The 144,179-nt window shown below is 42.7% G+C and overlaps 1 protein-coding gene across 1 annotated transcript; it reads right to left on the bottom strand.

Moving 5' to 3' along the window:
* Nucleotides 1-5,786: 5,786 nt before the first annotated feature.
* Nucleotides 5,787-105,504, bottom strand: DEUP1 (deuterosome assembly protein 1). Its single transcript, XM_089656493.1, has 13 exons — nt 105,404-105,504; nt 98,028-98,090; nt 91,396-91,567; nt 88,676-88,771; nt 81,618-81,752; nt 79,132-79,245; nt 70,417-70,671; nt 65,365-65,501; nt 57,811-57,880; nt 51,603-51,785; nt 38,109-38,296; nt 13,259-13,499; nt 5,787-6,845 (listed from the first exon to the last, which is right to left on the bottom strand). The coding sequence occupies exons 2-13, from the start codon at nt 98,033-98,035 to the stop codon at nt 6,666-6,668; spliced, it is 1,779 nt and encodes a 592-aa protein (XP_089512619.1). The 5' UTR covers nt 98,036-98,090; nt 105,404-105,504; the 3' UTR covers nt 5,787-6,665.
* Between the last annotated feature and the right edge of the window lie 38,675 nt (nt 105,505-144,179).

A 144,179-nucleotide genomic window follows, 5' to 3' on the forward strand; every position in this document is an offset into this window, starting at 1 on the left:
ACAGGTTTGAATCTATAGTGACACCTAGGACTTTGGCTTGCGGGGTGGGACTGATGGTGGCGTTGTTGGTTGTGATGGAGAGGGTGAGGGCTCGGGCTGGGGGGAAAATTAGGAGCTCGGTTTTGGAAAGGTTCAGTTTAAGGAAGTGGAGCGACATCCAGTCTGATATGTCGTTCAGCAGGTGAGTGATACGGGCAGAGACTGAAGGGGTGAGTTCAGGGGTGGAGAGGTAAATTTGCGTGTCATCGGCGTAGAGGTGGTAGTTGAAGCCGTGGGAGTGTATCAGTTTGCCAAGGGAGGAGGTGTAGATGGAGAAGAGAAGGGGCCCGAGGACAGAGCCTTGGCGGACCCCAACAGAGAGGGGGAGGTGGTAGCGTTATAGGTAACGCTGAAAGAGCGTTGGGAGCGATAGGAGAGCTAGGAGAGAGCGGAGTCTCTGATGCCGAGGGAGTGTAGTTTATCAAGGAGGAGGGGGTGGTCCACTGTGTCGAAGGCCGCGGAGAGGTCAAGGAGTAAGAGGACTGAGTAGTGGCCATTAGCTTTTTGAGTAGGGCGGTTTCGGTGGAGTGTAGGGGACGGAAGCCAGATTGTAGTGGATCGAGGAGGTTGTTGTCAGTGAGGTGGGCGCTTAGTCGATTGTAGACTAAGCGCTCAAGGAGACCAAGAAAGGGGGTTGGGGCTGATTCCTCCTTTAACTATGCATTTTGCACTACCTATTCAATGCAGCATTATGCAGTGAAAAATATATTTCACAAGCATTGGAGTGTGTTTAAAAACAATAAAGTGTTGGGCTCTCTTTTGCCAGAAACTCCCCCTATGGTTTTTAGGTGTTCCACCATTGAGACTGAGCATAGCTCCCAATACGCTTGATCCTCTGAATAAACCTATGTTCTTTCAAAGCTTGAAGGGTTATTTCTTATGTAAGAAATGCAAAGCCTGTAGTATTAATACCAGCGGATCGAAGATTACCACCTTCCAATCTAGTTGTACACATAAGATTTATAATACTGGAGATTTAATCACGTGCACCACTAAGAACGTGATGTACCTAATTCAGTGCCCATGCGGGTTGCAATATGTGGGACGCACAGTACGCATGTTGCGCACCAGGTTGGATGAACAGATTAGGAATATCCGTAGGGGATTTCCTAATCATAGTCTATCCAGGCATTACACGGAATGTCATAATAAAAATCCCGATGGTACCGTGTTTATTGCCATTGATAGGTGTACACCGAATTGGAGAGGTAATCATGTCAGAAGGGAAATTTCAAAATTGGAAACCTTATGGATATATTACCTTTGGCCTCAACATTGAGTGGGATGTAAATGCCTTTATTAATAACAGTTGATTTTACATACTTTTTTATTATATTCTTGTGTAAGATAAAAGTTTTTTGAATTCATAAGTATTATGGTTTTATTTTTATTTGTTGTATTTTTTGATGTGACACAAGATGGCACTGTCCCAATTTTTTATTATATTTGTTGTTATAGTATTCTTTAAAGAATAAGATATTGTTTTGATCCAAATGAATGTTAGCCATTTGCTGCTGTTATAGTATCTTTTGGCACCATTCATATTAATAAATTCATCTGATCCGTGTCAAAATGGATCCGCTTCACCCCCCCCTCGGGGTTTGTGTTACCTGTAGGTGGAACGCACTGCAGTGTGGAGGTGTTTTTTTTTTCTGCTTTCATCTCCCGGTTTGAGGTGGTGCTTCCGGTCTGTGGAACACTCTTCAATGAGAGGGAGTGTCCCTCCTGGTCCTGTTTATATTGCACAAGCCACGCCTGACATCTTTTGATGATGAAACGCATAGGGTAGAGCCACGCTGTGTGACATCATCGCGCTCTGGAGGGACAGCAGCCATCTTGTTGGTTTGAAACTGATAACAGTATTACTGTTATGCTGATATCCATGCTTTCTATGTAAGTGCAATTCAAATAAATCAGTTTAGGCTATTAATATACTACACTATGAGTTGGCAATTTTTCTTTTCATGTGGTGCTTTGGTTGCCTGATGGGGAGTTTTCCATTTGAAGTTCTTTTTGGTGGAATATCTTGGAGGATCCTGTGGTTGCAGTACCTGCTGGATTTATTACACTGCTCATGTTGGCAGACCCGTTGGTCGGTCAACTCTTCTGGTAAGAGGCCAATTTATTTGGGTGTATGGTGCTGGTCTCTTCTTTGGATAGGAACCCCTTTCCTATGCACGGCTGTTCATTTCTGCATATGGGAAATCCACATGGACTTTTCTGTCATCTGTTATATTGTAATTTTTTGTGAACGGGACTTTATGTTCTAATTAACGCTGCAGCTTTTCACCATATCTTAATTGTCAGTTAAAGTAATGCAGTATCACAAAAAATGGCCTGGTTAGGAGGGGGGGGGGGGGGTAAAACCTTTGGAGGGCAAGTGGTTAAACCGATGTACACGTTTACTACAGATTACCTCTTCTGTTCAGAGTTGGGACTAAGTGCTTATTCAATCCTCAACATCCATAATAAAAGCATGTATGTGTTTCAATGTGTTTATTCCTGTACAGGCCACATCAAGGGTCAAAATTCCTACTTTTTTTCTACTATGATAGGTGTGTTGCATTGACAAGTGTGACCATGCTTTTTTTTTTCCCGAATTCATACAAATTCATCCTCATTTTCTGTGTTTTTGCATTGAGCCTTCATTTATTTACACAGATCTAAGTCGTCAACAGACAGGGAATGAAAGAGGCATGCATGCACCCACACTGCTGTCAAATTGGGAGCAGCAGCTGTGTGTGTGTAGCCACTGAGTCCCAATTGACATGTATGTGACTGCGCACATGAGGATGCATAGAACATCTTTACACCCTCTTGCTGGCAAACACAGCTCTTGCACAGGGTACACCCACATAAACAAGGCCTAGATATGAAATACTGCATAATAATATTCAGGAGGCGGAGCTCAAGTCTTCATTTCACATTTTCCAAACTTTGCTTATTTGATTTAAAAAAGGAAAGAAGCTTTTCTTTTCAGAACGCAACCAGCCCTGAGAGCAATGACTTCTCCCTTTATCAGAGTACCAGGTTTCAAACAAAAGGAAGCTGCGGCTGCTGTGATTTCTCTTTAGCTAACCCACAGTTCTTTGGGAATCCTTTGTTATAGGATGTTAAAGTGTTTCTTCAGCGCCCCCCCCCCCCCAAAAAAATACAAAAATTGCCAAAATCTGAAGAGGATGGTAGGTAAAGTTTCTGCTTTAAGAAATGATTAATACTACAGCTTAAAAAATTAAATTATATTAACTGAGAACTATTAAAGCTCTTTAAAGTAAGTACATGGCAGCGGCCATAGATAATATTCAGTGCCTCTAATAAGGATGACTTGATTTGTATTTGCGCTGTTCGATTTGCTATAAATATTTGGGTATGCCACCTTCCCTCAGCTAGACAAAGCTCTATTCAGATGTCAAGCTTTATAATATGATCATATGATTCTGCAACACCAACAAATGGGTTTTACATCTCTAATTGCCTCAAGCGAAAATCTGATCAGTCGTTGACTTTCCAGCGTTAAAGTCTGCTTGATATTCTCTTTTCCACATACAGTATTACCTGTGACTATAATATTAGCGTCTTAAAGTGGAACTACACTGCATCTGAAAACCGCGAAACAAAAAACATTATTTCATTAATTTTTAATGTTCAAAGCAAATTCATCTATGCATGTCTCTATGAAATGACATTGAAAAACACCCCCTAGGAATTCTGGCCATGGCCAGCTTGAGTAAGGGTGGATGATTCTTGTAGCAGTTACTTCCTGGAATCCTTCTGCCCTTAGCTCAGGCATGCAAGCAGGAGTAAGTGCTTAGCTGAGAAAACCCCTCCTACCCTCTTGAAGCCTCCTGGGATGTATGACATAATTTGTCTAACTTTTACCTGCTACTGATGAAGAAATAATGAAGGAGTAGCCCACACCTGGCCATGAAACAGCTTTTGATTCAATTGTCTAATTACTTTTGGTCCCTTGAAAAAGGGGGTTTGGCTACTCTTAAGAGCTGTAATTCCTAAACCCTTACTCCAATTAGGATCTACATACCCTCAAATTAAACCTGAGAGTGTGCACGTTCAGCCCATATCCATTATACAACTATAGCTTGAATATGTTTTGGAAAATACCTGAAAAATCTAAAATTGTGCCTTTGTACACATATATATGGACCTAACTGTGTGTATACATACATATATATACTGTGGAGTTAAAGGGTTATACCACCTTTACTGCGTATGCAGGTATGGGGCATCAGTAGATAAGATCAAACGGTGTAGCTTTGACTAAAGTTGGATAATGCCCTTACTATAGGTGTAGGCCATTTACTTACCTCCCAAAGCCTGGGCAAAAAACTCTCAGATGGCATCATCCTGGCCTGCCTTGCTGCTGGGACCTTGCCAAGGCACTCCAAACTGTTACTGCTCACCCCGACCTTTACAGGAGTGAGCTCTCAAATTCCTACAGCTGTGGTCCACTACCCCCTCATTCGACACATAGCTGAGCTCAGAACTGCTGTGACGAAAGAGAAAAGTCTATATGAGAGTTTGGCTCAGCTGGGAGTGTCTTAGCAACGTCATAGCAACAAAGCAGGATGGGACAATGCCATCTCTGGGAGTTTTTCGGTCAGGCTTTAGATGACACAATCCATCAGACACCACCTATGGCTGCAATATCACTTGTATGAAATATTTTCTAGGAAACCTATACTGAGAAAGTATGGCTGTCACTGCTGACGTCTGCTTCTGAAAATGCTAGTTCCTGGTCATACTGATTCAATGACTTCAATGCTTTGAATCATAGGGGTAACGATGCAAAAAAACAAAACAAAAAAAACTTCACTCTGACCATACATGCTTGCTATGGGCTAGTGACTTAGAGTATAGCTGTCAGCAGGAAGCCAGACTAGCATTTTTTTGGGGATCAGCAAAGCAGACCTTACATCCAATTTATATTATACACTCAGTGGCCACTTTATTAGGTACACCTGTTCAACTGCTTGCTAACACAAATTGTTAATCAGCCAATCACATGGCAGCATCTCAATGCATTTAGGCATGTAGATGTGGTGAAGACAACTTGTTGAAGTTCAAAGTGAGCATCAAAATGGGGAAGAAAGGGGATTTAAGTGACTTTGAACGTGGCATGGTTGTTAGTGCCAGACGGGCTGATCTGAGTATTTAAAAACTGCTGATCTACTGGGATTTTCACACATAACATCTCTAGAGATGAATGGTCCAAAAAAGAGAAAATATCCAGTGAGTGGCAGTTGTGTGGATGAAAATGCCTTGTTGATGTCAGAAGTCAGAGGAGAATGGGCAGACTGGTTGCTGCGACATTCAGATGGTAGGGTCAGAATTTGGTGTAAACAACATGAAAGCATGGATCCATCCTGCCTTGTATCAATGGTTCAGGCTGGTGCTGGTGGGGTAATGGTGTGGGGGAGATTTTCTTGGCACTAGCAAGGTGTACCTAATAAAGTGTCCGGTGAGTGTATGTACACAGTTATATCAGCTTTGAAAATTAACCACTTGCCCTCCAGAGGATTCCCCCCCCCCCCCTTCCTGACCAATCCATTTTTTGCATTACGGCGCTGCGTTACTTTAGCTGACAATTGCGCGGTCATGCAACGCTGCACCCAAATGAAATTACGTCCTTTTTTCCCCGTGAATTGAGCTTTCTTTCGGTTGTATTTCATCGCCTGTGCGGTTTTTATTTTTTGCACTATTAAAAAAAAACAGACAATTTTGAGAAAAAAAAAATCTTTTTTTACTTTTGTTATTAAACATGTCCAGTAAAAAATCAAAAAAAAATCTAAGTTAGTCATAAATTTAGGCCAAAATGTATTCTGTAAAATCCCAATACGTGTAAATTAATCGGGTTACGTGAAAGTTATAGCGTTTACAAATGTCGGTATAGATACTGGAATTTTTTATTTTATTTTTACTAATAATGGCGGCAATCAGTAACTTATAGCAGAACTGCAGCGGACATTCTGACACTGGGGGGGAACGGACTTGGTGTCACTGACATCCCCAGTGACACCAATACAGTGATCAGTGCTAAAAAAAAAGCCACTAATGGCACTAGGCAGGAAGGGGTTAACATGAGGGGCGATCAAAGGGTTAACTGTGTGCTGGGAGTGTATTAATGGGGGACGGTGTGTTGGTGCTTCACTGTAAGCACACTGCTCTGGATGGCTGTGCACAGCCATCCAGAGCAGTTTGCCCAAGCCAACAGGGAGGAGGACTGTTAGTAAACAAAGTAGCCCTCTTCCCTGTTGGAGATCCTCGGTAATCACCAGGCGCCAGCGGGTAATCACCAGCCGGGACACGGTGATTGACAGTAGCGGCCACGAATGCTGGTATATATACACGTGATTTTTGCGCACCCCTGCCACCCTGTAGCAGTATATCTACTATAGGGCGGTGGGGAAGCAGTTAATATTATCTGGAAACATTACGTCATAAATTAATTTGTCAAATTCCTTCATTAAAAGTTGACCTCAGACCACAGCCTCTGTAAACTGTTCAGATATGTGCAGAAAACACAGCTTCGGTCTGTAGGCACATTTTCATGGATCCACAATAGTTTTCTATTATAAAATCACAAACATGTATTCTTTTGTATGCCTGGCTCAGGAAGCGGTAATGCATGTGCCGTATCCGTGTGATGTGTATTTGGTCACAGTGTCCTCAGACTGTCTCTGCAGTTCCTCAATGTGAGAATTCAAAATCCTCTCAAAGTCCTGAGCTCTTCTGTTCTCTTCCTGCAGGAATCTTTCTGCCGCCGCTAAGAAGGATTCTTCTCTGTCACACTGCAAAAAAACAAAGTATTTCAGTAAGTGACACGTCATCATTTTCCATGCAAATCAGGAATAAGAAACACATCTGTTGGATAAAACAGCACACATTACACACTGTTAGGTACGCATTTAACCCCTTGATCATCCTAGATGGTAACTCCTTCCCAGACAGTGTCAGTAGTACAGTGACAGTGTATAGCATCAGCACTGACCACTGTAAAAGTGTCACTGGGGATTTCAGTGACAGTCAGTCCCCCCCTGGTTAGTGTTAGATTGCCCGCTGCACTATCACCGTCCTGTTATAAGTTGCTGATCACCACCATTCGTAGTATAACAAAAAAATCCAGTATATATACCATAGTTTGTAGACGCTATAAATTTCACACAAACCAATCAATATACACTTATTGGGATTGTTTTTGTACCAAAGACATATTGCAGAATACATTCTGTCTAATATTTATGAAGACATTTTTTTTTTATTTTATTGGACATGTTTTATAGCAGAAAGTAAAAAGTACTTTTCTTTTTCAAAATTTTCAGTCTATTTTCATTTATATCGCAAAAATGAAAAAAAAACCCAGTGGGGATCAAATATCACCAAAAGAAAGCTCTATTTCTGTGAAAAAATTCTATAAATTGATGCATGAATGTGCAATTACCAGTTAAAGTAGCGCAGTGCTAAATATAAAAAAAATAGCCTGGTCATGAAGTGGGGTAAAACCTTCCAAAGCTGAAGTGGGTAAACACTTAAATCTCAAATTCTCATGTACGCTTTAACATGTTTATTAACCATTTTGGCCCCATCAGGGAAAGTTAGTAATTTTCTACACACAAATACACTAAAATGAGCATTTTTTAAAAGAAATTTACTTTGAATCCCCAAACACTATATATTTTCTGAAAGTAATGGCCTTGGAGAATAAAATGGTGGCAGCTGCAATTTATTATGTTGCACAATATTTACACAGTTAATGAACAAATGCATATTCTCAAGGAAAAATATACAATAATATGAAATGCACACAAACACAAAATAAAACTTCCTTTAAAAAAACACCATCTTTTATATTTTATTTAAAAATAAATAAAATTATTAATAATTATTTATATATATTTATATATATATATATATATTAAATAAAATATAAAAGATGGTGTTTTGTCAAGTAAATAGATATTAAACATGTCAAGACACAAAATTGTGTAAGCAAAAGTAAAAATATTATGCCTAAAAGTTTTTTTTCATAGGTGATGCTTTAACAGCCTTTAGAGGCCCTAGAATTATTGCTTTCAGCCTGATGTTTGCGACAATACCTCATGTGTTGGGCACTCACTGTTTACATACACCTGTTTGGTGGTTTTGCTTTTACATTTTCTAAATTATTTTTATTTTATGAAAATTAAATTTTTTTACATTGTTTTTTATTTTTTTTTTCTCATCCAACTTTATTGCTGTCACAAGAAAGCCAAGTCTCTTACATGATAGCTTGGGAGGGCAACAGGTTCTCTTTATGGATATATCAGGGATCAATGTCTCCCCTGCAGCTAATGAAGACCAAATCATGGGGGCATCCCTTTTGACTACTGCAAAGGTTGTCAGGTGGCTGTTGAGTCTCCTGGATCACTTTTACCGAACAGCCCATCCCGTGCTTAAAAAAATTGATCCAAAGCTCATGGCGTCTGCAGCCATGAACTCTTTTTAACCACTTGGAGTCCAGGACGTTTTACAGGGGCCTAAGGATGGCAAGCGGTTAAAATGGCTAATATAAGCCTTTTATTTAAAGAATACCTGGTGATCCTGCCATTATTCCCTTTGTTCAGGCACATCCGTTTACAATATTCATACCCCTTGAGATTTTCCACATTTTGTCATGTTACAACCGAAAACGTAAATGTATTTGACTGGGATTTTGTGATAGACCAAAACAAAGTGGTACATAATTGTGAAGTGGAAGGAAAATGATAAATGGTTTTCAAATTTTTTTTCAAATAAATATCTGAAAAGTGTGGTGTGATGCTGCTGTATCTGCGCTGCCATTGGTGGCTAAAGATGTCAATCACTGGGTCCCAGCAAGAGATTCCCCACCAGCACCCAGCGATCATCAAGAAACAGTGACAAGGGAGAGCCCTGTGTGTAAACAACACAGGTCACTCCCCTGCCAGCAATAACATGCAGCATATTTCCCTAGTACAACACACACAGTACATTCAATAAAACAGCACACAGTTAACCCTTTGATCGCCCCAGATGTTAACCCCTTCCTGCCCAGTGTCATTAGTACAATGTCAGTGCTATTTATTAGCACTGATCACTGTATTAATGTCATTAAGATGTCAGTGGCAGATAGTTAGTCCCCCCCCAGTATCAGAATGCCCGACGCAGTCCTGCTATAAATCGCTGATCACCGCCATTACTAGTATATAAAGAAAAAAAAATTCCAGTATATATACCGCCATTTGTAAACGCTATAACATTCACGTAAACCAATTCATTTACACGTATTGGGATTTTGTTTTTAGCAAAGATATGTAGCAGAATACATTTTGGCCTAAATTTATGATGAAATTAGATTTTTTTAATTTTTTTTACTGTATCTGTTTCATAGCAAAAAGTCAAAAACATTGTTTTCTTTTCAAAATTAATTGGTCTTTTTTTGTATATAGCGCAAAAAATAAAAAATGCAGAGGCGATCATATAGCCACGAAAGAAAGCTGTATTTGTGGGGAAAAAAGGACATACATGTCATTTGGGTGCAGCGTTGCATGACCACGCAATTGTCAGTTACAATAATGCAGAGATGTATCACAAAAAAATGGCCTGGTCAGGAAGGGGGGTAAATCCTCCGGAGGGCAAAGGGTTAAAAGAAATAAAAGGTTCTGTAACTGCTTATAATGTGTTCAGCTTCAATGAGTCAGTCAAGTCCTTCTAAGTCTGTTAGTGCATCTAACACTACCCTCTCCTCATACGGCTGCTGTCCAAAAGGGGTCTCTGTTGCTCCTCCATCCAGAATGCAGACATCCTAAGATAGGAAGTGTGGTCTGGCCAGATCACCAGGTGAAAAAAAAAACCAAAAACAAATGCAGCCACGCATCTAATTAGTAAGATTCAATATATACAATTTTTGTTTTGAGGTTTATTCATATAGAAAATTTTCTCAAAGAACATCAGCATGCATAATACATAATAAAAATAAAAGGTCTGCAGTTTGGTGTTTGGGATTCCTGTTGTGCATTTTGACCCGTCCGTAACTGAGGGTCTATTTGGTCTGGTAAGAGACTGAATTTATTGGGTGTTGGTGATGGCAAACTCTTTTTATCGTCAAATTTGAAGCATCATGACAGTATTGGTGTCCTAATGAAGAGGGATTTATGATTTCTTCACCACATGCAGATTGGACTTTTATTTATTTTATTCCATTTTATTTATTATTATAATACAGGATTAATATAGCGCCAACAGTTTGCTCAGCGCTTTACAATATAAAGGGAGACAATACAGCAACAATACAGTTCAATACAAGAGGGATAGGAGTGCCCTGATCCTGGGAGCTTACAATCTAAGAGGGAGGGGCTAGTGGTACAAAAGGTATTTATTGATATTTGAAGTGCCGCACCCCTATGTTTTTTACTATTATCTGTATTGTTGCCTGCAATATCATGGTGGCTTCTCATATTTAATTTATTCATGTTAACCACTTCAAGTCCGGACACTTTTACCCCCTTCCTGTCCAGGCCAATTTTCAGCTTTCAGTACCATCACTATTTGAATGACAATTGTGTGGTCATGCAACATGGTACCCATATGAATTGTTTAGCATTTTTTTGAGACAGATAAAACTTTATTTTGGTGGTATTTATTCACTACTGGGATTCTTATCTTTTTTTGCTATATAAATGAAATAGTCCAAACATTTTGAAGAAAAAAAAAAAGTTTTTCTTATACAATTTTGCAAATAAATATTCTTCCTTCATAAATCTTGGCCAAAATTTATTCAGCTATCTTTTTAGTAAAACAAAAATAACCTAAATTAGTTTATAACCAAAAATTATAATTTTTCAAACATATTTTTTAATTTTTATTTTATATATATATATATATATATATATATATATATATATATATATATATATATATATATATTTTACATACTGTCACCCTAGCAGTACAGTGTCACCATAGTGTCACTGTACTACTTGTGGGGTGGATGAATAATTTTTTTTTTCTCTTACAGACTGCTTTTACACCCATAAAGGCTGTAAAAGCAATCATTTCTCTTTCTCTCTGACTGCATTCTTTCAGCCATTAAAAAATAATGTGAGAGCTGTGATTGGTCACAGCTTGTCACATGGTACAAGGCTGATGTGAATAGCCTTGTACCATGTGATCTCTGTGATCATTCACAGATTTCACTAGTAGTAAGCAATGTCAGGAAGTGACATATTGCTTACTACTATTCATGTGATCACCGATTGGCCAATCAGTGATCACATGATCGGGACCTCACACAGAGGTCCCGTACAGCGATCTGTGTCCAGAGGACATAGCAGGCACTGGATCGCAGTGCCGCGCGCTCCCAGGGAGCGCACACAGGCTAAAAATGCGGGAGCCGTTTATGAACGGCAACCCACTCCCGTCTGGCCGTTTATATATACATGGGCCAGACGGGAAGTAGTTAAGTAGATGCATATAGTCAGATCCATAAATATTGGGACAGCGACACAATTCTAACATTTTTGGCTCTATACACCACCACAATGGATTTGAAATTAAACGAACAAGATGTGCTTTAACTGCAGACTGTCAGCTTTCATTTGAGGGTATTTACATCCAAATCAGGTTAACGGTGTAGGAATTACAACAGTTTACATATGTGCTTCCCACTTGTTAAGGGACCAAAAGTAATGGGACAATTGGCTTCTCAGCTGTTCCATGGCCAGGTGTGTGTTATTCCCTCATTATCCCAATTACAATGAGCAGATAAAAGGTCCAGAGTTCATTTCAAGTGTGCTACTTGCATTTGGAATCTGTTGCTGTCAACTCTCAAGATGAGATCCAAAGAGCTGTCATTATCAGTGAAGCAAGCCATCATTAGGCTGAAAAAACAAACCCATCAGAGAGATAGCAAAAACATTAGGCGTGGCCAAAACAACTGTTTGCAACATTCTTAAAAAGAAGGAACGCACCAGTGAGCTCAGCAACACCAAAAGAACCGGAAGACCACAGAAAACAACTGTGGTGGATGACCGAAGAATTCTTTCCCTGGTGAAGAAAACACCCTTCACAACAGTTGGCCAGATCAAGAACACTCTCCAGGAGGTAGGTGTATGTGTGTCAAAGTCACCAATCAAGAGAAGACTTCACCAGAGTGAATACATAGGGGTCACCACAAGATGTAAACCATTGGTGAGCCTCAAAAACAGGAAGGCCAGATTAGAGTTTGCCAAACGACATCTAAAAAAGCCTTCACAGTTCTGGAACAACATCCTATGGACAGATGAGACCAAGATCAACTTGTACCAGAGTGATGGGAAGAGAAGAGTATGGAGAAGGAAAGGAACTGCTCATGATCCTAAGCATACCACCTCATCAGTGAAGCATGGTGGTGGTAGTGTCATGGCGTGGGCATGTATGGCTGCCAATGGAACTGGTTCTCTTGTATTTATTGATGATGTGACTGCTGACAAAAGCAGCAGGATGAATTCTGAAGTGTTTCGGGCAATATTATCTGCTCATATTCAGCCAAATGCTTCAGAACTCATTGGACGCCACTTCACAGTGCAGATGGACAATGACCCAAAGCATACTGCAAAAGCAACCAAAGAGTTTTTTAAGGGAAAGAAGTGGAATGTTATGCAATGGCCAAGTCAATCACCTGACCTGAATCCGATTGAGCATGCATTTCACTTGCTGAAGACAAAACTGAAGGGAAAATGCCCCAAGAACAAGCAGGAACTGAAGACAGTTGCAGTAGAGGCCTGGCAGAGCATCACCAGGGATGAAACCCAGCGTCTGGTGATGTCTATGCGTTCCAGACTTCAGGCTGTAATTGCCTGCAAAGGATTTGCAACCAAGTATTAAAAAGTGAAAGTTTGATTCAGGATTATTATTCTGTCCCATTACTTTTGGTCCGTTAACAAGTGGGAGGCACATATGCAAACTGTTGTAATTCCTACACCGTTCACCTGATTTGGATGTAAATACCCTCAAATTAAAGCTGACAGTCTGCAGTTAAAGCACATCTTGTTCGTTCCATTTCAAATAAATTGTGGTGGTGTATAGAGCCAAAAATGTTAGAATTGTGTCGATGTCCCAATATTTATGGACCTGACTGTAAACATAGCGCAGAATTGTTAAATTACTTTTCTATGCATAATACATACAATTCTGATTAAGTAATACACATCACATTGTTATTACTTACAGATGTGGAAGTCCCATCTAACTGATCACAAACAAAAATCAGGGAGAGGTCTATCTCTGGGAACTGGGGGCCATTGTGTAGATATGTCCCCCTATTTATAACAGGCAAGATGGCTTCCAGGCAGCTCTGATCCATTAGGAGGCTCTGGGATGGAGTTTCCCAGCCGCTGTCACTTGGAGTAAACTGGCAGGCACCCCGCAGCTGTTTCAGCATCCTAATGTGATTTTCTTCATGGCATAATCTGAAATTTTAAAAAAAAGTGTGATTACAATATGAAACTATTACTGCACCAATCTCATAACCAACCCAATGCCATCAAAATATCTGCTGAATGAATGGAAAGTTTTTCATGTGTGCAATTATGAGGACCTTGAAAGCTGTAATGAAAACATGACAGGATCTCTGCAAGTGTAAGAAATTGTTCATGCAGCATAATGGCGCAGTATTGATGACACAAAGGATTAACACAATTCATGTACTGCAGAGCAAACTTTCAAAGTTTGTACTCAATTACAGTTTTTCAGTGACTTTGTTTCCCGATAACGTAACCCTAATGGAAAAATATATTTTAAAAATATTCTTCCCCAATAGATTGCCATATATTTGAAATGCTACAATTTTGGCCATATTCAATATATGAAAAGTATTTTTAAATATACATTTCAAATACACTGTATGTCTTTAAAGATACAAATCTACATTTTTGGAATGCATTTGCAAATATATGTAAAAATAAATGTTAAAATGACTTTTTTCTATGTAAAAAAAAAAATATGAAGCATATATTTTAAAAAAATATATGTTTTTAAAATATAGTCTTCAGATTTTTTTAACATATAAAAAAGTCATTTTAACATATTTTTAAATATATGTGTAAATGCATTCCAAAAATGTAGATTTATATTATTAAAGACATACAGTATATTTGAAATGTATTTTTAAAAATATTTTTCATATATTTTGTAATAAAAACGCATTTCAACAAAATATATTGAATATGGCCAAAATTGCAGCATTTCAAATATATGTCAATATATTTGGGAAGAACATTTTTAATATATATTTGAAATATATTTTTCTTCCATATGGGATATAGCACTTTCATACACCAGATGTCACCGATCCACATTACTTGCCTTGTAATTTCAGCATAACCCTGGGCTCACACCTGTGCGTTGCGGTACATCGCATATGATTCGCACAGGAACCGCACAGCATTCCTGTGCAAATCACATGCGAATTCTGTGTGGTGGATTTGAGCCATACATTTTGTATGGCTCTAATCGCATCGCACCAAAAATATGCAGGACCCTTTTTTTGGTCTGCACTAGAATCGGAACGCATGGTTATTCACACCTATGCGATCCGATTCTGCACATCGCACCACATTTTGCGGACCGCTTTTGGGGTGTTCACTTAAGATACACACCCACAGCGGTTTGCATGAACGGGGTGCGATTCTGATGTGGTGTGGAATTCGCAATGAAAACGCTGCGAATTCCACACCGCATCAGTGTGAACCCAGGCTAAAACAGGCACAATTCACTTAATAAAACAATCCTGGTCCTTATAGCGAGTGGCCAATCAACGCTTTTCTTTGGTGCCATTGCTGTAATTATTACCTACATGGTAAATTTAAAGAAATACTACCAACATTCACACAATCTACAATCACGCTTACACCGCTAACCGTCTTTCTTCTACAGAACAGAAAAACTGACTTTCCTCAACTTCTCACAGGATTTATTGCAGTTACTGCCATTTGATTGGTCCCCAGAACAAGGACTGTGATTGGTCAGTAGGGTCTGCACTTAATATCTGCTTCTTAAGCACTTGAAGACCACAATATGTATTATTTACGTTGCGGCTGTCAAATGGTATCCTGGGATGATGTCTGCTGCTGCAGGCATCATCCCAGTTTTGTTCTTTACAGGAGCCTATTGTCTTTAACATAATCAGCTCCTGGATTGGTTTTACAGGTGGTGGGAGGGGTTACTGCCTGCCGATTCCTCTCCCTGATCTCTGTCCCATTAGAGAACCCGGAACTGAAGCCTGCGGTCTTTTGACAGTTCTTTTCTGCTCCCCATGGCTCAGTAACTAGCCTGCTCAGTGCACCATGTGAGAGATAACAACCTCACTGACTATTTATTCACAGACACTAATTGCAATTACCCAAAAAGCCACAGATGTGGGAAATTAACCAGTTACCGCCTGGCCTATAGCCAGATGACGGCCGGGCGAACAGCTCATCCCTCCGGGTGGACACCATATGGCGTCCTTTCAGGAACGCGCATTGCGCATGCCCCCAGGGCCGCACTGCGGTGCGATCTGTCACCGGCCGTGTACCTCGGACAAGGCCGATGACAGATCTGTGTACCGACCCCGTTGTCAGTACCATGTGATCTGCTGTGACCAATCACAGCAGGTCACATGACAGTTGTATACAATGCCATCCATTGTATACAAGTGTGTCTAGCTGTGAATGGTCATAGTGGTCACATGCACAAGCTGGGCCAATCACAGCCCAGCTGTTTCATGTGATTAGCCGTGGCAAAATCACAGCTAAGCACGAAAAAAAAAAAAACCCTGAATGAATGTCATTCAGGTAAATGCTTGCTTATAGGAAAGAAATTCTTTGCTATAAGCAAATTGTGTTAAAAAAAACAAAAAACTGATTACTTCCCCAAAGTAGTACAATGTTACTATGGTAACATTATACCACTTTGGTCATAGTGAAATATGAAAAAAAAAATCTTAAAAAAAATTAAAAATTTGCAATTTTTTTTGTACTGTCATGAGTGTCCCTGATCACCGCCATGCCTGTTATATGATGACGCTGTACTGCACTGGTGACAGTATGTAAAAAAAATTGTGAAAAGCATTTTTTTAATTTCTTAATTTTCCGAAAAATGACATAAAAATGACAACTTCTAAAAACTCGCCATGCCTCTTATGAAATACGTCGGACTGTTTACTTTGCAAAAAGGGGTCATTTGGGGGATTTCTGTACTGTTCTGACATTTGGGGATATATGTACTGTTCTGACATTCTTGGACCTCAAGAAATTAGATTGGTTGTCAATACTTCAGGATTGATCAATTTTCAGATATATCTCATAGTTTGTGAACTCTGTAACTTTCCTACAAACTAAATAATACATCCTAATTTGGGTTATTTTCACCAAAGACATGTAGCAGAATACATCTCGGCCTAAATTTATGAAGAACAATTATTTATTTGCAAACTTTTATAACAGAAACAAAGAAAACGTGTTTTTTTAAAAAATAATTTTGTCTTTTTTGTTAATTTAGCAAAAAAAAAAAAAAAACCCCAGCATTGATTAAATACCACCAAAAGAAAGTCCTCGTGGTGTGAAGAAAATTATAAAATTTTAGTTTGGGTACAATGTTGTATGACCGCGCAATTGTCATTCAAAGTGTGAGAGCGCTGAAACCTGAACATTGGCCCGAACAATTTTTCTGTCAGTTATGGCAGCAACCTTTCTTAGTCTACCTGACCTTGGAACTTTATAAAGATGGAAAAGTACATAAAAAGATGTCCAAAGTCTTGACTATGCCAATCAGTACTGTTAAATCACCTATTAAGAAGTGGAAAGTTTGGGGATCTCTAGATACCAAGCCAAGGTCAGGTAGACCAAGAAAGATTGCAGCCATAACTGACAGAAGAATTGTCCGGGATTGTGGTTACATATGGGTTTCCCTTTGTATCCTGAACAATTCTTCTGGCAGTTGTGGCTGCAATCTTTCTTGGTCTACCTGACCTTTTGTGGTTAAAGACAATTCTTTTTTTTTGAACAATTTTTTTTTATAAAGTAGAGTGTGAAGGCCAAGAACATCTGATGGCTGTTGATGTCTCCATTGAGAAGATCCCCCACTTTGGTCACCAGGACAGAAGGTTCCCCCATGGGGACACAGACAATGATAAAACCAAAATATGCGAGAAGCAGTAAGAGTGCCACACCAATGGTCCAACACAGTCTTTTATTAAATAATGTGTAAAATGAAAGCCAACCTGATTTGGGGTCAAACGCTCTAAAATGAATGGATTTAGGGAATGCTGGTATAAGGGCTAGCTCACACTAGATGCAGTGCCGTGCGTTTTTTTCTGCATCAAAAATGCATGCACAGTGCTATCCATGTATTCCAATGGCCCTAGTTCACACCAGTGCAGTCAGTTTCAGTCAGTTTCTGGTGCTGAAAAAAAAAGAAAATTCTGCATATTTTCTGCACAGAACCGTACTGGAATAAAGCAAATTGCATCAAAACTGCACCGGAACAGTGTGTGGCGTCAGCAAAAACGTATCCAGAATGTATCCGCAGTGCATTTTTGCAGTGTGAACTGGCCCTAAAGGCACATTGGAAGTACATAATAAGATAATTACATACAGTGGATATAAAAAGTCTACACACCCGATAAAATGTCAGGTTTCTGTGATGTAAAAAAATGAGACAAAGATAAACCATTTCAGAACTTTTTCGACCTTTAATATGACCTATAAACTGTACAAGTCAGCTGAAAAAAAATGAAATCTTTTAGGGGGGGAAGTAAACATAAAAAGCTAAAAATAATGTGGTTGCTTAAGTGTACACCCTCTTATAACTGGGAATGTAGCTGTGTTCAGAATTAAGCAATCACACTCAAAATCATGTTAAATAGGAGTCAGTACACACCTGTCATCAAGATTAACCACAAACAATGTTCAGCTATTCTAGTAGGTCTTTCCTGACATTTTCTTAGTCGCATCCTACAGCAAAAGCCATGGTCCGCAGAGCTTCCAAAGCATCAGAGGGATTTCATTGTTAAAAGGTATCAGTCAGGAGAAGGGTACAAAACACATTAGATATACCATGGAACACAGTGAAGAAACTAATGATCAAGTGGAGAAATATGGTGCAACAGTGACATTACCAAGAACTGGATGTCCCTCCAAAATTGATGAAAAGACGAGAAGAAAACTGGTCTGGGAGGCTGCCAAGAGGCCTACAGCAACATTAAAGGAGCTGAAGGAATATCGGGCAAGTACTGGCTGTGTGTTCATGTGACAACAATCTCCCGTATTCTTCATATGTCTGGGCTATGGGGTAGAGTGGCAAGATGGAAGCCTTTTCTTATGAAGAAAACATCCAAGCCCGGCTAAATTTTGCAGAAACACATCTAAAGTCTGCCAAAAGCATGTGGGAAAATGTGTTCTGGTCTGATGAAACCAAGGTTGAACTTTTTGGCCATAATTCCAAAAGATATGTTTGGCACAAAAACAACACTGCACATCACCAAAAGAACACCATACCCACAGTGAAGCATGGTGGTGGCAGCATCATGCTTTGGGGCTGTTTTTCTTCAGCTGGAACTGGGGTCTTAGTCAAGGTAGAGGGATTTATGAACAGTTCCAAATACCAGTCAATATTGTCACAAAACCTTCAGGCTTCTGCTAGAAAGCTGAACATGAACAAGAACTTCATCTTTCAGCATGACAACGACCCAAAGCATACATCCAAATCAACAAGGAAATGGCTTCACCAGAAGATGATTCAAGTTTTGGAATGGCCCAGCCAGAGCCCAGACCTGAATTCTATGGAAAATCTGTGGGGTGATCTGAAGAGGGCTGTGCACAGGAGATGACCTCGCAATCTGACAGATTTGGAGAGTTTTTGCAAGGAAGAGTGGGCAAATATTGCCAAGTCAAGATGTGCCATGCTGATAGACTCATACCCACAAAGACTGAGTGCTGGAATCAAATCAGAAGGTGCTTCAACAAAGTATTAGTTTAAGGGTGTGCACACTTATGCAACCAGATTATTTTAGTTTTTTATTTTTACTTCCCTCCACCTAAAAGATTTGTTTGTTGTTCAACTGAATTGCACAGTTTATAAGTTACATTAACTGTCTCCCGCCCGCCATATAAGGGAATGACGGACGGATGGTGGTTCTCTCGTTCTGGGAGGATGTCATATGACGTCCTCCCACTCTAACTGCGCATGTGTGTCCCCGGGGGCGAGCAGCGTGGCAATCAATGTTGCATTGTGTCCCTGGGACACAGCGGATCACCAATCAGCAGAAAGAGCCGATGACTTTGGCTCTGTCATGTGATCAGTTGTGTCTAATCACAGCTGATCGCATGGAAATAAAGAAATGCCGGTTATCGGCATTCCTCTCCTCACGCTGATGGCTCATGAGGAGAGGAGAGCCGGTAATCGGCATTCCTCAGAGGGGGCATCTACACTGATCAGCAGAGCACTGATGATCAGTGTAGCCCTGTCAGTGCCCATCAATGCCACCTGTCAGTGCCCATCAATGCCACATATCAGTGCCCACCACTGCACATCCATGCCACATATCAGTGCCCATCTGAGCTACCTTTCAGTGCCACCTATCAGTGCCAGTCAGTACCGCCTATCAGTGCCATATATGAGTACTGTCTTTCAGTGCCCATCAGTGATGCCTGTCAATGCCCATCAGTGTCACCTATCAGTGCCATATATGAGTACTGTCTTTCAGTGCCCATCAGTGATGCCTGTCAATGCCCATCAGTGTCACCTATCAGTGCCCATCACTGCAGCCTCAGTGCACATCAGTGAAGGAGAAAGATTACTCATTTACAAAATTTTAACAGAAAACTAAGAAAAAAAACTTTTCCCCCAACCTTTCAGTTTTTGGATTGTTTAGCAAAAAATAAAAAAAAAAACACAGGAGGTGATTAAATATCACCAAAAGGAAGCTCTATCTGTCTAAAAAAAAAATGATAAAAATGTCATATGGGTACAGTGTTGCATGACCACGCAATTGTCATTCAAAGTGCGACAGGTCTGAAAGCTGAAAAAATGTCCTGGGCAGGAAGGGGGTGAAAGTGCCCAGTAGGCAAGTGGTTAAAAGGTGGAAAAAGTTCTGAAATGATTTATCTTTGTCTCATTTTTTGTACATCACAGACATTTTAACAGGGGTGTGTAGCCTTTTTATATTGACTGTAGGATAGTCTTTCTGGGCCCAAGCACAAGAGCTCAAAGGATTCTGGGAGTAGCAGTAGCTGACAACAGTTGCCTGTAATTGATATCTGAATATAGAAGACCTGTAGGAGCGGGGAAAGAATTCATATCGTTCTCACTGGAGCTCAAGGGACCAAAAAAAAAAAAGAACAAATAAAAAATAAAATTCTTTAATCCATTTCACAAACCAATTTTCAAGAGCACCATGCTGAGCCTGATTATTTATATACCAAATATTCTATTTCAGTAATGGTGGAAATGGTTCCTCTCACATTTGTAATTTTCCTAAAAGGCAGCTGGGACATGAATCTGATGTATTAGCATATATATGCGTATTATAAAGCACGCGGCGCAGTGTAACCATGGTGAGCGCTCACTGTAAAGGCCAGACCCGGGCTCCATGCAGAGTTCTATAGACATTTTACTATAGGGATTTTTCTTTTTATACTTCACCGTCTTGATATAAAGAGCACCTGTTCGAGGAGGCAATATGTAGAATCATTAAAGCGAAGTCCCAGGCTCCCGCCAAGAAATAAAAAGTCAGCAGCTACAAATACCTTTACTATAAGGACACTTACCTGTCCAGGGGTCCTGCGCTGTCGCCTCCTGGGCTAGTTCTTCATTAGCCTCCGGGTTCCCGGTGCCAGCACTGCAAGTAAGGGCAACTGGAAGTGCTCCTTGTGATTGGTCACATAGTCTTCTAGGACCTATGAAGTGTCCCCGAAGACTGCAGGGGGAAGGAGGATGGCAAACTTCTGGATCTGAGCCGGAAGTGGGTTTCTGTCAAAACCAAGTACCCGCTCCCCCTTCCCCCCGAAAAAAGTATCAAATGTGACAATGGAGGGGGGAGGGAGGGTGAAAACGTTTGGTGGAGCTCCCCTTTAATGTAGCAATATGGACCTTTTTAAATTAAATTTGATGTTAAAGTAGTAAACTCAAAAGCAAACATTTATTATATTGCAAGTTACCAATTCTAGATGTGATGGTTGCATTAGTTTTCTTTTTTAGGCTTTCTTTCTTCTACATGTATCTGGTTATCCAGCCAATAAGCCTGTTTTGCCCTTGATGATGTCATTTATGCGGAAACGCGTTTGGCGGAGTTGGAGGCCATTGCGTCTATGCACATGCGCGCTCTCATTCGGAGAAATTCTGGGATGTGTAGTTTTTACGGAGATGCCTGTATGTGAGTGCTTTTAACCATTTTAAAATCAAATGTGAACTGGATTGAGGGTTGGTTCACACTATAGAAACAAAGTTCAGATGCATTTCTGTATGCACGTTTTTGACGCACTCCAGTGTGTTTATGCATTCCATACATCTGGAGGAAAAGAGATTTAATCTCCAAATACAGAAAGGTTTCTTCACAGTAAGAGCTGTGACAATGTGGAATAGACTCCCTCAAGAGTTGGTTCTGGCCAGCTCAGTGGATTGCTTTAAAAATGGCCTGGATTGTTTCTTAGATACACAGAATGTAACTGGATATAACATTTATAGGTAAAGTTAATCCAGGGAATATCCGATTGCCTCTCGGGGGATCAGGGAGGAATTTTTTCCCCTGCAGGAGCAGATTGGATCATGCTTTGCTGGGTTTTTTGCCTTCCTCTGGGTCAACTGTGGGTGTAGGATTATAACTTTTTTTTTATGGTTGAACCTGATGGACTTTAGTCTTTTTTCAGCCAGACTAACTATGTAACTACATTCCAGTTCACTTTTTCCCCTCTTTCTGCATTTTCAATAGAGACATGTGCAAGCACTGATGTGAAGTATGATTTTGACAACCATATAATTTACTTTCTGTGCATTTTGGATGCAGAAAAACAGCACACTGAAAACGCATGTAGTGTGAACTGGCCCTACACAATTAGAGCATTTCTTTTTTTGTACATGTGGTTTATTGAGCCTATCCATGTATGGGAGATTATCTGATAGGACAGGGGTGTCAAGCTGATGGCCCTCCAGCTGTTGTGAACCTACAAGTCCCATCATGCCTCTGCCTTTGGGAGTCATGCTTGTAACTGTCAGCCTTGCAATGCCTCATGGGACTTGTAGTTTGGCAACAGCTGGAGGGCCGCAAGTTTGTCACCCCTGCGATAGGAGGATACCTATCTGTTGGCGATCGGTGAATTGATATACAAAACGCTGTTGACTGTTGGTGAGGTTCACAGTACTTCTAGTAAGCCTCAGAGTGGTCGGTGAATCACATGTGGTGGTTTATATTTAGACTGCATTACATAGTTAGTTTGGCTGAAAAAAAAAAAAAAAAAAAAGACAAAAGTCCATCCAGTTCAACCATAAAAAAAAAAGTTATAATCCTATACCCACAGTTGATCCAGAGGAAGGGAAAAAACCCATTGAGCCGGTGAAGAGGATTGCTTCTCTACCTGTCACTTTCATGCACTTGGTGGGAGTCATTTACCCAGTTGTCGACTGCAGATAGCCGAATGACGGCTGCACTGCAGCTGGCCAGTTCTGGGAGGGCGTCATATGACGTCCTCCCAGAACGCGCTCTCCTGCGCGCACCCGGCTTTCTCCGTGATCGCGGTGTCCTACGGACACAGCTGATCATGTGATGTGGTAAAAGGCCAATCACAGTGGCTTTTTACCACGTGATCAGCGGTGTCCAATGACACGCTGATCACAGGGAAATGCAATTGCCGGTTCTCAGCTGCACTTTCCTCACGCTGTCAGAACGTGGGGAAAGTACCGCCGAGAACCAGCAGTTGTCAGAGCAGGGATCGGCACCGATCATCAGGGCACTGATGATCAGTGCCCTGATGACTGGTGCCCAGCAGTGCTACCCACCAGTTCCACCCACCTGTGCCCAGCAGTGCCACCCACCTGTGCCAATCAGTGCCACCCACCTGTGTCACCCAACTCTGCCAAACAGTGCCACCCACCTGTGTCGCCCAACTCTACCCATCAGTGCCACCCATCAGTGCTGCCAGTCAGTGCCCAGCAGTTGCGCCAGTCAGTGCCCAGCAGTTGCGCCAGTCAGTGCTGACTATCAGTACCCATCATCAGTGCCGCCTATCAGTTCCACCTATCAGTGCCGCCTATCCGTGCCACCTATCAGTGCCCTTCAGTGCTGCTTATCAGTGCCCATCAGTGCAGCCTCATCAACACACATCAGTAAAGGAGAAAAATTACGTGTTTGCAAAATTTTACAAGAGAAACAAAGAAACCTTTTTTTTTTTCAAAATATTTGCTCTTTTTTTGTTTATAGCACAAAAAATAAAACCCCAGCAACAAGTAAATACCACCAAAAGAAAGCTCTATTTGTGAGAAAAAAATGATAAAAATGTCATATGGGTACAGTGTTGTATGACCACGCAATTATCATTCAAAGTGCGACAGCGCTGAAAGCTGAAAATTGGCCTGGGCAGGAAGGGGGTATAAGTAACTGGTAGGCAAGTGGTTAAAGGAAGTTTGGACTTTCATTGATTTATTTCCATTTATGCTATTTATGTCATTTTTCTATTCATATTTCATGTATTTATATATTTACACAAGTTACACAATCTGTTTGATAGAATGTGACCTATATATGGTGCTGGTGGCTTGTTTACAGAGAAGACATTTGTAGCGCAGCTTTCTTTTATATACACACTGCAATAAGTCTGTTTTTCAAAAGCTCAAGCTCTCCAGCAGAATGCATCAGCTTACATGGATGAAACAGACCATGTAATAGCGGGAGAGCTGGTTAAAATGATCAGCTTTAACGTATTCCTGTGAAATCTTCATCGCAAAAGGAAAAAAAGTTTGCTGTAACTGATTATAATGTGCGAGATGGAATTTGTCTTCAATTAGTTACTGTTTTTTAAATTTACTTTGGCTTTAACACTCGCCTCCCCCCAGACTGACACTGCTGCTAACCAAAAGGTACCTCCTGTGCTCCTTCATCCAGAGTTGTGTCTCACTTATACAGGAGGTGTGTTAAAAGCCAGATCACCAGGTGAAAACAGAGGGAAAAGACAAAAGAAAAACGGACGCAGCCACCACATCGAATGATTGGTAAGCTGCAATATATTACATTTTGGATTTAATACCGCTTTAATAAAATAAATTGATTTTACTGTATAGCCTGTGTTGGGAACCGTAAAAAAACCACCTTTTCCTTTGGTGATGTGTTCCATACTCTAACTGGGATGTGGTAATCCATATTGATTTAGCCCACTTGTTTTATTCATTAAAGAGCACCTGTCACTACACACAATATAGGAGGATATTTTGTATGCGAAGGCTGGATGCACGTAGGCAGATAACTTTTGACAATGAAGGGCAGTAAGAGATGAGATGTGCATCATCTGGGCCTGCTGTGACCTTTTAACTGATGGATGCATGCATGGTGAAAGCCATTACCCTTTTCACAATAAAAAAGGATATTTACAACCAAGAACAAAAAACGGAATATGCTGCAGCTTACCAGTCCTTAGATGTGATGTCACCAATAGCTTTCTTCCCCCCCCCCCCCAGTACATTTTCTGTACGTTCAAATCCAAACCATGACATTACCTGCATGGAGTTTGCATGAAGTTAGGGTGAAAACACTGCTCCTCCACAGATACAGTGTAGTGAGTGAGGGTTGTCACTCTAGAACAGGAAGTATGCTGCTGGCAGGATTGCCAGAAGAAATTAGAAAAAGCCTGAAAGGGAACTAATGCAGTAATCAAATTTTAAAGCCTGGTAAGCTGCAAGACATTACATTTTTGTTTTAGGTTTTGGATGCACATTGGGTGGAGATTTACTAAAACCGGTGCACATAGAATCTGGTGTACCTCTGCATAGTAACCAATCAGCTTCCAGGTTTTATTGTCAAGGCTTAATTGAACAAGCTGAAATAAGGCTGGCCATACACTATACAATTTTCTTGAGAATTTTTCTTTAGATTTACAACAAATCATAGAATATAATATGAGGTCAAACCTAAACAACACTTTCAATTGTATCCAATCAGGCAGGCCCTTGCACTACATAGTTGAAGGTAAATCTAAAAGGAAATTGGGCAGAAATTGAACAGAAAATTGTATATTGTATGGCCAGCCTTAGAAGCTGATTGGTTACCATGCACAGCTGCACCTGATTATGTGTGCTCCAGTTTTAGTAAATCCCCTCCTTTAGGTCTATCTCCGGGGAAAAGAAAACTCCTCCCTTGCGGTGCGACTGCCAAGGAGGATTTTTTTGGAATTGAAGGCAAAACGTTTTTGTGATAGTGGGGTGGAGAAGGATTAGAGCCCCTGTCATTTTTTTATTGCCATTTCTGTCCCTGTTAGGGAGATTCATCCTCTCTTTTTGTCCTGTGACCTGGTCTTTTTTTGTTTATTTAGCAAAAAATAATAACCCCACTGGCGATTAAATACCACCAAAAGAAAGCTCTATTTGTCTAAAAAAAAAAAAAAGTAGCTTGGGTACAGTATTGCATGATTGCGCAATTGCCATTCAAATATGAGAGCGCTGCATGCTGAAAATTGGTCTGGGCAGGAAGGGGGTAAAAGTGCCCGATAGGCAAGTGGTTAAACCCTGCAGGGGTAAGGCCACTGTCTAATTGTCCAATTCCCAAATTTCAGATTTGGTAGCACCATTATCTGGTATTTCCACCATGGCCCAGATCTCAGAAATGAAGCCAGCTCTAGCTCCACATGAAAAGAAAAAAAAAAGTGGGAGTTCTTCATCTTCGCAGTGAAAGCAAATCCAATCTGAAATACCCTCTAAATGCAGATGTCTTCATTGTACTTTTACAGAACACTAACTTGTATTTAGGTTTATTAGGTCCATTACCAGAAAGTAGAACTCTGTAGGAACAAAAGCACGAGGCTGCAGATGAAGAATAACGACATAGCCATTTATTCATTAAATCCTGGCATCTCAGACTGAGTCACATATAATTGCTATATGACTAATTTAGACACACAGACTCCTCACAGCCAGAAGAGAGAAATGAGTAATCACTGTTCTAGGTGATGATGAAGACAAATGTACGACCGTTACAATTATACAGGCCTGTGAATAAAAAGGTTTGTATTTATCCTGATGGTACTTGTAGGCTAGTGCTTGGAACAGCAGGGTTTAAAGTGGTTGTAAACCTCAGACATGAAATATGAACAAAGAATATCCCTCTATAGTGTGTACCTGTCTCTATTAAGAGCATTAAGTGTCATTTCTGTCTGCTGCCTGGTTCCTCTGCTATCAGCATGAATCACTTCTGACACCAAGAGAAAAATGGTGATAGGGGAGAGACCTCCAGTACACAGCCTGTGATTGACAGTCTCAGCTCTGTCCTGTGTGAAGGGGGGAGTGTCCCTTTCCTCCAGTCAGCTTACTGAGCTTGCAGTGGTTAATTTCAGTTCCCCGCCTCCTGTTTTCAGGAAGCTCAGACAAGCTTTAGAAATACTGCACTTTGAAAGGATGTAGAGGAGAGAGGGCTGCAGATTAACAGGTACAACATACTGTATGTAGGAGGATTGGTTTCATCTCTGTGTATCACCTGAGGCCAGTCACATCACTGGGTATATGTAAGAGTTTACAATGACTTTTAGGGGATGTAGCAAGCTTCAAAATGTTTCTACTGAGTTAACTGTTCACTTATTTAGTTTCCTCCTGGTTTAGGCTCGGTTCACACTGCCGCGACTTGGGATAGGACTTGTGAGACCCCATGTCACATGACATATGAAATAACATGTTAGTCAACGAGAGCTGTCTGAAGCACTACTGAAGTCGCTCCGACATTAAAAAAGGTTCCTGTGCTACTTCAAAGCGACTTCTATCTGACCTGTGCCCATAGACTTTAATGAAAGTCGCCTCCAAGTCGGATCCTCATCTATATTGATGTGATTTGGATCTGACATTACAGGAAGATTACCCAGCCATTCCCTGATAGTTGCTTCTTAGTCGCATCAAAGTAGTACTCAAGTCACCAGGAAGTCGTCTTGCAAAGTCACACTGTAAGCCGTGCAACTTACTCTTACTCACGTAGCAAAATTCAGCTAGAGAGCTGTAGGGGGAAGATGGAACCAATCGTAGGCAGCAGAGTGGCTTAGCGGTTAGCACTTCGATCCAAACCCTGGTCAAGACACTATCTGCATGGAGTTTGTATGTTCTCTCTGTGCTTGCACAGGTTTTCTCTGGGTACATATGTTTATTTCCCACATTCCAAAGGCATGCTAGTAGGTTAATTGGCACCTTTCCAAATTGGCATTAGCATGCGTGTATTTGATTAAAAGCTCCTTGGGGGCAGGGACTTATGTGAATGTACTGTATGTAAATTGTCTGTGCTGTATAAATACCTGTAACAAATAAAATCTACAAGACAATGCTGGCAGGAACCCAGGACCCAACGCTGAATATATTATTTATTTCAGGTACTTATATAGCGCCGTCAATTTACTCAGCACTTTACATATATATATTGTACATTCAAAGCAGTCACCAACGCTCAAGAGGAATACAATCACATCAGTCCCTAATTTTTAAGAGGAAAATGATCACATCAGTCCCTAATTCTCAAGAGGAATACGATCACATCAGTCCCTAATTCTCAAGAGGAATACGATCACATCAGTCCCTAATTCTCAAGAGGAATATGATCACATCAGTCCCTAACCCTCAAGAGGCATACAATCACATCAGTCCCTAATTCTCAAGAGGAATACGATCACATCAGTCCCTAATTCTCAAGAGGAATACGATCACATCAGTCCCTAATTCTCAAGAGGAATATGATCACATCAGTCCCTAATTCTCAAGAGGAATACGATCACATCAGTCCCTAATCCTCAAGAGGAATACGATCACATCAGTCCCTAATTCTCAAGAGGAATACGATCACATCAGTCCCTAATTCTCAAGAGGAATACGATCACATCAGTCCCTAATTCTCAAGAGGAATATGATCACATCAGTCCCTAATTCTCAAGAGGAATACGATCACATCAGTCCCCAATTCTCAAGAGGAATATGATCACATCAGTCCCTAACCCTCAAGAGGCATACAATCACATCAGTCCCTAATTCTCAAGAGGAATACGATCACATCAGTCCCTAATCCTCAAGAGGAATACGATCACATCAGTCCCTAATTCTCAAGAGGAATACGATCACATCACTCCCCAATTCTCAAGAGGAATACGATCACATCAGTCCCTAATTCTCAAGAGGAATACGATCACATCAGTCCCTAATTCTCAAGAGGAATACGATCACATCAGTCCCTAATTCTCAAGAGGAATATGATCACATCAGTCCCTAATTCTCAAGAGGAATACGATCACATCAGTCCCTAATTCTCAAGAGGAATACGATCACATCAGTCCCCAATTCTCAAGAGGAATATGATCACATCAGTCCCTAACCCTCAAGAGGCATACAATCACATCAGTCCCTAATTCTCAAGAGGCATACGATCACATCAGTCCCTAATTCTCAAGAGGAATATGATCACATCAGTCCCTAATTCTCAAGAGGAATATGATCACATCAGTCCCTAACTCTCTGGAGGCGTACAATCACATCAGTCCCTAATTCTCAAGAGGAAAAGGATCACATCAGTCCCGAATTCTCAAGAGGAATATGATCACATCAGTCCCTAACTCTCTGGAGGTATACAATCACATTAGTCCCTAATTCTCAAGAGGAAAATGATCACATCAGTCCCTAATTCTCTGGAGGCATACAATCACATCAGTCCCTAATTCTCAAGAGGAAAACGATCACATCAGTCTCTAATTCTCAAGAGGAAAATAATCACATCAGTCCCTAATTCTCTGGAGGCGTACAATCACATCAGCCCCTAAGCCTCAAGAGGAATACGATCACATCAGTCCCTAACCCTCAAGAGGCGTACAATCACATCAGTCCCTAACCCTCAAGAGGCATACAATCACATCAGTCCCTAATTTTTAAGAGGAAAATGATCACATCAGTCCCTAATTCTCAAGAGGAATACGATCACATCAGTCCCTAATTCTCAAGAGGAATATGATCACATCAGTCCCTAATTCTCAAGAGCAATACGATCACATCAGTCCCTAATTCTCAAGAGGAATATGATCACATCAGTCCCTAATTCTCAAGAGGAATATGATCACATCAGTCCCTAACTCTCTGGAGGTACAATCACATCAGTCCCTAATTCTCAAGAGGAATATGATCACATCAGTCCCTAACTCTCTGGAGGCGTACAATTACATCAGTCCCTAATTCTCAAGAGGAAAAGGATCACAACAGTCCCGAATTCTCAAGAGGAATATGATCAGTCCCTAATTCTCTGGAGGCATACGATCACATCAGTCCCTAATTCTCAAGAGGAAAACGATCACATCAGTCCCTAATTTTCAAGAGGAAAACGATCACATCAGTCTCTAATTCTCAAGAGGAAAATAATCACATCAGTCCCTAATTCTCTGGAGGCGTACAATCACATCAGCCCCTAACCCTCAAGAGGAATACGATCACATCAGCCCTAACCCTCAAGAGGCGTACAATCACATCAGTCCCTAACCCTCAAGAGGCATACAATCACATCAGTCCCGAATTCTCAAGAGGAATACGATCACATCAGTCCCTAACTCTCTGGAGGCGTACAATCACATCAGTCCCTAATTCTCAAGATGAATATGATCACATCAGTCCCTAACCCTCAAGAGGTGTACAATCATATCAGTCTCTAATTCTCTAGAGGTGTACAATCACATCAGCCCCTAACCCTAAAGAGGAATATGATTACATCAGTCCCTAACCCTCAAGAGGCGTACAATCACATCAGTCCCTAATTCTCAAGAGGAAAACGATCACATCAATCTCTAATTCTCTGGCGGCATACAATCACATCAGCCCCTAACCCTAAAGAGGAATACGATCACATCAGTCCCTAACCCTCAAGGGGTGTACAATCTAAGGTCCCCAACTCACATTCATACATACACATACTAGGGCCAATTTAGACAGGAGCTAATTAACCTACCAGCATGTCTTTGAAACTGGAGTACCTGGAGGAAACCCACGCAGGCACAGGGGAACATGCAAACTCCAGGCAGGTGGTGCCGTGGTTGAACCAACAACCCTAGTACTGCCAGGAGGAAGTGTTCACCATTAAGCCACTGTGCTGCTCCAGCAGATGGTGTCTTTATAAAACCCAACTATGCACATAAATCAGCAGCTCTTCCCATTATAATCACAAGGGCCGGGCTTGTACAAAGTATCAGTGTTAGTTTGAAGTGACCACAGCCACAGCTGTATTTTGGCCTCAAAGTCGCTAATCGTTTTTAGCAATGTAAAAGGCAGCATGGAGTTGGCAGCTGTGAAAACATAAAATAACTATTCAATATGGCCATACAAAAAGTGAATTTGGTGCTACATTGTAACATTAATCTGGACCCTGAAAGAAAGATTCTGATTGGTCAGTGCTGGCACAGAGCATCGCTCTGATCCGTCCTGGAAATGCTGCAGAAAGAAGAGGGAGAAGAGCGAGGTATTTCCGCTCCCCGGAAAAGTGCACTGTGCACTAACAGTTGATCAGCTATGGAGGGGTAAGTACAGTGGGGACCGGGGGGGTTAAAATTTAAGTTCACCATTTGATTTTTTTCTGAAAAAGTGAACGAACCCTTTAACTGATCTCTTTAAAAGGAGACGTTCCCCATGACTGGTGGACAGCTAATATTGTAGTAAGGAAGAAGCTGGAAACTACAGGCCAGTGAGTTTAAAAACGTCCCACTTCTCTCATATATGTAAAAATCTGTATTGTTTTCTCTAGAAAATTACTTAGAACCCCCAAACACTATTTTTTTTTTAAGTAAAGGCCCTAGAGAATAAGAGAGCAGTCATTGCAATTTTTTTTATATCATATGGTACTTGTGCAGCGATTTTTTAAACACAATTTGTTTGGAAAAAGTACACTTTAAAGAATACAAAACAATACAATGAATACAAAAAACAATATATAACCCAATTTTCTTTGTAAAATATGAAAGATGATGTTACGCCGAGTAAATAGATACCCAATATGTCATGCTTTAAAATGCTCATGGGATGGTGCCAAACTGCGGTACTTAAAAATCTCCATAGGAGACGCTTTAAACATTTCTACAGGTTACCAGTTTCGAGTTACAGAGGAGATCTAGTACTAGAACTATTGCTCTCACTCTGACGTTCCTGGCAAAACTACATGTGTGATTTGAACACTGTTTACATATATGGGCGTGACCTACATATGCATTCAACACTGCCTATGAGCACAGGGGGACAGGGGTGCTTTAAACATTTATTTTATTATTTTTTTGTTTGTTTTTTATTATTTTATTACTTTTTTTATTTTTACACGGTCTCTTTAAAAACATTTTTTGATCACTTTTATTCCTATCACAAGGAATGTAAACATCCCTTTCGATAGAAGTAAGAAGTGTCAGGTCCTCTTTCTGGTGAGACCCCACATCTCTCCTCTACAATGTAGAGCATTGAATTAAAAAAAAAAAAAAAGCCTTCCTTACATTAGACGTAACCAGAACATGACATCGCTCCAATCCTTCTGGGCCATCTTCCACTCATCTCTGTGACAAACGGTCATGCCCGCCGGATCGGTTCTACCGATCATTCAGGTCAGTGGTTCTCAACCTGTGTGTCGTGACCCCTTTGGGGGTCGAACGACCCTTTCACAGGGGTCCCCTAAGACCATCAGAAAACACATATTTCCGATGTGTAAAGAGCAGCTACTGTGTAGAAAGCAGCTGCTGTGTTGAAAGCAGCTACTCTGTTAAAAGCAGCTACTGTGTTGAAAGCAGCAGTATTGGAGGTAAAACGACACTCATGAATTATAATTACTGGGTAAATAATTTTATGGTTGGGGGTCACCACAACATGAGGAACTGTATTAAAGGGTCACGGCATTAGGAAGGTTGAGAACCACTTATCCAAGTAACCCCTTGGAAGCTTTGAGGGTGGGGGGTTGTGTTTTGTGTTGGCAGCCGACCCCTCCTGCCGCTTCTAAAAGTTATCAAGTGGCAAATTTGCCACTTTTATCGGTTAGAGAATTGTCGGGTGACAAAACAATCCCGGGCTTATGGCACAGCAGACTGCTACAGCCATAACCCGGTATTCCCATCCCAAATGAGGGTGTCTTGACATTGGCCTGGTTGGGAAGTGATTAAAGCGGAACTACACTCTCTCTATCAACACAGACTATTTTGAATCCTTATGCTGCTAGTATAGGTAAATAGATAGGAAAGGATATCATATTTACTTGATTTAAACTTTTTATTACATTTCTTCAGTTACTTCCCAGTTTCCATGCCTAGATAAATTATGTCATATGTCCCAGGAGTCTTCCAGAGGGGTTATCTCAGCTAAGCAAACACTCCTGCTTGCATGAATGTGCTAAGGGCAGATGGATTCCCGGAAGTAATTGCTACATTTTAGGCGATCTCTGAAAACCTCTCTCTTCAGGGAAGCCGATCCTGCCTTCAGCTAAAAAACAGAATCTTCAATTCCATCCACCAGTCCATTCCCCACAGTTATTACCTTTTGTACCACTAGCCCCTCCCTCTTAGATTGTAAGCTTCAAGGAGCAGGGCCCTCCTAACCCTCTTGTATTGAACTGTATTGTTGCTGTATTGTCTCCCGTTATATTGTAAAGCGCTGAGCAAACTGTTATAAATCCTGTATAATAATAACACATGAATCATCTGCCCTTACTCAAGATGGCCACGGCCAGAAATACTAGGGTGGTATTTTTCTAAGTAATTTTTCAGCAAAATAAAGCATGGAGACACCGATGGATGGGCGAGTTTGCTTTGAATATTAAACATTAATTAAATATGGATTTTGGTTTGTGGTGCTCGAATATATAGTGTAGTTCCGCATTAACATCCATTCAAGTTAGATTAATGGAAAGAGTTTTTAAAAAGCAGCTTGGTTTTACTGGGGTAGATCATGTGATTAAATGTTTTGACTAGATTACTACTACTTTGGATTGGAAAAATTGCAATTTAATACATTTTTGTTTTTGGATTTAATACTGCTTTAATCTATGCTATGTATCTAAAAATATAGAAAAGACTAAAAGATTCTAGAAGGATTTATTTGCACCACAAATCAATACATACAAGAAGGGAAAACCAGTCACTTAACTGCATACTAACATGTATAGGTAAAATTGATCCAGGGAATATCCGATTGCCTCTCGGGGGATCAGGAAGGAATCTTTTTCCCTGCAGGAGCAAATTGAATCATGCTTTGCTGGGTTTTTTGCCTTCCTCTGGATCAACTGTGGGTATAGGATTATAACTTTTTTTTTTTTCTGTGATTGAACTGGATGGACTTTTGTCTTTTTTCAGCCAGACTTAGGCTCAGTTCACACTAGCTTTGTCAGCAGCCGTCAGACAGGTGTTTTTAACGCTTCTCAAACACCTATGGAAATTCTACACATGGCAGCACACAGTGCTGTTCACACTGAAGCGTTAGCATTGCGGCAGAACTGGCATCTCGTGTCCAGTCAGGAGGAGTTGAAGCCTCCCATTTAAGTCTATGGTGCAGCTCCGCAAATGCCTGGCAGGCGTTTGTGGTGCAGTTGTGGCGCGGTTGCGAGGCGGTTGCGGAGCATTAATACCATTTAATTTCATTATAGGTATTTGTGGTGCAGTTTTAAATACTTGGCAAACACCTATCAACCACCTCAACCGCGCATAGAGCGTTTGGGGAGCAATTGAGGAGCGTTAAAAATGCTTCCCAAACGCCTGTCTAATGCCTGTCAAACGCTACAGGGGCGTTTGGCAAGAGTTAGAAATAAAGTCAAGTGTGAACGAGCTCTAACTATGTAACGTAGCTGTGCAGTTGTAGGGCGATATAAATGTGCGGTTGAGCTGTGCTTTTAGTGCCCGCCCCCCACCCCCCTTAAAGGACACTGACAGAAGCATAGGCAGGACAGAACACACAAAGAAAATGGTAAACACACAAAGCTTTATTGAACTATGGAAGGAACTCAATCGGGGCAGCTCTTGGCACTCCGCAACATGCGGCTTGTAGGGACACTCACGGTAAGGGGGATCATGGGGACTCAACGGGACCTTGGCTATGGGGTCTGACCTCAGCACAACCCCCACACAGCTTTCTAGGGACAACATCAGGCTCACGGGGACTCAGTGGGACCTTGGCTATGGTGTCTGACCTCAGCACAGCTCCCACACAGCTTTCTAGGGACAACATCAGGCTCACGGGGACTCAGCTGGACCTTGACTATGGGGTTTGACCTCAGCACAGCTCCCACACAGCTTTCTAGGGACAACATCAGGCTCACGGGGACTCAGCGGGATCTTGGCTATGGGGTCTGACCTCAGCACAACCCCCACACAGCTTTCTAGGGACAACATCAGGCTCACGGGGACTCAGCGGGATCTTGGCTATGGGGTCTGACCTCAGCACAACCCCCACACAGCTTTCTAGGGACAACATCAGGCTCACGGGGACTCAGCGGGACCTTGGCTATGGGGTCTGACCTCAGCACAGCTCCCACACAGCTTTCTAGGGACAACATCAGGCTCACGGGGACTCAGCGGGACCTTGGCTATGGGGTCTGACCTCAGCACAACCCCCACACAGCTTTCTAGGGACAACATCAGGCTCACGGGGACTCAGCGGGACCTTGGCTATGGGGTCTAGTTCGGGTAGCGATGGCTCACCACTTGATATTGCTGACCTTCCCGAGTCAAGCCTGCACGCTTTTTTCACGCATATTAAGACTGTGTGTTTTATCTTATATTGGTGCAATCATATCAGCACCGTGTTTATCTGAATGCCTAATATTCATTTTTGTTTGATTTGTGTGATATGTTTTGTCATTTTTTAGCACTGCACCTGTTCATTTATATTTAAAAAGGAAAGTTGCCCTATATATACAATTGGGTACTATTTTTCATCCAATAATCACACAACTTTCACCAGGGAATGACACATTTTTCCAGCTGAATCCAATTAGAAAAATGTGTGAATCGTAAGTTACATTTGTGTGAATCTTGTGTCAAAACTTTTCTAATTGCAACCCTTTAAATTGTATTTCTTTTTTTTTTTTTTTTTTTATTATTTATCTCTGGTACTTATATAGTGCCGTCAATTTACGCAGCGCTTTACATAAATATTCTACATTCACATCAGTCCCTAACCCTCAAGGGGTGTACAATCTAAGGTCCCTAACTCACAAGCATACATACACATACTAGGGCCAATTTAGACAGGAGCCAATTAACCTACGAGCATGTCTTTGGAGTGTGGGAGGAAACCGGAGTACCCGGAGGAAACCCACGCAGGCACAGGGAGAACATGCAAACTCCAGGCAGGTGGTGCCGTGGTTGGGATTCGAACCAATGACCCTAGTACTGCCAGGTGGAAGTGATAACCATTAGCCACTGTGCCGCCCATAAAGTAGGACTGCGTTTTTCCGATGCTAGAAACCCATAAAAAATGCAGACGGGTACGAATGAGCCATTTTAATAAAATTACTTTGGGAACAGTTTTCTTTCTGAGAAGCTAATGAGCACAAAGCGGTTGCCAGCGATAGTCCAGGTGCTGAATGCTGTCTCTGGTAAACAAATGCGTAGGCTAATAAGGATTGAATAAACGTTTATCAGCGGCAGGGATCTGCTGGTCTCTGAAGACGTCCATTTCTTTTATTATTGGAGTTTCAATTATTGTAGAAGAAACTGGAGACTAAAAACAGTTTGGAGGTTTTATGGAACACTGATGGAAAAACAAGCAACGTGCTAAGTTAAGGTAGATGTAGATGTGCGTCTAAATCTACGTCTCTTCTAAACCGTGCGTCTGCATTCAGATTGCTTTTCAGAGGAGAATGACCATTTTAACCCCATTTTTGCCGGCTAATGTGATGCAAGTGCAGCAATTCCCTGTTCCCTTGAATGTGTCTTGTATGGTGGGAATGTTGGGTAGTTTTTTGTCGCGGGCAAGAAGCATTGTGACCACGGCCTGTAAATGCCCCCATCTGCTGCCTATTGCAACTTAACCACTTCCAGACCGGACACTCTTTACCCCCTTCCTGATCAGGGCAAATTTCAGCTTTCAGTGCTATCACACTTTGAATGACAATTGCGCAGTCATGCAACACTGTACCCAAATGAATTTTTTACCATTTTTTTGAGACAGATAAAGCTTTATTTTGGTGGTATTTATTCACTGCTGGGATTTTTATTTTTTTTGCTATGTAAATGAAAAAGTCCAAAAATTTTGAAAAAAAGTTTTTTTTTTTTATAAAATTTGCAAATAAATAATATTTCATCATAAATCTTTGCCAAAATTTATTCCATTATCTTTTTAGTTAAAAAAAAATCCAAATTAGTTTATAACCAAAAATTATAATTTTTAAACATTTTTTTTACATTTTTATATTTTATTTTTTTACCATGGTGACACTGTACTACTTGTGGGGGGTGATGAAGATTTTTTTTTTTTTTTTTTACACTGATTGCTTTTACACCCATAAAGGATGTAAAAGCAATCATTTCTCTTTCTCTCCGTGTGCATTCTTGCACTCATTGAGAAGTACTGAGTGAGCTGTGATTGGTCACAGCTTGTCACATGGTACAAGGCTGTTGTGAATAGCCTTGTACCATGTGACCTCTGTGATCATTCACAGATTTCACACGTAGTAAGCAATGATGTCACAAGTGACATCTTGCTTACTACTTTGCATGTGATCACTGATTGGCCAATCAGTGATCACATGATCAGGACCTCGTACAGAGGTCCCGTCCGACGATCTGTGTTTCACTGTGTCGGGAGGACACAGCAGGTACCGGATCGCGGTGCTGCGCACTCCCCGGGAGCGCGCACAAGCAGGGTGCAGGGAGGCTGTTTATAAACGGCCACCCGACCCTGCAGTGCCACCGTCCGGCCGTTTATATGCAACGGCCGGTCGGGAAGTGGTTAAAGGATAAGTTCACCTTTGTAACATGTTACGTATTACACTCGTATTTAGCATGTAACATTTTACAATACAGCACCTGCCCACACTCTCCTCTGATGATAGCGGGGGACAATGCTTTACAGGATGCAGTAAAAAAATAATACATGCACTTTTTTACCAGCATTTTTTATTATTTATTTTTTTATAAAAGGTGAACGTATCTGTCACGGTGTGGCTGCTGTCCCTGCTCGCTTCCCCCTCGCCGCACCCTCTCATCCTGCACCAAGCCTTTGAAGCAGGTTGTGTGGGATGGCGGGAGGGGACCCCTGCAGCGAGGATCACGGCCCCCGGGCAATCTAGCCAGAGGAGCTGTGACCCCCCCAGCCAGGAGACCCCGGCGGGGGGCCGCCGGGAGGTCTCTGCGCGCCCCCAGCGGAAGCAGCGCGGGCACAGGGCTTCCCGCGCTCTGCTCCCACCAGTGACAAAAGCCGCCTATATGGCTCCAATCGCACCGCACACAAATGGCATGCACTTGCACAGGAATGTGGTGCGGTTTCTGTGCGAATCACATGCAATATACCGCACCGTATATACAGTATGTGAACCCAGGCTGAAGCTATTCTGGCGATGCCACTGGTCCTTTTTTTGACAGCAATGGTGGGTAGTCTGTCTTTCTAGATTCTAGAGCCACTCAGTTTAGGATACTGTGAGCCAAGACCGTATGATGATGCCCCCCAACCCTACTTTAGGGGTACAGTCCATAACAGCCTGGGCTCACAGGAGATAGGTTGGAGTGTTTTGGTTTTTTGTTTTTTTAACAGATGCAAGTTAGCATTTTTTGTTATAAAAAAGGAAATCGTGGAGTTTGATTTAAAGCACCTCTGTTTAGTACTACAGAGCTAGTTAATACTAAGTAAATGAATTCAAATGAGCAAATAAACTGGCTTATATATACCTTTGCTTGTTCTCTTGGCTCTGTGTTCTGCAGGTATCGCTCTGCCATGGAGCATCTTTCATCCTCTCTGGCTGCTCATCTAGTATTTTCCGTCCTCCAATACTGCACTTCACTGGCTCCTCCTCGTCTTCTAGTAAAGGCAGACTGCATCTGGCTTTGTATGTGGATTCTTCTGGACAATCTATTGCCTACAAGATGTATTACACAACTGATTAGGTCACACAGACAAGCCAACTTATTGTTCACACATATCTAGAAAAGTTGCAGCTTTAGCAGTTTAGCCGGACGTGGGCATCAAAACAGAGTGCTCTGCACATGTTCACATGAATCCCCTGGGCAGGTCCAACAGGTATCCATTGTCAGGGATGCTACCTTTATTTTTACATATCTGTTGAATCTGCATCTTCAACCCCATCCAGTTATAGGTGTCCATAATGCGACTTAGTAACCGGTTTATGGGTGATGGATGCCTGGGTCAACTTGGGTGTCAGTACGACTTGGCTAAATTGATTAGAACATTAAGACTTTTCTGTCCCCTATGTGATGAAAAAAAAAAAAAAAAGTTACACCCAAGCACATAGAATCCCCCCTCCCCTCAAAAATTGAGGCCCACCCCCACAAATACGCAACAGGAGCGCTTACGCATAAAAACATTTATTGCGATGTTACACATGCTACATATCGGCACACACACCGGAGAACAATATTTTTAGCACCAGATCTCCTCCATAATGCCAAACTGATGACCTATAGGGGCCTTTAGAGCTTCACCTATGGAAAACAGAGTACAGAAGTCTGTCTCACAGGCACAAGCAAATTTAAGGTTAGACATGTTGGGTATCCATTTACTGTGCAACCTAATCTTTTATATTTTACCCAAAAAAATGGGTAATTTATTGCATCTGTGTGCCATAAAATTCACTTTAGTGTATTTTTTCCTGAAATTTTGCAGTAATATCGTGTGATATAAAAAAAAAATTGGAAAAAAAAATGTTGAGGTGGGTAGTAGGAACTACACGCCTCCATCATGCCTTAGAGCAGGGGTCTCCAAACTTTAGAAACAAAGGGCTAGTTTATTGCCCTTAAAACTTTAAGGGCAAACTTTTTTGTGGTTGTTGGAGGCCAGTCGAAGGAACAGCGCCCCGTCGTTGAGGGGACAGTGGGAGGAACAGCGCCCCGTCGTTGAGGGGACAGTGGGAGGAACAGCGCCCCGTCGTTGAGGGGCCAGTCGGAGGAACAGCGCCCCGTCGTTGAGGGGCCAGTCGGAGGAACAGCGCCCCGTCGTTGAGGGGCCAGTCGGAGGAACAGCGCCCCGTCGTTGAGGGGCCAGTCGGAGGAACAGCGCCCCGTCGTTGAGGGGCCAGTCGGAGGAACAGCGCCCCGTCGTTGAGGGGCCAGTCGGAGGAACAGCGCCCCGTCGTTGAGGGGCCAGTCGGAGGAACAGCGCCCCGTCGTTGAGGGGCCAGTCGGAGGAACAGCGCCCCGTCGTTGAGGGGCCAGTCGGAGGAACAGCGCCCCGTCGTTGAGGGGCCAGTCGGAGGAACAGCGCCCCGTCGTTGAGGGGGCCAGTCGGAGGAACAGCGCCCCGTCGTTGAGGGGCCAGCCGGAGGAACAGCGCCCCGTCGTTGAGGGGCCAGTCGGAGGAACAGCGCCCCGTCGTTGAGGGGCCAGTCGGAGGAACAGCGCCCCGTCGTTGAGGGGCCAGTCGGAGGAACAGCGCCCCATCGCTGGTGTCAGTCGGAAGAACAGCGCCCCATCGCTGGTGTCAGTGGGAAGAATAGCGCCCCATTATTGGTGTCATATGAAGGAAAAGTGCCCTAAAGACTGGATAAAAACAAGCAAAGGGCCACATCCGGCCCACAGGCTACAGTTTGGAGCCCCTGTCTTAGAGTAATGCACGTAGGAAAATGTTCTCCCCTAGAAATGGGACTTTAAAGAGCAGCACTGATCAATGTGCCAAATATCAAAGACAAAAAGACACTCTCTAAAAATAACAATAGTTTATTGATACAAGAAGATTAAAAATCAATAGTAGTATTCAGTAAGGGGGATTACAGAAAATTGCATGTACAAATACTGTGTATGGTCAATCTGATAGTCATACACCGACGTGTTTCAAGATTACAACTTCTCTTCTTCAGGGATGTAATATGTGACTATAATTGTATTCTATAATGTAAAAATTATACACATTACCATCTTCATAACAAATTAGACAGATATGCCACACATGGATATTAAAAATATTGAAAAATACTGACTCATAATTGCAAAATTGTTTGATGTAACCACGTAAATATTTTAAAAATAATCAGTAAAGATGATACAGAAGTGCTAAAAGCAGATGTTGTCTGGTCACACAATTAATTAAGGGCTGTATGGTCTAAAAACGAAGAGAACTACATCTAATAGGGCAGCAATAATTAGAACGGATTACTAATGCATAGGATAATGGCTGGCAACATACCTTTGCCTAATGGGGTGTAACCATGTGGAGCGACAGGATGGTGTCCATATGCAGCACAGCAATGATGGTATAATGAGCCAGCCTTATATAGTCTAGATGGGAAACGAGAAATGACCAATCCAGCCAAGGGAGGATAGAAATGCAGCCTATAAGGGGCCCATATAATTGAGGACTGCATGAGAAACCAGTCCCAGGCTCATTGGCACACCCCCTGGCAGACGTGGTGCGACCCTGCCCCTTAGGGCAGAATGACGTCATGCCGCCACCAGTCCATGACAGGCAGTGCTCCCAGCCCAAAGGCAGAAAGATGCCCAGACTGCATAGAGAGGGCCAAGCCTCAGCCTGAACCAAGGCATAAACAATGGAACCCAAAAGAAAGGGCTGCTGTCATCATAGCGAAGGATGGCCCACATGCACCAGGAGGGCTATGGTGACCTCGGAGACCCAGATACCTGTTAGAAAAAGTAATATATATTGCACGATTTGTCAGTGCAATAGTACAAAGTGTCCTGTCGCTTGTAACCAAACGCCTGTGGCTTAAATACAGGAGCAGAATTGAACGTTTTTGTCCCCATAGACTTTAATGGAAACTCCAAGCAAAGCGTGGCATGAGCATTTTTTTAAAGCGTTTTGTGGCACGTTTTCTGCTCAAAAAGCAGTTCTCCACCCCTTTTTCAGCAGTACACCACATGTTTTAGTTGAAAAACGCCTTAAAAAACACCCGACAAAAACTGCAAAAAATGAGCAGTTCTTTTCCAAAAAATGCTTGAAAACAATGGCTACATTCTCACTTAGCTGTACATTTTTAGACAGTGTTTTAGGTGTTTTTAGGCATTTATGAGCAGATTTCCAAATATTAGAGACATTTTTTCAGACGTTTTTCAAGTAAAAGGTGTGAAGTGCTGCTGAAAAAGGATCCGAGAGCTGCTGTTTGAGCAGAAAATCGCACGACAAAACGCTTAAAAAAAACGCTCATGTCGCATTTAAGAGGCTCCATTTATACTAGGGTGATTTCAAAACCATCTGCCAAAGTGATAAATCGCAGAAAAGCATGTTCAGGCACCATTCTTTTTAATGGAAAACAACAGTGCAAAGTTTGTGAAATTCTTATATACTGTTAACAAGTGAATGCAATATACAGAATGTAAAAAAATCAACACCAGTGTCAGACTAATCCATTTACCGTTGTGCTCAAAAGTTTTCATACCCTGGCAGAAATTGTGAAATTTAGGCATTGATATTGAAAATATGACTGATCATGCCAAAAAATGCTCTTTTATTGAAGGATGATGATCATATGAAGCCATTTATTATCAAATGGTTGTCTGGCTCATTTTTAAAATCATAATGATAACAGAAATCACCCAATTGGCCCGGATCAAAAGTTTCCCTCCCCTGGAATGTTTGGCCTTGGTACAGACAGACAAGGTGACACACATGGGTTAAAATGCCAATTAGAGGTTAATGTCCCACATCTGTGGCTTTTTAAATTGCAATTAGTGTCAGTGTATAAATAGTCAATGAGTTTGTTAGCTCTTATGTGGAAGCACTGACTAGGCTAGATACTGAGCCATGGGATCAGACAAGAAAAGTCCTGCGTAACAAGGTAATGGAACATTATAAAGATGGAAAATGATACAAAAAGATGTCCAAAGCCTTGGAGATTTTTATTGTTTTTTTCACACAAATAGAGAATTATTTTGGTGGTATTTAACCACTAGCCTACAGGGCACTTAAACCCCCTTCCTGCCCAGGCCAATTTCCAGCTTTCAGCGCTGTCGCACTTTGAATGACAATTGTGCAGTCATGCAACACTGTACCCATATGAAATTTTTATCATTTTTTTTGTGACAGATAGACCTTTATTTTGGTGGTATTTAATCACCTCTGGGTTTTTTATTTTTTTTTAAACCCAAAACCACTGAAAATTAAAAAAAAAAATGTTTTTTCTTAGTTTTTGTTATAAAATTTTGTAAATAAGTGATTTTTCTCCTTCACTGATGTGCGCTAATGAGGCTGCACTGATGGGCACTGATGGGCTGCACTGATGGACACTGATAGGTGGCACTGATGAGGAGGCACTGGAAGGTGGCACTGATGAGCATTGACAGGCATCACTGATGGGCACTGAAACATGGCACTGTTAGGCGGGACTGACTGGCACTGTTAGGCGGGACTGACTGGCACTGTTAGGCGGGACTGACTGGCACTGTTAGGCGGGACTGACTGGCACTGTTAGGCGGGACTGACTGGCACTGTTAGGCGGGACTGACTGGCACTGTTAGGCGGCACTGACTGGCACTGTTAGGCGGCACTGATGGGCAGCAGTGACTGGCACTGATAGGCGGCACTGACTGGAACTGATAGGTGGCACTGATTGGCAACACTGATAGGTGGCACTGATTGGCACTGATGGGTGACACTGAAATGCAGCTCAGATGGGCACTGATATGTGGCATTGATGTGCACTGGTAGGCACTGATATGTGGGCACTGGCATGAGGCACTGACTGCTGGCACTGATGGACACTGACAGTTGGTACTTCTGGGGCCACACTGATCATCAGGGCACACTGATCATCATTGCCCTCATGATCAGTGTACATGTCCCCTCCGCCTCTGTCAGCGTGACAGCTCAAGAGGAGAGGAATGCCGATAACCGGCATTTCCCTGTATACATGTGATCAGCTGTGATTGGACACAGCTGATTACACGACCGAGCCGACATCTTTGGCTCTTTCCATAATCAGTGATCCGCTGTGTCCGAGGGACACAGCGCACCGCCGATCGCAGCGCACTCCCTGAGCCGCACACGCGCAGTGAGAATGGGAGGACGTCATATGACGTCCTCCCAGAACAAGAGAGCCACCTTATGCCCGTCATATTACTATATGACGGGCGGGAGGTGGTTAATCACCACTGGGTTTTTTATGTTGTGCGCTATAAACAAAAAAAACCCAAAGATTTTGTTAAAAAAAAAAAAGATTTTTTCTTCGTAAGCGTTATAACTTTTTGCAAATAAATAATCTTTCTACACAAATTTAGGCCAAACTGTATTCTGCTACATGTCTTTGGTGGAAAAAAAAAAACAAATCAGTGTTTGATTCAGTTGTTAGGAAAGTTATAGACTCCATAAACTAAGATATATATCTAAAAAAAAACAAATCCTGATGTACTCATAATAAATGGCTTCATATGATCATCATCCTTCAATGAAAGAGCATTTTGTGGCATGATCAGTCATATTTTCAATATCAATGCCAAAATTTCACAATTTCTGCCAGGGTATGTAAACTTTTGAGCACAACTGTAAGTGCAAAAATGTTTGAACCAAAAAGTCCCAAAGAAAAGTCCAAAGTCAATACAAGCAATCTTCTCTGTTATAGAGATTATTATTATTATTATACAGGACTTATATAGCGCCAACAGTTTGCTCAGCGCTTTACATTATGGAGGGAGACAGTACAGTAACAATACAGTTCAATACAAGAGGGATTAGAGGGCCCTGCTCCTTGGAGCTTACAATCTAGGAGGGAGGGGATAGTGGTACAAGAGGTAATTAGCTGTGGGGGATGGAGTGGTAGGAGGAGTAGTGGATTCCAGTATTAGCTGGGGTCGGGGTAAGCTTCCCTGAAGAGGTGGGTTTTCAGAGTGCGCCAAAAAGTGAGCAGAGTAGGTGATAGCTTGGGGTAGGGAGTTCCAGAGGATGGGTGAAGCCCTTGAGAAATCCTGGAGATGACCATGGGAGGAGGAGACAAGGGAGCTAGAGATTAGGAGGTCTTGCGAGGAGCGGACAGTATGGTTTGGGTGATATTTAGAGACAAAGTCAGTGATGTAATTAGGGGCAGTGTTATGAACGGCTTTATATGTCAGTGTTAGTGTTTTGAATTTTATCCGTTGGGCAATTGGAAGCCAGTGGAGGGATAGGAAGGAAGCCAGTAGAGATAGGAAGGAATGTGTATTCCAATTGCCTGAAGAAGTTTTCGGTGATAAGACCACCATGTAGACCACCACAGTGTGAAAAGGTGAAAGCTTACTAAACATTTATGACCCTCACTCAGAAAAGGCCAAACAGCGCTTGTTTAAGTATTTCACAGACCCCTCAGCCAACTTTGAGGATCTTTGCAATTGATTACACCTTCAACTATATCACAGATCAATGTGCAGTGAAGCTCCAGATAATACCATGAAAAAAGGAAAAAAAAAAAAAAACTCTCCATAGTGCAAATCAAATTTAATGAGGGTAAATGCAGTCACATAGATATTCAAAACACTTCATGTCACATAGATTGTCCGCGTACCCAAAAGCAAGATGGCCGTGCCTATTTCACATAATGCACAATGGAATGTGTTCTGGCTCCACTCAACGCGTTTCGTCATACAGGACGTCATCAGGGGCACCTGAAAATGTGGTGTGGCCTCTTCACAGCTGTCGTGCAATAAACCGAGGCAAACCGCAATGTGACATGTGCTGCCACGATTGCAGCGCAATTTATCGCGTGACAATCTCGGCAGAATCGCACTGCATTTTCAGGTGCCATTAAAATGAATGGTGCCAGAACACGAAGTTCCGCAATTTGTCATTTTATCAGAGTGTTTTGAAATGCCCTAGTGTAAGTGGTGCCTCTAAAACGTGACAAGAGTGCTTTTTCAAGCGTTTTGGCATTGCGATTTTCTGCTCAAATGCTCAGGTCATGTTTTAGAGGCCTAACTTACACTAGGATGATTTCAAAATGCTCTGCTAAAATTACAAATAGGCGCCATTCATTTTAACAGCACATGAAAACGCCAAGTGGTCCTGTTGAGATGGTCACCTGATATATCGCGCTGCAATCGTGGCGGCACATGGCACCCTGTGGTTTCCCGCTATTCACTACACGACAATAGCGACAGAACCACACCGTGTTTTCAGGTGCCATTAATATAAATGGACAGAATCAGCCCACAATTCAAAATGCCCTAGTGTGAATGGGGCCTCATGGTGTTTCCATTCAAGTCTATGGGGAGAAAAAGGCTCAAAATCTAACTCATGTACTTTTTTGAGTGAATAGGCATTTTGCTACAGGTGACAAATGCTAATATGTGAACATGGGTCATTGAAATTAATGGGTTTTTGCTTGTTGAGCGTTGAAATGTCGAGCTTCGAGTTGAAAAAGTGGGAATAGGATCCAAAAAGAAATATTTAAAAACGCCACACTTATATGCAGGGCATACACGGGTCGAACTCTGAACTAATTTTCTTTCGAAAATTGGTCATTTCGTGCATTTTGTAACCCAATGGTGCCACCACTGATTTCAAAATTCAACCAACCAAGCCTTCAATTTCACCTCGTCTCGCTACAGAAAAGAATTTTCGTGGCCAAGAATTTTCTTTTCTTTCCAGGTCACAGCTCATGCTGGTTTCTTTTTCATTTAATCTCAAAATTTGTTTCTTTTTTTAAAAATCTCCAACATGCCGATCACTCAGATTCGATGGCCACACGAAAATCATCCGTTTCTGTGACCCACTAAGGGCTCATGTACACTGCAGCTGATAAAATCACGTTTAGGAGCTGTTCAGCGTTTTTTTCAGCAGCCCCTGAACTCTCCCTAATGTTTTCCTATGTGTCCATGTACACATCGTCATTTACAGTCGTTTACAGGCATTTGAGTTTACAGTCGTTTTTTTTTTTTAAACGCAGAAAACTTGCGTTCAGCAGTCAATTTTATCAGTGTTTCAAACACAAAATGCTTGTAAATGTGGCTAAATGCGGCAAATCGCATTTATAAGCAATTGTGTCTGAAAATTTTTTTTAACTCTTCCAGTTCCCGATGCTGTCCAGATCCTTTTTTCATCATGAAAAATGCATGCAAAACATTTTCAAGGTACTCAGATGGACAAAACACTGAACACAGGATGTTCCTACCAAGCTTGTCACACATTGTAATGACCAATTCACACCGCAGACCTCTCCTACCCTTGGAAACAAAAGATATGTTAATGACCATTCACACCTAAAATTCCTCATGAAGACCCCCTGTCAGGTGACCTTAATGACTCTCCACCAGACACCTTCCCACCCCTGGAAACAAAAGAAATGTTAATGAGCAACACACACCTAAGCTAATCTCAACACGTACTGCTGTCTCTGCTTCTACTCTCTGTATTTCTCTGAAACAGTCTGAAATAGTTAATAATTTACCACTTTTCAGTGCATTCTGGGCATTTGGGACGTTCTCCTGTGCCTATCTTTAAAAAACGCACATAAACGCACATAAAAGCATTATGCAAATACGGCTAAACAGACTTTTTTTAACCTATGTTTTCCAGCAGTCAGTTTTCATTGTTCAGAAGTGTCCTGTGTACATGGGGCCTAATGGTGCGAAATTCGAACGAAAATTCTTAGAAAAGATTTTCGAAAAAAATATTCTTTTGCAATTCGACCCATGGCCGGCTTTAGGCATGAATGTAGCCTTACCTGCACATGCGTTTTGGTAAAGGTGAACTAATCCTTTAAAGGAACGGCATACTGCTTGTACATGGTTTTATATCCCAGGATTTTCTAAGTGGAGCTCACAAGGAAAATCACACTAGACAGTGAAGAGAAACCGAAGGACGTTCTGAGGATGGAAGTCATTCCAACTTTTCCATTCCATCCAGCAATCCTTTTACAGTCTGATTTATCCTTTCTAAGTCCATGGTCTTCAGGAATACAGAGTCGCACAGTCTCTGCTTTCTTCTCAGGCAATATTTTATTAGCAGTGAAATCAAGAAACGATGAAAAAGATTCGGAAATGCCGTCCATTCACAGCATCATACAACAAAGATGAAAGCCACCAACCTGCACCTGCTGCAGGGATTTCTGGAGAGACAAACGTTCAGCGGAACAAGTGATGTTCTCAAGAAGCGGCTGACACTCGGCAATTGATCACGTCTGTCTGTTTTTATAGCCGTATAAATAAAAGCTGTACTTTGTAGGCCTTCCAGCTACTTCACAGGCCGATGAATGCCAAGACACATGACAGATGAGAGTCGAGGAATGGCGCATGGCCTGCGGGGGGGCGGAGGAGTCCTAAGTCTCTCGCCATGTTAGAGATGTCGTCTTAGGCATCAAAAGGCTTATATCTACAAAGCACTGTATAGGAAGATATTCTGCTGAACTAAGCCCGGTTGCAGCTGGATGGTTTTTCATGATAATTGACAGTTCCGTCTTATCTTATCACTCTGGGCTCAGGATGGTCAGTGTGAAAATGGCAAGCAGAGCCGGGAATTGCTGATTGCACAGAAAGAGGAATGCGAACATACACACACCAGGATAACTGGTTTCCCTTAGGGTCGGTTCACACTACAGAAACACAGTCCAGATGCGTCCAGGATACGTTTACATGTGTGCTTTTGACGCATTTTGGCGCATTCCACTGCATTTTTGATGCTTTCTGGTTCATTTTTCCCCTCTCTCTTTTTCTTCAATTTAAATAGGGACATGTGTGTTCCAGTGCAATTTTGGTGCATTTTGGTGCTTTTTTATGCATTTTACCACGTTCCAGTACAGTTCTGTGCAGGAAAAATGCAACCGGAACGCACTGGAACTGCAAGCACTGATGTGAACTATGACATTGACAACCATATAACCCACTTTCTGTGCATTTTGGATGCAGAAAAAAAGCAATTGAAATGCATGTAGTATGAACTGGCCCTTAAAGTGTTACTAAACCCAGGACCCTGTATTCACTGTATCTGCTCTCCCACAGTACACACAACATGAAAGTGCAATTATTTTAATAAATATAAACTGCTAAATACCTTCTGTTTTGAGCAACATATAGCAGCCTTGTGACTTCTATCAGTGTTCAGCAGAGCACATGTTAAAGCTTGTATGAGGAGTTTTCATTCTGCTCTAGGTGGATGCAGGACCCCTGACCTCTGTATGGGCAGTGCCGATTGGCCCGGTGCTGATCACATGCCCAAGAAAAAAAACAACTCTAGAAATATACACCAAACTAAGCATGTGCAGAGTGATCCACACATTTGTCATATCAGGAGATAGGAGGGGGGATACTGGAAGAAGGGGAGGATCAGAGAGGTCAGGATCAAACAGCCTTTTTACACAATGCAGAGGATTAAACCCTTAGGTTCCACACTGGAGTATATCAAACATGAACATGCACTTTCCCAGGAAAAAAAATCCTCTAGAAATACACACCAAACTGAGCATGTGTAGAGTGATCCACACACGCAGAGGATTAACCCTTTAGGTTCCACACGGAGTGCATCAAGCATGCTTTACGGCATATACAGACTGATTTTGCAGTTGTGGGTTTATTAATCCCTTAAGTGTCTGCTGAGGCAATGGACTTGTCTACGTGCCATCAGTGTACAGAACACCTCCAAGCAGCCATATTGCATTACAGTTTACAGAAACATACAGAGCTGCAGATTGAAAAGGAAAGGTCATTTTTAATAACATTCAATTACAATAGGACTTGTGTGGTAATTGTATACACTATATTAATCCTATTTACTATTTTTTTTCCAACAAAATTGGAGTTACCCTTTAAGGCTCCATGCACACTGGTAGCGTTAGCTGTGTAAAAGTCACGTTAAAAATGCATTGGCATTTAGCTGCGTTTTTTATTCTTTTTTTTTTTGCTAGAAAGAAAAAAAGAAAAAAAAGAAAAAAAGTCCCAAAACACTGGTTTGCCATGTTTTGCAGTGTTTGAGCATTTTTACAGCTAGAAAACCCCTCTAGAAACCCACTAGTTTTGGGTTTTTTCCCAGCCAAAAAATGTCCCCACTAAAAAACGCTGATTACAGCTTATGTATGCATGGACACATAGAAGAACATGCTGGGGGGTTTACTGGCTGTAGAAAAACACGCAAAAAGCAGCTGTAAAAACATCCAGTGTGCATGAGAACTAATCGTGATAAAGGATTCCAAGAGAACTCTGGGATAAAGTGACGACACAGCAAACCAGCTTGATTTTCAACATCCTCTGATTCAAACCTCAAACGAAGCTGTGTGATCAGGGGACCAGGGATGACTCCCTTCTTTGTTGACTTACTGGACTTACAGTAGGCTTCTTTCAGCATAGCTAAAATGTTTCACATGAAAAAAGACCGACTAAATAGAGATAAACTACCTAACACTAATGAGTGATTTTATATATATACCAGCCCCCCCCAAAAAAAAATAAATATGTAAAATGTCTTTCATTATGATTACAATAAATCACAAAAGCAAAATCTTTACAAAACTATAGTACATTCCATTCCAATGCCGCATGGCTGTGGTGCCTGCATTAGTTCTACTTTATTTTCAGTGTTTTTTTCCTTTATTTTCTTCTGATGATTGTGATATTAAACACACCTTTCTGTTCTAGGTTGACTAAACTCACCCACTATACTAAATACAATGAATGTTCAACAAGCATTAATGCGCCACGCAAATGGAAGTGGGCCCCAACACTACAGGTGCTCTTTTAGCATCCTAAAGCTGTACATTTAGGGCTCGTTCACACTTGACTTTATTTCTAACTCTTGCCAAACGCCCCTATAGCGTATGACAGGCGTTAGGGAAGAGTTTTTTTAATGCTCACAAAATGCCCTATGTGTGGTTTTGAGGTGGTTGATAGGCGTTTGCCAAGAGTTAAAAAAGCACCACAAACGCCTATAATGACGTTAAATTGTATTAACGCTCCGCAGCCGCACCGCAAACTCCTGGCAGGCACCATAGACTTGAATGGGAGGCTTCAACTCCTCCTGACTCCACACGAGGCGTCAGTTTTGCCACGAAGCTAACACTTCCATGTGAACAGCACTGTGTGCTGCCATGTGCAGAATTTTCATAGGCATTTGAGAAGCATTAAAAATGCTTCCCAAATGCCTGTCTGACGCCTGCTGACAAAGTTAGTGTATTTGTATAAATCAGCTGGCAGATGAAGGATAACCTCAAATCGGTATTAAACCCAAAACTAAAAATGCAATATATACTGCAACATACCAATCAGAGGGAAAAAGCCTAAAAAAAAGAAAAACTAAATGCAGCCATTACATCTTTTTTCACCTGGTGATCTGGCCAGTAACTCACCTCATGTATTAGAGTGCCCCACTCTGGATGAAGGAGCACAGGGGGTCACCTCTGGAGAGCAGCATTGTCAGTCTGGGGGGAGGGGAGAGTTTGATGTACTTCTAGATTTAGATACACTAAGAAATTGATACCAAACTCCAGCGAATACCATTAAAAGTAGTTCCAGTAAGCAGTTTTTTTCCCCTTTTGGGATAAAGGTTTTTGAAAAATAAATAAAAGATCATTGTAAGCACCCCTGCCAGTAACCAGAAACCGGCACTCAAATCTCTCTTGCTGAACTCAAAATGGAATTGTGCACTTGCTCTGGTGCCACCCTTGGTAGATTTGGGGAATCAAAAACAAAACAGGGCACACTCTCCTTGTGCAATAACGCAACCACCAAAAATGTATTAAAAAGATGCAAAAACATACTCACAAGCCATAAAGGTCAAAGAAACAGAGACAAGAAGTCAAAAGGTGCCAATCGTGCACAGCATGCGTCCTCGGGTGAAGTGCAAACGCGTTTTGGGAGTCGAACTCCCTTCCTCAGAGCAATAGATGAAGATGCAATGCATTGGAAGGATGCTTATATATGGAACTGTAGGGAAGTGGGAACTGTGGCCACTCCGACTACCATACAGTTCCATATACAGTATAAGGTCCACGATTGGCACCTTTGACGTCTTGTCTTGTTTTTATGACCTTTATGGCTTGTGAGTAAGTTTTTGCATCTTTTTAATAAACCCCTGCCAGTATTAAATGGTTTATCTCAACCCTATAGCTGCAAGAGAGCTTATTCTTTTGAAAAACAATAGATTTACTGGACGGATCACCAGATAAAATGTAAGGTAAAAAAAGCCTAAAAACACCCCCAAAAACTAAAGCAGTCATTTCATCCAAGGATTGGTAAGTGCAAAAGAATAAATGTTTGCTGTTGAGTTTAATACCGTTTTAATGGAACATGTATTTACAACTGCCATACCTGCGTGTTCTCGCTCTCTGGCTCCGTCACGTGTAGTCCTCGCTCCAGTTCACAGACCTTCTCCCTCAGGGTTGCCATGGTGACATCTTGTTGGTTTAACTTTGCAGTCAGGCCATAGAGGTCTGCCTTCAGACTCTCCAGACCAGCACCCCCATCCTTTTTATTCTGGGGATCTTTCTCAGCCTGCCAAACACAAAGCAACAAACTGTATTATTAAGTGTTCATATCCACAGCACATACAAATCACTAAAATCAAAAATGTAGCTGTATGTTGCTATTTTCATACACACTAGCACCAAAAGCAACCCAAAATAAATTCTCCTGCTCCTGACAATAGCAGCCATGGCACATATGTACAGTTGTGTTCAAAATAATAGCAGTGTGTTGAAAAAAGTGAATAAAGCTCAAAATCCTTCTAATAGCTTTTATTTCCATACACACAAATGCATTGGGAACACTACACATTCTATTCCAAATCAAAACATGAAGAAAAATAGATCAAATTTGTGTTGTTCCTCTAAATAAATTGAAGAAAAGTGAATATTAGACTGTTCAAAAAAAATAGCAGTGTTTGTATTCTTCTTTACAAACTCAAACATTCACTATATAAACTGAAAAATGTTTGAAGATTTTGCTTTCCTTTGAATCACTTAATGAATATTTAGTTGTATAAGCACTGTTTCTGAGAACTGCTGTACATCTGTGTTGCATGGAGTCACCCAACTTCTGGCACCTGTGAACAGGTATTCCAGCCCAGGATGATTGGACTACATTCCACAGTTCTTCTCTATTTCTTGGTTTTGCCTCAAAAACTGCATTTTTGATGTCACCCCACAAGTTTTCTATTGGATTAAGATCCGGGGATTGGGCTGGCCACTCCATAATGTCAATCCTGTTGGTCTGGAACCAAGATGTTGCACGTTTACTGGTGTGTTTGGGGTCGTTGTCTTGTTGGAACACCCATTTCAAGGGCATTTCCTCTTCAGCATAAGGCAGCATGACCTCTTCAAGTATTCTGATGTATTCAAACTGATCCATGATCCCTGGTATGCGATAAATAGGCCCAACACCATAGTATGAGAAACATCCCCATATCATGATGCTTGCACCACCATGCTTCACTGTCTTCACAGTGTACTGTGGCTTGAATTCAGTGTTTGGGGGTCGTCTGACAAACTGTCTCCGGCCACTAGACCCAAAAAGAACAATCTTACTTTCATCAGTCCACAAAATGTTGCGCCATTTCTCTTTAGGCCAGTCAATGTGCTCTTTGGCAAATTGCAACCTCTTCAGTACATGTCTTTTTTTCAACAGTGGGACTTTGCAGGGGCTTCTTGCAGATAGCTTGGCTTCACATAGGCGTCTTCTAATTGTAACAGTACTCACAGGGAACTTTACACCTTCTTTGATCTTCCTGGAGCTGATTGAGTCCTTGTCATTTTGGCTATTCTTCTATCCATTCGAATGGTAGTTTTTCGCTTTCTTCCACGTCTTTTAGGTTTTGGTTGCCATTTTAAAGCATTTGCCATCATTTTAGCTGAGCAGCCTATCATTTTCTGCACTTCTTTATATGTTTTCCCCTCTCCAAATTAACTTTTTAATCAAGGTACGCTGTTCTTCTGAACAATGTCTGGAAAGACCCATTTTCCTCAGAATTTCAGAGAGAAATGCACTGTAACCAGCATGTACAACATTTTCTGCCTTCCTTCCTTAAATAAGGGCAATAATTGCCACCAGTTTTTCAAAGAATGAATGACCTCACTAATAGAACTCCACACTGCTATTACTTTGAACATGCCCCTTTCAATGAGTGATTCAATTACACAGAATCAGCAGCATGCATGTCATGACTGTGGGGTCTGTTGGATTTCTATTACTCTACTACACCTGCTAGTAAATTATTTGCCATGTAGAAATATAATTTCTACCAAAAACAGTGATTGATCAGGTTAGTGATGTCTGACTGCTATTATTTTGAACACAACTGTATGTTGTTTTTAGTTTGTTCCAGTAGTACAGCCCAGAAAACATTGCATTTTGCTGTTTTTTTATCCTACCTAATATTTATCACTGAAGGTTTTGGCTTTTGGAATTCTCTTTTTTAATTTTGATAAGTGTTTATTACATTGCTGATGGTTGGTAATGAGACACTAGGGATTGCACATCATAAAACAGAGAAGAGCAGTTCTGAAAGGAGAAGAGAAAGAAAAAGAGGAGCAGAATACAGAGGGAAGAGGAGTATGGGAAGAAGGGGCAAGTGGAAGGGCTTGGATCATGGCTGGGGAAGGAGTCAACCAGTGCTTCTATGTGTTCTACTACAAATGTGGGAGTCAACCAGCAGTCCAAATATGTCTTACTATATAAATAGGAATTAAACATCGGTCCTATGTTGTTCCACTACAAATGCAGGCGTCAACCAAAAGTTCTGTGTTCTACTGCAAATGTAGAGTCAACCAGCAGTCCTATGTGTTCTACTACAAATTCAGGAATCAAGCAGAAGTCATACATGTTTGACTACAAATTCAGGTGTCAACCAATAGACCTATGTGTCCTTCTACAAATTCAGGGCTCAACCACCAGTCCTATGTGTCCATTTACTACAAATTCAGAAGTCAACTACCAGTCCTATGTGCCCTGCTACAAATTCAGGACTCAACCACCAGTCCTATGTGTCCATTTACTACAAATTCAGGAGTCAACCACCAGTCCTATGTGTCCTACTACAAATTCAGGAGTCAACCAATAGGACTGCTGGTTGACTCCTGAATTTGTAGTAGAACACATAAGACTATTAGTTGACTCCTGAATTTGTAGTAGGACACATAGGACTGGTGGTTGACTCCTGAATTTGTAGTAGAAGGACACATAGGACTGCTAGTTGACTCCTGAATTTGTAGTAGAACACATAAGACTATTAGTTGACTCCTGAATTTGTAGTAGGACACATAGGACTGGTGGTTGACTCCTGAATTTGTAGTAGAAGGACACATAGGACTGCTAGTTGACTCCTGAATTTGTAGTAGAACACATAAGACTATGTGTTCTAGTAACAATTCAGGAGTAAACCAAAAGTTATGTGTTCTAATGCAAATGTAGAGTCAACCAATGGTCCTGTATGTTCTACTAAAAATTCAGGAGTCAACCAGCAGTCCCACATCTTGTTCTACAACAAATGCAGGAGTCAAACAGCATTTCTAGTACAAATGCAGAAGTCCACCGGGCATCCTATGCCTTCTGCTACTAATGTAGGAGTCAACCAGCAGTTCTAGGTTTTGTTATACTACAAATGCAGAAGTCAACCAACAGTCCTATGTGTTCTATTGCAAATTTAGGAATCAACCATTGGTCCTATTTGTCCTACGACTAATGTAGGAGTGAATCAACAGTCCTGTGTTTTCTACTGCAAATGCAGAGTCAAACCAGCAGTCCTATGTGTTCTACTACAAATGCAAAAGTCAACCAACAGTCCTATGTGCTCTACTGTAAATTTAGGAGTCAGCCAGTGGTCCTATGCATTCTACTGCTAATGTAGGAGTCAACCAACAGCCATATGTATTCTATCATAAATGCAGAAACCAGTGGTCAAAACTGGGTAGTAAGAAATGATTTACCCAGGGTGCCCAAACAACATAAAATTCAAAATTTACCATGGTTCAGGTGATAGATCTCATCATTTCTTTTAGAGTCCTCTTTTCCCATCATCTTTTTTTGTAATTTCAATGCATGTATACACTCTAAACCAATATACAGGAGGCTTTGCATGCCATAACATGTGTCACAGAGATTTTCTAGCACTTGACTTTCTTTATCATCAGTAAAGTTTTCTAACACCGGGCCAGAATTTACAGTTGCATTACACAATCAGAAGTATGCAGGGTGAAAGGACAAGCACTACGATGTAATCTGTAAGTCGATTGATTGCAGAGAAGACCTTTGTCAAAGTGAAGGAAAGAGACAAAGCAGCAAGAATGCTAATGATGAAGTCTCACAAAAAAAGGTTTGCAGGACTGACCTGCACCCCCAATGCCAATTAATGTTCCTACGCAAAGAGCTCTTTAGTTTGTCTTGTACAAAATATGATTCATATTACCAGACACAGTAATTGTAATAACTGGCCAGGCCATGGCATCGCATATCTTTTTATATCAAGGCACACTAAAGTTTCTTAGGCTGTGTACTAATGGAGAAGGTATAAAACAGGTGCAGTTTTAGATCATTCCTCATAATACTTATGTATACAATCAGGTCTGGGCTGTCTGTTTAGTCTGTTCAGATGGCTATACAGTGTACTGTAGCAGATGCTGCAGTAGGAGTCCAACTTATTTGGAAGAGTGAGCAACAAAGCCAAGGCTTCCTCGATTACCTGTGTGCATTTAACCAATTGGCTCCAAACACACTTTTCTACCACTCTCATTGAGAAACACCTGTTTCAATATACTAATATACGAGTCAATAACTCCTATACCCACAATCATGTAGGATATAAAAAAATAATCCAAACACTTTATAAAAACTAAAGGAAGTAAAGAATTACATGTCCAATTTTTACAGAGCGCACATAAGCTTCAGTATGTCCTTTTTCCTACACTAAATTGTAACGACAAAAAGTAAACAGTGGGCCTTTGGCATGGTGGGATAAACCAGGTAATGTCTGCTTTTTAAGTGATGCTGTAGTCTGTGTAGTTTATAATTTTTTCTACTTTAAATATAATCAAATTTTTCTTCTAAAGACCCAGCCTGAAGCAAAGACTCCAGGAGCAGACCAAGTCCCTGTTTGGAACAAAGACTAGCCTTGTGCAAACACCCCGGCCTGGAACAAGGACATTGGGGGCAGATGAAGCCTGGAGCAAAGACCCTGTTACGAACAAAGAACAGCCTTTTGCAAACACCCCAGCCTGGAACAAGGACACTGGGGGCAGACCAAGCCTGGGGCAAAGATCCTGCTGGGAACGAAAACGAGCTCTGTGGAAACAGCCCAGCCTGGAAAAGAAAAAAAAAAAAAACGGGCAGATCCAGCATGGGGCGAAGACCCTGTTTGGAACAAAGACCAGCCCTGTGCAAACACCCCGGCCTGGAACAAGGACATTGGGGGCAGATGAAGCCTGGGGCAAAGACCCTGTTACGAACAAAGAACAGCCTTTTGCAAACACCCCAGCCTGGAACAAGGACACTGGGGGCAGACCAAGCCTGGGGCAAAGATCCTGCTAGGAACCAAAACCAGCTCCGTGCAAACAGCTCAGCCTGGAAAAAAAACACGGGCAGACCCAGCATCGGGCAAAGACCCTGTTTGGAACAAAGACCAGCCCTGTGCAAACACCACAGCCAGGAACAAGGACATTGGGGCAGACCCAATCTGGGACAAAGACCCTGTTGGGAACAAAATCCAGCGCTATGCTAACAGCCCAGCCTGGAACAAAAACACTGGGGCAGACCCAGCATGGAGCAAAGACCCTGTTGGGAACAAAGACCAGCCCTGTGCAAACACCACAGCCTGGAACAAGGACATTGGGGCAGACCCAACCTGAGGCAAAGAGCACGTCTAGAACAAACCCCAGCCTGGTGCAACCTGGAACAAAGACTTTAGGCAGACCCAGTCCAGAACAATACCCCAGCGTGGACCAAGCCTAGAGAAGGGACCATGGGAAGACCCAATTTAAAGAAGACCCTACAGTATAAAGAACACTTTGGGCTTACCCAACTTTGAAAGACCCTGGGGCATACATAGAACTTTCCAGAGGGCTACTTGCCACATGGTCTCAAAAGCCTAGTTTCTCAGCTTGATTACTTCGCTTGCTGTGCCCAGTACCCCCACTAGGGTCAAGTTATTGTAAAACGAGGAGGTGATGCTTAACAGGTGTCCCTGCACAAGCTCGGTGTTAACATGTTCTCTTTAATATGAACATTCGTAACAAAAATAGAGATCGAACATCTTGTAATGTGTCATAAGCCAAAAGTAAGATCTTTACCAAAATGGCAAGCATATTCTCAGTGAGTTATACTGAGAAGCAAATGGGGGGGGGGGGTTGTTTTAAGCCAACTAGGAGCATAGCAACATTTCAGCTTTCAGTGGACCTGGTGTGTCAACCCCCAGGCTATTCTTTTAGTAGTATCTGTCAAACAAGGGATAACCTTTGAATGGACTTGGGAAGCGAGCATGTAAACATCAACCTTTCCTTGCAACACAAGTACAATAAGTCACTGTGGTTACCTCATCTTGTCTGCAGTGAGACATCTTCCCCCTCTTCTGAATCTGCTCTTTGTGCTTCAATTCCTTGTAGCTGGAACAAAGGAGAAAAAGAACATGTTTTCCGATGAAATACAACGAGCAGGTACAGACATCCAATTTAATTGCTTCTCATCCAGCAGAGTTCTGTCAGTACACAGACTTTTAATCTAATTAAACTGCGAACTAAGTAGATAGAGTATAAATATCTCATTATGCCTTGAAATCGTCCAAAACACTGAAAGTTTTATTAAAGATAATTAAAGCAGACCTGTCACTGGAAGACATAAATGTAGTTAAAAGTGGAATAAAGGTTTGACCCTTTTTTTTTTTTTAACAATTATATCAGGCCTCATGCACACTGGACATTTTTTAACACTGCTTCTAGGGCATCTGCCTTGTTTTTTTCTGCCTCTAAAACATTGTTGTGTATGCCTATGGAGTGGATTTACTAAAACTGCGGCGTGTAAAATATGGTGCAGCTCTTTAAAAGAAATCAATTAGCTTCAAGGATTTTTTTTTGTCAAAACCTAATTAAACAAGCTGCACCAGATGTTGCACTCTCCAGTTTTTGTAAATCAACCCCTATATGTCCATGCACACATTTTAGAGTTTAGAGGCAGAAATCCCACTGCCAGCGCATCCAGGAGCAGCGGCATTTTGGCAGAAAAATGCTCGATGTGTGCAACATGCGTTAACACTAGGCATATCAAGCGCTTGAGTGTCAATTCATTTCAATGGCCAGAATTACTCTGGCCATTGAAATGAATTAACGCCAAAGCGCTCGACCTACCTAAACACGTGTAACGCATTTACAAGTGTCAACGTCCATGCCAGGAGGAAAGGCATCTCAGACAGCTGGGCATGAGGCCTTAAGCTTGGAATTTAGTTTTGACAAAGATAAATGATGTACTTGGACTCTCCAAAAATGACCCCTTTCCATGACCTAGGTGTATGGCCATATTTGTATATCTAATAGGCTCAGGATGTAGATGGGACCTTATTCTTCTGCCCAAGTTCAAATTAATTTCTGAAGCTGCCAGCGTTAAGCCAAACAAAACCTATCCCACATGTTGTCCACATGCTCCTCACTGTCCTGCGCCACATTCCAATCACACACACTGCATATTGAACAATGTCAATGTCCTCCCATAGACCTTGCACACTAAGCTCTGACACACTCTTGCATGTTACACCCTCAATGGCCAGTTGCCAATATGTGCATTAACCCCTTGAACTCCTCAGCATCCAGTCTCCAGCATATGTGTAAATACTCTTCAATGCCCAGTCCTCAGGGAATATGCGTAAACCCCTTTGTATCCAGTCTCCAGCAGATATGCAAGAATCCCTTATATTTATTGTATGCACCATGTCAAATATCAGTTTCATTTCCATTGCCACTGGTCCTATACAGGGGCGGACTGACAACTCAAGGGGCCCCTGGGCAATAGGGGATCATGGGGCCCGTGTCCTTGCCCAAACTAAAAAAGCCTATGAAAAAAGGTACCAGGGGCATCTTAAGGGGCCCCCTACTGACCCCGGGCCCTCGGGCAGTGCCAGAGTTTCCAAATGGTCAGTCCACCCCTGGTCCTATAGTCACTACCATTTCCTACTTAAACGTTCTTTCGCATGTTCCTGGATTGCATGACACTGTTCTCTTTCTAATGTTATGCTTCAATGTTGGGGTCTCCATTGTCACCTCCATTATTCCCAATTCCATTTAAACATCCCTTCTGTTTAAATGTCAGTGTGTTGCCAATTGTGGAAAGATCAGGATCAGCAACCACCGTTTGCAAGTTAGAGTTTGTTGTACTGCCCACCTCTCCTGCTCAAACTGCCCCCGGATATACCCTCTGCATTCGTCTCCTGCGCATACTGCATCCTGCCATACCCTCTGCACTTCTCTCCTGCACAACCTCTCAGCATCAAGTCCTCAGCAGGTGCTTTACCTCCTCTGTACCCAGTTTCCAGAGTATATGAACTGACCAATAATTTATTTGATTTCATTGCCAATTATGACAAGATCAATAACCATTTGTGAGTCAAAGGCTTAACAGTACTGCTCACCATCATACAGTGCGCACTGCTCTCCACCACACATGCTACCTGCCATCATACCATTTGCAAGCCTATCCTGCACAACCCTTTGGCACCCAGTTCCCAGGCAGGTGCTTTAATTACTCAACACCTAGTCTACATTTATGAACAGTTCTTGTTAATAACTCTGCAGTCCCCTCCCGCACATACTGCCTACTGTTATACCCTCCGGGTCGTCTCTCCTGCACCTACTGCCCACTGTGATATACTCCCTACTACTCTACTAAAATACACTATATTACTAAAGGTATTGGGACGCCCCTCCAAATCATTGGATTCAGGTGTGCCAATAACCTCCATGGGTCGCTCTCAGTAGCTCAGTGAGTTCAAACGTGGTACTGTGATAGGTTGCCACCCGTGCAATAAGTCCATCCATGAAATATCCTTGCTACTAAATATTCCACAGTCAACTGCTACAAGTGGTATTATAACAAAGTGGAAGCAACCGATTACAACAGAAGGTATGACTATGTGGCCAGGAAGCGGTAGGCCATGTAAAATAACAGAGCGGATTCAGCGCATGCTGAAGCACACAGTTTGTAGAAGTCGCCAACTGTCTGCAGAGTCAATAGCACAACAACAGTGACCTTCATTGAATGGGTTTCCATGGCCAAGCAGCTGTATCCAAGCCTTACATCACCAAGTTCAATGCAAAGCATTAGATGCAGTGGTGTAAAGCACACCACCAATGGACTCTAGAGCAGTGGAGACGTGTTCTCTGGAGTGACGAATCATGCTTCTCTGTCTGGCAATCTGATGGATGTGTCTGGGTTTGACGGTTGCCAGAACGGTTCTTGCCTGACTGCACTGTGCCAAGTGTAAAGTTGGGGGGATTGTGGTGTGGGGTTGCTTGTCAGGGGTTGGGCTTGGCCCCTTAGTTCCAGTAAAGGGAACTCTTAAGGCATCAGCATTCAAGACATTTTGGACAATTTCATGCTCCCAACTTAGTGGGAAGAGTTTGGGGATGGCCCCTTACTGTTCCAACATGACTGCGCACCAGTGCACAAAGCAGGGTCCATAAAGACATAGATGAGCAAGTTTGGGGTGGAGGAACTTGACTGGCCTGTACAGAATCTTGACCTCAGCGAGCTAGGCCTTCTCATCCAACATCAGTGCCTGACCTCGCAAATGAACTGCTGGAAGAATGGTCAAACATTCCCATAGACACACTCCTAAACCTTCCCAGAAGTGTTGAAGCTGTTATATCTGCAAAGGGCGGGCCAACTCAATATTGAACCCTATGGACTAAGATTGGGATGCCATTAAAGTTCATGTGCGTGTAAAGGCAGGCGTCCCAATACTTTTGGCAATATAGTGTACCTCTCTCTTTCATATCTTCCACATGTACCTTCTGCACACCCCCACAGCACCCAGTCCCCAGTAGGTACATTAACACCTCAGCACCTAGTCTTCAGATTAAAAAAATTCCCTGCTAACCCCTCACTCCTGAACTTACTGCATTCTGTTATACCCTCTGCACCCCTCTCCTTGCCATTACTATCAAACATCCTGACTCCTCTCCTACATCTCCCCTACACAGTCCATACTTCTCTTTTGCACATACCTACCCCCTCACATACCTTCCATAATCTTCTCCTGCAAATACCGCCCTCTCATATACCTTCCCCACTTCCTTCCTGTACATACTGCCCACAGTCATACCCTCCGCATTCCTTTCCTGTACATACTGCCCACAGTCATACCCTCCGCATTCCCCTCCTGCACATACTGCCCACAGTCATACCCTCTGCACTCCTCTCCTGCACATACTGCCCACAGTCATACCCGCTGCAATCCTCTCCTGTACATACTGCCCAGAGTCATACCCTCCGCACTCCTCTACTGTACATACTGCCCACAGTCATACCCTCTACACTCCTCTACTGTACATACTGCCCACAGTCATACCCTCTACACTCCTCTCCTGCACATACTGCCCACAGTCATACCCTTCGCATTCCTCTCCTGCACATACTGCCCACAGTCATACCCGCTGCAATCCTCTCCTGTACATACTGCCCACAGTCATACCCTCCGCACTCCTCTACTGTACATACGGCCCACAGTCATACCCTCCGCACTCCTCTACTGTACATACTGCCCACAGTCATACCCTCTGCACTCCTCTCCTGCACATACTGCCCACAGTCATACCCTTCGCATTCCTCTTCTGCACATACTGCCCACAGTCATACCCGCTGCAATCCTCTCCTGTACATACTGCCCAGTCATACCTTCCGCATTCCTCTCCTGCACATACTGCCCACAGTCATACCCTCTGCAATCCTCTCCTGTACATACTGCCCACAGTCATACCCTTCGCATTCCTCTTCTGCACATACTGCCCACAGTCATACCCGCTGCAATCCTCTCCTGTACATACTGCCCAGTCATACCTTCCGCATTCCTCTACTGCACATACTGCCCACAGTCATACCCTCTGCAATCCTCTCCTGTACATACTGCCCACAGTCATACCCTCTACACTCCTCTCCTGTACATACTGCCCACAGTCATACCCTCTGCACTCCTCTCCTGCAGATACTGCCCACAGTCATACCATCTGCACTCCTCTCCTGTACATACTGCCCACAGTCATACCCTCTGCACTCCTCTACTGTACATACTGCCCACAGTCATACCCTCTGCAATCCTCTCCTGTACATACTGCCCACAGTCATACCCTCTGCACTCCTCTCCTGCAGATACTGCCCACAGTCATACCCTCTGCACTCATCTCCTGTACATACTGCCCACAGTCATACCCTCTGCACTCCTCTCCTGCACTTACTGCCCACAGTCATACCCTCTGCACTCCTCTCCTGTACATACTGCCCACAGTCATACCCTCTGCACTCCTCTCCTGCACTTACTGCCCACAGTCATACCCTCTGCACTCCTCTCCTGCACTTACTGCCCACAGTCATACCCTCTGCACTCCTCTACTGTACTTACTGCCCAAAAAAGACACTTCTTTAGCATTGTTCGCAATGTCCTCAACAGGTAATCTTGCTAGTCTAACATACCTGATAGTATTATTAAAGTCTGTCTAATTGTGTTTTCTATCTTGACCACTGGCTACACCACTTGGTAACTTTATTGGCTAACATAGCTATTACGGGGTTGAAACTGCATTGAGTGTTTTGCCAGTGCTCTGGCCATGGGATTCAGGGTAACTAGAAAGTACTAGTGTTAGTCAATCCTGGGAAATTCCTACCCGATCTCATGCACACAAAAGCTCCCTCTTTTAGGCCTTTCTAGCATCAAAGATAAGCCTACAACTCTATCCAGTTTGACCAAACGATATCCTCTATATTGCTAGTTGTCCTTTAACAGGACCAGAGGAAAGCGTCCATTAAAAATGTAAAGGTAACATGTTCGGAGGCTCAATGTGACCAAACTGCAGATTCTTTGCTTTGCTAAAAATTTACATTTTTTAATCCTTGACTTTTGTGGTTCTGGGAAGCGCTGGGTATCAAAACCACACCATATAGAGAGCCTTGATTCCGGCTAACCCCATACACATTGGTACTAAGCAACTATGCCCCCTACCAATTAATAGTGCTATGGGAGAGCCTAATTGGTAAATAAAGGCTCTCACAATGGACTGCTGATTAACATGTGCATGGCTTGGTTCCAAGCCAGGAGTCATGATCCTACATTTAGCACTAAGGCCACGTATTAAGAGCTTGGGTCCAAAGACATCTGGCTGAGGATTACCCAATGCACATTAACTCGAGCCAAGGTACCTGCAGTTTGACATCGTTGTTAGTTTGCGGCTTCTGCCAGGTCCACTTTAACGTGATCTCTGAGACATTTTCAGACAGTTTGAAGGTGCAAGTTTCTAAACAGCGAATTGTAAAGTGATGCTTATTCAACCATGCTGTCAGAGTACATTATTATCTAACTACACGGGTCAGGAATAATGTCACAGACACTACTGGAAATGATCTGCACAAGTCAAACAACTGATTTATTGAGCAACGCGCAGTACACCATAGCCACCGATCATCAATTACAGATTGTTGTTCTGACAACTAATTAAAAGGTGAAGTCTGATTTGTTGCCTGGGTCACTGCACCCTACTCTTCGCCTTAGTAAGAAAGCTCAGCTAGAAGAACCATGGGTATCTGCATTCCTCATAACAAGCAAAGGTTTACTGTAATTATCTCCAGAAAAACTACTATTGCTCACAAGGGCAAAACTAGAAAACCTAATTTGCTCACAGCTTGATGTTTTATCAGAAAAAACCCCCAAAATGATGCTGAAAGTTTGTCTTCCCATTGTTTGGACTGTAAATCCAAAAGCAGAATTCATGTTGCATTGCCTTGATTGACCTAAACTAATCAAGTTTGAAAGGTGATTGATTAGCAGTGAGCTATAGCACGTCATCATTGCCCTCAGTTGCACTTATCCTACTTCACATATAGATATGTGTGTGCTGTTATTCATTTGTATTCTCTTCCTGTCAGAGTAGAAATGTCATCCCAGTGTCATGGTAAAGGCTGACCTGTCTCCCAACTTTTGCTAAGGGGTGGTAATTGGAACACTCCTGACTGAGGAATATAAAACTACTAACAAAACCTTTAGTTTTTTTAATGTAAACCTGGCAGCACCTACAAGGTTAGTAAATCGACCGATCGGTCATCCGATGACCGAGAGGCGTTCATTCGTTGGTTGAAATCGTGGCCCACATTAACCAACCTAAAAAAATTGTTTGTTGGGCAATACGCAGTGTTGACGTCTTCCGTACAAGTTGAAGTGATGCGGCGTGCATGTGACCTTGTAGCCACGCCCTTCCAGCCAGAAAGAGCGATATACACAACAATTACCAGCAATGAGTATAATACCATTTATCACATGACCTATATACATAAATAGTGATACATAAAATTTGCAGAATTCTGGTTTCATTATCTCATTAGGCCAATCTACTTTTAACATTTGGATTTTTCGTTCGTGTTTATGAAGATTCCTTGGACATAAACATCCGGGTCATCTTCTGTTTCCGCTCATGCATGATAGCACTTGATAGATTTTTTTCGTACGACAATCATACCACCACATAGAAAATCGGTCGTTCATATGCTAAACGACAACATTTTTCACTGTTGTTCAACCAGATTTTTCCATTCACAATAACGTTATCGGTTAAAACATTCTGCTCATCAACAAAAAGAAAATCGTTCGATCAGTGGTTCCGCAAAATTTTCTTATCGTGTGTGCAGGGCATTACTCTATCCTCCAAGCCCTCTCTTCTATGACCGAATCATTGGGCAAAGCTGTGTGCTAGTTAGCAGTAGGCTGCTTCGGATACCTTCTGCTGCCCCCAGCCCACATATTTCTTTCATAAGTTTCCTTTTGAAGTTTAAAATGACTGCCAGGTTCACTTTAAATCAGATTTCATCAAATCATTTTTGCAAATGATTATGGAAGCCATACCTGAATGTAGTCCCCTGTGAGTTCTGATATCGAGCCACATCTAGGTTTATCGGGCTTTGATCTAGCTCCACTGCTCTCCGGAGGTCGTCATGTGCCTGAAGTTCGGTTTTGGCTTCAGAGAGCTCATTTTCAATTTTCTGCAGTACCAAACAACACAGGAGACAGTGACTAACTTGTACATTTGTCAAACCCTCACTTTCAAGACTACCGATTTAGCTAAAAGTAGTTAGCCACAATCAGCAGGACTTGTTCTAAAACTCTGAAAACATTTCTCTGTTTATCCAACTGACATCCAAAGTTCAGATTGGGAACATACCCCAGCCTATATAGCCAATGGGAACATACCCCAGCCTATATAGCCAATGGGAACATACCCCAGCCTATATAGCCAATGGGAACATACCCCAGCCTATATAGCCAACGGGCAAATACCCCAGCCTTTATAGCCAACGGGCAAATTCCCCAGCCTTTATAGCCAATGGGCAAATACCCCAGCCTTTATAGCCAACGGGCAAACACCCCAGCCTTTATAGCCAACGGGCAAACACCCCAGCCTTTATAGCCAACGGGCAAACACCCCCGCCTTTATAGCCAAGGGGCAAACACCCCAGCCTTTATAGCCAAGGGGCAAACACCCCAGCCTTTATAGCCAACGGGCAAACACCCCAGCCTTTATAGCCAACGGGCAAACACCCCAGCCTTTATAGCCAACGGGCAAACACCCCAGCCTTTATAGCCAATGGGCAAACACCCCAGCCTTTATAGCCAACTGGTTAATTCCCCAGCCCTTATAGCCAATGGGCAAATACCCCAGCCTTTATAGCCAATGGGCAAATACCCCAGCCTTTATAGCCAATGGGCAAATACCCCAGCCTTTATAGCCAATGGGCAAATACCCCAGCCGTTATAGCCAATGAGCAAATACCCCAGCCGTTATAGCCAATGGGCAAATACCCCAGCCTTTATAGCCAACGGGCAAATTCCCCAGCCTTTACAGCCAACGGGCAAATACCCCAGCCTTTATAGCCAATGGGCAAATACCCCAGCCTTTATAGCCAATGGGCAAATACCCCAGCCTTTATAGCCAACTGGTTAATTCCCCAGCCCTTATAGCCAATGGGCAAATACCCCAGCCTTTATAGCCAATGGGCAAATACCCCAGCCTTTATAGCCAATGGGCAAATACCCCAGCCTTTATAGCCAATGAGCAAATACCCCAGCCGTTATAGCCAATGGGCAAATACCCCAGCCGTTATAGCCAATGGGCAAATACCCCAGCCTTTATAGCCAACGGGCAAATTCCCCAGCCTTTACAGCCAATGGGCAAATACCCCAGCCTTTATAGCCAATGGGCAAATACCCCAGCCTTTATAGCCAATGGGCAAATACCCCAGCCTTTATAGCCAATGGGCAAATACCCCAGCCTTTATAGCCAATGGGAAAATACCCTAGCCTTTATAGCCAATGAGAAAATACTCCAGCCCAGCCTTTATGGGCAAATCCATCACCTTAATGCCTAAGCCCTGGTTCACACCTAAGCGATTGGTCATGATATCTGACAGTTTCAAATCGCATGACAAGTCACACCTTACTGTTTGCAATGGAACCGTTCAAATTGGAGTGACGACAATTTTGAAGGTAGTTCCTGCACTACTATTTGCGATTTCAGGTGCAACTTGCATAGACATCTGTGCATGAAGTCGCACAGGTATCTTCCAAATCGCACTGACATTCGTCTTTGAACTCATGCAACTCCAAGTGAAGGCACATGATTTCAAAGTCGGATCTAGCTTTGCAATCACTTTAAAGAGTTTGTTTGGGCCAAGCTGCCCTAAATAAACTACTTTACCGATACATGCGGCCACTGTCAGCACTGTATATACTGTATGCTTCATCAGCTACATTCGGTTTTGCAGCAGAGGTATCGGAACCTCCTGCCCCATTCCCTGAACAAAATGGAGTCAGGCCGAGTGCTGGTTGACCACTCTTAATTGGGGGTCATATGATTCTGGTAAGCCTCCCTTTGTTGTACATGAGGTGCTGTGCGGTTCATCATTAAGAAGTTTTGGTGGCGTTTGACATCCACATCTGTCATTTCCCTCATAATCTAAGAACCACGGAATTCACCGTTTTTGGCTTCACATTTGGACTCCCTTTATTTTTTCAATTTGTGGTGAAACATAAGAGTTTGATATACTTGCATCGCACATTCATTTTCATTTATTTTACCGCTGCCCTATTGTTTTGTGATGTGTAAGTATATGTAGACCCTAAATCTTTTTCTTTTTTTTGGTATTTTTGTCATCATGTCTAACATTTTTTTTTTTTGTGTGAATATATTGCAGAGTTTATCACCTGAAGATGCTGGAACTAATGCATTCTGTTGAAGGTGGACAACGCTAGGGCTGGCCATACACTATACAATTTTCTGTTCAATTTCCTTTAGATTTACCTTCAATTATGTAGTACAAGGGCCTGCCTAATTGGAAACAATTGAAGGTGTTGTTAGGTTTGACCTCCTTTTATATGGTTTTTGGTAAATCTAAACCAAAAATCTCAAGAAAATTGTATAATGTATGGTCAGTCTAAGGCTGGCCATACATTATACAATTTTCTTGAGAAATTTGCTTTAGATTTACCAAAAACCATATAATAGGAGGTCAAACCTAAACAACACTTTCATTTGTATCCAATTAGGCAGGCCCTTGCACTACATAGTTGAAGACAAATCTAAAGGAAATTGGGCAGAAATTGGACAGAAAACTGTAAGAAACTTGTATAGTGTATGGCCAACCTTAGGCTGGCCATACATTATACAATTTTCTAGAGATTTTTGGTTTAGATTTACCAAAAACCATATAATAGGAGGTCAAACCTAACAACACTTTAAATTGTATCCAATTAGGCAGGTCCTTGCACTACATAGTTGAAGGCAAATCTAAAAGAAATTGGGCAGAATTTGAACAGAAAATTGTATAGTGTATGGCCTGCCTAATTGGATACAAATGAAAGTGTTGTTTAAGTTTGACCTCATATTATATGTTTTTGGTAAATCTAAAGCAAATTTCTCAAGAAAATTGTATAATGTATGGAGACTGGCCATACACTATACAATTTTCTTACATTTTTCTGCCCAATTTCCTTTAGATTTACCTTCAACTATGTAGTACAAGGGCCTGCCTGATTGGATACAATTTAATGTGTTGTTAGGTTTGACCTCCTATTATATGGTTTTTGGCAAATCTAAACCAAAAATCTCAAGAAAATTGTATAATGTATGGCCAGCCTAAGCCACTACCTCAATTATCAAGAGCATTGCCAGCCTTCAGTGTGCACTCCTTTAGTTGGCCATTGGGTTGCCTATCAGCCATGCAGCCCAATGTCCAGCTGAAGAAGCTCGCACAGCAGACTGACAACGCTGCAGATCGTGAGGCTCTAGCTTTGCAATAATATTATAAATCAGTGTGACGCTTATTCCAATACAAAAAAAAAATAAAAAAATGAAAACCAATATAATATATTTATGTGTGTGTACTTATATAAAAATGTGCACGTCTAAAACAATGTGTACACATCCACTAAAAAACTCTCAAGTGAAATACAATTTGATTCCTACTGGGTGTTGTTACCAAAACCCAGCGCTGCAAGAGGAATATTATTTTCAGATCAGTGCTTTACCCTGCTGGGTATCTGATCCTAAAATACAGTGCTGTAAATAATTATTATAAACCAAAAATACACCTACATGTTTATAAATAGTGCTGAACCCTACTATAAATAACCGGCAGGTTAAAACACCTTTCTTAAAATCATATTCCTCTTGCAGCGCTGGGTTCTGGTAACACCCAGTAGGAAGCAAATAGTATTTCACTTGAGAATGTGTTTAGTGGATATGTACACATTTTTGTAGTCTTGCACATATTTATTTAAGCACACACACATTATTGAGGTTTTTATTTTTTTTATTTTTGGAATAAGTGCCACACTGATTTACAATATTACGTCAATACATTTGGGGACACAAACACTCACCGGCCACTTTATTAGGTACACCTCGTTATTGCCAAGAAAATATCCCCCATACCATTACACCACCACTAGTCTGAACCCCAGGTTCACATGTATGCGGCCGTGCGGGCCACGTTTTGCATGAGCACGAGAGCGCATTCATGTGGACTCCCGTGCCATGCAGAAAAGAAGTCCCTGCACTTCTTTTGAAAATGCAGCCCGCACGGGAACCTCAGTTCCCAGTACGATTGCGTTTTCCAGTGCGGGCGGCGTGCCATTAGAATGGCACCCACCCTCGGGTCCGTATTCCTCTGTGCGGGTGGTGCGGCTGCACAGATTTTCGTGCGGATCATCAGTGGCACCACCCACACAGATGTGAACCTAGGGTCACTATTGATACAAGGCGGGATGGATCCATGCTTTCATGTAGTTTACACCAAAGTCTGACCCTACCATCTGAATGTCGCAGCAACTAGTCTGCCCGCTCTCCTCTGACCTCAACAAGGCATTTTCATCCACACAACTGCCACTCACTGGATATTTTCTCTTTTTCGGACCATTCTCTGTAAACCCTACAGATGGTTTTGCGTGAAAATCCCAGTAGATCAGCAGTTTTTGGAATACTCAGATCAGCTCGTCTTTCACCTACAACCATTCCACATTCAAAGTCACTTAAATCCCCTTTCTTCCACATTCTGATGTTCAGTTTGAACTTTGAGCAAGTCATCTTCACCACGTCTACATGCCTAAATGCATTGAGTTGCTGTCATCTGATTGGCTAAGTAGGAATTTGTGTTAACAAGCAATTGAATAGGTGTACCTAACAAAGTGGCCGGTGGCTCTAGATTATTTCTTGTTAATGAAGGAAAGGAACACATCTTTCCCCCCTTCTCTCCTGATGAGACATCAAGTATTCAATGGCTGGCTTAAGGCTGACCCTGCTGTAAATTGACTTTACGGCCCCTTCATCAGACTCTACACACAATCCATTATGACTTGATTGGAAGTATCGCTGACAGACGCTGCGCTCCATCACTGCATTACCTGGCAGCGCATCTGATAATTCCTCCGTTCCTGTAAGAGCTGCTGGTTTTCCTCTTTCAGCAAGTTCCTGCCTAACGTGATTTCTTTTACAGCAGACTTGAGGTTTTCAATGATGACCCCGTCACTTCTGATCGTCTCCTGCGAGGCGTCAAGCTGGCACCTCAATCTTCGGATTTCACTTTGGTTATTGGTAATGAGCTCATCCTGCAGCTGTGTCCTGTTCGAGATCTGCTCCTCATAGCTCTGTGACTGCCTCTGCGCCGCCAGGAGAGAAAAAACAACACTGGGATCACAATTATACAATAAATTCCTTATTGCGGGCACAATAACGACACTCCGAGCACCAATTAGACAAATGAAATCGCAAAAGCCCACAGCTTCTGCTCAGCTGGCTGGAAGAATTACTGGAAGGTTCTGCAGATGAGGGGGAGACGAGATCCAGATGGGCTGCACAAACGTTAATTAAGGTGTACATGTCTGGAGCAAAAGGGTATAAAGTTCTACTTTTGTTGAATAACAGATCCTCTCAAGCTGGCTCTGTGCCCCTCATGTCATTTGCACCACACATGTGGGCTGCTCTATAAGGCTAAGCTTACGCTTTCAGTAGGGGGTGGTAAAAACAGGTGGTTGAGCTGCACCCCCCCAAGCTGCAAAAACAAGGGGAAAGGGTGGTATACTTGCTGCTTTGATGATGCTTTGCTTGGCGATGCGGCAAGAACTATACCCTCAGATGTGTTTGTTGAACTGTAAATTTGCCTCATGTGGCCAATGAGGTTTAATGTTGATAAATGTAAGGTTCTGCACTTGGGGGCTAAGAATATACATGCATCATACATACTGGGGGGGTACAACTGGGGGAATCAATGGTAGAGGAGGATCTGGGGGTTCTGGTAGATCACAAGCTTAATAATGGCATGCAATGCCAAGCTGCGGTTTCTAAAGCGAGCAAAATCCTCTCTTGTATGAAAAGAGGTATAGACTCCAGAGAGAGATATCATATTACCCCGGTACAAATCATTAGTAATACATCATCTGGAATATGAGGTTCAGTTTTGGGCACCAATTCACAAAAAGAATATTGGGGAATTGGAGAAAGTGCAGAGAAGGGCAACCAAACTGATGAGACATGGAGAAGATCAGCTATGAGGAAAGATTAGAGGAACTGAATGTATTCTCTCTTGAGAAGAGGAGATTAAGGGGTGATATGATCAACATGTATAAATACATCAGTGGTTCATATAGTGAACTTGGTTTAGAGTTATTCACCCTGAGGTCATCACAGAGGACAAAGGGGGCACTCTTTATGTCTGGAGGAAAAGAAATGTAATCTCCAAACACGGAAAGGTTTCTTCACAGTAAGAGCTGTGAGAATGTGGAATAGACTCCCTCAAGAGTTGGTTCTGGCCAAATCAGTGGATTGCTTCAAATGAGGCCTGGATTGTTTCTTAGATACACAGAATATAACTGGATATAACATTTATAGGTAAAATTGATCCAGGGAATATCTGATCGCCTCTCGGGGGATCAGGAAGGAATTTTTTTCCCTGCAGGAGCAAATTGGATCATGCTTTGCTGGGTTCTTTGCCTTCCTCTGGATCAACTGTGGGTCTAGGATTATGACTTTTTATTGATGGTTGAACTAGATGGACTTTTGTCATTTTTCAGCCAGACTAACTACATATATATGTAACATTCAAGTGAATGGGGCCGTGCTACAACCGCTCTGCAACCTCCTGCAATGCACAAGGTTGTAGCATGGTGGTGCAGGCTTTTTAGGGATTAGCACAGGCAGTGAGGAGGTAACATAACACCTTTGAAAAGCAATGCACTGCAGATCAGTCTTCAGTGGGCCGTGTTCATGTAAAAATGAGCCTTAGGGCTCATGCACATGGCCACAAAAAAATTCTGCATTTTTCTCAGTATCTGAACGCATGTGTATTGTGTTCTATGGGCCCATGCTCACAACTGTGTAAAGATCATTACACTTGCGCTACGTTCAGATCTGTAAATAAACACTCTACATCTGCGATCCTGTGTATGGACTGTATTTAACATTGTACAGGGCAAAATGTACTCTATTGAGGTTCAAGAGCCACCTGTGTCTTAGCAACAAGGGACACTAGGAAGCCATGGCCGCCTGTGTCCTACCAACTGAGGAAGCCATGCGATGATGGCCAGACCTGTGTTCTAGCAACAGAGACTGCTAGGTTTCAATGGGTGCCTGCATCCTAGCAACAAAGTATGATAGATGGCAATTACCACCTGCATCTTAGCAACCAATAGGTTGCATTAACACTGTATGCATGTATACGTTGCTCAAACGTTATATATGCATACAGAGCAGGATTTGCTTGGGACTTTGCTGCCAGCATGATTGTGTGCACTAGTTGCCATAATTTCATGTGGCCATGTACATGTGCCCTAAAAGTTACCAACAAGCTTCTTTGTTGCTGGATATGGTTTAGCCCCTATCTACCGCATGTACGTTACTATTGGTTAATGAACCTGCCCATTGCAGTAATAAACCATTGATAGTGTACATGAGGCAGAAGGGGGTGGGCTTAGAGCCAGGAACCAAAAAGGAGGCAAATCATTAGCATTTTTGCGCAGCAAGAGTATTGGGGTGCCTCAACCACCCTGCAAGGAAACAGCTATCCTGCAAGCACCTGGATATGTTTGGTATTTAGTGTAGCTGCAGAACAATGGCTGAGTGGTTCACTTCTGCCTGGCAGCCCTAGGGCCATCAGTTCAAATCCCAAACCATGTCACTACCTGCATTGAGTTTGTATGTTCTCCCTGTGCCTGCGCAGGTTTCTTCCAGGTACCCTGGTTTCCCCCCACACTCCAAAGACATGATGGTCGGTGAATAGGCCCTAGTATGTGTATGTATGAATGTGAGTTAGGGACCTTAGACTGAAAGCTCCTTGAGGATCAGGGACTGATATGAATGTATAATATATGTAAAGGGCTGCATAAATTGATGGTGCTATATAAATACCTATGGTAATAATACATTTTTTTCACACTGCACAGGTTTGCTTTAAAAGGAGAAAGCTCCAGCACTTCTAGTCCACCCCACACATTCCTATTAGCCTATCACAATGATTGGCACCCTCACTAGCCAACAGGAATGTGCAATAGGTGGGCAAGCTACAGAGGTATCAGAGTTTTACCTGCCAGGATGGCCCCAGATTCAGCTGTGACATCAAGTATCAGAAGGCTGTAGAAGTCATGTGCACCTCTAGATCCCCATGCGTCATGTCTCCAGCAGTTTGCCCCTACCCTTCAGTGACAGGGTCTCTTCAGAGAAGTTCACCCTAGAAATACTCTAGCATTTAACCCTTTGAGGACCCTAAGATTTTGGAACGCCAAAATAATCAATTTTTTTGTTTTTAAAGTTCGTACACTTCAGTTGCTGTAACTAAGCCATTTCATGAAATAATTGGCAAAAAGCTAGATCAATTTGTTGTTTGTTGATAAGAACTAATATTTTGACTCAAACCAATAAAAAAAAAAAAAAAAGAAAAAAAAAAAAGTTTTAAGTTCTTAATCAGATGATACAGGCAATTAAAAACATGGGACAAATACGTCCCTTGGTCCTCAAAGGCCATATAACACATGTACCTTGATAAATGCACAGTACCATGTTTGATTTTTGTCTTCACACCCAGCAATCAGCATTGGAAACTGGTGGCCATTTACCAGCAGCAACATGCAACCCTTGCTGTTGCTCAGCCCCTCCAATGCCATCTACATCTTGTTAGTTACATAGTTAGTCTGGCTGAAAAAAAGACAAAAGTCCATCCAGTTCAACCGAAAAAAAAAAAATTATAATCAATACCCACAGTTGATCCAGAAGAAGGAAAAAAAAACCCAGCAAAGCATGATCCAATTTGCTCCTGCAGGGGAAAAAAATCCTTCCTGATCCCCTGAGAGGCAATCGGATATTCCCTGGATCAACTTTACCTATAAATGTTATATCCAGTGATTGCAAATTCTAACTGGAAAACATTTAACCTTCATAGATTAATTCTAGGGTGAACTAGACAGGACAGGTAAGCGCCCCATTATTAAAAGTCAGCAGCTACAGTATTTGTAGCTGCTGACTTTTAAATTTTTCTTTGGGGGGTGGGCAAAGCCCCTGAACTCAACTCAATAAAAGCATACGTGTCCATGCACACATAGGCGTTTACCAGAGTTTAGGGGCAGTTAAACGTCCCTCTCCTGAACACAGAATCACGTTCAGGAGAGGAACATTTCGGCCACAAAAAAAACAAAAAACGTGTAAACGCATCTAAACGCTAGCCGTGATTAGCACTTGGGTGTTTATTCATGTCAATTAAAAATACTCAGGCCAATCAAATGAATAAATGTCCAAGCACTAAACATTGCTAAGCGTGGTACCACGATTACACATGTTTAGCATTTTTCTGCTGCCAAGAGAGCTAAACGTTTAGTGGAGTTCATGTGTACACGAGGCCTAACAAAAAAAGGAAAAAAAAGCAAAAAGCACTTATTTGTTGCCTGTGTTAATAGGAAATGAAATGAAGGACAATCTCCTCAGCAGGCGATAAGTTCAAATGTTTCAATGCACTGCAGTCTGTGTCAAGCATTTTCCCAACACTGGTTTAGGGGCAGGGCAGCTGCCCCTGGTTGCTGCCCCTGGTTGCTGCCCCTGGTTGCTTCCCCTCGTTGCTGCCCCTGGTTGCTGCCCCTGGTTGCTGCCCCTGGTTGCTGCCCCTGGTTGCTGCCCCTGGTTGCAAGATTCTGTCTTAAAATGTCTTCCACAACGTTTTCTGTAACTGTATAGGGCTCTATAAAGCTAAAAGATAAAATGTGACCATTTAAAAGAAAAAATCACCCACCCAAGTAATCAAATCACCCACCCACCCCTGCCCTTCTCCTTCACATCTTTATATTTATTACAGCACAGGTGCTCTTCAAATGTTAACCATGTCCTCTTTAATGGAGGCTACCTTGATGACCTCTCTAAGACAAATGAAAACAATTTCCACTAAGTGCTAATGCTCATGTATCTCCGTGCCCACAAATCTCATTTTATATTGGCCATCATCCAAGCAAAGCCAAAATTAAATATAGCATCAAATAAATCCTATTTCATTTGTTTCATGAAAGAATTGAAAGGTGTCAGTTAGCCTGTAATGCAATGGTCTCATTATTGTTTAACCACTTCAGTCAAACACATACTTGAAAAGAGCACATTAGGCAGAAGAGAACAGTGTGGTCAGTTCTCTCACTATGCTGGGAACTCAGACTGCTCTCCTCCAACGATCAGACTTGTGCTGACACGACCCCTCTGCACAGCCATCATTCACTGGGAAGATCAGTGTGCTACCATATCTCTTCCCCTAGCTCCTTATGCAGCTGAACACAAAGGGAATGTAAGGGTACATTATAAATAAAAAAAGGGAAAAAAGACATTATATATATATATATATATATATATATATATACATATATACATACACACACACATATATATATACATATACACACATATATATATACATATACACACACACACACACACACACACATATATACACACACCAGTTTTGCCTTCCATTTCTTTTTGAAACTTGACTGTTGGACTTGCAGAATACCGAGGCTAATACTTACCCCTAATCCATAAAACCACCACCACCCTTCAAAACCTTCCCCACCCAAATGACCACGCGACTCTCTTTCTGGTGTAAAAAAACGGCCATAGCAGCCATTTATTTAACATAACTCAAACATAACACTTCTTACAGTAAAGTTAATTGATACCTGACAGTAAGATCCCAACCGGGTCCAAAGGTCTTCGAAGGCACCATTACTCCCATCACAAACTCGGCTGTATCTGACACCCAATGAAAGGCCCCCAGCCGCTACTACACCGCCTCGGGGACAATACTACAGTTACGTAGTCCCAGATACAGCCAATGAACTCCCACATTACCAACATGACCTTATAGTTGGGAAGGGACACCCATACCTACGATGGGCCCAACCCATAATTCACCAAATTGTCACTCCAACACCACCTTCAAAGACCCATCGACCCCTGCCGGCTGCCATGACAAAAACAAACAAACACCTCGTGACATAAACAGCTTGCCTTGAACAATGGACAAACTCAATGAACCTACACAAAACAAACACCACGAACAAACCAAACCAAACAGCAAAACCAACACCAGGACAAACACAAAGGACAAACCATGACCAACACATCAAACAAAATACAAAACGGCTCCAGGGAGGGCGGGCGGGAGAAACCACCCCATGATGGCACAAGCTCCGACTGAACTCCGACAAGACCCAACCCCCCTTTTCAAATCCTGGCAAGACCACCCTTCAATGCTGTGTACTCCAATCAAGTAACCACCCCCCCTTTTCCCCTTGCATAGACTCCCACCCAAAATACACGCTCCGTCTCGTCTGCATGCCCCAGTCATGCTGGCCCTCCCTTTTAGCTTCGCTCAGTCCAGGCCTTGACTGAATGGATGGTTTTACAAGGTGAGGGTTCACATATTCTTCATGGTAATGTAATCTTTGTACATTTTGGCTCCTCCCACCTCCGGCTAAATGACACTAAATTACACTGGCCGCAACCCCACAACCCAGTCCGTATTGCGGGGCAGAGCTCGTCATTTCTGCACAAAGAGATGGCCACCGTATATGCAGACATGCACGCACAATACATCTCAGCTACAGAAGGGGAATAAGATGGTGTACTTTAAGATCATTGTCTTTGGTTCCCAAAGAACTTCTCCCGTAACTGCGAGTATATACATAAAATAAGCATCCCATAAAAAAGGGTCCAGGCTGACAAACAGCAGTGATTTAGGAATGGGCTGCTCCATTTACTTGTTCTTTACTTTTATTTGGTGAGTACCATGGACTGAAGCTCCTGGAGATTCTGCCAATAGGTATTGGTATATTTCCTGTGAATATTCCCAACTTCATTTGTGAGCTACATGACCTTAAAGTGGCTACAAACCCTTACATATACCCAGTGAAGTGACTGGCCTCCTACATAAGTTTTACCCGTTTAATTGCAGTATTTTATTCCTTTCATCCGTTCAAAACCAGAATTTATACAGCTTGTCTGAGATTTCAGAAAGTGGGGCGGGGGAGCTGAAGTTATATTATGCAGAGTTCAGTAAGCTGATTGGAGGAAAGGGGCACACCCTTGTTCACACAGCACACATGAACAGAGCTGAGGCTGTCAATCACTGGTTGTGTACTGGAGCACCCTCCCGTCATCTTTTTTTATCTCTCGGTGTCAGGGAAACCTGTCAAAGATGAAGGTGTCACCCATAGGCTTACTATGGGGCAGTCTTTGTTGGCAGGCCCTCCTCTCCCCTGAAATCGTCGCTGGGAGCCAATCATGTGATCGGATCGATGCGTCTTCAGAATAGGTAAGTATAGACTTCTTTCCTTTTACAGGGTAGATAGAATAGGCTAAGAATGAGGGTGAGAGTAGATATAAGCTTAGTTAGGTTTTGGCTTGCCTTCCACTTTAAAGTGGCTGTAAATCCTTACATATACCCAGAGAAGTGACTGGCCTTAGGTGACACACAGAGATGAAACAAATCCCCCTACATAAGTTGTACCTGTTTATTTACAGCCGTCTTTCCCCTACATCCATTCAAAGTGCAGAATTTACACAGGATCTCTCTGCTCTGAAAAGCAGGGAGCAGGGAGCTGAAGTTGCATCAGTGAGGAGAGCTCACTGATTGGAGGGAAGAGATACCCCTCCCCCCCTTCACACAGCTCCCAGGAACAGTACTGAGGCTGTCAATCACAGGCTGTGACCTCCCTGTCATTATTTTTCTCTTGGTGTCAGGAAAATTTGTCATAAGTGAGGCAGCAGTCAGAAATGACACTTAGTGCTCTGGATTGAGACAAGTACACATTATAGAGGGATATGCTTTGTATACACACTGTTCAAAAAAATTAAAGGAACACTCTGGGGGGGGGGGGGGGGGGGTGGGCATAGATCTGAAGTTGCATTAGTGAAGAGAGCTCTGACAGGTGATTTGGAGAGGAGAGACCCACCCCCTTCATACAGCTCCAAGGAACAGTGCTGAGGCTGTCAATTACAGGCTGTGCCCTCCGCGTCACCACTTTTCTCTTGGTGTCAGGAAAACTTGTCATAAGTGAGGAAGCAGTCAGAAATGACACTTAGTGCTCTGGATTGAGACAAGTACACACTATAAGTGAGGCAGCAGTCAGAAATGAAACTTAGTGCTCTGGATTGAGACAAGTACACACTATAGAGGAGATATGCTTTGTATATATACTGCTCAAAAAAAATTAAAGAAACACTTTGAGGGGGCAGGGGTGGGGGTCTGAAGTTGCATTGGTGAGGAGAGCTCTGACAGCTGATTTGGAGAGGAAAGACCCACCCTCTTCATACAGCTCCCTGGAACAGTGCCGAGGCTGTCAATCACAGGCTGTGTCCTCCCCATCACCACTTTTCTCTTGGTGTCAGGAAAACTTGTCATAAGTGAGGAAGCAGTCAGAAATGACACAGTGCTCTGGATTGAGACAAGTACACACAACAGAGGGATATGCTTTGTTCATATTTCATATCCAAGGATTACAACTACTACAAACTCATGTACACAAATGACCTTCTTAACTGCCTTTAAAAAGAGTGCTGTCAGGGCAGCTTAACTGGTCTGTACATGGCAGAAAACATACCTGGTAAAAGTCACATTTTTCCTGTAGCGCCTTCCTCTTCTCATTCAATGCATTTAAATCATTCTGATAGAGCAATCTCTGCTTCTGCCATTGTTTAGCCTGAACTTTATATTCCTGTAATTGAGAGATCAGAGAAAAAAAAAAAGGAGGTAAGACACATAGCAGTTTTTGGTACCTATACATATAGTTTTCTCAACAATGCTGGCGTTTCATCAGACAACAGCAATCAGAAATGTGATTGGTTGCTAGGACTCTGTGCACTTTGCGCACCGCTGCTCCGCACACCACTGAATAAGCAAGTTAGTCTGGTAGCTTGAAGTGTTCCCAGCAAACACGAATAATTTACATGTACGATGACAGTAATTACACCGTGAATTAGAGCGCGCTGAACCTTCTGTAAATTGCTGCACTCAGAAATCACTGTTTACTCAATGAATCAAAGCTATCACAGCCAATAAAACAACAAACTGCCGAGAAACGGCTCTGCTACACCGCAGGGATTCGGAGCATTCTATCTGTAAGAGACAAGCTGCGCAACAGAAGATGCTTCTTAATTACAGCGCAGACACGGAGATGAAACAACCTCACAGAAATTAATGGGCCATCACTATACAGCGCACCAAAAAAAGGAGAGGATTCCGCCAGTTTTATGGTCTAAATTACAAAATGGAAGCATTAAAAGGGGAATGACAGACTCTAAAAGAAACCGACAGTGGTCCCCACATTGTGAAAAAAAAAAAACATTTCTGGAGTTATTATATTGGAAGCACGTGTAAATCTGTCTATATATGGTACAACCTGATCATACAATTACTGTGCAATAGTCTATTATCGTAGTTGTACCATTAACCAGACAGCTGGATCTTGGGAAACAAAGCTTTTTATTTAAATTCAATCAGGTAGACCCCTGTACTACACAGTTGTTAGTAAGTCTAAGAGACGATCATATGATTGCAATATTTGGTGGCCAGCTTAAAGTGGTTATAAAGACAGAAGGCTTTTTATCTTAATAGATTCTTTATATTAAAAAGGTAAAAAAACCTTTTTCATACTTACCTGAGCCCGATCTTGATCCAGTGATGTGCATGAGAGCTGAGGCTCTCCCAGTTCTCTTCCTCCTCACTGGCTCGGAGTGAGCCCTGAAAGCCACTGGCTCAACAGACACAGACAGTAAGGCCCAGGAGCGAACCCTTACGAGTGCCCCCATAGCAAGTAATTTGTTATGGAGGCACATGGCGGGAGGGAGGAACTAGGAACACCAGCAGGGGATCTGAAAAGAGGAGGACCGGGGATGCTCTGCTCTCAGGAAACAATGTTCATTTTTTTTTTTAAAGAAAAAAAAAATTGCTTACATATAGAATCACTTTAAAGAGACCCTGTCACCAGACCACTTAATTCAATGACAATCTTTCCATGAGATTAATGTGGATTCAACATGTTTTATGCATATTATTTACCTGTAAAAACCTCCCTTGTGTTGACATCCAAAAGCCCTGAGACATCTTGTAAGTGATGTCAGCAGCCCCAGTAAACTCAGAGCTGTCACTTAAAGTGGTTGTAAACCTCAGACATGAAATACACTGCTCAAAAAAATTAAAGGAACTCTTTTTAATCAGAGTATAGCGTCAAGTCAATGAAACGCCTGGGATAATGATCTGGTTGGTTAAGTAGCAGAGAGGGTTGTTGTTAATTTCAGTAACACCAAAGTAGCTGAAATTGATTTCCAAGTGCACTAGATGGGCAACAATGAGACAACCCCCAAAACTACAATGGTTTTACAGGTGGAGGCTGCTGACTTTTTTCCCTGCTCATCTTTTCTGTTTTTCACTGTTTTGCATTTGGCTAGGGTCAGTGTCACCACTGGTAGCATGAGGTGATACTTGGACCCTACAGAGTTTGCACAGGCAGTCCAACTCCTCCTGGATGGCACATCAATACCTGTCATTGCCAGAAGGTTTGCTGTGTCTCCCAGCACAGTCTCAAGAGCATGGCGGAGATTCCAGGAGACAGGCAGTTACTTTAGGAGAGCTGGACAGGGCCGCAGAAGGTCCTTAACCCATCAGCAGGACCGGTATCTGCTCCTTTGTGCAAGGAGGAACAGGATGAGCACTGCCAGAGCCCTATAAAATGACCTCCAGCAGGCTACTGGTGTGAATGTCTCTGATGAAACAAATTTCATGAGGGTGGCCTGAGGGCCCGACCTCCTCTAGTTGGCCCTGTGCTCACTGCCCTGCACCATAGAGCTCAACTGGTATTTGCCATTGTGAAGTACTCGCCGATAACAAAAACGGTATCGGTGCATCAGTATATTTGTCTGGAAAGATCTTTTTTTTTTTTTTTTTTTTAAATAAGGAACCTTATCCTGGTATTTTAGCTTTGTGAATTGATTGTATTTTAGACATTGAGAGGTACGTTTTAGGTCACATTGAGCTTTTATTTTGTCTTGAATCCTCCCTGCACCCTTCCCAATCCAGGGCTGCACTCACCTCTAACTTCTGGGACAGACACATCAGCTCAGGCTGGCTTTTCTCCTGTCCTGGAGTGACTGCAATGGGCCCATTCTTCGGATTCTTCATACAATAAAAATGGAGCTTTTCATAACTTTTCTTCAGCTTACACAGCTAGAAACATAACAAGAATAAAGCAAAACCTTAGACTACTCATCGAGACCATCAGTGCCCTTCCATTAATGTCAATGCCTGGAAAGTTTCTTCTAACATGTACAGTGTATAGCCTGCGAACCAAGAATCTGTATTTTCATGCAAAAGTTTGCTTGAAGTATGTAAGGATGTATAGCTGTGTGCAGAGGGTTAATGGAGTCTGTGTTCTGGCATGTGGTGTCACACCTCATAGGTTTTTATTTTCTTGATCAATATGTTTATTGGAAAAGAGTTAAAGGAAACAAAGATGTTGCAGCTAATAATCACATGAAGTAATAAATCCAAGGTATGCGAGAGGTTTGATTTACAATGTGCTACATCAGTGACATGTGCAATGTCTTTCATAAAAAAATTTGCATAGAGAATGCAATATGTATCATGAGAACAGCATTCCGGTATGTAGCCATATGCTGCAAGATACTGATCCACAACCATATTGTAGTTTGCCTGAACTTAGGGAGTAGGATGATATGGTAAACTAAAAGATGCCTCATATTTTTGATCATGTTTGTGCTGAAGACCACGCTGGACTCACTGGTCGTAGGTAGGTGGTTGTATGGGGTGGGTAGGGAGCTGTCCCTCCAGTCGGTTGTGCCCAATGGTGGATACTGGTGGTAAACTCTCTTCATTTGGGCTGCTGCCTTTCTGGTATGGTCTTAAGGTCATTTCCACACGTAGACTTGGAATAATAGGAAAGAAGGAGCGCCCGATGTCCAAGAGAATGCACTTTTGCTGGTAGATTAAGAGGCATTTATTGAGAATAATGGCAAGTACATCAAACCAACATGTTTCAGGAGTAAAGACTCTCCATTCTTCAGGGCTGTTGCTACACGCTATTAAATGGGAAAGATTTCCACAACGGTTATATATTTTCCAGATTTCAGAGGAAAAACTAACAGAGTGACCACAATGCTGCCCCTGGATTGACAGGGGTCACTCTGTCAGTTTTTCCTCTGGTTGAAGGTGGAGCAAAAGAACACAGGAGGTGTTACTCATATGGCAAGCATTGCAATTATACTGGAATTAGATACTACTAAAAGAATGACACGATTACCATCATTTCCCACACATTGGATGTATAAACCCTGAGTGAGGGAGCCACCTTGACCCCAATCCGGCAATGATTTACTGGCTTGTACATAGTCGGGTTCCTTCTTAGTCCATTAGTGTAGTGCATAGAGCAAACAGTGCAGGGTTTCCTTAGGAGGGGCAATAATGAGTGTGTTGAACTATCGGAAATGAACTGAACTTGAACTTTAATGGCCCCCCAGTCTTAGTCCATAGGGTTCAGTATTGAGTTGGCCCGCCCTTTGCAGCTATAACAGCTTCAACTCTTCTGGGAAGGCTGTCCACAAGGTTTAGGAGGGTGTCTATGGGAATGTTTGACCATTCTTCCAGAAGCGCATTTGTGAGGTCAGGCAATGATGTCGGATGAGAAGGTCTGGCATGCAGTCTCCTCTCTAATTCATCCCAAAGGTGTTCTATTGGGTTGAGGTCAGGACTCTGTGCAGGCCAGTCAACTTCCTCCACCCCAAACTCCCTCATCCATGTCTTTATGGACGTTTCTTTGTGAACTAAGGGGCCAACCCAACCCCTGAAAAACAACCATAATCCCCCTCCACCAAACTTTACACTTGGCACAATGCAGTCAGGCAAGTACCGTTCTCCTGGCAACCGCCAAACCCAGACACATCCATCGGATTGCCAGACAGAGAAGCGTTATTGGTCACTCCACAGAACACGTCTCCACTGCTCTAGAGTCCAGTGGCAGCGTGCTTTACACCACTGCATCCGACGCTTTGCATTGCACTTGGTGCAGCTGCTCGGCCATGGAAACACATTCCATGAAGATCTCTATGCACTGTAGTTGTGCTAATATGAAGGCCATACGAAGTTCTGAGGTCTTTAGCTATTGACTCTTCAGACAGTTGGTGACTTCTGCGTACTGTGTGCTTCAACATGTGCTGACCTCGCTCTGTCATTTTACGTGGCCCACCACTTTGTGGCTGAGTTGCTATTATTCCCAGTTGCTTCCACTTTGGTATAATCCCACTAACAGTTGGCCGTGGAATATTTAGTAGCAAGGAAATGTCACGGATGGACTTATTGCACAGGTGGCAACCTATCACGGTACCATGCTTGAATTCACTGAGCTCCTGAGAGTGACCCATTCTTTCACAAATGTTTGTAGAAGCAGTCTGCATGCCTAGGTGCTTGATTGTATACATCTGTGGCCATGGAGGTGATTGGAACACATGAATCCAATGATTTGGAGGGCTGGCCCAATACTTCTGGCAATATAATGTATGTTGTAGAAAATGAATGATTTTCACTTATGTTACTGTATATTTGTATGTACTAACACACAGGAAATGTGAAATGTTTAGTAAAGGCCTCACACAACATTTTACACATCAAACACAGCATGCTGCATTTCTGATTTTGTTTTTTTGTAACTTGGGATGCCTACATAGATATTCTCATAATAGCTGAGCGCCATCTTGTGGTCATTTATAAGAACAGCTTATATAGAACTAAATTCTTACAAAAGGCTGTTGTATAAGTCGCTGCAAGTGAAACATGTAGGTATTGTTTTTTGTTACAAAAATACAGTTTTTCCCCTTTCTTTGTATACATTTTACACTCCCTGAGCTTTGGGCTCTTTTTAGGATCACAACACCAATATGGCGACTAATCGTCCATTCACAAAGGCGACCAGAGGATGGTAAGAGCAGGTGGCTGATCTGCAGTTTTACTGCCTCCTGACCGCCCACCTTTGCTACACGGCTGCAGCAAAATGTAAAAATTATTTCACATTCTGCAAGCAGTACCACCACCATACATGGCCCATTTAATTGTATGAAGCTGTGCCAAATGAATGCAAACGCATGAGGTTATAGGACAGTGGTTCAGCCTTTTAGGGTGAAAATAGGCGGTGAGGAATTGACATATCACCTCCTCGCTGACTTTTAAAAGACTGCTTTTTAGAGGGAGAAACAAGGACTCCAAGGCAGAATATAACATTGCACTGCCAGCATAGCTGCTTGTAGTCCAGATCAGGAGTGTGCAGGAAAGGGTGACAGCACTAGTAGCGGTTGTCACCTTAGGACAGGAAAGGTCTTTGGATGTACAGTCTTGGTAGGATTAAATATAAGGGTGCAACCCTGACCAGAATACCTAGGCTTGCCTGCCAGGTGGGGAGTGTTTGACGTTACATATTTATTGACACAGTTTTGTATTTGTTCTTATCACAGGCTGCCATATTTTTATTCATACAATAAATGTGCAGGTTTATGAGTGCTAAACTATAAAGAAAGTCCCATAAAGAAAGTCTGACCACCTGAAAAACATCTGCATCCTTACTTATTTTGATAAGTAGTATCAGAGCAGCATTTTAAACACCTCAATACCGCCATACGGATATACATGTCCTGGTATTGGAGGTGGTTATACCAGGATCAGGACTACAGTCCTGATCCTGGTATTGTTTTTACATTGGGCAATTCTCTGCAACTATGGTCAGCAACCCATAGATCATGATCTACCAGTAAATCACGGCCAGGTATCTGTTTTATGCTCTGGTATGGCGGGTCAGCAAGCCCAGACCGTAATCTACCAGAGTGCAATGCAGAGAGACTACTTGTAAAGTTGGAGCTGTAGTAGGGATGCCTCCTCTGTAGCTATGCCTCCTGTCCCATGGAGAGTGAACTAACAATTATATTTTAAATCAAGGAATGCGCTAAAACCACAAACTATTCCTAATTTAGTGTAGAAACATTAGTGCAAAAGATATATATATCTATTATCAATTAATATCAAAAAATATCAAAATTATGTGCAAAACATAAGTAATTTAAATAATTAAATTTGTGAATATAAAAAAAACAAAAATGTCCAATTCTGAATTTCTTCGAATGTCCAAACAAATCCTTTTCAAATTCAGGTGCTCTCAAAGAAATTGTGCCAAAATCCACCACCAAAAGTAAAGTTGGGTAACTCACCAGAGCTCCATGCTGATCAATCTCTAGATCAGCAAAAAACGCTTTTTGCTCTGGGAGCAGATGCAATGAATCAACTTCTCAGGTGTGATGATCAATAGCTACACATTCATCCATAAGGTAGGTATCCACCACTCAATATAATGGTTCCAGGAGCATTATATCACTCTCTCTTTTTATATCTCTCCACCGAGGTCATGTTTGGGAATGAAAGAGAAAAATCATGGTGCAGCCAGTTTTTTTTTATAAAAGTATCCAACAATTTAATAAAGATTTACACTCACAAAAAGGGTGTCTTCACCGACACCAGTATAACAGCATAAAACAGCAAATGGTATAACAGTCTCCTGTTCCCCGTACACTCACTACAGCGCTCGTGACTTAATTTTCTCCACAAACGTCAGCATCCAGTAAGCCCTACTAGTTTCGTCATGAATGACGTCTTCAAGGGGTGGCCTTGAAGACGTCATTCATGACGAAACTAGTAGGGCTTACTGGATGCTGACGTTTGTGGAGAAAATTAAGTCACGAGCGCTGTAGTGAGTGTACGGGGAACAGGAGACTGTTATACCATTTGCTGTTTTATGCTGTTATACTGGTGTCGGTGAAGACACCCTTTTTGTGAGTGTAAATCTTTATTAAATTGTTGGATACTTTTATAAAAAAAAACTGGCTGCACCATGATTTTTCTCTTTCATTCCCAAACATGACCTCGGTGGAGAGATATAAAAAGAGAGAGTGATATAATGCTCCTGGAACCATTATATTGAGTGGTGGATACCTACCTTATGGATGAATGTGTAGCTATTGATCATCACACCTGAGAAGTTGATTCATTGCATCTGCTCCCAGAGCAAAAAGCGTTTTTTGCTGATCTAGAGATTGATCAGCATGGAGCTCTGGTGAGTTACCCAACTTTACTTTTGGTGGTGGATTTTGGCACAATTTCTTTGAGAGCACCTGAATTTGAAAAGGATTTGTTTGGACATTCGAAGAAATTCAGAATTGGACATTTTTGTTTTTTTTATATTCACAAATTTAATTATTTAAATTACTTATGTTTTGCACATAATTTTGATATTTTTTGATATTAATTGATAATAGATATATATATCTTTTGCACTAATGTTTCTACACTAAATTAGGAATAGTTTGTGGTTTTAGCGCATTCCTTGATTTAAGTTATAGCACTAAGAAATTTATTTGGTTTCTTTGAGGTGGAATTGCTGCTTTAAAGTATTAAGGGTGTGGCGCTTTTATTACACTTGTGATAACAATTATATTTACTTGTTTCAAATGTATTTTTTTCTTACATTTTTTTAGTTGCTTCCTGGTTAGGCCAGAAGTCTTCGTGAGTATTTTCTTTCATTCACCTGGAGGAGGGGCTTTCTTAGCCAAGCACACCCTTCTGCCTGCAAGTCTGAGCTAAGGGCAGATGGATTCTGGGAAGTAAATTATACATGGGGGGGGGGGGGGGAGTCAGCAACCGGTACATTGCGATCTACCAGTAGAATGCAACCAGGTGACTGGTAGATCGCGGTCCGGGCCTGCTGACCCACCATCCCAGAGGATAAAACAGTGCAATATAGAGGGGCTGTAAAGCTGGAGCTGTAGTAAGGGGCAAGATCTGCAAATAAATGCCTTCTCTGTAGTGGTTGCTCCTGTTTCATGCAGAGTGATACCAGCTGCACTCCACCTCTTATCCCGGCTAGAGGTTTCCAGAGTGATGCCAGCAGCAGGAAAGAAGAGATCTTCAGGACAGGGTGAAGCAATACACTGGGCATAATAGTAGAGAGCTGCTTTCACACTGATGGGCTGCAATTTACCCACATCATGGCTGCAGTGCAGTGTACCTGCAGCTTTCTTGCGAGTTTACTATGCTTAGCCATAGACTTCTAATAAATCCTGAATGTAGGAGTTTTGGTGTGCTTTCAGAAAGTGTACCACACCTGCAGGATATAATAGTCTATTTCCCTGGCAAAGTGCAGCTAAACCAGGAAATTGGCAGATGCACCTGGCTGCACCAGTGGTGCAGGTAAACCGCAGCACATCAGTGTGAAAGCACATCAGTGTGAAAGCACCTTGATGGGGGCCCAGAACAGTAAGAGTTAATTTATATTTGCAGTTTGGGCGGTGGTATAACCTCATATTTAAGATGTGTTTTTATTACCCCCGCCCCAACTGCACCCCCCTTAGCTGCAGTGGCCCAGGGTGTACACATGTTGCAACCACACAGGAGGTATATGCCCTGTCATGGTTGGTGAGTGCAGCACCTGCCAACCATGACCCATTCAAGTGAACGAGGCCGGACTGCAAGTGCCCTGCAACCTTGTGCAGTACAGCAAACAATGGGTTAAAGCAGACAGCGTTGTGTTGCTTTCTCACTACGTACTTTAATCCCATGGATCCCGCAGAAGCACGCAGTTTTGGGGTGCTTGCAGAGTGGCCCCACAAACACGAACGGGTCTTGATTGACAGGTGGCAGCACCTACCAAAAGAAACAGTGGGTGTCAATCCTGCTACGTCATGTGTACACCTTTGGCTGTAGTCTTCTCCCGTAATGTTCAGGTAGATCGCCAGCTCTTTAAAGGCTGCCTATCCTGGGTCTACATGATAAAAGCAATCCTAGTGACTATATACCACTACACAGCTGTAGAAATGAGAAGAATGCAGATAAACAGGTACAACCTATGTAGGAGAATTTGTTTAATCTCTGTGTGTCACCTGAGGCCAGTCACTTCATTGGTTATATGTAAGGGCTTACACCTGCTTGAATCTCCCATCACTATACACCGATCCATGAAGTACAGACTTGAACATTACATTTCTTACACATCTGCAGTCATACCCCATTCATATCATCACAGTAAAAGGTAAAGACCTCACCTGAGATTTCAGGGCTTCAAGGTGCTTCTCATATTTCTGAACAGTTTCTTCTCGAGACCGATCAGCTAACTCTAGCTTCTTGGAGAGAATTCCAATCTGTCACACACAGAATTTCCATTGTTAGGAAACATTACTGCCATCATGTCCTACAGCCAATACTAACCAAAATACAGACAAACGTTATCTGTACTTGGTGTGGTGCATCTACTTATTTGAAGAATAAGATCTCCTTTTTGTACAAAAATGATAAAATGTACATTTTTTTGCAGGTGAAAAATTATTTTTGCCCAAAGGAGCCTGGAAAGCATTGCACGAGCAACCAGTACATACTTACATACAGTAGATAGTCTGGCTGAAAAAAAGACAAAACTCCATTCAGTTCAACCATTAAATGTCCACAGTTGATCTCAGCAAAGCATGATCCAATTTGCTCCTGCTGGGAAAAAATTTCCTTCTTGATCCCCCGAGAGGCAATCGGATATTCCCTGGATCAACTTTACCTATAAATGTTAGTATCCAGTTATATTCTGTGTATCCAAGAAAGAATCCAGGCATTTTTTTTTTTTAAAGCAATCCACTGAGCTGGCCAGAACCAACTCTTGAGGGAGTCTATTCCACATTTTCACAGCTCTCACTGTCAAGAAACCTTTCCGTGTTTGGAGACTACATTTCTTTTCCTCCAGACATAAGGAGTGCCCTCTTGTCCTCTGTGATGACCTCAGGGTGAATAACTCTACACCGAGTTCACTATATGAACCACTGATGTATTTATACATGTTGATCATATCCCCCTTTAATCTCCTCTTCTCAAGAGAGAATAAATTCAGTTCCTCTAATCTTTCCTCATAGCTGAGCTCCTCCATGCCTCTTATCAGTTTGGTTGCCCTTCTCTGTAATTTCTCCAGTAAATTGCTGATGCTATGCAAGTCTCCTGCAGACCTGTCAGAATATCTGCTTTACCAGCCTGGATTTATGAACAAGCAGACATATATTGAGAGGGAGCTTCCATAAACTACCACAGTGCCTCTACAGTGTTTTGGTAGTTCATCGAAAACTACATCCCACAGCTGTGAAGGTTGTTGAGACTTGTAGGCACTCATTCACAGAACACTGTGAAGGAGTGACACAGCCATGTGTTTTCAATTCTGACACCTAGTACGGGAAACTTCTCCCCGTACTGACAAAGGGAGGGGGGGGGGCAGCGGGCGCAGCTGTTGCCTAAAAACATGAAGAACATGTAACATGTTCCCAAAAGGTGAACTTATCCTTTAACCTCTTCCCGTCCTGCCCATGTCGATAAACGGCCAGACAGAAGCGCTGCCGTTGCGAGGGGGGGGGGGGGGCGCCAAATGCACACAGGTGGTTTGGCCCCAGTGCATCACGTCATGATATTTCCAGGTACACTAGAGGCACAGGTTCTTGCAAACCTATGACAGGCTGAAAATATGTGGTGGCCGGATGTTCCACCTATTACATGTGCATGCCAAGCTCCTGCCACTTTACTGCCCCACTTAAAAGTGGGGGGGTTAGCAAAGTAACAATTACTAGGCCTGGGGTGCAGGATGCTGGGCTCGTTCACACTAGTTGGGGGGAGGGGGAAAAACTGCAGGGGTTTTACCACCCTCTAACTGCTAGTGTGAAGGAACCCTTCATCCTAGTAATTGTTACTTTTCTAACACCCCCCCCCCCCCCACCTCTTTAGTGGAGCAGTAAAGTGGCAGAAGCTTGGCATGCACATGTAACATGCAAATATAGCTGCTCTTATCTAGCTGTGGTTACCCGAACACTCCATGTTTAGCTGCAGAGGCCATGGCTAGAGGTGGACACATGCCGCAGCCATGATTGCTTTGTATGAATGTGAGTTAGGGACTTTAGATTGTACACCCCTTGAGGGTTAGGGACTGATGTGAATGTACAATATATATGTAAAGCGCTGTGTAAATTGACGGCGCTATATAAATACCTGAAATAAATAAATATGGCTGATCTACAAGCACCCTGCAACCATGTGCAATGCATCTGGTTGCAACGTGCTAGTGCAGAGTTCACGTGGTTAAAGTAGTTGCAAAGGCTGAAGGTTTTATAGAATGCATGAAGGTAATAACCCCCCCAATACTTACTTGAGCCCGATCCTGATCCAGCGATGTGCATGAGAGCTGAGGCTGTCCGGGGGTCTCTCTCCACACTTGAGCGATTTGTAGCTTGAAGCTCAAAGTTTGGAGCTCCAAAAATGCAAAAATTGTTTGTTCTCTATAGTGCCTGTTTGAGTGATCAGATGTGAACAGGCACCATAGAGAACAAATTTAATTTATAAGTTGGAGCGTTTTTAGAGCGTTTCGCTTTCAGCAACAAACTACAAATCACTCAAGTGTAAATGCAGCCTAAGGGTTGGAGTTGTTAGTTGGGTATTTTTCACTCTCAGGAGGGTCATAATTTGTATAGTAAGGCACTGCCATGCCACTTTGCCGGGACTATGTAAATCCCTATAATAAATAAAATGAACACACCTAAAATATTCTAAATAGTTTTCTATAGGGCAACATAAAACACGAGGATCTACATATACACCATACTGGAGATCATTCTGCTCTATTACAAGGAAGTGTCAATAACAACAACAGGGACCTTTGAGTTTATATAACACAGGTATGAAGATGGCTGAATGCACCATAAAAATCCTGCACAGTATACTGATCATGTCCGCGGATCCCCCACCTTACCTCGCAGTCCTTCTGATCCACAGTCCCTTTGACTCTTGCCAGCTCCTGATCCTGCACCTCCAGCTTCTGCTCCAGGATATGCACTTGTTTCTCCCATTCCACCTTCTTACTGTTCACCATAATGTCAATCTGCTGCATCAGGTCCTCCAGATCGTTTTCACAGGATATATCACTGGGACACAGGAAGAAAGCAGAATTTAAAGTGCGACTCTACACTAAACATCTACATTTTGTTTTCGATAAGGTGGGGAAGGGTTAGTGCTTTCCTCATCTTACAGATGACCGTATCAGAGTGGGGATACAGACCGGAATAAAAACCTGAAAAACACCAGGAATTAGACAAACTCTACCTTTGCAGTGGAACCCCCATGGCACCGCAAGGGTTAAATGCTTGTTATGTCTAGAGGATAGATGAATATTCTAGATCAGTCTCGATCAAACTGGCGGCCCTCCAGCTGTTGCCAAACTACAAGTCTCATGAGGCATTGCAAGATTGACAGTTACAAGCATGACTCCCAAGGGCAGAGGCATGATGGGACTTGTAGTTTTGCAACAGCTGGAGGGCCACCAGTTTGACACCCCTGGTCTAGATCACTTACCCTTACAACTGCTCCAGCAGGCTGCAACGCTCTCCTTTTCTCCCAAAAGCACTTTTTTGTGGTCGGTCCCTCTGTGACATGACGTGCAATGAAGGGCTATTAACCATTTAAGGGGAAGCAGGAGTATGGCCATGGCTATGAACGCCATATGCTGGCCATACACTATACAATCTGGCTGCAACATCTCCTTTAGGCCCTTTTCACATGGGCTTCAGCTTGTATAGGAGCAATGTGAACAGCAAGCTTTGACAAAGCGTTTGCAGAGCTTTCAGCAAGCTTTGTTGAAGCTTTTATGTACCATTCAGTTCCAGTTTGTAAATGCCGAAAACAGATCCTAATGGGAGCACTGATTGCCACTGCAAGCAAGCTGCTAGCAGGCTTTCAAGAAGTGCTGAAGCCTGCTACCAGTTTGTTTAAAGTGGCAATCAGCACTCCCATTAGGATCTGTATTCAACATTCACAAACTGGAGCAGAATGTTACCTTAAAAGCTTCAGAAAAGGTTGATGAAAGCTTTGCAAATGCTTTGTCAGCACTTGCTGAGCACAGTGCTCTTATACAAGCTGAAGCATGTGTGAAACAGGCCTTAGGTCCACCATCAAGGCAAGAACCTGCCTGAATGGATACAAATTAAATTTAGGCAGGTCCCTATAAAAACTGGCCATACATTATACAATCTAATTGCATAATTCCTGTACAATCTCCTTTAGATTTGCCAAAACTATATAAATTTGAGAAGTAAAAGGCAATATTTTAAATAATATAAAGTGCAGCGCTAAACCTAAAATACTATATAATAATAAATATATATATATTTCGGGCTTGATTACTCAGGTGGATTCAGACTAGGATCAGAACATGCCTGGCTGAGTCTGTCTGTGTCCCCTGCTGAGAGTTGTGGATCTGTCCTGTGACTTTTGTATCGCAACAGGACACGGCACTGACCGATGGAAGGAGGAAGCTGCTGAGAGAATATATGAGTCTGGGGAGGATCCGGTGGTTCATCAGAGTGGTGTTTTATCCTAAGGCAAGCTGACCCTGTGGGGTCTATGTAAGGAGGTGAGGGGCCACTGCAGCCATTGTTTGGATTCACACAGTGTGGACACTTGTTATCACATGCATGAAGATTGAGAGTTTTTTTGTCTTGTTTGGACACCATTTCTCATATGGACTTATTTTGAGTAGTCTTTATTTGCAGTGATTTTGAATTATTGATTGCTATCACTTTGAACACTTTTAATATTCCCGGTGGGAATACACGTGTTGCACTTTACTTTATTTGCACATTTTGCACAGATTTTTTAGCACTTATCTATATATTTATTATTATATATAGGATTTTAGGTTTAGCGCTGTATTGGGTATTATTTATTGCACAGATATATATTTTGCACAGATTTTTAGCACTTATATATTTATTATTATATAGTATTTTAGGTTTAGCTCTGCACTTTATATTATTTGTTCATTCACTCACTTTGGTAGGAGGTTAAGTGTCAGCAGCTTTTACGATAGGGCCCCATTTCTAGCGCAGGAGGTTCGTTCTTTTAATATTTTAAATTTGTATCGAATCAGTCAGGCCCTTTAACAACATAGTAGATGGCAGCTCTAAATCAGATTGTACAGTGTATGCTCACCTTTCCAATTTTTGTACAACCTTTGTTAGATTTACCATCAGATTGTATAGTGTTGGTAGATCTAAAGCGGACTACATAAAGATTGTACAGTCAGATTGTAAGTTGTATGGTGAGCCTTAACAGAGATAAACCTGAAGAACACCACAGGTAAATCTCCACTCTCTTAAGCACCTTTTAGGTCAGGTCTGGATCACTTTACCACTTGCTGACCAGGCTATAGCCAAACAACGACTATAGCATGGTCATCCAGTTCTGGGAGGGCGCCTATTGACGTCCTCCCAGAACCGCATCCTCCGCGCGCCTGGTGAGGTGCGCGCCTGGTGCACTTGGTGATCGCTGTGTCCTTCAGACACAGCTGATTACAGGGAGAGGGCCAATCACAGTGGCCTTTTACCATGTGATCAGCTGTGTCCAATCTCAGCCGGTCACAATGTAAACTCACTTGCTGGCTATCAGTTTTTTCTTTCCTCACGGTGTCACAACCGGTAAATGTGACAGGGGACATTACACTGATAATCAGTGTCCTGATGATCAGTGTAGCCGCAACAGTGCCCATCAGTGCGGTCAGTCAGCGCACATCAATGAAGGAGAAAAATTGCCTGTTGGCTAAATTGTATAACAGAAACTAAGAAAAACGTTTTTGTTCTTCAAAATTTTTGGTTTTTTTCCCTTTGTTTAGCAAAAAAAAAAAAAACACGCAGTAGTAATTAAATACCACCAAAAGAAAGCTCTAATTGTGTGAAAAGATAAATGATATGGGTGCAGTGTTGCATGACAGCGCAATTATCAAAATGCGACAGCGCTGAAAGCTGAAAATTGGCCTGGACAGGAAGGGGGTAAAAGTGCCCAGGAGGCAAGTGGTTTAAGAGGTAGTAAACTCAGTATCAAAAAATGTTACAAATGTGCTCCCTTATAGGTTTAGGTCATAATGTACTAGAATGCACCATATACTAGCATGTGATGACAGAATTATCTGTCAGAGTCCTCCAGTGCTGTGCTGTCAAGGCTCCCATTGGTCCTGGACACTTCCATCTTCACCCAATCTTCCTTCCCGGTTTCATCTTTTCAGCCACTTGAATGACCAGGCCTCAATGAGGTCACTCCCATGCGGGCAAGTAACATAACCATGGCATACAGTATGTACTGTAAATGTGGTCTGAGCTGTGCATGAACAAGTCACGTTACATTACCAATGACAGGTCAGGGGGGTGCAATTATGACAGAAGAGTCCAGTAAAGTCTCTTAAAAGAATGTAAGCTCCCCACCACTTTAAGCACAGCTCCATACCACTGTGCGACACATTAGTGGATTACGTCCCCAAGAACAGAATTCTGAATTTTGAAGCAATTCACTTAGCAGATAAGTAACAAGTTTTCAATCCATCAGTGCAATACCTAAAGCCGCGTTCGACAAATCCCAGGTGCCAGGTTGCCATGGCGACTAGAAATTGCGTCCTGGCGCCTTGGTTCACACACTTCCGCCTACTAACTTTAATGCAAAATTACCTCCCACTGACCTCAATGCAAAATCTCCTGTTAAAAGCAATCCTATGTGAACATTTATCTCCGCATGCCACTCTACTTATCACTTGCGATTCTGGAATGCACAGCTACAAAACGTGCACAGGACCCTTTTTTTAATAGAACTCATCTGTGTGAACCATCTCAATAGGAACACACAATATCTAGCCTGTCATGCGAATCTCTGAATTTGAAAATGCATCCAGAATCGCATATGTGTAAATCAGGGCAGTTCCATTCACACTTGGGCATTTTGGGATCACGGCAGGATCTCGGTGACTGCAAAACGCAGGTTCTGGTGCCATTATTTTCAGTGACACCTAAAACATGGTGTGGTTTTGCCATGATGATCACCCAGCAAATCGCATCGTGTAAAGCTTGTTACCCAGAAGTTGCATAGCCCCAGGTACTGACAACCAAAAATACGCTAAAAAAAATTGACTTCTAACTTTTAGCTGGCTCCAGTTTGAGTACACTACTTTCATGGTAGGGACATGCCAGCTTGGGTACACTACTCTGATGGTAGGGACATGCCAGCTTGGGTACACTACTCTGATGGTAGGGACATGCCAGCTTGGGTACACTACTCTGATGGTAGGGACATGCCAGCTTGGGTACACTACTCTGATGGTAGGGACATGCCAGCTTGGGTACACTACTCTGATGGTAGGGACATCCCAGCTTGGGTACACTACTCTGATGGTAGGGACATCCCAGCTTGGGTACACTACTCTGAAGGTAGGGACATCCCAGCTTGGGTACACTACTCTGAAGGTAGGGACATCCCAGCTTGGGTACACTACTCTCACGGTACGGACATCCCAGTTTGGGTACACTACTCTGATGGTAGGGACATCCCAGTTTGGGTACACTACTCTGATGGTAGGGACATCCCAGCTTGGGTACACTACTCTGATGGTAGGGACATCCCAGTTTGGGTACACTACTCTGATGGTAGGGACATCCCAGCTTGGGTACACTACTCTCACGGTAGGGACATCCCAGTTTGGGTACACTACTCTGATGATAGGGACATCCCAGTTTGGGTACACTACTCTCACGGTAGGGACATCCCAGTTTGGGTACACTACTCTGATGGTAGGGACATCCCAGCTTGGGTACACTACTCTCACAGTAGGGACACCCCAGTTTGGGTACACTACTCTCACAGTAGGGACACCCCAGTTTGGGTACACTACTCTCACAGTAGGGACATCCCAGCTTGGGTACACTACTCTCACAGTAGGGACATCCCAGCTTGGGTACACTACTCTGATGGTAGGGACATCCCAGCTTGGGTACACTACTCTCACAGTAAAGACATCCCAGTTTGGGTACACTACTCTGATGGTAGGGACATCCCAGCTTGGGTACACTACTCTGATGGTAGGGACATCCCAGCTTGGGTACACTACTCTCACGGTAGGGACATCCCAGTTTGGGTACACTACTCTGATGGTAGGGACATCCCAGCTTGGGTACACTACTCTGATGGTAGGGACATCCCAGCTTGGGTACACTACTCTGATGGTAGGGACATCCCAGCTTGGGTACACTACTCTCACAGTAAAGACATCCCAGTTTGGGTACACTACTCTGATGGTAGGGACATCCCAGCTTGGGTACACTACTCTCACGGTAGGGACATCCCAGTTTGGGTACACTACTCTCACGGTAGGGACATCCCAGTTTGGGTACACTACTCTCACGGTAGTAATATACATTGCTTGATGACTGCAATACGTATATAAACATTGCAGGTGTCAAATGGTTTACTGAGGGCTATGAAAACCAGGCATAACCACAGTATTTTTTTTTTCAGCCAATGGCTGGTTTTCTATTGAAAGTGATCCTAGCAGTTCTTCAGCCACTGGATCGCTTTCTGTAGCGGAGTGAGGGGACCTCGCCCACCTCTCGCCGGTGTTTCTCGGGCTTACCGTTAAAACCGGTGTACCAGTGAAACGATCTGGCGGTGCAGTTGGCTAAAGATGGAGGCAATGAGAGACTCTATGGTCTCTGATCACCTCTATCATGATGGAGGACTGGAGCAACATCACGATATCCCTTCCGGACGGTGGCGGATGTAAACTATTTTTTTTTCTTTTTTTAAAGCAAAAGTTAAACAATCTATTTGCTTTTAAAAAGGTAAAGGAGAGATTTGGGGTCTTTTTGACCCCGATTTCTCCTTAAAGAGGACCTGTCATGCATATTTATTTTACAAGAGATGTTTACATTCCTTGTAATAGGAATAAAAGCGATTAAAAAAAATAAATAAATAAAAGGGGCAGTGTAAAAATAAAATCAGAAAAAAGCAAACGCATATGTAAACAGTGTCCACAACCGTGAACATTAGAGCGAGAGCAATAATTCTAGTGCTAAACCTCCTCTGCAACTCTAAACAAGTAACCTGTAAAAGGTTTTAAAACACCGCCTATGGAGATTTTTAAGTATCATAGTTTGTTGCCATTCCACAAGCATGTGCAATTTTGAAGCGTGACATGTTAGGTATCCATTTACTCGGTGTAACATCCTCTTTCATATTTTACAAAAAAATGGGGTATATAGTGTTTTTTTTTTAATTCACTAAAGTATATTTTTTTTCCCCCAAAAAATACATTTGAAAAACAGCTGAATACCATGTGATATTGCAATGATTGCCATTTCATTCTCTAGGGTCTTTGATAAAATAAATAATAAAAATTATATTATAATATATATATATATATATATATATATATATATAAAATGTTTGGTGGTTATTTTGTAGCAAAATACGGATTCAAACTTGTAAACAAAACATCCCAGAAAAAGCTTGGTCTTCAAGTGGTTAGACATATATACAGTATTTAAACCAGGAGACCAGGAGATGGTAACTTACCCCATCATTTTTTATCTCACAAAGATTTGCTGGATTGTCTTCGTTTTCACTTGGATCTCCAACCTGTGACACAGAGAGATCAGTATGAATCTGTTATTAGTACAGCTCAACTGACACATTCATAATATTCTCTACCACGAGCCATAAATAATCTTCATTACTGTAATCCAGCATCATTCTGGCTGGGAAATACGGACTTCACATTTCAATATCTCTCTATTGCTGCAATACAGCATGGAATGTGTGCCAAAGAGCGGCTCCCCCATCCTGGCACACCTGAAACGTCACTTCTGGAGAAAAACCAACAGCCTACCCGTTCCTGCTAAGGTGACCACATGATATACAATCTGATTGTAAAACAAGGGCCAGCCTGATTTGATACTAATAAAATGGTCTGTTTTAGGTTTGTCCTCATATGAGAAAGTTTTGGTAAACCTAAAAGGAGATTGTACAATCAGACTGTGTGTGTATGGCCAGCATTATGCTTACCCCTCTTTACTGCAAGATCACTGTATAGCACCTGCATAATGCTGTGGGATCTATTAAAAAATGTTTTCATCTGCACCATGTTCAGGAAGGATCCTTACAATATTGTCAGGATCCCCCCAGGTGCCTGATTGACAGTTGGCTCCGCCTTTCAGGGTACAGCTGGAAGCTGGAGTCAGTCACACCCACCATTTTTCCAAACTGACACTCCAGTGAATGCTGGAGGAACACAGCAGAGAGGTCACTGAAAGTCACTGTTCTCTGATCAGTGGTCATGTGATCACCCAGTTCTCAGTCATAAACTGGCCATACAGGTTTAGATTTTCGTTCAAGAATTTTTGTTTGATTTTCTAATTGTTAGTGGGGATAAATCGATGTTCATTTTCGACAGCAGAGATGGGAAAATTCAAAGGGGCAGGAAAGAAAACTTTCCTCCATCAAACGAATTTTCGACCAGTGTATGTGGGTATCGTTCAGAAATTATGTTCATTTAAGCCCGGGTTCACATATATGTGGTGCAGCATATCGCATGCGATTCGCATAGGAACCGCGCCGCATTCCTGTGCAAATCACATGTGATTTGCGTGCGGTGCGAATAGAGACATACATTTTGTATGACTCTAATTGCACCGCACTCGCACCAAAAACGTGCAGGACACTTTTTTTGGTCCGCACTAGAACAGGGTGTGATTCTGATGTGGTGCAGAATTCGCACAGAAAACGCTTCAAATTCCGCACCGCATCAGTGTGAACCAGGGCTCAAAGTCCAATGTTCAGAATCTGTCTTTTGCTTTTAACGACATTCGTCCATTCATCGAATGTGCAAAGAATTTTTGCATGAGGTTTCTTATGAATATTCTCGTCCGAAAACACCAACGAAGGGGCACTATTCCACTCACTGACACCAATGACGGGGCACTATTCCTCCCACTGACACCAATTACGGGGCACTATTCCTCCCACTGACACCAATGACGGGGCACTATTCCTCCCACTGACACCAATGACGGGGCACTATTCCTCTCACTGACACCAATGACGGGGCACTATTCCTCTCACTGACACCAATGACGGGGCACTATTCCTACCACTGACACCAATGACGGGGCACTATTCCTCCCACTGACACCAATGATGGGACATTATTCCTCCCACTGACACCAATGACGGGGCACTATTCTTCCACCTGACACCAATGACGGGGAACTATTCCTCCCACCTGACACCAATGACGGGGCACTATTCCTCTCACTGACACCAATGATGGGGCACTATTCCTCCCACTGATACCAATGACGGGGCACTATTCCTCTCACTGACACCAATGACCGGGCACTATTCCTCTCACTGACACCAATGACGGGGCACTATTCCTCCCACTGACACCAATGACGGGGCACTATTCCTCCCACTGACACCAATGACGGTGCACTATTCCTCCCATTGACAACAATGACGGGGCACTATTCCTCCCATTGACACCAACGATGGGGCACTATTCCTCCCACTGACATCAATGATGGGGCACTATTCCTCCCACTGACACCAATGACGGGGCACTATTCCTCCCATTGACACCAATGACGGGGCACTATTCCTCCCACCTGACACCAATGACGGGGCACTATTCCCCCCACCTGACACCAATGATGGGGCACTATTCCTCCCACCTGACACTGAAAGGGCACTAATCCTTCCACAGAAACCACTGACAGGGCACTGTTCCTCCCACTGACACCAATGATGGGGCACCGTTCCTCCCACTGATACCAATGACGGGGCACAGTTCCTCCCACTGACACCACTGACGGGGCACCGTTCCTCTTTTTCCCATGAAAGCACTAATTCTTCTTGCACTTGTACTGTGTTTAAAAAATGCATTTGACTGCATCTGGTGTGGACAAATCGCCAGGCTACGTTCACAGGCTGTGCTTGTTGGGAACGCACACAAAATTGGTCGTTTTCCCAACAGTGAGATTTCAAAGCCGCATCAGTGTGAACCGGGGCTTAGGCCCTCTGGAGGCAGGGCTGTTCAGCTGCAGTGCACCCAGGAGGTACAAGTGCAATATCCCCCCCTTCCCTGGAAGTCTATGGCAGGCTGGGGCTGAACACTGCATCAAGTGGTACCCAAGTTTAGGGAGTTGTGTGTTTGGGGATAAAAGTCTGAAACACGGGTCCGAAATGTCATCCCTGAAGGCCCCTAAACATCAGTACAGCATTCAGCCCCGTCCAGCCGCTGCTGGCCATAAACATCCAGGTAGCCAGATGCTCCATCTGTCCCTCCTGGGGTGCACTAAGGCCGGCCATACATGGGTCGAAAATTGATGGATTTTATGTGCGAAAATCAGACCTAAGAATAATCGGCCGATTTTCGCTCTGTTAGTGGGTCAATGGCACTGGATGATTTTTATGGTTCATCCCCTTTTTGATGATCGGACATGTTGGAAATTTGTGAAAAACAACCGATTTTTGACTTAATGATGGTCAAATCGTATGATCCAGGGTGGATAAAAATCAATGATTTAAAAAAAAAAAAAAAATCAGATTTTTTTAATTTAAATCGGATTTTTTGGATTTAAATCAGATTTTTTTTAAATAAAATGCTTTTTGAGGAAAATATATTACCATCCAAAGGTTATTCCATCATGAAATAAAGATTAGTTATTGTAGAATAAGGCTGTATATGTTTAATTGTTTTGGTAAATAAATTCCATGAATCCATTCACAATGTCATGCTCTTCCAGAGGTTTTTGTAAGATTATTGGGCAGTTTCTCTCCCTACAAGATATTATCACAGATGCTCGGTTTACTTTTGCAGTTCTCAAAACTGAATTTGACTCAGCGGAGATCACATGCCTCTTCTTCACAGCAAAAATGTTATAACATGAACAGAGTTAAGAAAAAGACCTTCATCCTAACTTCTACAAACCTATGAATACAGAATCAACCCATTCAGTGCTAAGTTTCAAGAAGTTCAGTGAATAGAATAGAAACAATATTTTTCTGATTGTTTGGAGTGGAATAGATCTGCACAAGAAGAAAGTGAAACTAAGTGTGAGGAGGAAGGGGCTGACAGTCTAAGTTTCTTAAATATATATATTTTGTTTAGCCAAATTAGTTACCAAACATGGATGTTTGTTTAAGCAAATCACATATGCTGGAATGTTATTGTTTCAGTTGAATAAATCTATTTAAATTGTTATTATTAAGGTAATGATTATTTTTCTCCTTCCTAAGTACAACAGAAAAGTTGTCCAAATATGAATGATTAACCCATTAAACTGGGGATAAAAAAACTAATATGAAAAGTTATTCTAAAAATCTTCATCTACTTGCATATTAAAGTTATACCAGCAAGAATTAGTCTTTATGTAGAAAACTAGGATTTAAATCAAGCCTTACTGACTAGTGATTTAAATCGTGATTTAAAACAGTTTGATTTAAATCAAATCCACCCTGGTACAATCGTTTTTCCGAAAAGAATATGCGCATGAGCCATGACCTGGAAGAAACAGAAGTTTTGCCTGTTATATGGGGTGAACTTTATGACCTGGTCGGCCGATATTCGAAATCCATGATGGCACCATCGAATTACCGAGCGAACAACATTTCCGATTTTCGGACGAAAAATCGTTCGGAATTCGAACCATGTATGGCCTGCATTAGGGCCCGTTCACACCAACTGTGGTACAGCGCAATAGGCTGTACTCATTAGACGCACCTTTATTAATGCCACCCCAAACGCGTCTAACAAAGTGGCCATCAGAACACATAGTATTGCAGTACCATGCGATTTGCTACAGTGTGATCGTAACAAGTAGTGCACTTTAATATTAATTTGGTTTATATTTTTGCACTCCATTGGTTATGTATTATATTGAAATTATTCAGAATTGAATTGCATTTTTGCCCATATTTAATAGTAGACTATTGATTTCATGTCTCGTACACTTTTTTTTTGCATATTTTTGCACTTTATTGGCAATTTATTACTAAGACTTTTTGGGTCTCGTATTAGATTATTCATATTTTCATTGTATTTTTGCACATATTTCACACCAGTTTCTGTGCGATTTCCGCACCGCACCGTGATCTCACCCCGTTCATGCGAACCACTGCGGGTGTGTATGTTAACAACACTCCCAAATCGGTTCACAAAACGCGGTGCGATGTGCAGAATCGGATAGCATGAGTGTGAATACCCATGCGATCCTATTCTGGTACGGACAAAAGTCCTGCACTATTTCGGGGTGGATGCGGTGTGATCTGAGCCATAGAAAATGTATGGCTCAAATCGCAGCGCACAGAAATCGTATGTGACTTGCACAGGAATGCAGTGCGGTTCCTGTGCGAATCACTTCCGATATGCTGCACCGCATATGTGAACCCGGGCTATTAACGCAACACATATTATCTGATTTTAAACAGTAGCATCCAATAAACCGTTTTGGCAACTCATCGAAATGAACGGGCTGTCGCGAATGCAGGCGTTGTGGCGTGAACCGGCCCTGAAGCACTGGGAGGGGGCGCACTACAGCTGAACGGCCCCATGTGCAGGAGATCACACAATATTCCTGTACAATTTTCTGTTAGATTTACCAAAACCATATAATATGAGGTCCCACCTAAACACTTTCAATGTGTATGCAATCAGGCAGGCCCTTGCACTACATAGCTGACGGTAAATCTAAAGGAAATTGTATAATGTATGGCCAGTTTTATGCTGGGAATAGACGGGTCGAAAATCGTCCGATTTTTCGGCCAAAAAAAAAAAAAAAAAAAGGGGACAATTTTCGCACTGTTAGTGGGTTAATTGGTTGGCCGTTTTTCGGGTTTTTTGCACAGTTTTTTTTACCGGTCATGTTTGAAAATTCACGGCCGATTTTTCCCGGCAACGATGAGCACATCAGCCGATCATTTTACCGATAAAAAATACGCACACGAGCCGTGACCTACAAGGGACAGACGTTATGGGGTGAACTTTCTGATTTTGTCGGCCAATTTTTTTTTTACTGTTGGTGGTAACGTCGGCCGAACAAACGACCGATTTTTTGGGTTTATTTTTCGAAAAAAAAAATCGGCCGATGTTCGACCCGTCTATGGCCTGCATTAGATCTACCACTGACTACGCAGTGCAAGGCCTAATTGCATACAGATTGACCCTAGGTTCACACCTGAGCATTTTCTGCAGTGTTCTACAGAAACGCGATACAGTCCATTTAACATGATTTCCTATGTGACACGTTCACATCTCGGCGTTTTCACCTGGAGCGTTTTTTGGAAAGGGTCAGCCTGGGTTCACACTTGTACGGTGCAGCATATCGCATGTGATCTTCACAGGAACCGCACCGCATTCCTGTACAAATCACATGCGAATTGTGTGTGGTGCGATTGGAGCCATATATTTTGTATGGCTCAAATCGCATCACATCCACACCAAAAAGGTGCAGGACCCTTTTTTTGGTCTGCACTAGAATTGGATCGCATGGGTATTAACACCTATGAGATCCAATTCTGCACATCGCAACACATTTTGCAGACTGATTTCATGGTGTTGTTAACGTAACATACACACCCGCAGCGGTTCGCATGAATGGGTACAATTCTGACGCGGTGCAGAATTCGCACAGAAAACACTGTGAATTCTGCACCGCGTCACTGTGAACTCGGGCCAACGGACTTTTATGCAAAAAGTTGCATTTTTGGTTCTATAGACTGCAACAGAAACGCTGCAGAAATTCATGTAGTGTGCATTTGCTGCGTTTTAAATTTGCCCAGCAACAAGAAAATAAATAAAAATGCAAAACATCAAAAACACAAAATAAATTGCAATACAGAAACGGGTCCAACACAAACTGCAGAGGTGTGAGCCTAGCCTGAATGGACTGTTTAGGTGTGTCCTCCCATTACATCATTTGGGTCAATCTACAGCTGATTCTATAGTCTATGCAGGGGTGTCCCTAGGGTTAGTGTCACCAGGTGCGATAACGCTTGGTGACACCCCCTCCAAGGATCCCCGCAGGATGGATCGGATCTGCGGATTGAGCATAATGGATCGGACTCCGATCCATTATGCTCCCCAATCCACAGATCCAATCCATCCTGCGGGGATCGTCGGCACGCAACCTATACGGGGTGAAACCGGACCCGCTCCACGAAAAGGTAAGTAGTAAAGAAAGCCGACGATCCCCGCAGGATGGATCCGATTCATCCTCCGGGGATCGTTGGCTTGCTTTACTACTTACCTTTTCGTGGAGAGGGTCTGGTGTCACCCCGTGTGGTCGGTGTCACCCCTCCGCACCTGCCTCAGGACATCACTGAGTCTATGGCCAGCTTTGGGAAAGTAATAAAAAAAAACCAAAAAAAAACCCCACACCTTTAAATCAAGGCTGGCCACACACATGTAGATTTTTGCACTAGAATATTCGTAAAAGTAGTTTGAAAATTATTTGAACATTCGATGAATGGATGGATGTCATTTGAAAATTGTCTTTTGCTTTTAACATTCGATTTTAAAAATGAATGTAATTTCAGAACGATAACCACATACACTGGCTGAAAATTCGTTGGATCGGGAAAAGTTTTCCTTCCTACCCTTTGACTTTTCCTGTCACTGCTGTCGAAATAGAACATCGATCTGACCCCACTAACGATCAGAAAATCAAACGAATATTCTAGAACTAAAATCTATACGTGTATGGCCAGCTTAGGTTTTCTCTTTTTCTTGCAATACATTGAATTTGATCGATAACGATTAGATTGCAAGTTCTCTGCACAAGCAGCAGCCGATCATTCACCAGCAGTGATCACCGATGAGATACATCATGGATACAGAGCGACTCCAACATTAATAGAGATCGCACAGATCAGTACGGGGCCGGCTCTCCTACCTGTGCAGTGTGCGCTCCGCCGATCTCTCCGGGGAATCACCGATCGCCCGGGATCAGCTCTCTCAGCTGTCTGTTTAGCGCCACTCATGCCGCTCTAGCCTTCACTCCGCCCATTCGCTCCTTCTCCCCGCCCACTCCCGCATTCTAGAACAGCGGCGTTACAGCCGGGCCACGCCCCCCACCATTCAGAAGACAATTGAAACATAGTAACAGTTTTCTCTGGTTGTCATGGTGATAGAAGTTTTGTCAGAAAGAATCTCTTCCTCCAGGTGTGATAGAGATCTCACAGGTCTTGTCAGCTACCATTATATGTGCTGTCCTGCAGTAACATGTATATTCAAGTGTTACTAAACCCCAGACCCCGCATTCACCGTATCCGATCTCCCCGTACCCCTCACTCACCGCATCCGCTCTCCCCGGACCCCGCACTCACCGCATCCGCTCTCCCCGGACCCCGCACTCACCGCATCCGCTCTCCCCGGACCCCGCACTCACCGCATCCGCTCTCCCCGGACCCCGCACTCACCGCATCCGCTCTCCCCGGACCCCGCACTCACCGCATCCGCTCTCCCCGGACCCCGCACTCACCGCATCCGCTCTCCCCGGACCCCGCACTCACCGCATCCGATCTCCCCGGACCCCGCACTCACCGTATCCGAACTCCCAGGACCCCGCACTCACCGCATCCGATCTCCCCGGACCCCGCACTCACCGCATCCGATCTCCCCGGACCCCGCACTCACGGCATCCGATCTCCCCGGACCCCGCACTCACCGCATCCGCTCTCCCCGGACCCCGCACTCACCGCATCCGATCTCCCCGGACCCCGCACTCACCGTATCCGATCTCCCAGGACCCCGCACTCACCGCATCCGATCTCCCCGGACCCCGCACTCACCGCATCCGATCTCCCCGGACCCCGCACTCACCGCATCCGATCTCCCCGGACCCCGCACTCACCGCATCCGCTCTCCCCGGACCCCGCACTCACCGTATCCGCTCTCCCCGGACCCCGCACTCACCGTATCCGCTCTCCCAGGACCCCGCACTCACCGTATCCGATCTCCCCGGACCCCGCACTCACCGTATCCGCTCTCCCCGGACCCCGCACTCACCGCATCCGATCTCCCCGGACCCCGCACTCACAGTATCCGATCTCCCCGGACCCCGCACTCACCGTATCCGATCTCCCCGGACCCCGCACTCACCGTATCCGCTCTCCCCGGACCACGCACTCACCGCATCCGATCTCCCCGGACCCCGCACTCACCGTATCCGCTCTCCCAGGACCCCGCACTCACCGTATCCGATCTCCCCGGACCCCGCACTCACCGTATCCGCTCTCCCCGGACCCCGCACTCACCGCATCCGATCTCCCAGGACCCCGCACTCACCGTATCCGCTCTCCCCGGACCCCGCACTCACCGTATCCGATCTCCCCGGACCCCGCACTCACTGTATCCGATCTCCCCGGACCCCGCACTCACTGTATCCGCTCTCCCCGGACCCCGCACTCACTGTATCCGATCTCCCCGGACCCCGCATTCAGTATATCCGGTCTCCCCAAACCCCGCATTCAGTATATCCGGTCTCCCCGGACCCCGCATCCACTATATCCGGTCTCCCCGGACCCTGCATTCACTATATTCAGTCTCCCTGGACCCTTCATCCACTATATCTGGTCCCCCCGGACCCCGCATTCACTATATCCATTCTCCCATGACCCCAAATTCACTATATCCGGTCCCCCCGGACCCTGCACTTACTATATCCGGTCCCCACAGATCCTGCACTCACTATATCCCGTCTCCCCGGACCCTGCATTCACTATATCCGAACTCACAGGACACTGAACTCACTATATCTCGTTCTCCCCGGACCCTGCATTACCTATATCCGGTCTACCAGGACCCTTCATTCACTATATCCGGTCTACCAGGACCCTGCATTCACTATATCCGGTCTACCAGGACCCTGCATACACTATATCCGGTCTACCAGGACCCTGCATACACTATATCCGGTCTACCAGGACCCTGCATTCACTACATCCGGTCTACCAGGACTCTGCATTCACTACATCCGGTCTACCAGGACTCTGCAATAGGAAGAAGGGTCAGCCGCACACCGGAGGATAGATGAATATAGTGTGTACTTATTGATCCATAGGACACACAAAACACCAGGACATGAATACAGGACCTGTTAATGCGTTTCACGCGATCTCCTGCTTAATCATACACACCAAGGCTCCATTCACACTATGGAGGTGCGACCATGCGTACATGCATTTCCGCATGTTTCTGCATGTTGTGTCTAGGACAGCTCATTGATTTCTATGGGCTGCTCTATGCAGTGCTGGATTTTTAAGGGGCAAATGGGTCAACTGCCCTGGGCCCTCTGACAGAGGGAGCTCCCCCGCAATACAAAAATAATATAAGACAACAAAAAAGTTGGCAATGATTATGATCTTGTTGCTGAACCTTCTGCAAGGCTAGGTTCACACCTATGCAGGTTGCATTTGAGGCGTTTTTGCATTGCGTTTTGCATTGTGTTTTGCACTCTTGCACCTGTGGTTTTGCTGCATTTTTTATGTGTTTTGCATTTTTTTTTTTATTTGTCTTGTTGCTAGGCAGATTTAAAATGCAAAACACATCAAAAACATGGCAAAACGCATCAAATACGCAGTAAAAACGCAATACATGCTTTTCTGCAGCATTTACATTGAAGTCTATAGAACCAAAAATGCAACTTTTTGCGTTCAAAAAAGTCCCTGACTCTTTCCAAAAAATGCACTGGGTGAAAACGCGGAGATGTGAACGTGTCCCATAGGAAATCAAGGTAAATGGACTGCACTGTACTGTGTTTTTTCAAAATGCTGCAGAAAACGCTTAGGTGTGAACCTATGGTAAGAAAATTTTATAAAAACAATTGGAAAAGAAAAACAACAAAAAACTAATTAAAAAATAATAATAAAATAACTTGCAATATATGATCATAAAGAACTTTAATACGTTCTTTTATTAAATGACCTTTTATTACATTTCTTTTATTAAAGTGTTACTAAGCCCACAACAGTAAAATCAGTCTGTATATGCAGTAAAGCATGTTTGTTATACTAAGTGTGGACCCTAAGGAGGTAATCCTCTACATTGTGTATAACATTCTCAGTTTGGTGTGTATTGCTAGAGAGGTTTTTTTTTTTCTCTTAGGAAAACCGCTAAAAAACACAAACGTGGAAAAATGCGGCTATATGCCACTGCAAAAATGCTAAACAAATTTTGCATTTTTAACGTGACTTTACACAGCTAGCGCTACCAGCGTTCTTAAAAGGCCCCATGTGCATGGAGTCCTAAAGGGTAACTCCAATTTTGTTGGAAATAAAATAGTAAATAAGATTAATATAGTGCATACAATTACTACACAAGTCCTATTGTAATTGAATGTTATTAAAAATTACCTTTCTTTTTCAATCTGCAGCACTGAACGTTTCTGTAAACTGTAATGCAATATGGCTGCCTGGAGGTGTTCTGTACACTGATGGCACTGGTAGACAAGTCCATCGCCTCGAAAGACACTTAAAGGGTTACTAAACCCACAACCGCAAAATCAGTCTGTATATGTAGTAAAGCATGCTTGATATACTCAATGTGGAACTTAAGGGGTTATTCCTCTGCATTGTCTAAAAAGGCTGTTTCATCCTGACTTCTCTGATCCTCCCCTTCTTCCAGTATCCAAACTTGTATCACCTGATAAGACATATGTGTGGGTCAATCTGCACATGCTCAGTTTGCTAGAGAGTTTTTTTTCTTGGGGGAGTGCATGTGATCAGCACTGGGCCAATCTGCACTGTCCAGACAGAGGTCAGGGGTTCTGCATCCTCCTAGAGCAGAATTAAAATTCCTCCTATAAACTTTAACCAGTACTCTGCTGGACACTGATAGAAGACTGCTCTAACTGCTGATGAGAAAAGGGAATTAGCAGTTTATATTTACTAAAATAATTGCACTTCCATGTTCTGTGTACTGTGGGAGAGCAGATATAGTGGATGCAGGGTCCTGGGATTAGTAACATATAATACTTTCTCCTATTAACCTCCTTAGCGGTATTCCCGAGTGTAGCTCGGGGTAAAATGTCAGTACCAAAAGCGGTAACCCCGAGCTACACTCGGGCTTACCATGCGGCGCTGCATAGGGAGTCCCTGCAGAGCTTACCTTGTCCTGCGCTCCCGCGATGTGTCCCCTGCAGCGTCCCCGGCCATCTCCTCCGGCTGATGCCGGCATCCGGCTTCTGTGTTCCGGTCCCTGTGACGTCGGGACGTACGGGCGCCGCTGGCGGCGGGAAATTTGAAAATTTAAAAAAATTTCATTTTTTTTTTAAAAAAAATTTTTCATAGTAAAACATTGCTGTTTCAACCCATTTCACATACATTTTGTCCCGAGTGCTTTGTCCTGTGCCCTGCCTGCATTTTGTCTGTTCTTTCTTTTTTTTTTTTATAATTTAAATATTTATTCATTTTTCATTTAAAAAACAATACATATTTCCATATATTGAAAATATATTATTACAATTTCTCATAAATCATTGGTTTCGTATCATTTTCATTTTCTCCCCATAGCTCCCTTAACCCATTACCCACCCACCTCCCACCCCGCTACTATATACCCCTGACATCTGACTGATTGGCTTGTATCTCATATTCTCTGGAGACCTAGGTTTGAGAACCGAAGAGAAAGACTAAGAAAGAAAGAGATGCTAATTACTATATTCTCTCCCTTTTCCTAATCCTTTCCCCACCTCTTTTCTCTTCGTTTCTTCTTATCCTCTCTTTCCCTTTTCTTTATGCTTACTTACTCAGTACCTTTCTTTACCTTTACTTTGAACTCCTCCCATTTCTCCCATTTCGCATGATACATCACCATCCTATCTTCCTGTAGATAATAGAGTTTCTCCAATCTAGCAATCTGATCTACTCTATTCATCCAATCTTCTTCACTCGGTGCCTCAACCTTACGCCAAAACCTAGGAATCAGACTTTTTGCTGCGTTTAGGTAGCCCAGTATGCCCAGTTCTTTATATTTATTTCCAGATATCATTGAGTTATGGAAAAGACAGATTTCAGGATCCAATCCTATCTCCACTCCAGTGAGAATTTTGATTTGGTTTGTAACTTTTTCCCAGTATGTGTGTATTTTTGGACATTCCCACCAAATGTGATACATCGTGCCCAACCCTCCACATCCTCGCCAACACCAGGGTTGCTTCTCCTCACTCATCTTGTGCTCTATCACCGGTGTGACATACCACCTTGTCAAACATTTAAAATTCATTTCCACTTCACGCATACTAATATTTTCATGTACCATTCTATATATTTTCCTCTGTGTGTGTTCTTCCCACTCCACTCCTAAATCCTTTTCCCATTTTTCTATATACTTTAATTTAAACTTACTATCTAAATCCGTGAGAGCTTTATATGCTTTGGCAGTGCTGTGTTTCCCATCACCTCTATCTTCTAAATATTTCTCGAGTTCATTCCATTCTTTCCTAGTTCTAAGGGGCTTCGTTAATTTCTCCACAAATTGTTTTAATTGATTATATCTCCATTTATCTATCCCAGTGAAAATCCTTCCCTCTTCCTTTTTCAAATCCTCCAGTGTTCTTAAGTTTACCCCCTCCATTACATCTCTCAACTGAGCGTCTTCCTTCATAATCCATCTACCTGAGATTTCCTCTTTACCTGGGGGAAAAAAGTCTGAATTTCTTAGTGACATTAATAATGAATTACAATCCCATTTCCTCTGTTTGTGCATTTTATCCCATTCTCTTATTACAATCCTCGTGTATACACTCGTGCTCTCCTCTAATTCTCTAAATTGTGGTGGCACCCATACGCTCCTACCCAAATCCTTTCTACTAAGTGTATTTTCTATTGTGACCCAATGTTTACTCTTTAAGTTGTGTGTCCAGTCAAAAATTCTCGCTAGGATGGCTGCCCTGTGGTATCTTTTGAAATCCGGGACTCCCAACCCTCCTTTTCCTTTATTTCTGCTTAGCACTTCATATGATATCCTAGGTTTTTTATTTTTCCATATATATTTAGTAACCATTCGCTTGATTGTCCTAAAATACACCCCTGGAAGATTAATGGGAATCATCTGGAATTTATACAGTATCTTAGGGAGAATTACCATTTTTATCAGATTAATACGGCCCAGCCAGGAGGGATTTCCTCCACCCATTTTCCTCAATTCCTCTCTGATTTCATTTAACATTGGGATATAATTAGCTTTATAGAGATTCTTCTGTGAGGGAGTGAGTTTTACTCCCAGGTACTTTATTTCTCTATTTTTCCATATAAAGGGAAACTCTCTCTGTATATTTTCTTTTTCACTTTTTGGAAGATTTATATTTAATATCTCTGTTTTGCTCGGGTTAATTTTTAAATTTGACATTTCCCCATATTCCTTCAGTGTTTTCATTAAGTTAGGAAGTGTTATCCTTGGGTTTCCAACATAGAATAATAAATCGTCCGCAAATGCGGCTATCTTATGTTCTATCTTTCCAACATTTATTCCCTTTATATCTATATTTTTCCTAATTGTTGATAACAGGGGTTCCAGTGATAAAACAAACAACAGTGGGGACAGTGGGCATCCCTGTCTGGTTCCATTTGACATTGGAAAGGTCTCTGATCTCTCTCCGTTTACCATTACCATCGCAGACGGTCCTTCATACAATCTTCCAATCCACTTTCTCATCCTACTACCCAGTCCCAGGACCTCCAGTGTATCCATCATAAAACTCCAGTTAACCCTATCGAACGCCTTCTCCGCATCTATCGAGAGCAGCACTACTGGATTTTTTTCCATTTTACTCTTCTGTATAAGCATCAGGGACCTCAACCCATTATCTCGACCCTCTCTTCCTCTAACAAAGCCTACCTGGTCTCCATGAATCCAATCTGGCATCAGATCCCTTAACCTATTCGCCAATACTTTTGCATACAGCTTCGTATCTACGTTCAATAGCGATATCGGTCTATAACTTGCACAATGGGTGATATCTTTACCTTCCTTATGTATTAGGACCACCTGTGCCAGAAGGGATTCCTCTCTTATTTCCATCTCTCCCCCCAACGCCTCCATATATCTCTTTAATTTAGGTAGCAGTAAATCACTGTATTTTTTATAATACCTCACAGTATATCCATCTGGGCCTGGGCTTTTTCCCGTCTTAAAGCTTTTTAATGCTATTTTTAGTTCTTCCTGCGTGATTTCGGATTCTAAGGAGTTTAATAGTTCTTCACTCAATTTTGGTAATCCTGCATTTCTTAAATAATCCCTTCTTTTATCAATATTTGTCATTTTATCTTTATTTATAACATCCTTAGGGGCAATATTATATAATTTACTGTAGTAATTTTTAAATACCTTTGCAATATCTTTAGTTGAATGGACTAACTCTCCCTTGGAGTTTTTTATTTTATCTATATAATTCCTATTCTTCTTTCTCCTCAAGGCTCTCATCAGATATTTTCCTGGTCTGTCTCCCCATCTATATCTTTCACCAATGATCTTATTAAAAGTTCTCATTTTTTCTTCCTCCATTACTTTCTCTAGTTCTTCTCTCTTTTTTATCACTCTTTGCTCTATCTCTCCCCTTATGTTATTTTTATGTAGGAGTTCCATCTCAGCTATTTCCTTCAAAAGCCCACTGATCTTCTCGCGTCTTTCCCTTTTTTTCTTTGCCCCAATCGCAATAAGGATTCCTCTTACATATGCTTTATGTGCCTCCCACACTGTAGCTAGTGATACATCCTCTGTTTCATTTTCCTCAAAGAACCTCTCTATCTCCTCCCTGATCTTCCGGTCAGTATCTGGATCTGTGAGGAGTGTCTCATTCAACCTCCATGATAAACCACCTGACCTTTTCCCTCCCCATTTTAATTCCATTACTACAGGTGCATGGTCCGAGATAGTTTTTGCTTCTATTTCTGCTTTAACCAAATCCTCAACAAGTCGATGGTCCAGCAAAATATAGTCCAATCTAGAGTATGTCCTATGTACACTAGAGAAGAAAGTGTAATCTCTCTCTCTCATGTGGACAATTCTCCAGCTATCCACCAGTTGGCACTCTTTCATCGCCCTTTTCAATGGTTTTTGTCTGTTCTTTCTGCCTGGAAACTGAGAAACGTCCATGGCGTCCAAAAAGCATCCCTTTAGGCCAAAAGCGGGTTTAGACCAGCTAGAGAACAGCGATAGTAAATCAGAACCACTAGCAGAATTGAGTGATAATGATTCGTGGGGAAATTCGTCATCAGACACTGAAAACGATTTTGTGACTTTGCTCAGTGATGTGCGAACTTGGCGCTATATTTCAAATTTCAGTGTTTTTGGTTTGATTATATTATTGAATTACATTTATTATTATTATATTATTATTTTTTATGATTATTTATTAAATTATAATTTATGATTTCATGTTTCAAATTTTATCCTACCCGGGATGTTTACTAGACTCTTGTTCGGACAGATTTCAGTGAGTTATTCCTAAAAATTACAGCCTACAATAAAAAAACTACATATTTCCATGCAAAATAATGGTACCGCTTTCAGCACCAAAAATCTGAAATAATCAGACCGCTGGGGAGGTTAAATGTATCTTGGGAAGTAATAGATTGTCTGTGATCATCTGTAAACATTTTTACTCTGGATTGCTACTTTGTATAATTTTTTAAAATGATTTTTGGCAGCTCAGGCTAACCACATGTAGAGCACTTATGCCGTTCAAATGGTTCTGACCCCCGATTCACCTCTATTCGGCCGTTCGGGCCGCGTTTTGCACGGGCACGGGAGCACGTTCATTTGAATGGACTCCCGGCCCGTGACATGCAGGGAAGAAGTTCCTGCACTTCTTTGGAAAACGCAGCCCGCTCGGCAACCTTGGCTCCCATCACGATTGCGTTTTCCAGTGCGGGCGGCTGTGCCATTAGAACTAATGGCACCCGCCCGCGGGTCCACATTTCTCTGTGCGGGTGGTGCGGCTGCTCAGATTTTTGTGCGGATCTGCAGCGGCACCACCTGCACAGATGTGAACCTAGGGTAAGGCCTTATAGGTTTTCACCTTAACACCCCGGTCACACCAATATGACTTTTAAATTGAGCAACTTCCATTGATTTCAAAGTTGGATGTCTGGTGCGACTTGGAAGACACAGATGTCTATGCAAGTCACACCTGACGAACTGCATGCACTACTTTCAAAATCAGAGCGACTCCAACCTAGTTGGAATCGCACCGACATGACCGCTTTAATTGAAGACTGTAAGGTGTGACTTGCCATGCTATTTGAAACACACATGGCATGGCAAACCGCATGGCAAGTCACACCCGGTATGACCGGGCTTTAATACATTCTGTGCATTAAAGTGAAAAACCTTCTCTGCTGCATAATGCCCCCCAGCCCCCTTTTATACTTACCTGAGCCCGATCTGATCCAGTGATGTGCACAGGAGTAGTGGCTCCCGCTGCTGTCTGCCTAATCTCTAGACAGATTGATAGCAACAGGAGTTATTGGCTCCCACTGCTGCCAATCAAATTCTGTGCGGATCCAGCAGGGGGGCAAGTCTGGACCACCCTCTCTGTGTCAATGCACGCAGACAGGGTGGCCCAGGAGTGAACCTGCATGGGTTTTCCTATGGAAAACAGCTTTCAATGGGGCACCCGCCAAAAAGGAGGAGCCTGGAGCGCCGTCAGGGGACCCCAGAAGAGGAGGATCCAGGCTGCTCTGCCAGGGTGCCTGGGTGAATGTTGCCTTTGGGGACATTCCCACAGGTGGCTGGGTATACTTCCCAACTTTTGAACTTCAAAATGAGGGACACTTGAGGGAGGAAGTAATCTGCAGCATGCATAGTGCACCATGGCAAAAATGGGTGTGGCCAAATGTTTAACAGTGGGAGGGACCTAAGGGGCATGGATAAACAAAACCCAAGTTTCCTTGTACCTATAAAATATGCTTTGATTGCTGTGCCACAAGCAAGAGTCTCATGGACACAAACCCCAGCACAAGCATTTATAAAAAAGAATAAAAAGCTTCCATTACAAATGGTTTTCCACAAACTGTGGAAGAGGGAGTTACACAAAGTGTGGAAGGATTCAGTAGTGCGTTACGTACAGAGTGCAGGATTCAGGAGTGCGTTACGTACAGAGTGCAGGATTCAGGAGTGCGTTACGTACAGAGTGCAGGATTCAGGAGTGCGTTACGTACAGAGTGCAGGATTCAGGGATGCGCTACGTACAGAGTGAAGGATTCAGGAATGCGTTACGTACAGAGTGAAGGATTCAGGAGTGCGTTACGTACAGAGTGCAGGATTCAGGAGTGCGTTACGTACAGAGTGCAGGATTCAGGAGTGCGTTACGTACAGAGTGAAGGATTCAGGAGTGCGTTACGTACAGAGTGAAGGATTCAGGAATGCGTTACGTACAGAGTGAAGGATTCAGTAGTGCGTTACGTACAGAGCGCAGCATTCAGGAATGCGTTACGTACAGAGCGCAGCATTCAGGAATGCGTTACGTACAGAGCGCGGGATTCAGGGATGCGTTACGTACAGAGCGCAGGATTCAGGGATGCGTTACGTACAGAGCGCAGGATTCAGGGATGCGTTACGTACAGAGCGCAGGATTCAGGGGTGCGTTACGTACAGAGCGCAGGATTCAGGAGTGCGTTACGTACAGAGCGCAGGATTCAGGAGTGCGTTACGTACAGAGCGCAGGATTCAGGAGTGCGTTACGTACAGAGCGCAGGATTCAGGAGTGCGTTACGTACAGAGCGCAGGATTCAGGAGTGCGTTACGTACAGAGCGCAGGATTCAGGAGTGCGTTACGTACAGAGCGCAGGATTCAGGAGTGCGTTACGTACAGAGCGCAGGATTCAGGAGTGCGTTACGTACAGAGCGCAGGATTCAGGAGTGCGTTACGTACAGAGCGCAGGATTCAAGAGTGCGTTACGTACAGAGCGCAGGATTCAGGAGTGCGTTACGTACAGAGCGCAGGATTCAAGAGTGCGTTACGTACAGAGCGCAGCATTCAGGAGTGCGTTACGTACAGAGTGCAGGATTCAGGGATGCGTTACATACAGAGCGCAGGATTCAGGAATGCGTTACGTACAGAGTGAAGGATTCAGGAATGCGTTACGTACAGAGTGAAGGATTCAGGAATGCGTTACGTACAGAGTGCAGCATTCAGGAATGCGTTACGTACAGAGTGCAGGATTCAGGGGTGCGTTACGTACAGAGTGCAGGATTCAGGAGTGCGTTACGTACAGAGTGCAGGATTCAGGAGTGGGGGCCATTCAATGGTATCAATTCCTTCATCCTCCAGGAACTGCCTGCATACTCTCCCCACATGAGGCAGGGTATTGTGGTGCACCAGAAGGAACCCAGGACCCACTGCACCAGTGTAGGGTCTGACAATGGGTCCAAGGATTTCATCCCGATACCTAATTGCAGTCAGGGTGCCACTGTCTAGTGTGACATTGGGGATGATTAGCACTAGTGGTAGATGCTTTCTAAGTGAGTCCACGTTGGTCAAAAACTCTTTTTTCAGGGCTTGGTAGCCCATTTTTATTAAAAAAGTTAAGAAACAAAAGTCCAAAATAAGCTTTCCCACACAGGTGTTCATCTCCAGTTGTAAATAGAAATTAAAAATTACCAAGCCTCCTGGCTACTCATTAGCCCTGCTGGTCAGCAGTACCTGTGCTGGTATGGGTCTAGCAGACCCCTGGCTAGTCCTGGCACACAGACTTGGCCTCCTTTACCGCCCCCAGCATTGAGCTGTTTTGATGCACACACCTTTGAGCCCTTCAACTCACACAGAGACACTCAACGTCAGCCACTCCACTCCCCCCTGCAACTCTCAGCAAACCATCATTATATGGGCTGTGAGCACCTGGGCCCACACCCTGCTGGTTGACTTCAAACTCTGGACACTGAATTGAAGATTTCTACCCTCCCAAGGCACTTTGAAATCTCCAAATTACTGAGCCCCATCCAGAAATATCAAAATCCAGAGAAACCTGCAACAGCAGTATTCTCCACTCAAAATCTACACTCCGCAGTTCTGCACTTCGCACATGCACTGTTATACTAGCCTGTAGAGGTCTGTGCGTTCCTCCATGGATATGATGCCTCCCCAGACCATCGCTGACCCACCACCAAAACGGTCATGCTGAACGATGTTACAGGCAGCATAACGTTCTCTGCAGCTTCTCCAGACCCTTTCATGTCTGTCACATGTGCTCAGGGTGAACCTGCTCTCATCTGTGAAAAGCACAGGGCGCCAGTGGTGAACCTGCCAATTCTGGTGTTCAATGGCAAATGCCAATCGAGCTCTATGGGGCCGGGCAGTGAGCACAGGGCCAACTAGAGGACATCAGGCCCTCAGGCCACTGTCATGAAACCTGTTTCTGATTGTTCAGACACATTCACACCAGTGGTCTGCTGGAGGTCATTTTGTAGGGCTCTGGCAGTGCTCATCCTGTTCCTCCTTGTACAAAGGAGCAGATACCAGTCCTGCTGATGGGTTAAGGACCTTCTACGGCCCTGACCAGCTGTCCTAGAGTAACTGCCTGTCTCCCGGAATCTCCTCCATGCTCTTGAGACTGTGCTGGGAGACACAGCAAACCTTCTGGCAATGGCACCTATTGATGTGCCATCCTGGAGGAGTTGGACTGCCTGTACAACCTCTGTAGGGTCCAGGTATCGCCTCATGCTACCAGTAGTGACACTGACCCAAGCGAAATGCAAAGCTAGTGAAAAACAGTCAGAAAAGATAAGTAGGGAAAAAAAACATTCCTGTTTTGGGGGTCATTTTATTGTTGCCTATCTAGTGCACCTGTTAATTTCATTAACACCAAAGCAGCTGAAACTGATTAACAACCCCCTCTGCTACTTAACTGACCAGATCAATATCCCAGGAGTTTAATTGACTTGATGCTATACTCTGATTAAAAAGTGTTCCTTTAATTTTTTTGAGCAGTGTATATATATATATGTACCGGTACCATTTTAGAATCACTTTGAATCACAGAGAAAACATCTAAGTTGGAATCCAGTCACAAAAACTTTAATTTAAACATATTCCTTAGCAGCCACAAGGGCTAGAAATCAACTTAATGCGCCCCAAATTAATTTACAAAGCTTGGGATATTTTTCTATACCCTAGCCCTGCTTTAAACTTCTCTACAACTTTATCCCTGACCTGTTAGGTCTTACTTGGCCTTCATGATGCTTTTTGTTCACTAATGTTCTCTAACAAACCTCTGAGGGCTTCACAGAACAGCTGTATTTATACTGAGATTAAATGACACCCAGGTGGACTCTATTTACTAATTAGGTGACTTCTGAAGGCAATTGGTTCCACTAGATTTTAGTTAGGGGTATCAGATTAAAGGGGGCTGAATACAAATGCACACCACACTTTTCAGATATTTATTTGTAAAAAAAATTTGAAAACCCTTTATCATTTTCCTTACTCTTCACAATTATGTGACACTTTGTGTTGGTCTATCACATAAAATCTCAATAAAATATATTCATGTTTTTGGCTGTAACATGACAAAATGTGGAAATTTTCAAGGGGTATGCATACTTTTTCAAGGCACTTTAACAGAGTAGATCCTGTCTTGAGTGTAACATAATGTCCCAGCCTTGTCAGATGTTTACGATTTCCTCTTCCAGCAGCGTCTGGCCCAGCAAGAGTGGTCTCTGCCCCAGAAGGTGTTCTAGAACAGCCTATTTCAACCAGGGTGCCAAAGCACCCTGGGGTTCCTTCTGGGTTCTTCAGAGGTGCCTTGGAAAATGCCTAAAATTTACCCAAATTGCCCAAAAACTGTGTACAAGATAGCAGGGGGATCAAGCCTTTTTGTAACACAAAGCAACAGATATTCATTGTACAACATTACAACCTTGGATACCATGCAGGCCAGCTGCCAGCATCCTAACAACCATTGACCTCATCCGTTGATAAGGAGGATATTGGGCATCTCCACGGAATCTTATTTCTCCCTCCCTTGTCCCTCTCCGTCAGCACTGGGGTCACGTTAGCTGCAGAGGGGAGAGAAAATTAATAAGAAGAAATGCTGAAATACTCGTCAGTACAAGTGTGCAAAAATAAATGTGGTTTGTAAGAATAAATCACATCCAATGTTGGGTGCCTTACTTGTGTGGATGCTGATGAAATATGTCATATTATTAGTTTATTACGTTTTAGAATGGGGTGCCTCAAGATTGTGCAGAAATTTAAAGGTTGCCTTGACTGGGAAAAGATTGCAAAACACTGTTCTACAACCTTTGGCCTCCAGGTTCAACAAAAAACTGAACAGGTTTGCAATGCGTCCACGTACAGGGATCTGCTTGCCAAAGCAATGACTAAGCTTTATGTGATCACCACACCCTGAAATTTCTACCTTGTTTGCTCCGCAGGATCGAGATAAGGAACTTTCTGGTGATCCATATTTCTTTGAATTGGCTCAGACAGCCAACCTGTTAAGACTTCTCAGAGATGCACTGTGGGTTATACCAGACTGTCCAGATCTGGTATCCCAAGGACTGATTTACCACCTTCAACATACTGTTGAAGCTCAAGTTCTAAGGGACAGGGTATCTTTACAATGCTCAAGCATTCCTACAATGCTCAAGGCTAGGATGTCCACTTCCAGCAAGGTTTACCTGGACATTAAACACATACTTTGCTTGATGTGAGTTCAAGGGCTCTAAACCCCAGGAATCTCTCTTTACTGCAGCGGGATCTGGACCAAAGTTTGGTAACAACAAAGCTAGGTATCTGCCCTTTCTATTTTAGAGACCATTGGCTTTCTACTCTCTGATTAAGATCTTTGTACAAGAGGGTCTCCCATGTGGTCTCTTCACTCCAATCCCTTGTGACTTTTTGAGGTTTTAATCTGGTTCTTTCAGGTCCTTAGAAGCCCCTCTTTGCACCTGAGATGTTCCTCTCCTTCTCTGACTCTAATAGATGTATTCCTTGTAGCCTTAACTAGGCAAGTGTCTAGGCTGGTGGCTTTATCCTACAAGAAACCCATTTTGGTTTTGCGAAGGAGAAGGTGATACTGAGACCCAGGACTTCTTTTCTTCCCAAGGTAGTCTCCAGCAGGGGCGGACTGACCATTTGCACTGCCCGAGGGCCCGGGGTCAGTAGTGGGCCCCATGAGATGCCCCTGGTACCTTTTTCATAGGCTTTTTTGAGTTTGGGCAAGGACACAGGGGCCCCATGATCCCCTATTGCCCGGGGGCCCCAAGAGTTGTCAATCCGCCCCTGGTCTCCAGCTTCCACCTCAATCAAGTGATTGATCTTCTCTCCTTCTATCCTGTTCCAGTTCACCAAAAGGAAATCTCCCTCCATTTTTTAGATGTTGTTCTGCCTGTGGGAGTCTACCTTTCAGCCACTGTTTCTTTCAGGAAGATTGAGGCTCCATGCACACTAGCATTTCTTTTTAAGTTAAAAAATTGCTGGATAAAAACGATGGTAAAATAGTGTTTTTTAAGTAGTGTTTTAGGAGCGTTGAGAAGAGTTTTAGAGTGCTAGTATTTTATTAGTGCTTTTACATTACATGTAGTAAAAAAAAAGCTGTTGGGAGCATTTTAGTAGCATTTAGCAGTGTTTATAAGCATTCAGGAGATGGAAAAATGCTGGAAAAATGCTCCATAAACTGTACAAAATCAATTTTTTTTTCTGCTCCTTGACACTGAAGCTCATAAAATGCTAATAGCCTTGTAGCTTCCTCCTAGTTTAGCTAGGGGGAGCTAGACACTAATGGTTAGTTAGGTGATTAGCAGCTCAGGTGAGATAGCCAGAGGGGTCAGATTCTGGTCAGGGCTGAGAGACTCTGCAGGCCAGCTCCTCTGGAATTTCCCCCTGCCCTGAGGCTTTTGGAGGAGGGCCTTGGAGGCAGTGGGTGGATCTGAGGAGTGGCTGGCTACACTTTTGAGGGACCTCAGCTAATCCCTAACAGGAGGCTTGACAAAGGGCTGGGACTCCCTTAAAAGTGGAAGAGCCTGCTCAGTGGCAGTGGAGCGGTGGTGGGAGATTGGTGGGAGATGAGTCTGGAGCAGGAACATGTGAGGCTGGAAGAGGAAAGCTGCCAGGAGGCCTAGTGGGATGGGGCCTGCCTGGAGCTGGAAAGGAGAAAAACTCGGGACTCACTGGCCCCCTGAGTGAGGACCACCTGTATAGCAGGGAAGGAGCAGCCCTGCTGATTGGCCTTGTAGCAGCAACCATCCCGCAAGCGGTACAGGAGAGGATCTGAGTGAGTGCACATGTACCACCTGGGTGGATAGGGGAAGGAGAACTCTATTGGGAAACCAGATTAGCTACCTGCTAATAACTGTTACCCATTTAAAGGAACAGGAGCCAGATCCCCTGCTCAGGAAGAAAGTCTCCAGATTGCTGGGTGAAGAGGAGTTCATCTAGGGTCTGGGGTGGAGCTGTTGGCTAGCTCTCCAACAGAGACTGTGTCAGAGAAAAGAAGCTGTGAATAGTTCAGGAAGTTGTCCTCAGATATCGGTTCCCTTGGGCATCCTATACCCCCTTTACCTTATCCAAGTTTTAATTCCCTCAATAAAATAACAAAACAAATGCTCAGGGACTGATTTCTGTCTACGGATTAGAGCTTGTGTGGAAGAATGCTAAATCACTGGCTGCGCAGAACTATAGGGGGACCCAGTTCAACAGCAACTCCTGAGGGGGTAGTGCTACAGTCTAACGTAGTATGCATGAACACATAGGATAACACTATTTAGCTTCTAGAAGCAGAAAAAAATGTTAAAAGCTTCTAGGAGCTTAAAAAAATGCTAGTGTGCATGGAGCCTGATTCCCTTTTTGCCGTCTCAAATGGGCCCAGGAAGAGTGCTCTGGCTTCACATTCCACCATCTCTAGGTGGCTCAGACAGACCACTGATAAGACTTAAAGTAGAAGTCCGGTCAAATCCTAAATCAAATCTTGCATATTCTGGAGTAGTGTCTAAAATGGCCGAACTCACACTTCCGTGTGTAATGATGTCTAGTGGCCCCCTCTCTCTTCTGACGCATTTCGTCACATGGTCAGTGACTTAATCATAGTCCTGATGTGATGCCCTGGTCCAGATCTGGGAGGAAATCCCCCAGGACACCATCCGTCTCATTAGGAGCATGCCCCGACGTTGTCAGGCATGCATACAAACACGTGGGGCCACACAATTTACTGAGTAACGTTTTGAGTTGCTGCAATGAACTTTCAGCAAAATGGACTAGCCTGCTGCATCATTTTTTAATTTTGATTTTTGGGAGTGTCTTTGAAATCAGTCCTCTGTAGGTTGACAATTTTCATTTCCATCAAACAATGGGGCATCCTTACATTCCTAACACATTACCCAGTCTATATCAGTATAGATATCCAGCATGAGTTTTTCCCCATTGAGATCTGATGTGTTTTCAAGGTGTTCTTTTAATTTTTTGAGCAGTGTATATACACTGCTCATCCTGTTCCTCCGTGCACAAAGGAGCAGATACAGGTCCTGATGATGGGTTAAGGACCTTCTACAGCCTTGTCCAGCTCTCCTAGAGCCTGTCTCCTGGAATCTCCTTCATGCTCTTGAAACTATGCTGGGAGACACAGCAAACCTTCTGGCAATGGTACGTATTGATTTGCCATCCTGGAGGAGTTGGACTGCCTGTGCAACCTCTGTAGGGTCCAGGTACCGAAATATAGTAACTTGGTGATGTGCTAGTAATGAATCCTTTGAAATAAAAAATAAAATAAGCAAAAATATCACAGAAAGAGCATATAAATCTCAAAATAAATATAGAATAGAATACACATGAAAATAATATATAACCGTGAAACCTCCAAAGTACTAGATCTAGGGTGTATCCTACATGCACCTTAAATAGGTGACTAATGGATATCAAATTGTGTATAAAAAGATATACAGAATGGAATACACATAAATGTGCAAAATCATATATGACGGAGAAACCCCCAAAATATATCGAAGGTGTAACCTAAGTACACCCTAAATCGGTGATTTATAAGTGACAATCCTTAAAAGTGCCAAATAAGTGATAAAATAAAATCCCACCTTTGTAGGGTCCAGGTATCGCCTCATGCGTGGATGAGTAGGGAAAAAACTGTCAGTGGCCTCCACCTGTAAAACCATTCCTGTTTTGGGGGTTATCTCATTGTTGCCCATCTAGTGCACCTGTTGTTATTTTCATTAACACCAAAGCAGCTGAAACTGATTAACAACTCCCTCTGCTGCTTAACTGACCAGACCAATATCCCAGGAGTTTAACTGATTTGATGCTATACTCTGATTAAAAAGTGTTCCTTTAATTTTTTTGAGCAGTATATATATATATATATATATATATAATATATATACACACACACTTCTTTATAATGGCCACTTGGTGGCAGTCAGATCCTAACTAATATTCGTTCCCTGAAAATATTTAACCACAGATTAAGAGGAAAACCATTATGCCTTCACCTTCAGCCTGTATTTGCCACATGCTGAGGATAAATTAAAAGTCACAGAGAATGATCATGAAACCAATTTTATTGAAATAAAGTAGATGACAACTTCTCAGTATTACACTCCTGCATGGTTAGCACTACTCCACTATCCATACTTTAAAAATGCTAAATAAATATTTAGTAATATTTATCTGCTATCAGTCTCGTGCCCCTTAGACCATGTTCACATTGTGCGTTGCGAAAATGCGCACAAAATTGAACACTTTCCCGCAACACACAGAAACATGCAGTCCTTTTGCAGATGCACGGCAGTACCATTGATCCTTCATGACACCCTTGTGCATCTGTGAATGTGTGCATTTTTGCTGCAGCACCATGCATTCCTGTGTGACACAATTTCAGAAAAGGATCTTTAACTTCCTTTGAGTGTTTCCTGCATGGAGGGCAGGCAATGGAAATTAACGAACTTCCCTACAAGCAATGCGCTGAAATGTGCGGAACCACAATGTGCGGTCTGACGGTGTGAACAGAGCCTTAACACCCCGGTCACATCAAAGCCGTTTTGAAATTGTGCGACTTACATTGAAGTCGCACAATTTCGAAATCGAGTGACCTGCCGATTTCAGTTACGATATGCAAGACATCTGACACAGATGTCAATGCAAATCGCGACAAAAGTAGTGCATGCCCTACTTTAGAAATCGGTGCAGCTCCGACCAAGTCAGAACCGCACCGATATGACCGCTCTAATAGCGGACAATAGGGTACGACTTGGCAGACGAATTGCAAGTCACCTAGCATGTAAATCGCATGCCAAATCACACCTGATGCGACCGGGGGCTAAATGTAGTTTATCACCCACTTTGGGCTGCTTTCCCTAACAACCTGATTTGGGGGAGGCCGGGTGCCACCACACTGAGAGCCACTACTGAGCTAACAATGTTAGGACGCCACATTGGTCACAATGAGGTTCTAAGAAGAGAAGCAGAGCAAGTTCAGCAGTGCTCATACAGCTATAAAAATATATTTTTGTTTTTGAGTTTAATACTGAGTGGATCTAAAGTCAATGCCGTTTTTTGGGTTTTGGATAGCGTAGGTAGGGGGTTAGAGTCCCTGTCAGGTTGTTATTGCCGTTTGTCCCCATTAGGCTGAATTCACAATGACTTGCAAAAAAAAGGGCAGCACAGAGGCTAAATGGTTAGCACTTCCTCCTGGCAGTACTACGATCACTGGTTCAAATCCCAACCACGGCGCCACCTGCCTGGAGTTTGCATGTTCTCCCTGTGCCTGTGTGGGTTTCCTCCAGGAACTCCAGCTTCCTCCAACATTCCAAAGACATGCTGGTAGGTTAATTGGCTCCTGTCTAAATTGGCCCTAGTTTGTGTACATATGAATGTAAGTTAGGGACCTTAGATTGTACGCCCCTGGAGGGTTAGGAGTAGTGTGAATGTACAATATATATGTAAAGCGCTGCATAAATTGACAGCACTATACAAGTACCTATAATGAAAAAAAAATTTTAATGCAGGGAAAATAGATATACATGTAGCGGGGCCATTGCTGTTTCCCTTTTAAAGAACTGTTTCCCTTTTAAGACTGCATGTTGTCAGAAAGGGTTTGATTGGCTCAGCTCTCAGCAGTACTGGAGTGTTTGTGGGAGTTGCAGTTTCTTCACAGAGGCAGACAATGTAACTTTATACTGCACAGGACTACAGGGACCAGGATCCTTTGCAAGGAGGAGGGTTGGGGAGCCACGTGTGTCTTTGCAGAGGACATGTGGGAGCTAGTCTGCAGCCCCTACTGTTGAAGTACACTGACACTGTTTCCAGAACAGCAGAGGTTGCTAACGGCAATGGTTATCTACAGCAGCTGAAGTCAGCAGCAACTGTGATCATTGGTACCAGTCACCAGCGATAGCAGTTACCAACAGCAACAATATCTCCCACCACAGAGAGAGGTCAGAGTGTTGGACATCGCAGAGGAGGCGTGTGACCATCCCAGGTGAGGCACCTCAGAGATTGTGCAGGAGCGACAATTGACAACAGGAAACACTAGTCAGACAGACAGAGCCCCATTCATCATCCCTTCAAGGAGTTAACCCCTGGAGATTGTTCTTCTTGGATGTGATGAGCAACTACTAACCTGTGACATGTCAGTCCTTTAGAGCGCTCCACCGATTCACTAACACAGGCCTGCGCAACACATAGACTCACACAGTGTTACAATCCCACAGTATACAAGTGAATTGGGACTGAGCCTAAAGAGATGTCAGATAGCTGGGGACATATTGCTGCTGTAGTTGCAGGGGGGTAATATTGATCTATAGTTATACTGGTATATACATGAATATTGTGTTTATTGATGGTATTGTGCCAGTTGTAGAAGGTTGGTGTATTCAGTGTATTTAACTGCTATTTTCCAAGTTAATTTGCAGTCTATTTGCAGAGTTTTACCTCTCTTATTAAACCTGTTATAAAACTTCCCACAAGGTGTACTGATGTGCTGTGGATCCAATATATATGGTTCATCACTGAAGTAGGACAGAGGTGCCCATTAATTCCAGCGGCTCCTTCGGGGGTGAGCGCTACATACATTTCCATCCATTTTAACAACGGTTGACTTGCGTTGATGCCTGTTTCAATGTGCTTTGAAGTGCATTTTAGCACTCTTCCTGTGACATCATACCCTGCTCCTGTTTGTGGGTTAGGGACAAAATTAAAGACAAGGCATATTTGTTTTTTCTTTACTTGCCTTTTGTCGACCTGTGTTGCGTCTAAAAGCATACATGTAGTGTGAACAGAACATCTTCAAACATGCTAAAACGTAGATCAATGCACTAGTGTGAATTAGCCCTTATGGAGTTTTAGTCCCTCTCTGTGCCCCGGTGACCATTGTTGTCGGGGTGAAAGTAAGAGGAAAATCCAAAGTTTTGAGTTATCACAGGAGGAGCAGAAGAGAAATCTTCCAACCGGGACAATTGCCTACGAGGGGATTCCCTTCACTTTGGAGAGATTTCCTCTTATTTATTACAGATACCTATGTAGCACCATCAATTTGCACAACATTTTACATATATTGTACATCAGTCCCTGCCCTCAAGGAGCGTACAATCTTAGGTTGCTAACTCACATTCATACATACACATATTAGGGTCAATTTACCTCCCAGCATGTCTTTGGAGTGTGAGAGGAAACTGCAGTACCCAGAATAAACCCGCACAGGGAGAACATACAAACTCCAGGCAGGTAGTGCCGTGGTTAGGATTCAAACTGACAACCCTAGTGCTGCTAGGTAGAGGTGCTAACCACTTAACAACTGTGCTGCCCGCCTGCTTCATCTTGTGTCTTTTGGACAGGTGAAGGGAGATCTTCTTGGTGGGACAAAATTACACAAATGAGGCAAAAAAAAAAAAAAAAAACTTGACAGGGCTTTTAAGCCTTACTCCAGGAAACCTGAAATTATCCTTTGCAGTGGGGCTGCACTGACACTACAAGGGGTAATTGCTTGTTTAGTCTAGGGGAGAGTAAATTCTCTTTTACCAACCTAATCCTCCTCTCCCCCCACACTCCTGATCCTCCTCTCCCTCTTACACTCCCTTGTGTCATCATGTCCACTGCATTGTTCTTGATGATGTTGCACTACCCCCTCAGGAGAATTGGGCCCCCTTATAGTCCTGCACAGCCAGGCATCACACATTTTCCATTCAGATTTGCATCAGGAGACAGAAAACCAGTTCTTGTGTGTTTTTTTTTTTTTGGACGTTTTATTAGGGATGTAGAACTTGGATGGGATAAGGGGTGTATGGGATGCCCATGGGAATGGCAATTGAGGACAAACTTTCTGAACTATATTACAAATCTCATAGTCAGAAATTCTCTTCTGGGAGAGCTCTTCAGCCTCTCCTGGCATTCTACCCCAGATGAATCCTCTTTTTTATCCAGATGTCTGGAGGAATCCCTGAGCAAGGTCCAAGCTGTTCCTTAAATGTAGAGCTAGTCAGGTTCCCCACTCAAATGCTCTTTCCCATTTTTGGCCCAGGGGATGTAGGGGTACTCACTGAGACCTTCTCCTGTGCTGCTGTTGCGTGTGTGGCCGCTACCAGGCCTATCAGCTGGGAGCCTCCTTTCCTGCCACCAGGTGGTCCTCTCTCAGGGGGCCAGTGAAGTCCACAGCTTTCTTCCTGTCAAGGTCCCTCTGCCTGGAGGTGAGCCCTTTCCAGCCTGGGCTCTCTCCCAGGCTCCTGCATCTTAGCCTCACTTCTCCATCTTCCTCTCTTCCAACCCAACTCCTGCTAGTGACCAGGATCCAACACTTTTAAGGGTGTCCCAGTCCTTTGCAAAGCCTTCTGTTGGGGATTGGCTGGGGTCCCTCAAGAGTACTCCTCAGATCCCCCCACTGCTTCTAGAGCCTTCCTCCAAAGCACTAAAGCAGGGGGAAATTCCAGAGGGGCTGACCTGCAGAGCCTTTCAGCCCTGACCATAATTTGAAAGGTCTGGTTATTACACCTGGGCTGCTACACAGCCCCTCTCTAACCATTGGAGTCTAGCTTCCCCTAGCTACCTAGGAGGGCACTACAATGACATCAGGACCTTAGACTGCTGAAGCATAGGGGAGAAGACACTGCGGGGACTGGTAATGAGAATCAGGTAAGTATTTGGGTTTACCAAAGTCCCCTGGATCTAAAGTTTCCCAGAGTTGAGCTTTAGCTATTCCCTGCTAAAATGTGACTTAAATAAAGTGGGTTTAAAGCCAAGAACAAATTTGTAATATATTGCAGCTTACCACTCTGGAGATGTGGCGGCTGCATCAGTTTTATTTTTTTCTCCTTTTTTACTCAGTGATCCTGCTAGTAGCACACTGTATTGTGTGTATATATATATAGAGAGAGAGAGAAGCAGCATTGCCAGCCTAAAAGAGAAGCTGATGGACTGCAGAACACCTCCACTTTCTTTTTCTCCATAGCACAGGGGAGGTGCTCTGTAGTTTACAGCGGTAACCTAGCAGGACTGATAACATTGAAAAGTGTCAAGGGCACAGGACAACACTAAATTTCCAGCAGGATCAGTTGGTGTCTATATGCATTTATTGGAACAGATTAACAAAAGGTCTTCGATTATATATTTAACAGGCCAAAGGGCAGCAAATAAAAGAAGTTCATTGTCAGACCTCATGCACACAGGACATTTCTTTTTGCTTCCCTGGATGCCTTTGGTCCAAGGGAGGAAAAATAAAGCTTAAAAAACATGCATAAAGCCACATTTTGCTAACACATTTAGGTGCGTCAAGTGTTTGGGCAATTATTTCTTCCATTGAAATAAATCTAAATTATCATAATTAAATATGAATTTATCCAGGCTATTGGAATGAATGAATGTTCAAGTGCTAAGTGTGTCTAGCATTTAGGCACATTCAGCATTTTTTCTGCAACATTCCTCTCCTGAACTCTCTAGCAATGTTTTTTTTTTTTGATCATTTAAAATCTTCTCTTCTAATACGCCTGTAATGCGCCATGCACACTGGGCATTTTAAAAATGCAGGTAGCATTAGCTGTGTAAAGTCGCATTAAAAACCTGAGTTTTTCAGCTTTTTTTGCATTTGCATTTAGCCGCATTTTTCTGCGTTTGCGGTTTTTAGCATTTTTTTCACAAAAAAATATCAAATTTTTGTTCAAACAAATGCCCCAAACAGGGGCGGACTGACCATTTGGAAACTCGGGCCCTGCCCGAGGGCCCGTGGTCAGTAGGGGGCCCCATGAGATGTCCCTGGTACCTTTTTCATAGGCTTTTTTGAGTTTGGGCAAGGACACAGGGGCCCCATGATCCCCTATTGCCCGGGGGCCCCATAAGTTGTCAGTCCACCCCTGGCCCCAAATCACCGGTTTGCCGCGTTTTGCTGCATTTTTACGCATTTACCAGCATTAGAGTATTTTTACATCTAAAAAACTTTTCTAGAAACCAACTAGTTCTGGGTTTTTTTCCCAGGCAAAAAATTCTGATTTAAGCCTATGTGTGCATGGACACCTAGGACACAATGCTGGGGAGTTTACTGGCTATAGTAAAAAACACCAAAAGCCAAAAACAGCAGTTGTATAAACATCCAGTGTGCATGAGGACTAAATGACTACAGTGCCTTGAAAAAGTATTCATACCCCTTGAAATTTTCCACATTTTGTCATGTTACAACCAAAAATGTAAGTGTATTTTATTGGGATTATCTGTGATAGACCAACACAAAGTGGCACATAATTGTGAAGTGGAAGGAAAATGATAAATGGTTTTCAAATTTTTTTTTGTGTTTTTAAGTGTGGTGTGCATTTGTATTCAGCCCCCTTAACTCTGATACCCCTAACTAAAAGCTTGTAGAACCATTTGTCTTCAGAAGTTTCCTAATTAGTAAATAGAGTCCACCTGTGTGTAATTTAATCTCAGTATAAATACAGATGTTCTGTGAAGCCCTCAGAAGTTTGTTAGAGAATATTAGTGAACAAACAGCATCATGAATGCCAAGGAACACACCAGACAGGTCAAGGATAAAGTTGTGGAGAAATGTAAAACAGGCTTAGGTTATAAAAAAAATCCCAAGCTTTGAACCTCTCACAGAACACTGTTCAATTCATCATCCGAAATTGGAAAGAGTATGGCAAACCTGTCAAGACATGGCTGTCCTTTTAAACTGACAGAAAACAGGCAAGAAGAGCATTATTCAGAGAAGCAACCAGGAGGCCCATATTAACTCTGGAGGAGCTGCAGAGATCCACAGCTCAGGTGGGGGAATCTGTCCACAGGACAACTATTAGTCGTGTACTCCACAAATCTGGCCTTTATGGAAGAGTGGCAAGAAGAAAGCTATTGTTGAAAAAAAGCCATAAGAAATCCCATTTGCAGTTTGCAATAAGCCATGAGGGGGGTACAGCAAACATGTGGAAGAAGGGGCTCTGGTCAGATGAGACCACAATTGAACTTTTTGGCCTAAAAGCAAAACTCTAGGTGTGGTGGAAAACTAACACTGCACATTACCCTGAACACACCATCCCTACTGTGAAACATGGTGGTGGCGGCATCATGTTGTGGGGATGCTTTCTTCAACAGGGACAGGGAAGCTGGCCAAAGTTGATGGGAAGATGGATGGAGCCAAATACGGGGCAGCCTTAGAAAAAAACCTGTTAGAGTCTGCAAAAGACATGAGACTGGGGCGGAGGTTCACCTTCCAGCAGGACCACGACCCGAAACACACAGCCAGAGCTACAATGGAATGGTTTAGATCAAAGCATATTCATGTGTTAGAATGGCCCAGTAAAAGTCCAGACCTAAATCCAATTGAGAATCTGTGGCAAGACTTGAAAATTGCTATTCACAGACGCTCTGCATCCAATCTGACAGAGCTTGAGCTATTTTGCAAAGAAAACTGGGCAGAAATGTCCCTCTCTAGATGTGCAAAGCTGGTAGAAATCCCCAGGAAGACTTGCAGCTGTAATTGCAGCAAAAGGCTGAATACAAATGCACGCCACACTTTTCAGATATTTATTTGTAAAAAATTTTGAAGACCATTTATCATTTTCCTTCCACTTCACAATTATGTGCCACTTTTGTGTTGGCCTATCACATAAAATCCCAATAAAATACATTTATGTTTTTGGTTGTAACATGACAAAATGTGGAAAATTTCAAGGGGTATGAATACTTTTTCAAGGCACTGTATGTGTGCATGGCCACATAAACTAACATAAAGGTGAATTTAGAGGCTGAAAAAAGTGAAATGCCTGCAAAAGCAACGGCCTTCATATCCTGTGTGTATGAGACCTTAGAGATGACATACACTTTAAATCTGCCACCTTGCAAACACCTAATCTGTTTTCTTATAATTGCCATATTCACTAAGCTGTATAGGATTTAAATAATAACTTGCAGAGACGTTATTGAATTCTTTTACATGCAAACATAAACCCTTCAACTCGACATCGTATTAATTATTATTATAATTTTTTTTATTGTACTCAGTTGTGGCTTTACTTCTCCATTTACACATGCCATTGTTCCAAAGGTAGAGATGACACAGACAGCGCAGCCTCCATATCACAACGTATTTCCCAGCCCTGATCCTTAATAGATAATACATGAATATTCATGCCCTCCATCAGCTTCCATTTGTTTCTCCCCGTAGGAGAGGATTAATGAAAACACAATAATAATTATGTTCTCTTCTGGAATGCACAGCCATGATTAAGTCTGGCGCTAAATGTATTACATTCTTGTAATTATGTTTCTTTTTTATTGTGTAAAAATGTTTCATGCCTACTTAATATACCCTTTATTGGTTGATGAAATGTCTACACAATACAATAGTGGGTCATAAAGAACGGCACATTAGGAAAAAAAAAAGTTGTCACGTAGCTTGTATTTATTATTTATTTATATTCACTGTTGTAATAAGCAAAGAATTTCTTTTATTTGCTTCCTTTGGTCTTTCATATATTCAAATTAAAAGCATTTTGTTTTATCTGTTTTAAAATGCAAAAAAAAAAAATTGAATAAACTGATAACACAGTGCTTCTACTGCACTAAAATACAAAGCCGTATTATGAGCCCTGTCCAGTTAACCAATGTGATTTAGAGATGTTTTTTTTTTTTGTTTAGATACACTATGAGGGTCTAGTTATAAAAACTTTGCTTCATGAATGTGACAAACATGTACACAGCTGCAATGAAACATCATGGTTTTTATTTTATTTATTTTATTATTGTATTTTATTTTTATTTTATTTTATTATTGTATTTTATTATTTTATTTATTTATTTCATGGTGATTATTTCCTATGATCTTCATCGTCATCTAGTGGTCATAATGCTGTATTTTTCCTGATTGAGGTATTTGATGATGATCTTAGGAAACTATTACATTACAAAAAATATGGCAATGTTTAATCATGGCTGTGTGACCGTTTATCAAATTTGTACAGAATTTTTTTTCATAAATAGAACACTTATCCTGAGTTCACAGGGATGCTGTGCGACATTCGCACAGGTTTCTGTGTGAATTCCACACCGCATCATAATCACACCCCATTCATACAAACCACTGTGGGTGTGTATGTTAAGTTAATGACACCCTGAAATCGGTTTGCAAAACGAGGTGCGATGTGCAGAATCGGATCGCATGGGTGGGAATAACCATGCGATCCGATTCTAGTGTGGACAAAAAAAAATGTATGGCTCAAATCGCACTGCATAGAATTCGCAGGTGATTTGCTCAGGAATGTGGTGCGGTTCCTGTGCGAATCACATGCGATATGCCATACCGCAAAAGTGTGAACTAAGGCTCAGTCTAGGTTCACACCTATGCGTCTTCTGCTGCATTTTGTGTTTTGCAGAAATGCACAGCAGTCCATTTAACATGATTTCCTATGGGACAGGTTAACATCTCTGCGTTTTCACCCGGTGTGTTTTTTGGAAAGGGTCACGGACTTTTTTAAACACAAAACGCTGCATTTTTGGTTCTATAGACTTTAATGGAAAAGTTGCAGAAAGGCATGTAGTGCGATTTTGATGCTTTTTTTATGTGTTTTTGATGCATTTATTATGTGTTTTGCATTTTATTCTGTCTGTCAAAAACACATAAAAAAAGCAAAACGCACCGCTAAGAAGCACTGCAGAAACGGATCAACCGCAAACTGCATAGGTGTGAACCTAGCCTTAAGGTCTACTTTTGCAGAGAATACAGAACACTAACCCAACTCTATTCAGCTTCTTACAACTCCTTGTTGGTCCTACTGCATCTGTAGCCACTATCTCACCCCTCCGCTGTCCTTGGCAACTTTGTTAGCAAAAGTCAATATTTTATCCTTTTGCTGCTGGTGATATTTTTTCCCACACATGATTACATTATTATTATTATACAGGACTTACGTTACAATACATTTTTGGGATCTGTTTTTTTCCCAGTTATACTTTCCTAGGTGGACGTAGCATCAGTCCGATGCATCTGTCCCCTGCTGACTCTAAGTCTGGGTTCACACTTGTGCGGTGCGGCATATTTCATGTGATTCTACTAAGACCTATCAGCATGGATATCACTCCACTTCCTCTAACTCAATCTTTGAGCCCTCCAGCTCGTGCCCCCTCCCCTGACTTCTCCATCAAAATCAATAATACAACCATCAGTCCCTCCCCTCATGCCAGGGTGCTAGGTGTAATCCTGGACTCCCATCTGTCCTTTCAGCCCCAAATCCAATTGCTGTCCAAATCTTGTAGTCTTCACCTCCACAACATCTCCAAGATACGCCCGTTCTTAACCTCGGAAACCACTAAGCAACTTATTCACTCCGTTGTTATATCTCGCCTTGACTATTGTAACTCCCTCCTCATTGGCCTACCTCATCGCAGGCTATCCCCTCTTCAGTCTATCATGAATGCTGCTTGCAGACTCATTCACCTTACTGACCATTCCACATCTGCCACCCCTCTCTGCCAATCCCTCCACTGGCTCCCATTGCCCAACGGATAAAATTCAAAACATTAACAATAACATATAAAGCCATTTATAACTCTGTCCCCAATTACATCACTGATCTTGTATCTAAATATCACCCAAACCGTCCTCTCCACTCCTCCGCTTGTTATACTCACTGCGGGTTAATCCTTTGCATTGTGTAAAAACGCTGTTTGATCCTTTCTTCTCTGATCCTCCTTCTTTCAGTGTCCCCCTCTTATCTTCTGATAAGACATATTGTATGGAGTCACTCTGCACATGCTCAGTTTGATGTGTATTGCTAGAGAGGTTTTTTTTTTTTCTTGGGAGAGTGTATGTGATCAGCATAGGGCAAATTAGCACTGTCCAGACAGAGGTCAGGGGTTCTGCATCCTCTTAGAGCAAAATAAAAACTCCTCCTGCAAGCTTTAATCAGTGCTCGGCCGGACACTGATAGAAGTCACAAGACTGCTCTAACTGCTGATGAGAAAAGGTATTTAGCAGTTTATATTTACTTAAATAATTGCAGCTCCGTGTTCTGTGTACTGTGGGAGACCAGATATAGTGAATGCAGGGTCCTGGGAGACCAGATATAGTGAATGCAGGGTCCTGGGAGACCAGATATAATGAATGCAGGGTCCTGGGAGACCAGATATAGTGAATGCAGGGTCCTGGGAGACCAGATATAGTGAATGCAGGGTCCTGGGAGACCAGATATAGTGAATGCAGGGTCCCGGGAGACCAGATATAGTGAATGCAGGGCCCTGGGAGACCGGATATAGTGAACGCAGTGCCCTGGGAGACCGGATATAGTGAATGCAGGGTCCGGGGAGCCTAGATATAGTGAATGCAGGGTCCGGGGAGACCAGATATAGTGAATGCAGGGTCCGGGGAGACCAGATATAGTGAATGCAAGGTCCTGGAAGACCGGATATAGTGAATGCAGGGTCCGGGGAGACTGGATATAGTGAATGCAGGGTCCGGGGAGCCCAGATATAGTGAATGCAGGGTCTGGGGTTTAGTAACACTTTAAGCTTTTTTTTTTTTATTCTTTATTTATTCATGGAATTTGTCAAAACAACACCAAACAGCCAGCACATATTACAGTATAAAGTAACATTGTCCAGAGTGGGAACCGGCCAGTTTTAAGTAAGATACATCCAGCATAACAAAACATAGACAGCATATAAATTGGCAAATAAGAAAGAAAAACAACATATGTCTCAATAAAATGTGATAGCTGTATGACCCAGCAAAGAGCTGTCAGAAATTAGCAAAAAGCGTTGAATTCCAGCATATTTTGTTTGCTTGTCAAGAGTCAAGACATAAGCAATAGCACATAAAACACAGAAAAAAATAGTGTGCGGGAATATACAATAGGGACAGGATAAGGAGTAGGGTAAAAAAAAGGGGGGAGGAGGGAGTAGAGAAGAGGGGAGGAAAAGGGGGGGGGGGCAGATGAATTGTAGGGAAAGGAGTGAGAAAAGGAGGGCAGATAAAGGGCTGGGAGATGAAGAGAGGGGGCAAAGTAAAGGAACTGTCTCCCTCTCATATGATTCCAACCTCAGATTCCCATATCCTGATTACCTAGTGCACCAGAGAACCATAGGACAGGTTAAGATTGAAGTCTCATATCCTGATTACTTGGTGTACTAGAGAACAGAAGGGCAGATTAAGAGAGAGGCAAGGGAAGTTTGGTCCCTACAAAAGAAATAGGGGGTCCAAATATTCCAATATTTGTCCTTCTGTTCTTTCAGGGTCATAGTCAGGTTTTCCATTTCTTGGATTTCAGGGACTATAGTGGGGGCAGGTACTTTCAATTAGCATTCAATTAAGCTTTGACAGAAGAAAAAAAAGCTGATTTGTTTCTAGGCAGAGCTGCACCAGATTTTACACTCTCCAGTTTTAGTAAATAACCCCCACTGTGTCACCAGGGATAACCACTAACTAAAACGTAGGATAGATGCTAGAGCACGTTGGTCATAGATAGATCACAATTGCAATCCATTTGTGGCTGCTTCCATGCAACAGAAGTTGATCTAATAATTGAGCGAGGATGTTGGAAAATTTGTCTCAATCAGTGGATGCAGCTAATGTGCTGCAGTCGCTGATCAGTGTATTCTCACAGAGGATAGTCTTTGTTGTCAGAATACATGTCTCAGTGAGATTCCTCCATCTCAGGGGTGGACTGACCATTTGGAAACTAGGGCACTGCCCAAGGGTCCAGGGTCAGTAGGGGACCCCATGAGATGCCCCTGGTACCTTTTTCATAGGCTTTTTTGAGTTTGGGCAAGGGCACAGGGGCCCCATGATCCCCTATTGCCTGGGGGCCCCATGAGTTGTCAGTCCGCCCCTGCACCATCTATGTAATTTGTGTGATGCAGCAATCCAATATTTTTTTTTTTTGGTTCAGCCCTGTGGATGAACCAAGAAAAACAAAAAATCCACGTTTGGCCTGTTTAAGGCCTCATGCACACTGAACGTTATAAAAAAGCCGACAGCATAAAATGAGTTTTGTTGCTTTTTTAGCGTTTTTGCATTAGCGTTTATTAACATTTTCAGTGTTTGTGGTTTTTAAAAAAACTATACTCCTACAAAAGTTTGAGGCTCAAAAATGCTCATAAACACTGGATAGCTATGTTTTGCAGCATTTTTCTGTACTAGAGGTCTTCAGATAAAGAGATTTTGCGGGGTTTTTTCCAGCCTGAAAACGCTCCTGCCAAAAACACTGATAAAAGCCTATATGTGCACAGACACATAGGATAACATGCTGGGGAGTTTACTGGCTGTAGAAAAAAACGCTTCATGCCCAAAACAGCCGCTGTAAAAATGTCCAGTGTGTATGGCACCTAAATTCCATCTTTGGCCAGCTTAAGTTTCACCTTGAGCCAGCTAAAGTTTTCAGGCAGATGGTCAAAGAAAATGAAAGACAAAAAAAGAGTAATGAATGACAATAGCATAGATAACATGTAATTATCAGGATAAGTGCAGAGGAGCCGAGTACAAGCACATAATGCCAGCAGTCTTCTTAAACTTCCTTAATTATGGCAGGTGTGTACTGCAGAGACCTAAACTGCAGTGCTGCGTAATGACCAGCAGATGGCGAAAGCTCATGACTGATCATTGCAAGAATTTACCAAAATCTGAAATATCAATACGGGCTGACTCTGTAACCGCAGAACTACTGCCACAGGGTGGCAGGGCTGCACAAAATCACACCCACACACACACATATATATATATAAATATGCAAATAAATAGATATGCAGCGCTAAAAGTAGTATAATGTAAAAAGGATAGATATGTCGATATTATATCTATATATATATATATAACAATGCGGTAATAGTCCCACGGTGATGTTATAGGAGTTCAATAAATATTATGTCCAAAGACTGTAGCAGGTGCTCCGTGACTCGTAACAACAGTGCCAGGATCTGATAAGGTGATACACTTACCAGAAATACATATAATATGGGCATTATATGTATAATCCTAATAGTGAAGGCATCTGGGTCTTGTCAGCGGCTATGATGTCATCAGGCTCGACCGTAGACACTCGGGATGGAATCACGCACTCGGGGTCACACTCTGCTCCTCGGTCCGTCATACAGCTGGCTCCACACTCCCAAAGGGCTCCACCTTGTGAGGCTCACAAATAAGCAATCCAGGACAGAGAATGGTGCTAATAGTGTAGTACAGTTTTTATTAGATAGTATAACAGATCCAAAGTGAAAGCGAAAATAACTCACATAACACGAAACGCGTCAGTGGAACCCTCCAGCTTGACGCCTACCTGCACATGGCCACCAGGAAGGCCGCTTATTTTATTGTTATGTGAGTTATTTTCACTTTCAACAACACAGGTCTCTCTCCTGCCAGCAGTAACATACAGCATGTTTCCCTAGTAAAACACACACAGCACACACAGTAAAACAGCACACAGTTAACCCTTTGATCGCCCCAGATATTAACCCCTTCCTGCCCAGTGTCATTAGTACAGTTTCAGTGTTTTTTATTAGCAGCGATCACTGTATTAGTGTCATTGGGATGAAATTTTGTAAAGCGCTGCACAAACTGTTGGCGCTATTTAAATCCTTTATAATAATAATAAAAATGTCAGGGGCAGTTAGTCAGTTCCCACCCAGTGTCAGAATGCCTGCTGCAGTCCCGCTATAGGTCGCTGATCGCCACCATTACTAGTATAAAAAAAATTTCAGAATCTATACCGCCATTTGTAGACACTATAACTTTCACGTAAACCAATTAATTTACACATATTGGGATTTTTTTTTTAGCAAAGACATGCAACAGAATACATTTTGGCCTGAATTTATGAAGAAATTAGATTTTTAAAATTTTTTTACTGGACATGTTTTATAGCAAAAAGTTAAAAATATTGTTTTTATTTTCAAAATTATCGGGCTTTTTTTGTTTATAGAGCAAAAAATAAAAAATGCAGAGGTGATCAAATACCACCAAAAGAAAGCTCTATTTGGAGGCAAAAAGGACATATTTGGGTGCAGTGTTGTATGACTGTGCAATTGTCAGTTAAAGTAACGCAGCGCCGTATTGAAAAAAATGGCCTGGTCGGGGGGGGGGGGGGGGGGGTAAATCCTCTGGAGGGCAAGTGGTTAAAAGAAACATAGCAAAATCAAGAGTTCTGTCCACCATGGTGGAGGTTAAAAACACAATCACAATCATTATTAATTTTCCAGTAAGCACTGAGCAGTACAAAAACCTGTTACAATAATATATAATAAGCCCTCTGTCATCGCAGATAGAGGACTCCACATTCATTTCTAGTCTTGATGGCTTTGTACAGAATGAGAACTGTACATAGATTTTGAAATGACAGAGTCTCCTGAAATGGACAAAACACAATACATTGCTTTACAAAGCAAATGGAGGTTGCCAAGTATAGTCAGTGAAGCCAAGATGACATAGATTTGTCTAGTTCCATTTCTGAAAAGATGAGATGGTACATTGAGTGATATTGATGATGGATACATTAGCTAAATGGGCCAAGGAGTTATACATAATATAAAAATATGTCTAATATTGGAGTATTGAAACAGGAATGAAAATTCCATGATTGGCGGCAGAAGGCGTATTAGTTGTAGAAAATGACGCTTTGAAAAAAGGACAATCTTCCAGCCCTAACACCAACACACACAATGGACGCTTTTTCTTCTCTCCTGTACCCAACTGCACTTAGGAAATACATAATTAGAGCAGAGTAATATTCTAAGGCAAAGTTCTTACAGAAGTATAGATAAATCTACAGGGCAGCTGTGTCTTTCCTTTGTATTTCTTTTTTCTCTTTTCCTTTCCTTTTTCCTTATAATGGTTCTGGGTCAATTTTATAAAATTTTTAAAATACCTTTCTAAACTGATGTTTTACATCTTTGTTTGTACGAGTTATATAAAATCTTGAACCCTTTCAGAACCAGAGGTCACGGATGCCTAGATGCTCCGGCCAAATTTAGCAACGTCAGCAAGCATCAGTTAACTTGAAAATAACGCTTTGATTCATCTGCATATGCTTGTTTTTTTCATGAAATATACAACTTTTAATTTATTTTATTATTATTATTACCGGTACTTATAAAGCGCTGTCAATTTACACAGCGCCTTACATATATATTATACATTCACATCAGTCTCCCTCACCCTACACTCCTTGTCCACCTGCACAATCTATATTTTCCTTGTTTAACCCAGCTACTATAGAGAAGGTTAGTAAACCGTTTTCTAAAGCCCACCTAACCACCTGCCCCCTGTTCCCTCGCAAATACTACAGTCACCTTCTGGTTCTGTCCTTCATTCTTTAACTCATATCTTCAATCTCTCCCTTTCTACTGGCATCTTCCCCAACTCTCTAAAACATGTGCTAGTCACCCCCATACTTAAAAAAGCCTCAATGGACCCCACCAATCTTGGCAACCTAAGATCCATCTCCTTACTCCCTTTTGCTTTCAAACTCCTTGAACGTCTAGTCTACAACCGGCTGAGCTGCCACCTTATTAAAAATAACCTTCTCGATCCCCTTCAGTGTGGACTTTGCAACAACACTCCACAGAAACTGCTCTCCTAAAACTCACAAACGACTTACTAACCGCTAAAACCAATGGTCACTATTCCGTACTCTTGATCTTGGACCTCTCCGCTGCCTTTGACACAGTTGACCAACCCCTCCTCCTCAAAAAACTCTCTTTACTTGGTCTCCGTGACTATACTCTCCGTTGGTTTGAATCTTACCTATTTCACTGCACCTTCAGTGTCACTTACAACTCTACTTCCTCCTCTCCTACTCTTACTGTCGGGGTCCCCCAAGGTTCTGTCCTTGGACCTCTCATATTCTCGATCTACACTTCTTCCTTGGGTCAGCTGATAGCTTCCCATGGTTTCCAATACCATTTCTATGCTGATGACACACAAATCTATCTCTCTACTCCTCAGCTCACCCCATCAGTTTCCTCACGTATCACCAATTTACTAACAGACATATCAGACTGGATGTCACTCCACTTCCTAAAACTCAATCTAATCAAAACTGAGCTCATAATATTTCCTCCCCCCCCTACCTCTTCCCCTGATTTCTCAGTCAGGATCAATAGCACCACTATCAACCCATCCCTGCATGCCAGGGTGCTAGGCCAATCCCTGTCCAAATCATGCCACCTCAGTCTCCGCAACATCTCCAGCATACGCCCCTTTTTAACCAATGATACCACAATGCTCCTAATTCACTCCCTGGTTATCTCTTGACTCAATTACTGCAACTCCCTCCTCATTGGCTTACCTTTACATAGGCTATCCCCCCTCCAGTCCATCATGAATACTGCTGCTAGGCTCATCCACCTTACCAACCGTGTCTGCTACCCCTTTCTGCCAATCCCTCTACTGGCTTCCACTCGCTAAACAAATAAAATTCAAAATACTAACAACTTACAAAGCCATCCACAACTCTGCCCCCAGCTTTACCTGGTCTCAAAATATCAACCAAACGGTTCTCTTCAATCCTCCCAAGACCTTCTGCTCTCTAGTTCCCGTGTCACCACCTCCCATACTCTCCTCCAGGACTTCTCTTGAGCTTCTCCCATCCTATGGAACTCGCTACCCCAATATGTCCGGCTGTCTCCTAATCTATCCACCTTTAGACGATCCCTGAAAACCCTTCTCTTTAAAGAAGTCTATACTGCTTCTACCTAGTAAACTGCCTTTTATTTCCTCCATCAGCTCATCCCCCACAGCTATTACCTTTTGTATCACTCAACCCTTCCTCCTAGATTGTAAGCTCTAACGAACAGGGCCCTCTGTTTCCTCTTGTACCAAATTGTATTGTAACTTTAATGTCTGCCTTCATTTTGTAAAGCACTGTGCAAACTGTTGGCGCTATATAAATCCTGTATAATAATAATAACCTTCAAGGGGCGTGTAATCTAAGGTCCCTAACTCACATTCATACATACACGTACTAGGGCAAATTTAGACAGGATCCAATTAACCTACCAGCATGTCTTTGGAGTGTGGGAGGAAACCAGAGAACCTGGAGGAAATCCACACAGGCACAGGGAGAACATGCAAACTCCAGGCAGGTGGTGCTATGGTTGGGATTTGAACCAACGACCCTAGTACTGCCAGGTGGAAGTGCTAACCATTTAGCCTCTGTGCTGCCCTATTTAGTACACTATTAGGCTTGGTTCACATTTGTGTGGGTGGTGCCACTGCAGATCCGCACGAAAATGCGTGCAGCCGCACCACCCGCACAGAGGAATGCAGACCCGTGGGTGGCTGCCATTAGTTCTAATGACACGCTGCCCGCACTGGAAAACGCAACCATACTGGGAACCGAGGTTGCTGTGCTGTCTGCGTTTTCAGAAGAAGTGCAGAGACTTCTTTCCTGCGTGTCACGGGGCACAGAAGTCCATTCAAATGAATAGGCTCGTGTGCACATGCAAAACGCAGCCTGCACGGCCGCATATATGTGAACCAGGGCTAAGTGAAGAATAAATTAGACAGTGGGCAAAAGACGGTACCACATTCCAGTTCATTATACAAGTGTATATAACTGTAGGCACAGACTTTTGAGATACCCAAGGATCACAACAATTTTTATAAAAAAAAAGTACAGTTTTATTATTGACATACGGCTATAAAAACAGTACATACTGTACGTTGTTAGAAACAATTATTTCAGTACAATTCAAGCTCTCCTTTATCAAAGGACCCCCTAAAACAGCATCTAATACTATACATATAAACCAAGGTTATCAGGCTGCGATCTTTAAATCACATTAAAATTGTTGCAGGGCTCCTGCTTTCCTTAATGCATTTCACAAGGAAGGTTGGAAGAACAACAATCTGTGTAAATAAACAATAAAATAAAAAGTAGGGCTTAAATTGTACTAGAATAATCATTCTTTGTTTATAACAACGTATGTGCTGTTTTATTTGCATACTTAATAATAATCCTATAATAAAACTGTATTTATTTGTAAAAATTGCTGTGATCCTTGAGTACCTCAAAAGTCCATGCTTATAGTCAAAAAAATACTTTATGTTGTATGTTACAGTCACAGTAATAAACAGATGTAATTCAGTTTTCATATACTGTATATAGTGGCTTTGTACCCATTGGGGGGGATTTACTAAAACCGATGCACTCAGAATCTGGTGTAGCTGTGCATGATACCCAATCAGCTTCTAACTTCAGCTTGTTCAGTTACACTTTGACAATAAGTCCCCGGGCACACTGGGTGCGACTTGGCATGCGATTTGCATGCCATACAACTTGCAAGTCGCACCCTACTGTCTGCAATGACAGCGATCATATTGGTGCAGTTTTGACATGGTCGGAGCCGCACCGATTTCTAAAGTAGGGCATGCACTACTTTTGGTGCGACTTCCATAGACATCTGTGTCAGATGTCTTGCAAATCGCACCTCAGATCGGCATGTCATCTGACTTTGAAATCGTGCAACTTCACTGTAAGTCGCACAATTTCAAAGTTGGGATCGGTGTGACCTGGAAGCTGACCGGTTTCTATGCTGCACCAGATTTTGCACCATGCAGTTTTAGCAAATGACCCCTATTTTGTCTTCATTTATTATAATCACATATATAAAAATATTTCCTTTTTTTTATCCAGTAAATATGAAATATTGTATATAAATATGTTTTCCCACTTTCCACTAGCAGGTGGCAATTCAGGCTCTTAGATAACTGCCTAGTTTTATTTGCTGTGTTGAAGAAGCCTGCTGTTTAGAGAGCTCAAAAACTTAAGCTGACATTTACACAGACATGAACGAGTCAAATCAGTGACTCTTCTCCCTTCTCCCCTTCCTTTCCTGTATCTTCAAACAGGCCATTGGACGTTTCATTGAGAGACAGAGAGTCTAAAGGAAACTGCCACTGCTGTGCTTTCTTCTTTGACACCCCATAATGCTTTATGAATCCCCCGTAAAAGGGGATCCTTGTATTAAAGGCTTTTTTGTAATACAATACATGCACAATATGACATTTACAAACTTTTAAACTTGGAAAAAAAATTGGTACATCAAATCTACATTTATATTTAAAAATGCAAAGTGCTCTCTGATTGGACAAGGGGGGAGGTGATGTCACCACCCCGCCTCTTTACCTCTTTTAATCAGAAACTCAAAATGCACAATATAACATTTAAAAACTTTTAAACTTGAAACAAAGAAAAAAAATTGGTCCTTAAAATCTTCATTTTAATTCATGAATGCAAAATGCTCTCTGATTGGACAAGGGAGA

Source organism: Staurois parvus, unplaced genomic scaffold (genome assembly GCF_062004578.1).
Source record: "Staurois parvus isolate SC_StPar_1 unplaced genomic scaffold, SC_StPar_1.0 ptg000027l, whole genome shotgun sequence".
NCBI lineage: Eukaryota > Metazoa > Chordata > Amphibia > Anura > Ranidae > Staurois > Staurois parvus.

Excerpts from the sequence above, each read along its gene's own strand:
- DEUP1 (XM_089656493.1), bottom strand. Across the intron at positions 79,246-81,617 it reads GTCTGTCCCAGAAGTTAGAG|GAATATAAAGTTCAGGCTAA; the intron begins GTGAGTGCAGCC and ends TCTCAATTACAG. Across the intron at positions 38,297-51,602 it reads CAGAGAGCGAGAACACGCAG|GCAATAGATTGTCCAGAAGA; the intron begins GTATGGCAGTTG and ends TACATCTTGTAG.